At 38.1% G+C, this 144,179-nt stretch overlaps 1 protein-coding gene and 1 long non-coding RNA gene across 3 annotated transcripts; one reads left to right on the plus strand and one right to left on the minus strand.

Moving 5' to 3' along the window:
• Positions 1–2,596: 2,596 nt before the first annotated feature.
• On the minus strand, positions 2,597–52,105 carry ERCC6L2 (ERCC excision repair 6 like 2). Of its 2 annotated transcripts, XM_031608203.2 has the most exons (19): positions 51,740–52,105; positions 48,621–49,045; positions 45,537–45,656; positions 44,401–44,594; positions 42,695–42,856; positions 42,131–42,338; positions 40,588–40,728; positions 38,964–39,077; positions 37,666–37,785; positions 29,869–29,940; positions 28,678–28,823; positions 24,741–24,836; positions 23,295–23,394; positions 22,802–22,954; positions 22,281–22,361; positions 20,029–21,238; positions 19,191–19,345; positions 6,409–6,596; positions 2,598–4,539 (listed from the first exon to the last, which is right to left on the minus strand). In XM_031608203.2, exons 1-19 carry the CDS (start codon positions 51,756–51,758, stop codon positions 3,570–3,572), a joined length of 4,674 nt encoding a protein of 1,557 aa, XP_031464063.2. In that variant the 5' UTR covers positions 51,759–52,105; the 3' UTR covers positions 2,598–3,569. The 2 variants fall into 2 exon arrangements, with proteins under 2 accessions (XP_089988594.1, XP_031464063.2); XM_090132468.1 differs by lacking the exons at positions 48,621–49,045; positions 51,740–52,105 and adding an exon at positions 45,180–45,295 and having other exon boundaries at positions 2,597–4,539; positions 45,537–45,620.
• A 113-nt stretch (positions 52,106–52,218) lies between these two features.
• On the plus strand, positions 52,219–66,015 carry LOC149912974 (uncharacterized). The gene is made up of 2 exons (XR_016462274.1): positions 52,219–52,361; positions 65,219–66,015. It is a non-coding gene; the product is annotated as an uncharacterized LOC149912974 (long non-coding RNA).
• Positions 66,016–144,179: the final 78,164 nt, after the last annotated feature.

Genomic DNA, 144,179 nt, shown 5'->3' on the forward strand with positions numbered 1-144,179 from the left:
TATCAGGATGAGAGAAGAGATTCTTAGACGTATCCAGGGTGAGACTGAAACATAAGTGAGGTAAAATGTTGTCTGACCAGTTAAAGTTATGCAGAAAGGTCAGCGATTACTATGAATTAGAATCACAGAACCACAGAATGCCTGGGTTGAAAAGGACCACAATGACCATGTAATTTCAACCTCCCTGCTATGTGCAGGGTTGCCAACCACCAGACCAGGCTGCCCAGAGCCACATCCAGCCTGGCCTTGAATGCTTTCAGGGATGGGGCATCCACAACCTCCTTGGGCAACCTGTTCCAGTGTGTCACCACCCTCTGTGTGAAAAACTTCCTCCTAATATCTAACCTAAACCTCTCCTGCCTTAGTTTAAAACCATTTCTCCTTGTCCTATCACTATGCATGCTCATAAACAGTTGTACCTCCTCCTGTTTATACTTCAAGTATTGGAAGGCCACAATGAGGTATTCCTGGAGCCTTCTCCAAAATAAACAAACCCAGTTCCCTCAACCTTTCTTCACAGAAGAGGTGCTCCAGCCCTTTGATCATCTTAGTGGCCATTCTCTGGACCTGCTCCAAGTGCTCTGTGTCTTTCTTGTACTGGAGGCCCTAAGCCTGGACACAGTACTCCAGGTGGGGCCTCACAAGAGCAGAGTAGAAGGGGACAATCACCATCTTCTCCCTTCTGGCCACTCCTCCTTTAATGCTGCCCAGAACACAGTTGGCCATCTGGGCTGCAGGTGCACACTGCTAGCTCATGTTTAGCTTCTCATCCACCAAGACCCCCAGGTCCTTCTCTGCAGGGCTGCTGTCTTCCCTCAGTTTGTATAAATACCTGAGATTGCACCCTGCACTTGGCCTTATTGAAAGTCATTAGATTCTCATGGGCCTACTTCTCCAGCCTGTCCAGGTCCTCCTGGATGGCTTCCCTTCCCTCCGATGTATCAACTGCATTACTTAGCTTGGTGTCATCTGCAAGCTTGCTGAGGGTGCACTTGATGCCATCATCTATGTCACTGATAAATATATTGAAGAGCAGTGGTCCCAGGTCTGACCCCTCAGGGACGTTGCTTGTGACCGGCCTCCACCATGACACAGAACCATTAATCACAACCCTTTTGCTGCATCCAACCAGCCAATTCTTAATCGACCAAATGATCCATCCTTCAAATCCATAGCTCTCCAATTTAGAGAAAGCGGGCAAATACGAAAGATAGGAAAGGAGCAAGAATTACATAAAGAGTGGATAGTCATGGGGGAATCAAATGTTGTTTCTGCATTAGAATATTTTTTTATTTTCATGGTCTCCGCTGTCAGTTCTTTTTGAGAGTCTTTCTACTTTATTCGGAGAGGTCTCTGATAGTTTGCATCGCTTAACCTCTAGACGAACCTTCCCCAGAAATGCACACTCTGTATATAGGTGTGTATATGCATATTTTTTCATACACATTGCGAGAATATCCTGCACGAGATCAAACCAGAGAACAAGGCATGACATGCCTGAGGAAGTGCCTGAAGAGACATCGGAAGGCCTGGCATCACCCCCACCACCGGTGCGCTTTGTTTAACGAAGACTTTGAAGAAAATCACCGTATCAATATGACAAGAAGATCACTGAGACACCTTAGAAACAACAGGATGGCTACTGACTGACACCAGATAACACACCAATTAACAAATGTAAACTGCGATAAGATTGTGAACCTGGAGTACCCAGCCAATGGGGAAACAGGGGAGGGGGATAGGCAAAGGGGGAAACAAGGTACAAAAAGTTGTCATTGTGTCCTTAGGGGTGCTCCTGCTTGCAGGATGCCCACCATTGCAATCGCGAAAAAAATCTGCTTTTACCAGAGATACTGTCCTGACAAAAACTATTTGGATATTTCCAACAGTCACCACCAAGGATCCAGCAGCTTCCCATTCTGACAGTCTAAAGCCAGTGAGGGAAAAAGGGCACAGGGGAAGGTGGAAGCAGAATGGCTGGCCTTAGGCAGCAAGCAGATAAACAGTAGGCAGGAAAAACAGGCAGGTCTCAGGTAGCACGCCCAGAAGAATCATGCAGCAGGCAAGTATCACACCACAAAGGATCTGATATTTGGTACGTGCCTTTTTTTATCCTCTTTCTCCATCAGCGAGGCATTCCTGGGCACTTAGTAACCTAAGAGTCACAGGCAGCACCTGTGGGCATGCAGGTCCTCTGGATTTGCCCACAAAAGGCTGCTCTCTGGCCATGTAGCAGCTGCTGAAGGTTGCTTATCTCTCCAGGGATACCTGGCCTACAAGAGTTCAGACAGAAGATTCCTTGGACTTGTCAAGACTTGACTGAACTTTTCCATCATGTCATCCAACAGCGAGCTCTGAGTAAAAGTGCAGAAATAGTCTCTTACACACAGCAAGAATTACAATTACATAATTGTTTTACACATAACATTACTGACAAAACTTTTGACTACTGGCAGATGCTGAATGGAAGCTGAAGTACACTTTTAGAGTAGTATTTAGTGTCAACAACAAAATGAGCTCAACAGATTAACTTCCTCAAAAGGTTAATTCATTATGCTTTTAAGAGCACAAGCTTGAGTTAAAATAAAATAAAGGCTCAGTCTTTGATGCAATCTGATTTTAACTGCACATGCAATCAGACATTATATTTAAACAAATTATTTTATTTACAATTTAAATTTTTTCCAGTATGCAATGCTCACAAAAGGAAACATGATTCATTTGTGCCGAGCAAGAAATTACAGTTTTCAAGAATAAATCGTATTTGCTTTTCATTTTTGTCCCACCCATTTATTCTCATACTGAATAGTCAGGTATATGAAATAGAGACAACAATGAGTATGAATTACTGAATGGCACTAAGTTGTTCTTGAAATTCACTAGAAAACACACATTTAAAAATGGAAACATTTGTAATTGCATATAAAAATTATTAACACTAAAATACATCCAGACCACACCTTCCAACAAAGGCATAACAATAGTCTATATAAATCAATAAAATAGAGGAAGCGTAATGACAGATGAAATTTAACATGTGCCATCATTTAATATGCTGGAGATTTCACACCAAGAGACACAGGTAACAAGCAAAAATTGGTCATCCTCCACATTAACTAAGATGAAGAACTCACTGCCATACAGCACAAAAAAAAATTAGGAGCTTCACAGCTTTATAGTCAAACTGATCAAAATCATGTTAACATAGATTCTGACAGGATGTGTAAAGGCAGGAAATGTGAGTGAAGGGGGGAAACCGCTCAGTACTAGTACCAACCGAGGAACATCAGCAGGAATAATACGATCTAGGATTATCATCATTCAATAAAGCAAGTGCACTCAAAACATTTAAAAATAATTTTATCTCAATTTAGTTTGTCATAGTTTAGTAATAATACACAGTACAGGAAATGTAAAATGTAAATTGAGGTCATCATAAATAGGAATTCATCACTTTGCCTTCTAATTTATGGAGGTATCATGTTTCACTGCATATTGCTGAAGTTGTATATATTATAATGTTCATTTAACTAATAAAATAATTCTAGCACAACTCATGTCGAAAACTATCATTTTACTACGTTAAAAGATGTAGCTGAAGACGGTTCATCTGAATCATCTGAACTGTATTTTCTCCATAAAAAGTTTTCATTTTTTTTCCAAAGAGAATTTTCACACACCTCTCTCTTTTCTGTCAGCGGTGGATGAGGTGCTCTTTCACATAGCTCCTCTATAACTGTCATGTCTGTGAGCTTTCTGAGGCTCTCCTCATTCTGCTCATTCAGCATGTCCCAGAAATCTTTTGGTCTCTCCTTTGATTTTTCTATTTGTCCTGAAGGGATTCTCTGTGGTGATTCTGTAGTTTTTTTCCCACTATTTCTGAAGAGAACATTGAGAATAGAGGTATCTCCAAGTAAGTCAAGGAAAGACTCTTTGTCAGCCTTAGCTCTTCTCTCCCTGTTTTCTGACAGAGACAGGGATCTTTTTCTTGGCAGCTCTGCTACTTCTGGGTCCTGCTGTCCTTCACAGCTTTTTACAGACAGCACCTCAATTATTTCTGATTTACTGTTTAATGAACCAGATGTTATAAAATCCTTGAATGCCTGATTGTTACTCCTCTCAGTATGTTCAGTTGCAACAGTGGGTGATTGTCTATATTTCACATCAACACACATAGTATCTTGCAAGCATGAGTCATTGCAAAGTTGCTCTACTTCACAGCTTTGCTGGTTCAGCAGTTCTGTAGTTCCACTCGGAAGAAATTCTTTAGCTGACGAAGGTCCAGACTTACATTTTCCGGAATTAACAACACATTTTCTTTTCCTTGATTTTCTTGCAGCCGCATCTCCTTCTTCATAGTCATGTGCAACTTGTGCTGGTACTTCCACTGGAAACAAAGACTCAATTTCTGGATGCTTTGAAATGTAAAATTCCCTCAGCAACTTCTGCCGTGATTCTGATGTAGCTTTTGCAATATGTTCTGCAAGTTCTTCCACTGATCCCATTTTAAAGTGGGATGCAATTTCCTCAAATTGTCTCCTGTAATTAATCAGAAGGGAAAAATGCTTTATTCTGACATAAATTAGGAAAAAAGAAGCTTTTAAACAATTCATTACACTGTTCTATTTCACATACCCCAAAAAGTAATCATTGAAAGTAACTTCCTTATTAGGAGCCATATTTGTTTTTTTAGTGAAGAAAGAATAATGACTTTAGAAGAACTAATTCTGAAACCCAAGATCTCAAGTGATTTTCTGATCTTATGTTCTAAAGACACATCAACTTTCAGCGAGGTAAGATTACGTGCCAAAGGGCCAGAATTCAGAAGGTGTTTATCTGCCGAAAGGATTTAGATAGAGAAACAGTAGAATTCTGGGGGGGAGGGGAAGAGGGCAGAATAGTTCGAACTCCTTAAAAAAAACTTGCTAAATAAGAGCTTGGTGAATACCATCAGAGGAGGTAGAGACTGTCCCTGCCACTCTTTCTAGTTAGCTATGAGTACCTGGCTTGTGCTAAGAAGCCAATGTCTAACTAAATATCACTCTAATCAAATTTAGCCATAGTCTGCAGTCAAGCTACTTAGCTGGAAGGCTGGAGGTGTAGGTTTATGCCTCCTTGTCAGAGACAGTATATGAAATGTTGCCTTTCCTGTAAGAGGGCTCCACTAGGCTGATGACAATGAGATGTAATCCTTAGTCCCAAATGCTGCTTTAGTGACTGGCTCCCACTACCTTCTTTATGCACAACCTCTGTATGAAGTTTCCCAAACAATCTTATTACTATAGCAGACCAAGCTGAGGAATCCTGTCATCTTAATTCATTATACAGAGGATTTAAAAGTATTACAAAGTCTAGCAGCAAGCCAGGTACTAACATCTGACTCACTTAACATTTAAGCCAGAATGTGTTTAAAGCTAGACTTGACTTAGCATGTTCTAATAAATTCCTTAATCTTTTCATTGCTTTTGAAAATTGTATCTCAATAAATTACTGATAACAATGATTACAATTCTGAATATTTTTAGCAGAAAGAGTTCTTCTATACCTACCTCTTACCTGTTTAAAATTTTCAGGACATCAATAAGTCTGACACTCTATCAGTAATGGTTTGGGTAGCTATGATCAGTTGGCTAATAGGAATGAAGTTGAACAATATTGTCTGAATACCAACTATCATAAGGTAATTTTCTTGTCTAAAAGACAATTTAAAAATATATACATCTCAGTTCTATAGATTAGCCTAATTAACAAGTTTATTCCTTTCTTTTTTCCACATATCACCTGGTTATTGTTATTGAATTTCTATCTATGTACCAATGGAAATTAAGCATCAGTTTTATTAATAGCAATCACCTGGGAAAAAAGGAAAAGTGAGGAGATAGAAAAACTCTTAATTTTCCAAGGGATATTATTAAATCTTATTAACTTATTAAAAAAAGAATAAAAACCCATTAAGCTTCATGTTAAAAAAAAATAAATATATATATATATAAATATATAAAATGTTTAATCTTTTTACAGTCTTTTAATGAAAGTGATGAAATCTAGACAAAACCAGTAAGCTGTCAGAGACTGCCACTATAAAAATTTGTTGCTTCTATACAGTTTAAGCATTAGTTCGTTATATTGCATGGTGCATATGTCATGAATACTGTGGTGATGATACCTGCACAGCAATGTAACATGTGACAGATCAAATCAACAAATTAAACTGACCTGTGCGTTAAATTCATTTTGTTAATCAATTATGTTTCTTTCTGTAATGTTAGAGTGGAAGTTTCCTGTTAGTACGGCTCTTGCCACAAAAAACCCCAAAAACATCAGAATTCCCTGGGGCAGGTAGAAACACAAAGAACATTAATTTTTCAAGCTCAGAATTTTACTTTCTTCTCATCAAAGGAGTCTCACCTGCGGATTTCTTTGGGTGTCTTTCCAACCAAGAAGGTGACTGAACCCACTCTGTGCAGTTTAGTGTTTCTTTGGATCACTGGATGCAAAATGTACAGGTTATGTCGGTTACTGTTCACCATAATTCCATGCTCTGTCTTCATAATGTTCTTTCCAGCTATCTCTTCATCTGGCTTTTCTTTAGCTTTCTAGCAAAATAAGAAATGCAAATTTTCAAAACAGCTGTGTCTGATGTTATGACAGCTCTGTCTTCACTGTCTTTACAGTTTGTGCACTAAGACTGGGATTCAGAGATCTACTGAAAGCTCCCTGCTTCCTTGAGATAGTGCTTTTTTTTTGTTTTTTTTTCCCAAATCCGTTATTAATCCGTTATTAAGTTCTCTAAACCATTAACAAGTGTTACAAAAATACTTAATCTCAGAAGCTCCAAATACTATTCTAAGATAGAAAAGAAGTATTTGTCTGTAAACTGCACTCCAAGTAGATACACAGTATCGTCCTGGATTTATTTAGCAAAATCTAGGATTATTTAGATTCACCACTTTCGGCTTACTAATGTGTGTTTCAAAATTTGTGCACAGTATATAATCATAACTTATTGTAGTAATCTAACAAAGAAAAGCTATAACTACAAAACTACCAATGGCCCTCAAAAGAATTCAAGAAGTCTCTGTTACATATTGATCCATCATACTGACAGTCAATTCAGAAACTCCTAAATCCTTGTAACCATTTCTCCGCTCCCCGAAAGGAATATGAAAGTTATATAATGCATTTGATAGTGGGGCAAAACAGACTTTTTTTCTCCAATAATAAGTCAAGAAAAAACAAAACAAAAAAAGAACTGCTTAGCAATATCCTGTGTCCCCCTACAGTGACTGTCCAAAAGATGAAAACTTCACATCTTGTCCCTTGCAGTTCGGAACTTGGTTTTGGATGTACAGTGTTTCTTTGCAATGTGTCTCTATTTGACTCACATCCACTTCTTTTAATTCCATGGGCTGTTCAAAATGTTCTTCTGCTTTAGGGTCTCACAGCTGTTCTCAATCCATTACTTTGGCAAATAACCTCAAACTAGCATAGAGAAAGACTTTAAAACTAAGGGACCTACAGGCATAAATTCTCTCTATTTAAGCTACATAGCAACTGCAAACATCACAATCTAATTGCAATATTAAATTATAGTGAACAAAATTGAAACTAAGTCTCCCATTAAGATAAAAAAAAAACAAAACAAAACTGTTGATCTTCCAGTGATGCTCTGATAATAGCAACAAAATTAACACTGAAATAGCAGATATCATCTACAGCATACATTCTATAGTTACCTTGTAATTTTGCACACTATATAAACTATTTACTTAAAAAAAAAAAAAAATTATATGCATGGATAACATTGAACAAAGAAATGTAAGTTTTAAAAACTTAAAATAAATATATTTTGATGGAATTTTTTTATAAAAAGTATTTTAAGCATTCAGACTTCAGTGTAACAAGATCTAGTGTACTTGTCACTCTTTCAAGAAATCAGGATTGTATCACTTTATTGTAGAATACAACCCTAACCATGTCAATGCCTGCCTTAAAAGTATTTTAAACCCCCCAAGAAGTACATTCATCTGCCTCTTATTAAACAAGACCAAAGTATATAAGGCAGCATTACTTCAGTTTATACATACGTTCAAATGCAGAAATTAAAAAGCTCTTTGAGGAAAAAAAAGACATGTTTTATTAACACAATATTAGTCATAAAATTAGTCTTCTAAAGAATCAAAAATACTGTCAAGCATCTTGCTAATTACAAATAACATATTCAATTCTGGAAGTACAAAACTTAAGTAGAGTGAACAGCACTTCTAAACCTGAGAAAACAACAGCAAAATACATTGTATACACACACTTTATTTTCTTCTACCCAAATTAGCTGCTCAGAGATTTTTCATGAAGGTAGAGAAGGCTAGTAGGAACAAATTACCTTATACAAGTTACAAATTAACAAGAGCTGCAATAACTAATGCTAATGCCTCCTTTATTTTTACTTTATTTTTTGAAAATCTTATCACAGCTCTCTAAAACAAAAGCCAGTTACTTAAATAGCACGCAGGCTGAAATACAAATGACTCCACTGAACTTGAAAATGTTTTTGAAGATTTAAATACAGCCCCAACCACTGATTTTTTTTTTATTTTTAAACAGGTCACTGAGATGTCTCAATTCTATCTTGAAAGTCCAATCTGAAGTTTGTTACTCTGAATGATACATGATTAAGGCTCTAAGTACAAGTTTCTGTGCCTCTAGATGAAATATTTTTTTCCTTCTCCTAGCAATGCTGTTAAAAACATGGAAACTTCCAATACAGCACTATCTCTATTTCTTTTGAATTTGACATCATGTGTTACTTGTTAACTCTGCACTGATTCTTCCCACTCAGAAGGCACTTTTTTTCCTGTTTCCCTTTCAGTGCAACCTGTTTTATGATGAAAACTACCTTAAAATAGCTTTTCTCTACCAACAGTTCTTTCTCTACCATCAAACCACTGTGCATTCCATTATATCAAAGCTCTTAGTTGAAATTCTATCAACATAGGATTCAGATTCACAAGCCCTAGTCTTGAGCACCTGTACTGTCACATATGTCATACACCGTAAGCAATTTTGCCAAGACTGAAATTAATGGAAGTGGACTCAGGTAGGAACCTTGGACAGTTGTTCTTACATCACTCACTAATGTAATACATTTAACAATGTATTCATACTTTTGAATAAGAGGCCTTTATTAATTAAAAAGACCAGAAGAATCAAATAAAAGAAACAGAAATCCTTTCTAAAGGAAGCATTCTGTGCTTTAGAAGTGTGCCTTACCATTGCTCAACTTATAGTACTGTACATTAATTAATTTACTACAAGTGTTATTAAACTTCTTGGAAGACCATGCTACTGACGTAAAATCAGAAGACTGTGTTTTCAGGTCATTACTGGAAACCATGAAAGACAATGATAATTGGTTCATATCATATATCAGAAATGGAAATAAATAGTTATTTAACAAAAAGTGTACAATAGATAAGAACTTCTTTTCCCCCCTCCAAATCAATACAAGTAACTACAGAAAATGTTAACCACTGTAACACAAAGAAAGGAAGAACAACGAAAAAACTCAGATTGTAGAAATAGCAAGAGAAATTTTTGCTCCTGGAATAAAGGTTCCACTAGTACCTAAATGAGTAATAATACATTTTTCTCTCACTTTAAAATGTAAGTATGTTTAAAAATTTCAAATACGCAACTATGGACAAGCTATTCCAAATGACAACTAAAACCACAGTATAGAAGCCCAACATAATTCTTGCCAAACTTTATGTCATCAAACACAAACATACTGTATACTAATAATGTGTTTTTCATGTACTGCATTGCACATCTTCTGATTAGCCCTCTATAATATATGTGATATAAACCTAAAGGAATCTAAATACCATACCATATGTGTTTAAGGTACTAAAAAAAGGGGATTGGTAACAGAAACGAAAGCAGTTTATCTTTATTGAATACTGAAGAAAGACTATGTATTTGCAGTGCACACTCCGAAATTTCCACTGCTCGAAGTGGATGTTTTCCTTAAACCTGACTACATAATCTATCCAAAGTCCAATAATTATGTGCATATATATTGAAATACCTGCAACCTTTATATATTACTTTATATATATTCTTCACATTTTCTCCTTTCTGAGTTATTGGAAGGGGAAAACAAATTCTTTCCATATAAAAAGACATAATTTACAAGAATTATTGTATTATTACTTCTAGATAATTTGACTACTTTCTAGAAAACTTAGCAATTCCTCAAGAACATCTCCATGTGCAGTTCAGGAGAAATAGACAATTTATTTATGCACATTATTTACAAATATAAGACATACAAAGGGCCAAAGATGCGTGTTATTTTGCAGAAGTAATGGCTTTTGGATTCAAAAAATTACATGAAAAAGATGTCATACTAAAGTAAATATCTCTGGAAATGGGAAAAATAACAGTTAAAGGAAGTACAGTAAAATGAAATCATGAAACATTATTGTAAACTTGGGAAAATAATATGAAAAAGCACAGACGTGTCTTTCCATCTTACACTTACTTTCTTAACTTAACCCCTCTTCATTTACTGCTCTAGTTCTAAAGATGCTTCCACATAATGCAACAGGAAAGAAAACTGATCATTATGTAAATGTGCAGAAAATACATAGTTATAAAAGTACTCAGAAAACCTTGGGACTTCTATCCCTTATGAAAGAATATTCGTTATTTAAAGGTGGACTATCAGAAAGAAGGGGACAGACTTTAGCAGTCTGTTGTGACAGGATAAAGGGAAATAGTTTCAAATTATAAGGGAGATTTAGATTGGATATAAGAATTGTTATTTTTTTTTCTTTTTAATAAGTGCAGTGAGGCTCTGGAACAGGTTGTCCAGAGACACAGTGGATGCCCTGTCCTTGGAGACATTCAAGATCAAGCTGGACCAAGCTCTGAACAACCTGATCTAGCTGTGCATGTCCCTGTTCACTGCATGGGAGTCGGACTAAATGACCTTTAAAGGTCCCATCTACCTTAAACAATTCTGTGATATCTCAGTATCTTCCTCTTTTTCACTGCCTCACTCAAGTATTATTTTAGGGTAGTATCTTGGCAGATACCAATTTTCAGCAGCAGTTTCCATGTGACACACAACGGAAGCAGTTTTACTGTCTTTTCTCCGCACATGACATCACCACTGCCAGATGTCAGGATAGCATCCATTGCACATTTTCATTGTTTGCTTTCATTTCTAAAACAAACAAGAAAGGCCTTCTCAAAACTTAAGTTGTGTTGCAGTTACCTGATTTACACAAAAAGTATGAAAACACTGAATTCAGTATAATTGTCCTTGAAAGCAACTCAGCTTGCAACAACTAATAAAACTGTACGCCATAGTCTACTTTGTATTTTTCCACTATCCTCAAAACCTGGGAAAACAGAAGACTTTTCAGATACATTCTGTTCCAGTGAGTATCACTAGGGCAATTATCATTACTCTGACCAAGTGATTCATTCACTCCATTTCAATGACATTGTCTATACTAGTTATAACTCTGTATTATTTCAGCTATTTTTTTTTTCCTTATACATTTCTGTGCTTTTTCCTGGGAGTGTTCTGGATAATATAATCTACTATTATTATGACCTTTCTACAAGCTGTTCTTGAACATATGCTGTTTTTAGACATTGTTTTTATTTTGTTGACATTTTCTACACTTGTCAGGTCATTTCATACATAAATACTCTGAAATGCTTGTTACCTGACTGTTCAACCTTGGTCTCATCTTTTCTCTTCTACACATACCCATATCAGACAAGAATTTATTCCTAAACTATTTTACCTATCAAGGAAAACAAAGTATAATAGTGTCTTTAAAAATGTCATGTAGCTTATCTAAAAATGAGGTCCTCAGTCAAAATCAATGAAAAGCTACCTTGAAATTCTAAAATATTCTAGGACAATTATATTTTACAAACTGAACAAACTTTACAAACTAAACAAAACCACTCAGGATGCTGGCTGTGAATTCCTTGACAAAGACATAAGCAGAATAATCACTGAAATAATATCCAAAACATTAGCTTTATCATTTCCAACTACTTCTCCAAAATATTCTGCTAACACACATAGCAGGGAATACTCTTTTATATTACCAGAGTATAGAAATATAAGTGTTAAGCTATACGTGCTGATGAATTTATTGGAGTAATATGTAGTAAGTTTCCCTTGCTTGTCATGGTCAGCTTTTTTATTCATCTAAATGTAGAGTAAGGACTCAGTGAATTCTGTATTTTGCTTGCTAGTGGAAAATAGACTACTACATCAGTTGAGGATGGATTGTTTTCTCTTTGTTCCGCTTTAACTACTGAGTCACACTGTTTCTTCTCCAATCATTTAATTGCAAAAATTTCTCACTGGAGCAGTTTCATTTAATTTATTGACTTGTGAACAGAATAAACATCTATAAACCCTATCACCTTATTTTGCACTGAACACCTTACCATAAATTAACGTACTTGTTACTGTTGAGACGAAAAGAGATAGTCAGCCTGTCTCAGAATTCAAAGCTAAGGCAACCATTTATTCCAGCAGAAGTATGGATTTCCTTTGTACTCCCACTCCTTGATTAAACAGCACCAAATCAAGAAGTGAGGCAGTCACCACACAGATAATGCAACAACATACTTCACAGAAAATCACATATGAATTCATCCTATTTAAAATTACCTACTGAAAACCATACTGAAATAGTTAATTCCATTGTAAACTGAAACAGTAATGTCAATAAAGCAGCATTATAGGTCAGACATTTGGGAAAAATTATTTTAAAGCTGAAAAGACTTCCCTATCCAGAAGAGCAAGGATAAGGGAATGTTATCTCCTAAAAGCCTGCTTATTGTAAACCATTATCTAAACGTGTTGAATCTGAAAGCTGTACAAACAAACTGCAATCAGAATTACTATAACTGATGCAAAGTCTTCATTTAAATAATCTACAAAATGTCAGTATAATACCGATATGATAAAGAGGACTTCTTAATAACACATTTTGTAAATACAAAACTTTTGTATTTACAGCATTCTCAACAACACTTAAATCTGCACTGGAAATACAAAGAGCATGTTTTTTCTTAGTCTGACAGCATGCTTAGTTCTCTCATTTACACCACTGCAATAACATAAAGAAGGGTTTACCATTAATCCAGGTTTTGCTACAAAGCATCTCTGTCAAACACCGGCAAGACTGCCAAACGTCTGTCATCCAACTCAGAGGATTAAGTCTTTTTTTTATAGTGAGACTCTTGTACCAATTTACAAAAATACAGATATAGTTTCTTAGAGCTAGTCACAGTCTATATTTTGGCCTGAATTCATGCCACAGAGGTTGAATATGACAGCTGGCAGGAAACAGAGGGGAGAATACATCCTCCCCCTTTCCAGTCACCACATTTCTGTTGCCATAGAGATTAATCCTCAATTGAATGGCTGTCTTTGTACATTTCTTTTCAGTAAAAACTAAGTAAACTTAAATTGAAAATATGCATTTGACTAAAATAAAAGACTCCACATATTCAACAGGTACAGTAAAAGTTCTATCTGACTAACAGTTTTTCACACATTAGGAAGTGCAAGTTAGCTCTAATGCAGGATACAATTAATTTTTCAAACTATTCAGTATGCCCAGTTCATATTTTTGATTTTTTAATAAAATGACCAAGCCTTCTGTAAAATCTTCCCCATACTCCAATGCCCTCCATGTCTGCCAGATTCTTACTGAAGAAATAATTCATAAGTTCAGTTTTACAGGAATTAAAGGAAGTCTACTTCAGACTTCTGTACCTCTGTAAAATATTTCACACAGTTTGTTTTTGTCAATTAACACAAAAAAACTATAGGAAATTAAGGAATGCAGTCATTTAATTCTGCATAGATGAGAAACATTATGAGAAGATATTTAATCTTGGTTCTCAGAAGCTTCTACTTCTTAATGTATGCAAGAAAAAGCTTTTCAGAAAACAGTGTAAGTTACCTAAAAAAACAGGTAACAAGCTCCTATGCTGCATGCAGTTTTATAGCCTGGAACACACTTGGAAAAAAATACTCTAGAAATACCTAATATATTATTAAGAACTTCTAGAAGATGATAAAACTTTCATTTTCATCCACAATATTAATAATGTCAGAAGAATTATTAAGAAATCACATGAATGACTTTTCAGGCCTATCTGTTGCTATTGTTTTTTTTTTTTTTTTTTGAAGATTAAAATAACTTTACATCTACTCTAAAAATTATATTGTGGCTTTAAAAGAACATGAAGTCTGGTCAACAGGTTTCATTTACATTTTTTATTTTACAAGTTTCTGTTTCCAATATCTTCATTCAGTACCTTGTAGTTATACAAGATAGCTATTAGAACACCAAGTATTTTCTTAATAGATGAAGTGACAAACAAAACTCTCCCACTCATTTGATGAGAGTTTCTAGCCAAGTCTATTTGCACAGACTTATAAACATATTTGAACTGAAACTAAAATGCAGAACAAATATGACTGAATGTCATTCAATCAGCCTAAAGCTACACAGAAAATGGGGGAAAACCAGGTTACTTACTCTAGTATATCTAATATAACTTTCATCCTTACACTTCTACAGAAGATCACTTACTACAAATAATCTTCTGTGAAATAGCAGATTAAATGTCTTCTGTGTCTTCATGTCAAATGAATAAGGAAGGAACAAAGACTACGTTTCAGTAATATTCACTATCTGTCACATTAAACTACAGGCATTTTCTACTTTCAGATGCTCAGACCACTGATGTGATACACTGTGCTGGATGGTACCAGGCAGCTGACTTTCATTTCTGTCCTCAGTTTAGGACTACAAACTGCAACCTAAGAGATACATCTGACTGGTCACAGACACTTAAGTTCTGAAATGTCCAATGTATTTTGAGAACTACAGAGGATAGATCAAGTAGAAATTACTTTAAATCCACTGTTATATTCTAATACGGGATAATCTGTTCCTCCAAAATTTTTTCAGCTATCAGCCATGTCTTCACAGAACAAAAATCCCTGGTTTTGTTTTGAGTACTGAGGCTCTTTAACATCTCTGTCAAACCAGGTGTCTGTTCAGTGATGCTCCAGCACCTTCCACATGAACAGAGTTATGAGAAACACCAGCTGCTTAGGGGAGATTATCATATAACAGCAAGTTCCACTCTTCCGCCTCTTCCTCTCAAAATCCACATCTATTGGCCAGTTGTGGCCAACAGACAGAATTTGGTCAATTTTCAGACATGCGATAGTAGGTATGATTCACAGTAACAATATTTTAATGAAGAACTCATAATTCTAACTATTCCTTAAAGACAGAAAACTATGTTAATATCATGTTTATCTAAAAAAACATAACTGATAGTCTTTAAGTACCAATCAAATTATTCTAGAAAAGTAAGGCTTTACCTGCTTAACATTAACTGTAGTCACTACTACAATTGTGTATTTATAACTCCTTTTATAACAAGACAACAGTCCCTCTCTTCTTTGAAAATGCCACTGCATTTCATCTTCAGCTACAGAAACTTATTCCATTCCTATGAATTCCCACAGAATTTGGTGGTAAAGAGAAGATATTTCAAAAAATACAACAGTTTATTCAAGAGCACGTGATTAAAAGGCACTGCCACATTCGCTGGCTGCTACAATTGTCATATACAAACTATCTTCAAATAGTTACTCTTCTTGAATTCCGAAAATTGACAGCACTGCCTTTGACAAGTCATCCAATATATGGATATTTCCTGTCTAATTCATGCATACTCGATATTATTACGTTTACTATTTTCACACTTTTTCTTATCTTTCACAGCTGAGACCTTATGAGCTCTCATCACGTTTTACTTTCCAATGGCAGACTTTATATCTGATTGCTGTTACCTAACTGAATTTTCAGTGATCATAGATGAGGATACCATATTATAAAAGTGAACATTTTAACTGATCAGTTTACACAATTCATTTGAAAACAAGCAGAAATTGAGAGTATGTCTGCACTAATACCTCCGCAGAAAGAGGAGTCCAAAGTTTTACAAAAGACTGTCCTGGTTTCAGATTGAACAGAGCTGATTTTCTTCATCTGCTATGTTTTGGCTTCAGGAGAAAAACAACGCTGACTACCAGGAAATGGGATGGAACAAGAACAGCTGACCTAAACAGGTCAAAAGGATATTCTAAACCATATGACATCATGTAGAACTAGAAAACTGCAGTAAGTAGAGAGGTGGTGCTGATTCTCAGGGTCTGGCTTAGGCATTAGTTAGTGGCTGGTGAGCACTTGTGTTGTACATCACATAATTATCATTACTACTATTTTTCATCTTTTTCTGTCTTAGTAATTTACTGCAATTTGTAGGTAACTTAAGTTACTACATTAGTTTTCATGCTTCAGTGATAACAAACTAATGAATCCACTTATCTACTGCTGGTAGAAAAAAAAAAAAAAAGATTGCTTTTTTTAAATTTTGCTTTCCAGCATCTTAGTTTTTCTGTTATTCACCTAATTTCCACAATTTTGTTTGAGTTCTTTAGTTTCAGTGGCTAAAATGTAGAACATCATAGGAATTTAATGAAGCCAAAATGCAACTGCTCGTTCAACACCGAGAATTCAACAAAATGTCAATACTCTCAAATAAGGTTGTCTTAGTTGCTTATCACTATTTTTTCTTATTATTTGTTATTATGTCACTTATTACTCCTGTCATTCTAGATTCATATGTAAGCAGAAACAAATGTTTTGCTCAGTTTTCAAGATTTGCAGGAAAAACAGTATTTCCAAACATAAAACACGTCCACATCAATGGAATATTTCATTGGTTTTTAGCGTCTCTTTCCCAGAGATCACTACATGAAAAAAAATGTATTTAAAGGCAGGTGCATCTCATTACAAACAGACTGCAGCACAAAGCAGGAAGACAAAACTGGCATAAACGACCTGCACAGCACACAGGATATTATACTGTTGTCCAAAAGAGGCCTGTCCATGAAATGAAAATATCCTTTTGTGACCACTCCTATTTACAAATCAGTTTGATTATATATACTTAAAATCAAATAAATATTATTAAAGCATCACTCCTATGCTATCAAATAGAACTTCAATATACTAAAAAAATTATTTAAGAATGTGGTAATTCAAAGTCAACAATAATGGCTACACAACCATTTTAGACATATTGTTAGAATAATGATGCTAGAAAGCAAAATCAGTAAGAAATTTCAGCTCACAAAATTTTTTTTAAGAACTATCAGGTAACAGTTAATATTCCAGGGTTTTATAATATAATTATTTCTCTAAGATAGTGATGTAATATTAAAAATAAAGCGTAATTGTTTTAAATTCCATGTAGTAACATTTTAATCTGTAAAGTTTAATTTTTTAAAAAAATTCTACTTGAAATCAGCACTCTTTAAAGGACAAAACTATTAGTTGCTCAGATGTGTTCTGCCTTAAACTGATGAGAAACAAGTGAAAAATGATGATGGCTGAAACAAAAACATTGATGTTTCTCCCAGAGGAATGTTTTTCAGAGAACAACTTCTGAAATGAAAATAATGAAGAAAGAAAAATATTAGCAGTACCTTTCTACGTAGATAGTTTTTCAAAGATTCCTATGAGTCCGTAATGGCTCTTTCTCAAAGCAGAGAACAAGGAATTCCAAGATTCACATTTAAGAAAAGGCAGTGATTTAGGGAATATTTCTAGAGTAATGCTTCTATATCAAAGTGAGAAAAGCAAATGAAATAGAGGCAGACATTTCCATAATTACTGATGGGTTTTTTTCTTGCCTAATTTGGTCTCCAAGAGAATTGCTGTTACTGTTGCTTCCAAAATGCCTTAAACTGAATGACAAATTAATCAAAATAAATTAATTTGCAATGTACTTGTAAGTCATACAAACTTTAGGTGATAGAATGTAAGTTACACAAACAACACAACTGAACTCCCACAAAATAGTTCTGGAGATATATGGATCAACAGACACTTGCACAAAGTAGTCCCTTAAAAGTATTAATTTATTGAATTTTATTTATGTTGCCAGCCACTGTCATTAAGTAAGCATCTTTCCACAGTATTCCTGACTATTTTTTACCTACTTTTCTGTTAAGAAAGTACATTCTAATGCAAATGTACTAGAATTGAAGAGGCTTCGTTTTTATTGGCTGGTCTGGTCTGATCTTCCCAGTGTAAAAATCCCTGCTAATGGCTCAACTAATTACCGTACATCGGCAACACTGGAAGAAACTGCAGATGTTCAACACTCTGCCACTGCAGATGTTCAACACTCAAATGACAAAGTCTGTCATTTCTATAGTGATTGTCAGAATGTTTGTAAAGACTGAACTGCATATCCATCAATTACTCATTCTATGTCTGTGGTTTAACTTGTGAATCAGCCCAGAATACTGCAAATATTTATCACAAGGCAAGTAACAGTGAAGTGTCCAAACAATTAGAGTAGATTAAAGTTATTATATAATAAGAACAAAACCATACAAACTATACCTGAATTTATTCCAGACTTTATGTATTCCACATGTAATTAAACAAAATGTGTGACCAATGAAAACTACAAAATATGTATTTTGCTGCAAGAGAGTACTCTCACTGAACTTGTTTTATGTTTCAGACATTAAGGACAGACTATAATTACCATTAATTTAAGACATTATAGCAACCATGTTTCCAGCTTAAAAAAAAGAAAAAGAAAAGCTTCAATCTGACTTATGTTTGACTTTCTGTGCCACAGAGATTCCCAGATGTGCCATGGAACGTGGAATTTTTGTTTACTAGGTCCAGCTAAAACTGAGGATTTTTAAGTTTCAAATCACACCAAGATAGTACAGAATCTGATTACAAATACTCAGTTTTTACTCTTACCATTACTCTCACAAAAATCACACAGAGGGTACTATGCTGCACAATTCCCAACTCTTTCAGAGCTGACTAATGTGAAAAACAAAACAAAACAAAAAAACCCACAAAGGTAATTTATTGGACCATTATTTGAGCCTCCTACTCCAAGCCCAGTGACACTGAGCATTCATGGTGGCCATTAACAGAGAAACAAGTTTGTTAGACTTTTTATGATGAAAAATGAGGATACAAATAGAATGAAAACATTTCCCAAACATTTATCTTTACCTTGGCACTACAGACTGCTATATTAGCAGGGAGCTGAGAAAACTGCTTCAACTCAAATACGTCTCGCATTGCCCACCGGCTCAAGTGATTCTCAGCCTTGCTTGATCCAACCACATTCTGATTTGAGTGCATATATGCCACTTCTTGAACCCCATCTGATACATCAGAAGAAAAAGATCATCAAAGATTATGGTTATTCCAAAACTCTCAAGATACACAGTTACACTCAAGAAAGATACTGCAATTAATTAATCATTAATAATTTTTATTTGAAACTTGTAACTTTTGTTACAATTACATTCAACACTAGGTTTCTCAGCTCTCTTAAATGAAGACAATCAGCAGCTTTATCCAGACAGTTTAATGCTGCTGCTATGGGGCTTCTTCAGATAGAGAAAGAATAAATTTCAAAGCATCTATTGTTTAAAGGTGTTTAAAGGTAAGTCACTAATCAAATGAAATCTTGCACATGGTATTTCAAACTCTCAAGTCACATATAATTAAAAATTTAGGAAAATAAAAAATCCATACCATTCCAGTCCAGACTTTTACAGTTTAAGTATTTAAATTTGTGAATTGTTAATTAAACATCCTTCTTAGAATCTTTCAACAGATAAGTAAACATTCAACAAAATATTACAGAGAAGCCCATTTCCTTGGAAGATAGAATAGTTAGGCTAAGAGGTAAAAAGAGCAATACAGATATTATTAAGTAAGTTAACAGTGCATTTATTAGTGTATTTTAACAAAATGATACATAGAAGGAAGAACTTAATCTGCAGCAGAGACACTAGTATTTAAGATTAAAAAAAAACAAGGAAGTTAAATGACTAGTTACCTAAATATCTGTCCATTGATTCCACATTTTGATTCCGATGGTCAAACTGAGCTCTATGTGTAGAACTTCTATGCACAGCATAATTGCCAGACTTCATCTGTGCAGAAGAGTGCGTACCATCCTGAACAGGATGGAGCATTTTAGATCTGATTTGAACTCTGCATCTCTGGCTTTTACACTTACAGCTTTTTTCTTGGGTGTGAATCTTTTCAACCTGTAAGTTATCTTCAAAGGATGAATATTCATCTATATTCTGAGAATCACTTCCTCTTTCTTTCCTCCTCCTCAAAGTCTTCGTCCTTTGAGGCAGAGGTTTTGAGAGTCTGCCTAGTGCATTGCTTTGTGTATGCCTTTGTTTCCCTTTCATGAAGCTGAATGTTCTTAACTTTCCTGACTCGGAGTGACAGGGAATTTCAATATCATCAGATTCATCACTTATGTCGCTTGCACCTTTCAAACCTCTTGCGTTGTTTTTCATGTTTTTAAAAGGCACAATTCCGCTGAAATTTGATTTGGTACTATGGAATACAAATTGCCTACCTTCTTCCTTAAGTACAAACTCATTTTTTTTTCTTAGTGACTCTTCACAATTTTCAGATTCTGTCGTCTGTATTTCAATTTTTTTAGTATGCATTGCTTGGTGGCTTGCTGGAAATTGGGTAGGAAAGATGATATCACAGTTTTCTTCAGAACTGCTTTCAGTTTCCATTACTACATCACTTTGCCTTGAAATGCATAGATCCTCATTTTCTCTGTCCACTTCTTCTTCAGAGTCTGATAAAACAAGACAATCTGCTCTATGCACATCTTGTTTATCAGTTCCATTTGGTAACTGAGCAGTTTTCCTGTGCTCCAAAATATGCACGTAGCTTTCACGTTTCTGAACATCATCACACTTGCTGTTGACACATGTTCTTATAGCCTGACCATCAGAACCTGAATGGTGAGAGTCAGTATTACCACTTCTTTCAGCAGCTTCAGTTTCTCTCTGCAACAAGTTAGAGAATCCACATTGCACTAAGGAAAGCTGTCTCTTTGCTATCATTAAATTATTTGTGCTGCAAGGCTTCTTTCTGTTAGTTTTTTTCATGGAAATTTCTAGAATATTATCATCATCACTAAAATAATCATGAAAATCAGTTTCTTCTCTCTCTAACTGCGCCTTAGTGCTTGAAGGTCCTCTAGCTCCTCCATAGTCTGGTTGTTCACACTGAAAAAAAAAAAACGGAAGAACAATTATTTACACCAGGTAGATAGTAGAGAATTTGGAAGAACAAAGTTTTAAGCAGAACAATAATGAAGATAACAATAAAAAATTATGTTTTCAGACAAGGTATTTTTCTGACTGCTAAAACAACTTTCGTTTTCCCAATCCACACCAGGTTTTTTTTTTTCAAAGCTTGTTGCATCTTTTCATCTTTTAAAAGTTTGAAAAGTGACCTCACGATGCATACATTAATACTGTGCAAAGATATTCATTAAAAAAACATCAGAGCACAATGACAAACCTCTTTGCATTTGGTTGCTAACATTTTAAAAGAGCTATAAGTATTTAAAACTCTGCTCTAAAATTATTTGGGGCACACTATAATTTAACAAAAATTACCTTGAGGAAACCTTAAGACACTGAAAATACAGCTCCAAAACTGTGTACTTCTGTGACAAAAAATATGACAAATGGAAATACAAACTTCTGCCCATGCAGAGAAGTTTTACAAATTAAAATCAATATAACCTGGCTTACAAGGAGGTATTTAACGTACACTAAGAAAGTTTATGTTTATCACCAAGACCATTTCAAGGCCATGACCATACATCAACTGCATTCCCCCCCTTAATTAAGTAACCAAAAATCTTCCAAAAAACAGAAGGTGCAGGATTCTCAAATAACTTCTTGGTCAAAAGGCTTTTAGATTGTATCAGTGTTTAAGACACTACTGAGTAATTATTCAATCAATAATGTCACTCTCTAATAGTATATTAGCGAAACCTTCATTAAGAATGACAATACCCAAGTATTGTAAAGGTCACAGAATACTGTGATGACAAATGTTAAGAATACAAAATTTTAAATACAGAAAAGTGGAACATTATTTAATGCTTCACAATAAGTAAAACAACGGGCAAACAGACAATAAAACATGGCAACTGCAGCTTCAGACAAAAGCATTACCAGCCTAACAATATACTACTGCCGCTGTTAGATTACACAGACTTTCATGCTCTGCTTTGTATCCCACAAAGTATCTCACATTTTCTGAACTGTCCTGAGGAGGTTCTTCTTTTAGCCAAGTAGTCACTGTCATGACTCCAGCTTCTACTTGTCCTTCCCTCTAAAAGGATAAAAAAAATACATATATAACTAAAACAGTACCTGTTCAAGGCAAGCCTAGCAAAAAAAAAAATATATATATATATATAAAACATAAAATTTATATTTTATAGAAAAAAAAAATATATATATATAATACATATAATATAAAAAAATATATATAATATTTTACAATGGGAATTGTTGCTTAAAAGGTCAGTTTAAGCTACTGAATAAAACTTATGCATACATGAAGTTTTTATTGTTTCATGCAGAGAAGTTTTTCTGGCATAAATCAGAGAGAAATTAGGAGGTCTATTTCATGTAAGGCACTACAAAGACAATTACTGTTTAAGTTTCACCATTCTGTTTTGCTTCCATTTGAAATTATGACAAAATACTTTAAATGGAAAGAAATAACATAAAACAAATACTGAAAAGCAAAAGTGAAAGATTTCACACCTCCAGGATGTCTTTCGTAAGACAAGACCCATGACTTCTAAATTTGAAAAGGTTATGGATGCCGAAAAGTTCTCCTTGATGTTCCTTTGATCCTTGCACTGCCTCAAAATATCGCTTAGCATTTTCACTTCCAATCACAGCACAGTGAAGTTGCTAAAACAGAGCAATACAAGAGATTTCAGAAGTGTTTATTCCAGTAATACATTAGAATTTCCTGGCATCCATGTCATCCTCAGTTAAAGAAGGCAGAAATTTCTAAGAAAGGATATTTTGCTTTCATTTCTCTGGCAGATGTTGATACAATAGATGGTAGTGAAGTATGAACATGCTTGGTTTTATAGTATAAAAATAGTAAAGATATCTTTACAGTCTTTTATCTCACTGCTATCTTGTATCAGAAATCTACTATAGAAAATACTAACAACTCTCTGTATCTTGACTACTTATCTTTCTTCAATACTAAATACTGATTTGAATAGTTTCTGAACTTTACCTGCTTGTAAACTTGCCGTAAGTACATAATCTCCTCCACAGTTCCCAAGGATATCAGTCTAAACACTTTAACATCTTTGCATTGACCAATCCTGTAAGCTCTGCAGAAAAAGTGGATTATAAAAAAAAATGAATTATTAAAAATGGATTAAATGGATTATTAAAAAGTGGATTATTAAAAAATAGATTTTTTTTTTTTAATAGTAAAGAACAAAGAGAGGTAGTAAAATAAGAATCACCATTACAACAAAACAGGAATACACTATAATACTCTATTTAAAAAAAAAATAAAATTCCATATGCCTTTTCTCCTTCTCCACGTTTTCCCAGAATTTCATTCTCTTTTTCTTTTTCTTTAGTTTTCTGTTTTTCTTCTCAGGTCTATCTAGTTGCAAAGGGTTTCATGTCTTGTATCACAATGCTTGTCTTCTGAGAAAACTTCCACTATTTCTTCAGGGTCTTTTTTTTCCCTAGACCTGCATCTGGTCTTGCACAAGATATTACTGCATTTGCATTATATATACATGTTATATCATGGATTACTTGCAGCAGTCTGTTCTTTCTTAAAAAGCACATTGCAAGTTGCAACATCATAAAAACAACCAACAAACAGGCAGTAGAGTATCTAAATAGTGAATTCTGAGACTTCTAATAGATTATATTCAAAACCTCATTTTTAAAAAATTCATGAGAGGACAAACCATTTTATGGCTATGTAGTCTTACTCTTTAAAGACAGTCTCTTTCAATAGCAATTATTTCTGATATATGAAATGTCTCTTAGAGATTAGAAAAACTTGAAAGTAGAATTACATAATTGGATGGGACAACATAAACAAGTTCATTTCTGATCATGAAAAAATATAGATCTACTGCATTTTGAAAGCTGTCAACATTCTTTTACTTCAACAATCTAAATGTTTGTCCAAAACTCCTAGGGAATATCATGTAGTCAGAGCCTGAGAAGAAACATGCAGATTCCTAGAAATATTCCAGATTGGTATAATTTCAGACATGGAAGGGAGTGCTGGTAAAAGACTCATCTCCACAGGGATGAGGTAAAAAAAATAAACAAATGTTTTTCTTAAAGGAATCTGGAATTCAAAACATCACTCAAACTAGGGTCAACTGCAATGTACTTGCTCTGAAAAGCATAGGAAAAATGTCATCTGGCTATAAATATATATATATATATCTGCACTTGTTCCTAAAAGATCACAGAAAGTTACAATAACCATAAAATATTTTTTTAAACCCACTAAAAAGGTGCCATAAAAATAAAACAGAAAATAAGATAAAATTCAGGGTTAAAAACAAGAATATCAAAGCTAAAAAAATGAACTGGATAATCAGACCCTCCTTTAAGAAAATCTTAGTTGGACAACCAGGTTACATAAACAAAACAGAAGAAAAGAACACAGACCAAGTTATGCATTTTGAGAACATACCTGTCAATAGCTTGAAGATCATTTGCTGGGTTCCACGTTGGATCAAACAGTATAACAACATTGGCACCAACAAAATTAAGACCCAATCCACCAGCCCTAGTAACATAAAAACGATACAAAAATTAACAAAAAGCCAGTGTTTTTTTAGTGTATTACATACATACAAGCATATTCTTCCCTGACATAATAGAACAGCACAAAAATAGTGGGGTACAGCTTTGTGTTAATGGAGAGATGATAACAAACAAGCACTGTTGTAAAATGCCAACTTCTCACCCAAGAAGTAAGATGACTGTGAACTACATGACTTAGCAAGTCACAACCAGCTGCCATTACCTCCACTACAGTAGAGAATACTGAAAGTCATAACCATTTCAATGCCAGTTAACATTACAGACTCATGATGTGTAAGGATAGTTTAAATTAAAAGGGACTTAAGAGTCTGTATGACATTTTATTTCCTTTAATCCCAGCACACAGATTTGAAAATAGTACTATATATCTTTCTCTACATTATGACCATTCTAATGAGTTGCATGTAGAAAAATAGACTTGTGACGGTTTATTTGTACAGGATTAAAACAACTGTTGTTGTTCACACAGCTGTATATGAGCAGTTCTTGTACAAGTCATCAAAAAGTCATTTAAGAAAATTTACTACTGCGGGGTGAGAGTTGCAAAGGTACTAGTTACATCATATTCAAATATTCAACCCCTGTGGCATGCTTACAGGTAAAGGCAGCAAGACAGCAAAGAATTTGAGCATATGCTTAAACTGAGTTAAGTACTTAATGCTCTTGATGAATCCAACAAAACTGCTCAATTACTTGATTTACACGCACATAGCTGTACCATTTGATAGAAACCGTGGTGAAGAAAATACCACTTTCCAGCTGCAAAACAAGCAAATACTGTAAATTTTTTTATACTGGCTCAATTGGTATTAAAAAAAATCCACATTCCTACAAAAAGACAAAAGCTCTTCTACAACTACATGCTAAATAATAGTATTTAACTTCTACACCAATTCCTTACACTGTCATAGGTGGCACTAAGTCTCTAAGTGCTATTTTCTCAGTTACATACGGCAAAATTGAGAAAGCCAACTCAACTTAATTTACCAAGCAACTGTTTTTAATACATAACTTTATATTCTGCTTATTTAAAGCAGTGGGAGAGGTAAAGTTTATAAGGAATGAATGAATGGAGACAGAAACCAAGACAGAATAGAGATCCACCATCTCCTGGCTTTCATGGAATATATTTTTTTAATGCAAATACAGTAGTGGCTTTCCCTACCACATGTACTTTAGTATAGTGTTAATAAAATCTGGAAAGAGGATATAGAAACCCGACAATATTAATAGAGGTTTCTGGAAAACTAGCATTCTTGGTTTTAAACACTAAATAAAAATATTTGTGTTTTTTCCAAATGACTTACTGTGTTTCGGAATTTTGGTGTATTTCTTTTTTAGTGAGTGCAGAATTCAGACTCCCACCTACCAAGCCAACTGTGCAGTCAGACTGAAGAATAAGTCAACATAGTTTTCTGAACACTTTCACACACACACAAAAAAAACAGTATTTGGAGCTAGAATACTAATTAAATTTCAATGAAAAGCCCTAGTGCAAGTAAAACAGACTCACTACAAAAATAACTAAATAGGATATTTAGTTTTATGCAGATTTTATCTTTCAACACTTCTATGTATGCCACATATATTCAATATTCCAAAACAGAAAATCCAATGAATCTTCTAATGTACAGATGCAGTAATTCCTCACTGTTTTCAGGGACAAAGAGGAATTCACCTAGGTCTTAGGGAAGCTGATGGCCATAATCTCCTGCTGAGTAAGGTTATAAGCAAAGTTGCACGACCAGCACCACAAATCACCTCATAACTCTACCTGCATGCTGCAGAGGGTATCCAAAGACAGTTCTAAGATGTCTTTGCACTGTTTTTTTAAGATCATGTCTAATTGCTATTTAAATGGGGGATCTTCCTACATAACTCCCAACACACATGCTTTCATCAAAGGACAGAAATAGCAACACAGACAAACACATGACTGCATGTTTCACAGAGTTCCACTCACATTCTCCCTAAGCAGGAAGATGTAAGTTTATCTCGGTTCTCTGTATACCTTTGCCTGGTACTTGACTTCATATAAGATGACATATGGAGGTAACAAGAATAACAAATCAATAAACAATAAAATCAAATATCTGTGATCATAGTTTCATTAATTTCAGAGGAACATACTGCTCTGTGTCAAAGAGGAATTCTTATCTATCATAAATCTACACGTAAATCCAATGGGTAAAAACATTTCTATCAGAAAATCTGTTGTGTGAAATATTTTTGACAGACATATATTAATGAGCATGATTAATAACTTACAGCAACACCATGACATAATTTTTAAATTCAATACAGCATTTCATCTGGTTTTTGGTCTATGTAGTGGTTTTGAAGAGTTAATCACTTGACAACTCTCCCTCCTCCTGGGAGAAGAGGGGGAATGAAGAGTAAAAAAATCTGTCTGAGACAGGAGAAACTAATTTATAAAAATCAATATGAGATAATACAGAATAATTAAGAATAATAAATAAAACAAAAATAAGTGGGAAGAGAGAGAGATTGTCAGTCCAAGTCTTTATCAGCAGACCCTCATGGCTGGCCTCCCAGAAAAGAGAGAACTCCTCCCCATCATCTGGAATTGGAAATCATGCGGTACATCTCAGTGGATCTTTCTCTTGGAGAGTCAGAACTCACTGAGAGTGAGACTGCTAATGAAACTAGGAAGTACATCTCTGCAGTGCACTGTGCGTCTGCACCCCACAGCCTGTTGCATGATGTCATGAAATCAAATACTGGTAAAACCAGGACAGCCTCACTAGCATGGAATGAACTTTTCCTACAGTAGTCTATATAGGGCTCTGCTACACACTTTTAGTCAGAACAATAATGACACTGCATCAACGTTTTAGCCACTGCTGGGCAGTGCTGGCACTGCCTCAAGGTAATCTCAGCAGCCCTCTCACCCCACGAAAGCCAGAAGGCTGGGGATGAGCAAAAGGGGAAAAGAAAGCATTGCCAAGGCAGCTGATCTAAACTCACCAAAGGGATATGCCCTTGCTGATGACATGCTTAGCAATAAAAAGAGGGAAAGGGGAAAGAGAAAAGGGGGGGGGGGGGAGGAGCTCTTGTTATGAAAGCATCTTCCCTCCTGAGCAACTGCTATGGGATTCACAATCTAATTCCCAAGATGCAGTCATGCAACACTTGCTGATAGAAAGTAGAGAATAATTGTTTTCTCCCTTCGCTTCCACATTGCATTTGCCTTTTTTTTTTCTTCCTTCTTCTTTTCCTTTAATTAAACTATCCTCACCTCAAACAGTTGCTTGGTTTCTTTTTGCTGGCATTTTTTTTTCATCTAATTAAACTACCTTTATGTTAACTTGTGATCCCTTTTTTTTTTTTTCCCTGTGTTATCTTCACCCCATTCTTGTGAAGGAGGAGGAGTGAGAGAATGGTGTAGTGGAGTTCAGCTAACTTTCAATTTGAAGCCACCACACATTCATACTCACTCATTCTACAAGTACTGTACAATAAAGTGAGACTGTCTACAATAAAGTTAGTCTTTCAGTGTTTTCTAACTCCCACAGAAATGGAAATTTGGAACTGTGATTCGGATGATATGCTTGTTTCAGATCTTAACCAGCAGAAAGCATGGAAAGGGTAGAAGTCTCTAGAAATTTGAAATGCCTCAGTTCACAGTAGTGGGTTCATGTTTGCCTGCAAACAAGAAAACAATTCACCCTCTCAAAGAAGTAATCCGCCATAAGATGATGAAGTAAAATGAAGAGCACCCAATTTTCTCTGTAACAGAAAGGCAGAGGGAAACACAAAGATTACATGTTAAGTTTTCTTACATTGTAGATACAAGACATATGTTAATTTCTTGAACTCTGTTGAACTCTCTTACGATCCTGATCCTATCTTCTGATTTTGTATTTCCATCAAGTCTTCGGAAATCTAGCCCAGATGCAATACAGTATTGCTCCAGTACATCCAGCAACTGGGTGGAAAAAAAGAAATCAAGTACTTACTGGTGTATTTTCAATTAAATGTAGTAATTTGAGGCATGTTTCTTAAATGTATTTTCTAATAAATAAAGAACTAAAAGAAGAGCAAATCTTCTCCATTTCAGTATCAACATCCTTGACTCTCTATTGTTGTGATTTTATAGCACTCTAAGGTGATTAACAGTGGTCTGCCATGGTCTCATTCCCTAGCCCTGATTGCTCACCCTACCTCTAAGTGATGCTGAATCAGTTCACCTAAATAAGTTGATAGCAACTTAAAACAATTTCTTAACATGTTAGCAAGTTAAAGTGACTTAAGTATAGTAAACAAGCAGCAGAGCCAACACACAGAAACTGACTGGTATGCAAAGCAAGAGTTCATAAGGATGGAGTAAAAGAAACAAGTAACCAGCAGTCAGACTAGTCCTGAATACTGAACTACAGCTTAAATCATCTACATACTGCAATCTTCCTTTAAGCCACAAAATGATTCAGAATTGTCATTCACAGTATTCTAATAATTTTTTAAACAGTACTATCATTTAGCTAAAGAAATCTATGTTACAGGTTGTTTCACTTCAGGAAACACACTATTCCACAAAAGAAAATCTCAGAGCATTTCTCCTATTAAACAGCATTAAAGCTTGAACAAACTGATATGGCACTTTAGTCTCAAGGCTGATATTTAAAGAAAATGTTACTGCTTTGCAGTGCTAATGTAACAGCTGTATACTTTTGTCATAAACTGCAGTGACACTGCTCTAAGTGAAGATGCATCACGTGAATTTGGTATGAGCCATATATACTTAAGTACTAAAACAACTATAAAAAGCTCTACAGAGGGAAGCAGAGCATTACATCTGTTTTACTACTACTATTTTCATTATGAGATAACATAAGGTTTCAACATGCTTCTGGAGTAATGCACACTTTTCTTCCCATCATCATTTCCCATAGCACAGAAAGGAAACATGACTGACAGCTGCTTACTCAGAACTTACTGCTGTGGTCAACTGAGAAAAGCCATAAGGAACTCACCTTCGTGGAAAAGGAGAAGAGAAGAACTTTATCCTTTTTTTTTCGGAAGTGATTTAAAAGTTGCTGAAGGACCTGTGAATGAACCACAGAATGCAAATGAAGACATTTCATCTACAAGTCATCTCATGCACAGTCACCTATTTCTACAACATTTAAACAAGACACATTAGCTAACTATTTGCAAAGCCAAACAGAGGTGTAACATAATGATTTTTTTTTAAATTAACAAATATTTAAGATAACAGAGTTGATGCATGTATTCATTTTTCAGTAGTCTCCACTGAAATCCCACTGTAATGGAGTAGCCCCTAACAAACTCACAAACTGTTTCTATCAGTGGACAGACCGCAACAAAATGCTGTTTATGCCAAGCCACACCAGAATCAGAGAATCACAGAATAGTAAAAGCTGGAAGGAATACCTAGAGATCCAGTCCAACCCCCCGGCCAAAGCAGCGTCCCTAGACTAGGTTCCACATGTTAGTGACCAGGCAGGTCTTGAAAGTCCCAAGAGAAGGAGAATCCACGACCTCTCTGGGCAGTCTGTTCCAGTGCTCCATCACCCTTACCATGAAGAAGTGCTTATTTCTGCAGAACATCCTATGCCTCTGTTTATGGCCGTTTCCCCTTGTTTTATCTCCATGTACCACTAAATGGACACATGGCCTCATTCTTTTGTCTCCCACACCTTAGGTCGCATGATCACATTCTCTCTCACAGACCGAGGTCACTCAGCCTTTCCCCATAAGAAGAGGTGCCCCAGACCCTTTATCATCTTTGTGGCTCTCTGCTGGACTCTTTCCAGGAGACCCCTGTCTTTCTTCATAGAATGGCCTCGGTTGTAAAGGACCACAATAAACATTGATTTTCAAGCCCCCTGCTATGTGCAGCGTCGCCAATCACTACACCAGGCTGCACGAACCCACATCCAGCCTGGCCTTGAATGCCTCCACAGATGGGACATCCAGAATTCCTACACTGTTCCAGTGCAGTACTACCCTCTGTGTGAAAAACTTCCTCCTAATATCTAAATCTCCTAAACCTCCCCTCTCATAGTTTAAAACCATTTCTCCTTGTCCTATCACTATCCATCCTCATAAACAGTTGTACTCCCTCCTGTTTATGTGCTCCCTTCAAGTATCGGAAGGCCACAATGAGGTCTCCCTGGAACCTTCTCTTCTCCAAGTTAAACAAGCCCAGTTCTTTCAACCTTTCTTCACAGGAGAGGTGCTCCAGTCCTGTGATCATCTTAGTGGCCCTCCTCCAGACAAGGAGCTCTACATCTTTCTTGTTCCAAGAGTTCTACGTCTTTCTTGTGCTGGGGACCCCAGGCCTGGACACAGTACTCCAGATGGGGCCTCAAAAGAGCTGAGTAAACTGCTCCACGGTCACAGAACCCAAAGTTCCTGTGGTGGCACTAGCCTTTCAGCCATTTAATCAAGCCTGTATTTTCCCAGCCCACTCTGTATCTCTCACCACTCCCAAACGGGAGATATAAAAATACCAATCGTACTCCCACTCCCTCAACCAACCATCCTTAAACCCCTGAAACCTCTTGATAGTTCACAGGCTTCCTTGAGTGACTTCATCAGTGCCTGTCTGAATGGGCAGTTACCAGAGAAGCAAACCAGACCCAGGTGTTTTTTGGTGACACTGCTGACCCAGCCCCTAGGGAGGCAGCTCACCTTCCCACAGGTCGGGTCGGGTCTGCAAATGGAGCCCTCTGTTCCCCTGAGAAGGCAGTCACCTACCACAATTACCCTTCCTGTCTTTCCTGGCAGAGGCAGTCTCAAGGTGTGGGGACGACTACCTCGCCCTAGGCCCTCTCTGAGGCAGATCCTCCTTCACCTCCTCTTCAATTTCCAGCTCCCCAAACCTATTGCTTAGGGGAACCTGGGGAAGCAGGGTAGGCAGGCTGGGGATGGTCCATGGCGCTCAGATGGGACTTTCTTCCAACCCTCATAATCTGTCAGGTTAACCTGACTGCAACCAGGCAGGGGATCCATCACTTTCAGGGAGTATCTCCCTTGCACCCTTTGCTTCAGCACACCAGTGAGTCACTCCACCAGTCAGTCTCCTGCTCACACTCCCAGATAGTCCTCAGTTTCTCTCCACCTCCTCCTTGATGTTCACCACCAGACTAAGCAGCTCTTCCACCTTCTCACAGCTCATGCAGGTGGAATTCCTGCCGCCCTTCCCCAACAGCAGCAGGTTCAGGCACTCCCTGCAGCCAGACACCTGAACAACCACATTTCTGGGCAGGCTGTCTGGGTCACCACAGCTTTCTTGGAGCAAGCCCGCTGTCAGGTGGAGACCATGTTTAAACTTGTGGTCTCAGAGACTGCCAGTAGGAGAGCTGGTCTCCTGCGCAAAGAGGAACAACACTTCAGGTGCAGTTCAGGTCACGAGCATTTGCATTTAACAAATGTGCACAGCTCCCCTGAAAACAGGAAGGTCTGTTTAAGTTTTATGTACTGCATCTGAGGTCAGAACTTCATGGAACTTGTCTTAAAATAATTGGTGAGACATATGCCCCTCCCTGCTCCCAGTCTCATTCTATGTCTGTGGAAACACTATACATGCTGTTTTTATAAAGAATTATTTCAAGTGGTTTGTCATTTAGAAGCCCTTTGCACTTAGAAAAAATACAGAGCCACTCCTACCTACAGTTTCACCAAAACTATAGAAATAATCAGATACAATAGTCATGAGAATTACTGCAGGCTTTAAAAATACATTTTGTTTCATATGCCTTCACTTTTTTTTTTTTTTTTTCCAAACTGCAACAGTCACTTGCCCTTGCACTTAGTACTTCATTATGGGAAAACAGTGGCCCCCAAACAAAACAGCTCACTCACTTTACTTCCATTCTCATGTATTCAATTATTTCAACTTAAAAATCTGTGCTTGAAATTCACCTTGCAATAGAAAACACACAAAAAACTCTTATTAAAAGTACATTCTGCAATCTGATTGAAAATGAGCTTATAATTCCACAAAAATAGCTGAATCTCACGTCACTTCAATCTAGTATCTATCTTCCACAATAATTAGGACATACTAGAATCATATAATCGTACACTTGTATCTTTATATTTAGATTACAGTTAGATTTTTTTCCAGACTACAGTTATAACCTGAAATTCAGAATGGCAGACCCAGGATGCCACATTGTTAATGCTACAGCTTGCAAAACACAGAGAATGACTGCACCAACAGCACACGGTAGGACACATACCAATACATCACTGTCATATTTACATTTAAGCAATTATAGCTTGACTTTTAGCAAAAAGCACTTCCCCTTGTATAACAACTTTATTCTCTTACCAAGCACAGGCAGAATGCATAGGAAAACAAAGTGTTTTAGCAAATACATTAACTTGTTTTAACTCTGGTATTTTTGCTTGCTAGCACTCTTTGCTACTATATAAAAAATTACATAAGGAAAATTTCATATGACAGTGCGGGAGTGAAGCATGCAAAAGCCACAGCAGAAATTTCTAAATAATGAAAAATTAGTTCAACCAATAAAAGATGAGCTTTGTACGCTTTCAGGACCAGTGCTTGTCAACATCTTTATCAATGACACAGATAGCAAGATCAAGTGCACCATCAGCAAGTTTGCTGATGACACTAAGCTGACTGGTGAAGTTGATACAACAGAAGAAATGCCATCTGAAAGGACCTGGAGAAGCTTAAGAAGTGGGTCCAATTGAACCAAAGTTCAACAAGATCAAGTGCTAGGTGCTGCACTTGTGTCAAAGCAAACCCTGATATGCCTCCAAGCTGGGAAGAGAACTCACTGAAGAGTAGTGTTGCCAAGAAGAATTTGAGAGTCCTGGTGTACAAAAAGCTGGACATGAACTAGAAGTGTACACTTGTGGCTTGGAAGGCAAACTGCATCCTGGGCTGTATCAAAAGGGGTGGCCAGCAGGGCAAGGGAGGTGATCATTCACCTCTGCTCTTATGAGGCTCCATCTGGTGTATCACGTCCAAGTTTGGAGCCGCCAGAACAAGAAAAATGTGGAACTTTTGGAGCGGGTCCAGAGGAGGGCCAGAAAGATGATCAAGGGGCTGGAGCACTGTTCCTATGGAGAAAGGTTGAGATTACTTTCATGCCAGGAGATGGCAGGGAGAAACCTTTGAACTGTCCTCTAGGAATCATGTGGAAACTGCTCAGAAGAGATAAAGTTACCAATGCCCCATCTGAAACCTTCTCGTATTTCCCTGGGAAGCAGTGGGGGAAAACTTCAGATTTCTTCCAGAGGTTTTGAGAGAGGGCCCATCTAGAAAAATAGTGTGTCAGAAGGCCTACCTGAACTTTTACATCAATGCATGCATCATGAGAAATAATCAGGTGGAGCTGGAATGAGTGATGTACTTAGAAAATTAGGATCTAGTTGCTAACACAGAAATGTGGTGGGATTACTCCCATAACTGGAATACCACTGCAGAGGGATATGGCCTTTTTAGAAGGATAGGCTAGGCAGGAAGGGGGGGCAGAGTTGCCCTCAACATTACGTTAAAGACTGGATGGATTGTGAGGAGCTCCCTCTGAGAAATGGTGAGAAGCGGGTTGAGAGCCTGTGGCTTAGAATTAGGGATAGAACTAAGAAAGCACATCTGGTGGTAGAGGTCTCCTGCAGGCTACCAGATCAAGAGAAACCTTCTTCCTTCAGTGCAGGAGGCATCTTGTTCACAGGCATCTGTCTTGATTTCAACCACTCAGTTATCTGCTGGGAAAACCTCGCAGCGAGCTGCAAGAGATTTAGGAATCTCCTGAGGTCCGCCGACAATAACTTTCTGGTTTGAGTACTAGACAGAAGAAGTGAAGTGCTGCTGGACCTGGTGCTCACCAATGCAGAAAAGAACATTAATGGCATTGAGATTTGAGGCAGTCTAGGCTGCAGCAACCATGCCCTAGCTGAGTTTGTGATCTCAAGGAATGTGGGCCTGGCAAAGAGTGGAATCAGGACCGTGAATTGTGGGAGAGCAGACCTCAGGCTGTTTAAGGAACTGCTGGATGAGTTCTCCTGGGAAGCTGTCCTTAGAGACAAAGGAGTGGAAAAAAGCTGGCTACTCCCTGTCCCTTAGAATAAGTGGGCAGGGGAGGCAGGAAACTGGCATGGCTTGGCAAGGACCTGCTGGTCAAACTGAGGGAAAAGTACAGATTGTACCAGCTGTGGAAACAAGGGTATGTCACCTGGGGACAATACAAGCCAAGGCGCAGATGGAACCAAACTTGGTGAGGAATGTTAAAAACAAAAAGAAGGGATTGTATAGGTACATTGGCCAGAAGAGGCACACCGAAAAGAGCATATCTCCTTTGGTAACTGAAAAAGGAGAACTGGCTACAACAGATATGGAGAAAGCTGAGGTACTAATGAGTTTTTTCATCTCGTTCTTCTCTGGCAGCCAGGATTCTTGTATTTCTCACATCTCTAACATTTACATCCCTGGGTCTCTAGGTGGGAACTGGGGGAGCAATTCCCACCCTTGCTGCAAGGGCAGAGCAATTCTAAGACTGCCTCATGAGACCAAATGTATAAAAGTCTATGGGACTGGATGACATGTATTTCATGGCTGTAAAGGAGTTGGCTGATGTGGCTGCTGAGCTGCTCTCCATCATATTTGAAAAGTCAAGGCTGTCTGTAAGAGATTATTATTTTGCATCATCATTGTCTCAAAGCTTGCTGAGGACACAGATGAACAAGTTCAGGCAAGTCCTGGGCAAGGGTTGTGAAATCCTTTGTCTGGAGAAGTTTGATGGACAAGTCTTGGGCAAGGACTGTGAAATCTTTTGTCCGAGGGTCACAGATGGACTGGGCCGGAGGCAATGAGAGAGAGAGAAGCTGCAGCTTAATAGCTGTGAAGTGGTCTTTTGTGTGGGCTTATCTCGAGGAAGATGGCCATCTCAGGAAGTACTCGAATGACTCCTGCTCAAGCGCCCAGGGATGTCACTTAGGCAGGAGAAGAAGTAGGATAAAAAGAGGAATCGAAAACCATGAGGATGGAGGGTTTTCTGCCATCAGATCCCTCGCCACGGAATTCTTGCATGCTGACGGACTCTCCTGGGCCTACTACCTGAATCCTGCTGCTGCTTCTCCTCCTGGATTGGCTCTGCGACTTCTTCCTGCTACCTGTTGCTGCCCCAGGCCTTCCACGCTGCTGCTCTCCCCCCCTGCTGCTTCTGCCTCGGACCTTCAGAACGTCGTGCAAGGGGACCGCCGCTGGATCCTGGTGGTGACTATCCCCACTTCACGGCATTCTTACTTTTTCCTAGCTTTTCTATCACCCTCCTTTCCTTCCCCGTCTCCCTAATTAGGGCTTATAATAAACTGGTTGGACTAACATATGAACCGTTGTTTCTTAATCTCACACCGGGTATGCAGATTTTAAAAGAAACTCATCTCCCTCCTATAAATTGGAGCGAGACACTGTCGGGTGAAGTCCCTGAGGAATGGAAAAAAGGAAACATCACTCTCATGTACAAGAAAGGGAGGAAGGAGGACTTGCAGAACTACAGGCTGGTGAGCCTCACCTCTGTGCCTGCGAAGTCACATAACAGATCCTCCTAGAAGACACACAAAGGATGAGCAGCAGATCTGAGGAAGCCAGGATGGCTTTATCAAGGGAAGCTCATGCCTGACCAGTCTTGTGGCCTATGATGGAGTGTTGACACTGGTGAACAGAGAGAAGGTGAGCAGTGTCATCTACCTGGCCTTGTGCAAGGCCTCTGACATGGTCCCCCACAACATCCTTATCTCTAAATTGGACAGATATGGACTTGAGGGATAGACTATCTGGTGAATAAGGAATTGGTTGGAATGCCATAGACAGAAGATTGTGGTGAATGGCACCATGTCCATGTGAGGGCTGGTGACGAGCAGTTTCCTCCCAGCGATCTGTCTTGGGACTAATGTTCTTCAATATCTTCATAAGTGACACTGATGATGGGTTTGAGTGCACCCTCAGCAAGTCTGCTAATGACACTAAGCCTAATGGTGCAGCTGACATGTTAGAAGTGAGCCACCCAGAGAGACCTAGATCAAAAGGTGGGCCTGTGTCAACCTAATGACACTCAATATATTAAAGTGTGAGGTTTTGCATTTGGGTTGGAGTAATCCCAGATAAATGTACAGACTGGGAGAACTCCTTGAGAGGAGCCCTGTGGAAGAAGGACTTGAGGGCTCCAGTGAATGAAAAGCTGGATATGAGCCAGCAGCATGCATTTGCAGCCTGGAAAGCCAACAGTATCCCGAGTTGTATCAAAAGAGGGATGGCCAGAAGGGACAGGGAGGTGGTTGCCCCCCTCTATTCTGTCCCTGGAAAGCCACATCTGGAGAACGGTATCCAGGCCTGGGGGCTCCCAGGACATGAAGTCAGCGGAGTTATTGGAGTAGGTCCAGAGGAGGACCACAGAGATGATCAAAGGACTGGAGAACCTCTCCTATAAGGGCAGGTGTGGGAGCAGAGTTTGTTCAATGTGGAGAAGAGAAGGCTGAGGGCTGACCTCACTGCAGTCTTCCATCATTTAAAAGGAGATTATAAAAAGGAGGGGAATCAACTTTTTACTTGGATAGATAGTGATAGGACAAGAAGGAATTTCTCTTTTCTAGTCTTTGCAAGATGGGATCTTGATTCAGGACAGCTTATCTCTGCAGTGCTACTACCACTGTAAACAGAATGATTAAAACAAAAAACCTATTAGGCTTGCTTTTACATACATCCATATATTGCAGCAAATTTGTTACTATTAGTAATATTTATTTCTGTCTCTGAAGAATATATTTACCCTCATTTTTCCACTGTACTTTGGATCTGAAATTGTTTCAAAGGCTGCGTCTTTGCTTAACTTCATAAAATCTGGAAAACTGGAAAACACTTCATTGCAAACTCGTTTGATATGTGTTTCCTAAAAGAAAAGCAAAATTTTCAAAAGGTATTAAAAATCTGAATTACACTGGATAATATCAAACCATAAAACAAGTAATCTGCTGGAATAATTCAAATAGATTGCTTATTTATTTTTATTCAGTCAGCACAGAAACACTGGAAACACATTTTCAGTGTGTTTTGGTTTGTCTCATTTGAAAAGGAGAGAAAATTGCAATCTGGAAGAATGGATTCCAGCTACCAGATTAAGAGATGACCAAAATTTCTTCCTCTGGGCAGAGACTACAACAGAACTGGCCAGAACTGTCAGTTTCAAGAGCTGTTGGCTTGAAATTTGCATAGCCCAGCAGTTGTGTATCAGCATTCCTGTTGACCCCCTGGCATAACTGCATTTCTGGGAATCTTTTTTCTACAGTTCAACTGATATGACAAAAAACAAAAAATGGAAAAAAAATGGATTTAAACTACCCAAAAGTCAAGTAAAACTCTACTGCTAGAACTGGGTAACTCAGAACTAGAATGCAACCACACACTTTAAGTCTCCTTTTCCAGAAGAGCGGAAAATACCTCATCTGTTACCCAAGAATTACTCTGAAATGTTTTTACAGTAAAAACTGCATATACAAAACAGAAAAAAAAAAAAAACAACAACAGTAAAAACACTTGGGTATTTACAGTTTACAACCCTGAAGCCCTAGCAGTAAAACTTCCTAAAAAGCAAAATTCTTTTAATGGTTACTTGCCAGGAAAACAAGATAAATTAATATTGTTTTGGTAAAACAGGGAGAGAACATTTCTCATATTATTTAGAGAAACTCTGCTTGGAATATAAAATTCCAGAGAAAAAAAACCATTCTCTTTGTTTATTATTTATTTGCACAAAGACCTACCTCTCACTTCCCAGAAATGCAACAAAAATGGGATTATGAAAAATCACTAAAAATGACTTTCTCCTCAAGCTCTCCATTGTTAAGGCAAACCCCATTTTCAGATACTCATCAACTGAAACTAGAAATGTGTTAATATTTTTATCTATTAAATAAGGACTACATTCTCAATTACTGACCAGAAAATAATTTTGCAAAATATCTGCATTTCAGTAAGTTGAGGCTGAAAGAGAAGCCAACAGCAATTTTTATTCAAGAACTTTCATCTCATTTTCCAAACGTTCACTTTTTAAGTACTTCCAAAACTAACCTGCTGCTTGCTAGTGTTGTCTGTCTGCAGCAATGCAACATGATTTGCAACTTTCTGTAGGATTGTCAAGTAACTGAATTGCAGTGACTTGATTGTTTCACCATGGGAATTCATCTATAAAACAAAACAAAAAAACAAGCAAAACCAACAAATATCCCTAATGCTTTCAAAAACAAACTTTCCTAAAAATAAGAAATACACTAAAATACTATTTCAAGAAGATTCAGTGCATTAGGAATTCAAATAATACAAAAATGGATTCCAAATGATTTATTTCTAGCAAAAATGAGGTATGTTCTTCTTCTCAACATTATGCTTCTATTAATAGGAAGTGGCTTTTCAAACAAAAAAAACAAAAAAACCCAACTGTTTGATAAACATTTCAGACAGTATGACATATACAGAAATTGTTACAATAACCAAGAATTCCTTGGTAAGAAAAAAAGACAGTAACTTTACAATTTAAATAAATGTAAAGCCAACTAGTGCTGTTTGAACTATTCCTTAACCTACAACTGCTTACTTTACTGCAAAAAATTTGTGGACTCTCATAAACATCTCAATTAACATAATCAACTGAATAGTTAAATAGCAGTAACAGCTATTTTTCTGGTTATAGTCGATTGATTTATCAATACTGGTTTCCTTTCCCTTCTCAAGTTACTAAATTTCATGTTTAAATTTGGAGTAAGACTGTCCATAAGAGCAACACAGGTATCCACAGATCTGCATAGATTGAACAAAGCTCAACAGCATTTTTTTTCTACAAAACAATCATAAGTAAAGCTTGCAAAGAACTAATGTTAGTTTTCATGGCATATTTCAACAGGACAATAGACTGTTTTCAAATAAAGATGCATAAGACTAAGTACACTACATTACTTTGGAAACAAAAAAGAAAAGAAAAACAGTACACAAGAACCTAAACAGTTTCTTCAGAAACTGTTCTTCAGAAACAAGAAACAGAAATAAAAGAAAGAGAAAATATTTAAAAGGCATTCTGAGACTACTAAGAGATACGGAGGAAAAAAAAACAAAGCTAGATCTATCAGCATTAAAGAAGTCCAAAGAAGGAATAAATCTGCAGAGCTGTTCCTAGTGAATAACGTTCTACTTGCATTGTAAGATAGTTGTTTTTACAGCTCTCCCTCCATAAGGTAAATCAAAGCACATTTTTAGGAGCAATGAGACAATCCAAATGTAATTACAAAACTATATCTCAGACAATCTGCTGGGTCCCAGGAGGTCTCTTATTTGCAGCTACTGTACTGACCATCTAAGTTGCATGGCAATCGCATATCTGACTAGTATAAAATGTCCCAATGTAAAACCCCTTCCAACACCAACTACACGGTAGGTGTATTTAATACAACACATCTCAAATATACTGTATTAATAATGACCTTTTGTTTAGGGCATGCAAAGCAGTTATGCTCAAGTAATCCTCAAGTAATCCCCAAGTGCCTGACTTCAGCACAACACAATGTTTCTAGTCAAGATTTCAGATGCCTTAAGACCACGCAGACACTTCAAGCTGCTCCTCATCACCAAGAGCATATTGAGAAATACCTATCCCCTGCTCAAACCAGAATGTCTACAAACTTCAGACAATTAAAGTTCTTACTTTGTAACAACAATTCTTCCTTATACGGCCACTGTTGCAGCTGCAGGGTTCTCCTGCTCTTAATACTAGGCTTACATCCTCTGTCTTCAGCACAGCCTGGTATACTGCTTTCTGGAATTCTGTCAGGGAACAGTACACCATCTGGAAAAGTAAAAGTCCCAAAAATGCAGTTACATGCAGCATGAAATTAGAAACAAAAAGCACTGCACCAAAACAATACAAAAACAACAAAGCATGAAGCACTGCACATGAGGTAGAAAACAGTAATATATTTGCACAAACATTGATGGAAAGTTATACTACCCAAATTAAAAACAAAACCACCTGTACGCTGACGGAAGTATTTGGAAATTATACCCAAAATGAATGTAAACTTATTTTATCCCTTCCCAAAATTTTAGAAAAAGCATCAATATCAAGTTATAATAACCTGCTATTAGGTTTCTACAAACCTCTCAGTCGGGCTTTTGTGGAAGACTAAGAGAACGAAGGAAGAGTGACAGAAATAAACGCATAATTATAATACAGGATTCCCTCTTTTTGCCAGTTGCTTAATTTGCCCTTTCTTTTCTCTTTTTAGGCTCTAGCTGTTTGCAAGGCAGTATCACAAGCAGGACAAACAATGAGCATTGAGAATGCAATGCTCTATACGTGGCTATGGCTAAAACACTTATCCCTCCTCTCTGAGACCATGGGTGGCATCTCCATGACATCTTTAGTCTTAACCAGCAGGAGACAGATATCTGAAGATCATTCCCTAACCAAGGCCACCTACATTGCTACAGCACCATGCTGAGCTATAATAATACAGCAGTAACTTGAACATATACTCCAAGAGAATGGAAATAAAACCTGCTAGATTTACAAAGACAACTGACTAATGTTTGTGTTAATCTTCCCTTTACAAGGCAGTTTAGATGACATTATAATAATCCAAGGATGAAGAACAAATACAAAATTTTGAACACAAAAACATCTGAAAATTAATGTGTTCATCTACTTAAAAGGAAATATATCTAATAAGAATAATCAATTTTAGCTATAAAGTATTATTGATTTATATGATGTTTACAATAGCACTAAATGAAAAAGATTACAGATTAAGATAATTGTCTTTTATCTGGCAAGTTTCCCTCTACTTCCTGATTGAAAATGAGAGTTAAAAAAAGATTAAAAGCAAACTGTTCTATTTACAAAGTATCAAGCTGCAAATTCAGAAATCCTACATCAAATTTCAAGAGATTTATATACACTGAATTTGCAAAGATACATACAAAAGGGCACATAAAATATATGTATAAATCACTAGCCAAAAGTTTAGCTGACTATTTTCATGCTTAATTAACTCTATTTCAGTAAGCAATCATAGTAATTATACAACAAAGTACACAACCTTACATGCATTCTTTCTAAGGCTCTAGATTCTTCTCAATTTTTTAAGTCCAAGAGAAAATCATAAATTAGCAGAGGTATGATGAAAGAGAGAAAACAACAAAAAGAACAAAAAAGATATATTATATTTGAAGTATATGGGCGCTCTTACTCTGTCTTCTTTTTTTGGCAACTGATCACTGATAAGCACTTTTGTACGTCTCAGAAACCAGCTAGACATTTTTCTTGCTAGCTTCACCATCGCCTTACGACCTGTTGCTAGCTCTCTTTTAGTTGCAGTGTGCCTCTGGCCACGCTCCACTGGATCAGAAAATTTCTTCTTGAAATGCACTCTACTACCCAAAAGTCCTGGTACAGCCCTATGAAAAGGAAATAAAATCAGCAAATAAACAAAAAAATCACCAAAAAACCCCCACCAAAATAATAAAAACATTGGGAAGGGGTTGGTTATGAGGGAATTGCAACATCTTCAAGGCTACCTATGCTTTTCCAATGATTAAAAGCACACTATAAATTGTTTTGGCTTACAATAAATGTTTCTGGACTAGCAAGAAATTTTTACTCCCAAGTAAGTTCAGAATGACCTGCACATACTGGAGAAAACAAAGACACAATGTTGTCCAAAGTTACGCAACAGATCTTTTGGAGGGAGAGGGAGGGAAGGCATCCTTAGTAAACAAAGATAAATAAAAGGAAAAAAAAGTATTTTATTTACCAGTCCATGACACACCAAAGTTCCTTCATATTGTTTTGAAGAATGGTTCCGGTAAGGCCTATGCGAACACTGCATTTTAAGGACTTCATTGTTTGAGTTATTTGAGACTTTGGATTCTTGATTCTGTGCACTTCATCCACTATGACAGCAGACCACTCTATACTTCATAGCAAGAAAAAGAATTCTCCCTTAATTGAAATCACATATCTCATCACTTCTCATACACAAAAACTGACATCAGTCACATGTACAGCCTTGATTATTATAACGAAAAACAAGAAGTATTTATTTTTGCTTTCTTATTTTATATACATTATATACATTTTATATACACTACCCATTTTCTTGTCTGTTTAGTAAATTCAATCATAATGGCTAAACTACACAATAAAATAGATGAACTATTGTCAACTGTATCAAATATTTTCTGTGAAGAAAGCAGCTGTTCATTTCTGGACAGACACATTACCAGCACTAATTCCAATCGTAAGTAAGATTTAGAATAACAGTATAAATCTCTTAATGTGAGCTTCTAAACTGTGATTAGCACAGTTGCGTTTTGCTTTTCCTAACAATATCCATCCAGATAAAAACATGCTGAAAGCATTTCTAATGACAGTTTACTACCTGAAAGCATCACTCAATTACTTCGAGACCTGTATGATTCCAACATGGTGAAGGAATTCTAATATTTCGCGATTTTGAAACCAAAAGGATCGTAGTTAGAAGTTGAGATTGAAAGATACTTTGCAAGCAGATCAAGTACAAATTCGGTGGAAAAACGAACTGTATTCTGTGATATGAATTTTAAATAACTAAGTCCCTAGGAAGAAACAAATTTATGAGACAGCTTTATATGCATGGATATTTCAGAACAAATTCATTTCCATGCTAAGGTTACTTGCAGCAGCCATGTTTAGAAAGAAATCTCTCTCCTGATTGGGTTTCATAAATTTTAGATGACTATTTTGAAAACTGATCTTGTGACATGTATGATACCTGTTAACTACTTTCAATCAAATCTGAGTTTATGATCTTGCTAAAATCTGCTAATTATTAATGACAAATACTAAAGACCAGTTTGATGCCTACTCATCATTCTATCTAAGAAAAATGCACAGCCTTTAAGAATGTTCGATGAACACTGAATGCCTATATGGATACATGCTTGGCAGATTGAATAAAGGTAAATCCTTACACTGAAGCAAAGCATTCATTCACACATAAGTCCTGTTGCACTGACATGGGCTGTGCACATGCATTTATCTTCCAGCCACCAGATGTTTAATGTCTCCTATCTGCACTTCTTTTTCAGACGTGCACAAAGAGAGCTGGAGATCAGGCTTTTACTGGTTATGACTATTCAAAACAGTAAGACATTCTTTGAGGCTCACAACCCTTTCAAATCACCTAGCATGGGCACTGCAAGACCAAGGGCAACACTAGCTATTGCATTCTGCCTCTATCAGCTAGCAGAAATGTTCATGCAGTTTGTATCTATTTCCAAGATGTAACAGTCCCAGTGATCCTCTTTCACTGAGTGAAGGGTGAAGTTCTTAAACATAACAAAAGGAAGGGCAAAACTCCTCTGTTTTAAAATACTGGCAGCTATAGAACAAACAAAGGACTTATTTTTAGGACTTAGGAATTCAATAAATTAATAAATTAATAAATATATTTCTCTTCTGCAATGCAATGACTCTTACTTGTTAAGTTCATCTAAATACAGGCGAAGAGTCTCATATGTTGTAAGGGCAACTTCACATTTCCCTTGCTTGATACGATTCAAGTCATCTTCCTTTTTACTGCCATGTAACACAGAGACCTTGAAGTACCCCCATGTGTCCAACTCATCCTTCCAGTTGTACAGCACTGAAAGAGGGGCCACTATGAGAAAAGTCTGAAATATATGACATAGATGTTATAGTATTACTGGAAGATCTACAGCTCAACACTTTCTCAATGTGAAAAGTCATAATTTTAAGATTTATCTTATTACTTCATAGTCTGAACTATTAAATTGTGTTGCTTCAAAGTACAGTATAGAAAATACCTGAATATTTATATAAATTCAGAAGTAATGAGTTTACAGAATGTGTAAATGCTACAGAAAAAAAATACACTAATGCTACACAAAGTATCCAAAGTTACACTGGTATTACTGCAATAAGACATGATATACTATCACACTGTTTTATTATAACATCTATTACAAACACCATTCAGTGTTTTAGAGGTGGAAAAAACAATGGTAAGGAAGTTCCTCCAGGCCATAAATCTAGTCAATACATGAGAAAAGGTATCAAAAAAGGTTTAAAAATTTAAGACAGCCTGTACAATATTATCATAGAATAATAATAACAGTTTCTAGACCAGCTTTCCAGTCAAAGAAGGGGCTGCACTGAATTTAAACTTTTAGAACTTTTGTCACTGAGGTCTATAATATCCTTCAAGGACGTAAGATCCCACAACCTCTCTTTGTTACCTGTTCCAATACATAATTGTCCTCAAAGTAAATTACTTCTTCTCTTAGAGCCAGTCAGAAGCACTCATGTTTTTTCACATAAAGTGATATCCTTTCACCTCTTCCTTTCTCTTTGCCTGAATTTACAAAGGAACAATTTTTTTTTCACAGAAATACAGTCATAGAATCATTCTGCCACTCAAATTTCCAAAAACATAAAATATCAATGGAAATCAGGAGTTGCATTCGTCCTCTCATGTTAAATTAACCAAACACTGAAAATCAGTATATGTTAACTCCAAAAGCTAGCAAACAAACAACAAAACAAGTATTGCTTTTTATCAAAACTCCTGAAGTTTTATCAGTAAAAAGCTGTACCTTGTTAGGGTTACATTTTGATTCTTTTTTCACTGTCCTTTGTAAAAATTTTGGCATATTGTTTTCAATATCTTCACGTGTTCCTTTTTTGTGTAACACTGCAGCCAAAAATGAAATGACCTTCAGAAAGAAAACAACTCTCAGTAATTATGTACAAAAATGCAGACAGAAAATGAACAAGTTCCACAGAAAATACATATTTCAGTCAAAATCCTGAATAGGATTTCATTTGTTAATATACATATTTCTTTTTTTTTTTTTTAATTAATCTCATTTTTAACTGAGAAACCTGTGTTCACAATAAGAGCATTTAATTGCTCCATATTTCACTTTCATTTTCTGAGTGGAAAATCCTCAAAAATACAGTATAGAAGATAAAGGAGACAGGAAGAGATAAGGCATGTCTTGCAGTTTTCCTGGAAATGACAAACACGTGAATCTTAGATGAGGAAGCAGTAGGATGAGTTAATGTGTTTTTTTGTATGTTCCATCCCTCAAATTCTTGTTCTTGAATTCAAAAGCAGTTCATTTGGCCATGTTCAAGTCTGTACTCATTCAACTACCTCAAACCAGCCAGTGATCTTTACTTTCCTTTAATAAGGAGAAGATATTTACACCACAGTGGTGACATTCTAGACAACATTATTCCAAGCTCTGCCATGGTAATATAAAGCAGGCAGAGGACAGAGGTATCTGGCTAGAATATTTTAATCTCTAAAACCCACTTAGGATAAACAACATCCATGGAGCTAAGCTGAAGTAAGAACCAGAGGCATCATCAGAAATGTGTCCCTCTTTTTAAGTTCAACAGGCCCCCTCTGCTCAGGATGGCCAGCTCTTTTGCAGTTGCTACACAGACGCTTGGTGCAGGACAGAGGTAAAGTTTTCAGCTACTAAATCAAATAGTTATTTTCTTTTCTCCCTCCAATGATGGGAGGAAGAGCCAGTAGTACAGAGCTGGTTGAAAAGCATCTGAGAAGGACAAAAATATTCAAGACGACGACAGGAGAACCCATCATACAACAGAGCTATATGGGAAAGAGACACATGGAAGAAACTAGAAACATTTTAATGTGCAACATTTCATATAGTCATGAGAGACTAGGAAGCTGCTGCAAGTTTGTACATGTTGCTTCTTCAGCATTATTTGGCTGAATTTTATCCTTACTCTCAATAGGACTAAAAATAAAATCTGCATGTTTTTTCAGATCTTCCATTTTTGGAAGAATTATGCATCACAAATTTGTAAAAACAGTAAAGGGGCAATTCTGATGAGAAACCTTTGGCTCTTTCAGATAAAGCTAGGAGGCAATCTAAAGTCATTGACAGGAAGCTTTAACTTACTGCAATCCTATTACAACATATCATTATTCAACTTACCTTCACTACAACTCAAAATGAAATAGCCACACACTAAAGTGAATTCAAACAAACAAACAAAAAAACCATTTCAAAAGGAGAAAGTACATTACAATACAAAAGTCTTGAAGAAAAGCCTTTTTTCTCAGGTACCCTGTAATTTAGAAAAGATTCTTATTCCCATCACCTTGTAATTTAGAAATCGTAATATTCAGTCAAGTTAAAAGCAAAAGCAAAATTTTCTAGAAAACTGTAAATCAATTAGCTGGTACTCCGTGAAGTTTAATTAATATTTATTCCTTCACACAGGGCTATCTATAAAAACAAGTAAACTCATCTACTAATTCATGTCTTCTGAGCTCCTACCATACTACACTTGAGGAATACAAATACTCTGTTTTTTAGAAAGGAATATTTAAGGCAGTACTCAAGAACTGTATTTTTCTTCTATAAACTTGTCTTCTATGAACTTATGATTAAAATGCAAATTCTACAAAGGAACACAGTGCCACTGTGTGACAAACATGACTTGTTCATTACAGAATCATCCATGAGATTCAAAAAAAGAGGTGGAAGCAGGACAGCTTTGTTTTTCTCCTGATTTTTTTTTTTACCTAATACAAATGTTTCTTTCAATATTAAGTTGGATATTTGCAGTTCTTGAGTAACTACTGATTTACTGAGCTGCCATGAACAAGGAATGCATCTGAGATAAGGTGAAGCACAAGGTAAATGGAGCTAGTTTAGTTATATCTAATATGTTAACAGATCAGCAGCAGCTCTCTACACATGCACAATACTCCTCTTAATACTCTATTCAGGCAAGTTCTGCCAATTTAGTTCATTTACTTCTCTTGCAAAGTTTGCTAAAGAACATCTGTACATAGAAGGAAGTCTTATCAGCTGACATTCTCCTAAAAGGATGCACAAGACACGTCACAGCCAGTATTTACCAGCAAAGAAATGAGCTTGCATTTCACAGAAAGGAAGAGCAATGAGAGATGGACAAGGATTATTTGTAATAGGACTCAAGGTGCTAGCTTAAAACCAAACAGATTGAAGGGAATCATTTCAAACGTAAAAACACCCTAATTTTAGAAAAATAAGTGAATCAATTGGGCTGCAATTATTCAAAGCATAATGAAAAAATTCAGCCATTCCTTGCCTCTTCATCAGAGTTTGCATTTCCAACAATGACAAAAATATTATGTAACACCTAAGTACTTTTTCCAGATGGGGTAGTACATGCATCTTCCTTTTGTTCCCAGTAAGTACAGTCAAACTACTCGTTTTCAAGAAAAAAAAGTAAAAGGACATTTTAAGACCTGTTAAGTGGTGTATGTACTAATAGCATTCTGCAGTGCAACAACCTATTTTCAAGATGTGTGGGTATCAATCCACAAAATATATTCAACATAACACAAACATTAATTAACATCTTAACTGCCACAACTACCAAGCTTTACAGTACAAACGATCACATCCCAATTTTGTGCAGTGACAGAAGCTTATCTTAAATTAGCAGTGACTTCCAGCCCTGAAGTATCATCACAGCCACATCCTGCCTCCTCCGACTTCATGCCAGAAAAGGGAGAGAAAGCTTCAACAACACGGCTTTTATTTAGTAAGTCAACTTAAAAAATAAATACTCTTCACAGAAAACATGCTGCTAAAAAGCAAATAAATGAATCTACTGTCTCAATGTTCTTATAATAAAATAAATACCTGTACAGTCTTTCCAAGGCCCATATCATCTCCAAGAATGCATCCCTTTTTATTAGCATAGTGCCAATAGAGAAACTGGGCTCCTTCCCTTTGATAACTACGCAGGTATCTATTAATTGTATATGGGATAAAATCACCATCATCAGATAACTTAAAAGCAACTGCTGAAGATGGAAGATTTTGGCCAGGAAAATAAGGCTTTTCCAGGTCACTGTCATCAAATATTACACTCTTCCAGGAACATCTGCCAGCTTCAACTCTACAGAGCTCAGATATTAGTATTTTCTTGTCTTCAGATTCCAAGAATGATACAACAGCAAATGATTTTCCGTTCTTGTCCTTTTCAATTGATGATATTGTTCCTTCAGAAAATTCTCCATTTTCATGACAAGGTGCAAGGCATCTCTCCCCAACATGCCATCTATCTATGGAAACAAACAAAACAAAACAACAAATAAACAAACAAAAAACACAATGAAAAACTGGACAAATGCACAAAGTATTACATTTGGAAACACTGATCTAAACATTAGATACTAACTCATTTGATGAAAGGCATATAACTCAAGTTTACATGCATTTCAAGGCTCAATTCAAGGCAGCACTAAAATTACAATACTGATTACTGGTTAGAACCAAATTCCAAGATAGGCACATTACTGTTTGTATTGCTGTTTTTAAAATACCTGGAAGCCTGCCTGGAAAAAACCTCATGTAAACACTGATTAATAAGTTTCACTTGACAAGCCCACACTGACAAGACACTAGCAGGGTTAGCATCCAATTAATAAACCATGTCATCTGTTTTAAAATACCATCTACAACTGATAGCACTTGTCATCTACTTGAATCCAGTACTTCAGTTTTATTAAATTGTTTCACAAATACAACCATGCATGACGCACATTGCTCTTTATAATGTCTAGCATTAGGAAAAAAAAAAACCTTATTTCAGAAGTAACAGAAGTGTACTCTAAGAACATGGAGAAGGACATAAGCAAATGCTATCCTTGTCTAATGTGGGTAACTGACTGAATTCCTTATGCAGCTGTAAAGTCTTCAACTATCAAAATCTCTTTCTCTGTAAGGTCTAACCCCATTAATACTGCATACCAAACATTAACAGAGAAAACTGAGCTGCTTCTTTTATTTTTTTATTTTTACCTTTTTTTTTCATTTTTCGTACAATCTTTAAATGGTGCATGTGTTGCTAACAGAGAAAGAAAAATATAAGACCAGCACTGTAAATGAGTTAAAAGAATTCATACTGTACTGACAAGGAAGTATCTAACAAAATATTAGAAAAAGCAAGGCCTTCACAGTAGGTGAAAAACAACAACAACAAAAACAACAGAAAAAGCAGATACAATTAATATCAACTACATGCAAAGTTCTTAAAATCTGAATTGAGAAAGTGTGTCTTTGAATGACTTGAAGTATGAGTAAGGAGATTTCCTGGGCCAGGTATGGTTACTTTATTTACCAACAGTGAACCTTTTTTCCAAGTAGCTTTGTCCTTCCTTCAACACACGCAGATTTCCTGCACTTAGTGTCCTCCAACTATGTATGAGTCTCACAGGTCTGCTCTCTAATGTGCGAGAAAATTTTGTCTGCTATAAACTTGCACCCTAAACCAATGGCCCAGTAGTTCTTACACTAACTACCTCACAAACTAGAGTCACTCCATTAGATCAATGTCTCTACAGAACACTCATACCATCCCTACATCATCCTTGCTAAGACTAAGTTTCATTCCACACCCTGTGCCCTGCATATAAGACACTACGTACCTTCTCCAAAATATCTGAAGCTGAAAATAATGTTTTGAAGCAAACAGTTAAGAATAGACAGTATATTCAGTAAAATATAGTCAATTATTCTCCTCTTGAAGTATTTGTATATGTACTGCTTCAAAAATATGACCAAATTCATGCACAAAAAACTTACGATCTTCTCCCAATACCATCTGTACCTTTGGGCAATTTCTCAAAATTAAGAAGGAATACTGGAAAACAAAACAAGCAATATACACATCTCTGCTAAATATTCAAAACAAAATTTAAAATAGAGAGCATTTTCATCATTACTCTCTTTCCAGTAATATCTGAAGTGACACACAGCATTTAAATGTTCGGGTTAATACTACAATTTTATATGACAAAGCCTTTGTTTCTTAACATTTATTGAGTTGTATACACTGCATATGACTTGTGCAGAGCAGAATAAAGTGTAATGGAGAGTAAACTGTAATAACGAATTTCAAACTAACAAAGAAGGAACAAAGTGACAAAAAAAAGGAAAGTGGCAAAACAGCAGTATTAAGAATGACAGTACTACAAGATTCTGGAAAATAACGCTGTATAAACCAAAATAAAAACTGCTACACTATCTTCTTCTTTTGAACAATCATTTATGTAGGATAAAACCTCTGCAAAACAGGACATCTATCTGTTGCAGCTTCCCAGCATGGCCATCAACGAAAATATTCAAGATGACTGCTTATATCTAGTCTGTTGCCATATGTGAGGAAGTGCACCATGACACATATTGACCATTTCGGACCACGATGATAACGGCCCACAGTCACAGATAAGCTCATTTCACTACTCCTATACAAAATAAGCAAAATGCCACAAATGCTTTTTAACTACTGAGATTTGACAACTTAATGAAGAATGTAACGTTTTTTTACACTCTAATAAGTCACCATAAAAGCAAACTTGTGATACCATAATGGAAAAGCATTATCTTTTCTCAATCTGAGGCCTAACTGCAAAACCACTAAACATATGAGATTAATTGACGCGTCCTCTAAAAGATGCTTCAGCATCTACATTTCGTGTCCACTTCAAACACACACTTTCAATCTTCCCGAGGAAGAAATGCAAAACAGGAGCGTTTGTTGTAAGGGAACGTCACTAAGCCGTGCACCGCCGCACTCCTCCCAGCGTCGCTCTGTTGCCGGGTGAGGCAAAGGGCTGTCAGCACACCCGTGGGACAGCTGCCCCACGCGGGACGCCTCTGCCCCGCGGCCCACACTCTGTGAACGAAGGGCAAGGCGCCCGGTGACACCCAGACCCGCTCTTTCGCAACCCGGGAGCCCACGTCAACCCGCTTACCTGGCCACGCATCACCCATCGTAACTGACGTGAGCGCAGTTGTGGCGAGGAGCACCCCAGCAGCGGGGCCGGGACTCGCGGGACGCTCACGCTCCCGAAGGGCAGCCGAGAGACGGGCACCGCTCGGCGACCCCTCGGCGAAGCACGGCCGGGAAAGGGCGCGGGAAGCCGGCAGGACGCTGAGCAGCCACCGCACGCGCCGCGCCTGCTGAGGACATGTTGCACCGCTCCGCCTTCACTCAGCTCGGGCAGATTCACCTTACCGTCTGACACAGCCCCGCGGGACGCTGCCGCACACGCAGCCGGAAAAGCCGCAACCGAAGCGGCGGCGCGGGAGCGATCCCGCGAGAAGAGCGGCGGTGGCGCGGCCGCGGCTCTTCGTATCGCGAGGCTTGCGCTACTTCTCGCGAGAGTGGTAGGAAATCTCGGCCGCGGGCTGCCGGCTTTGGGCCTTAAGTGAGAAGTTTGCGACGCAACGCCTCGGGCGCGGTTCGGGGTCTTCGGGTTGACCTTCTTCGCCATTATGGTTTGTCACTGAGTTGTGGTGCAGCGGTCTGGGGCCCTTTTGTGGCACTGAGCCTTAGGACTGCCATGGGGCTGCTGTGGTGAGGCCGGCGTCTGGGTAAGGGCTGTTGGGGAGCAGCTCCTGTCTGCGCAGAGTGCAGCAGCATGGTGGTGCCCACACTGACTTAAAGGCGCTTTCGTAGGATGTGTGGAGAGTTGGATTGTAGTACTTGTAGTGCTGCTGCTGGGCAGATTTATGACAGGTGAACAGTGTGATCTTGCACTTGAAGAGCCCCTGAATGGAGTGTTGCCAGCTTGAATAATTAGACATCTTGATACATACTAAATATATTTTTAATTGAATTTTCTTTTAATGCTGCTGTTGTTTGTAGCAATATCCATAGGGGAAGAAAAAAGAGATTGTGTTAGCAAGCCAGTAGGGGATCTAGTGGGTGTCATGGCACTTGCTGCTCTGAATAAAACACTTCTAGGAGCAAAGCACAGCAATGGATTCCTGCAGAAGTGAGTCTGTGTGCTTTTCTGCAGGGAGCAGCCACCTGCCTACTCTGAGAGGAATGAGGACTCAAGAGAACCCAAAGCAAGATGAAGTTCTTTCTGTACATCGTCTTTGTTGTTAGCTGGAATTTTGTTGTAACAACTTAATTAATTGTGTGTGGTGGTTTATGAGCCAGTGGTATTAGACTAACAGAAAAATAGCAGGCATGAAAGCACTGATAGAGTTGCTGCAGCAATAAGCTACATATATATTGGATACCATGTATGTTGGGGAAGGTTGTTCAAAAATACAATACCAATAAATTCAGTTGTTTTTAAAATACAGATGTAGTCATGTTTAGCTACATTGATTCTAAAGGAATGTGACAATAGCCAGACCATCATAAAAACAAAGCTGGAAACGGCATGATGTTTTGAAAATTTGGCAAAATAATAAGAATGTAACCCTCAGAAACTTAATGAATTTCAGCCCTCAAAGCATGTTAGAAAATTCTGCAGGAACATGTAAGTTGTCATTCTAAGGCAAACTTTTAAACTGGGTCATGTTTGAAGATAAATGTTTGTTCATACCATAGGGTGTTTACTTAATGAATATTATGTTGCATTTGACTATTATAGAGATAGTTCTGCTTAATGAGGATTCTTTCCTGTGGAGTGCAGCTGTTATTTTACTGTCAAAAACACAATATTACAACGTCACAATAGGAGGAAATAAGAAACACATTAGTCTCTTGCTTAAATTTTTCTAATATTCATTAACCTAACAGGCTAATGTTCTGCCTGTGCTCATGTGGTCCCATTCTGCATTTAAGTCCATGGTAGGATGTCAGTGGCTTAGTTGGAGAAAGAACTGAAAATCCAGTGGATACTCCTAGTATTTGTCTCCTTTTCAGTCAGGTATATTTTGTAAGGCTTTCTCTCTTTGCACGGGCAGAAGAGGAAGGAATACATACTTAACAGGAACAGCTGATTCCTTTTATGCCTTGGTTAACTTTTATGCCAGTATGTAAAATTCTTCTCACAAATTACAAGCAGATTCTGTATCTTTAACACCTTTAGAGGAAAAAAAAAGGCTAGAAAATGGAAGTTGGCCCAGTGAGATAAAAACTTCTTTCATGAGGACATTCTTAAAAGCCCAGGCCCATAATGAAACTTTTCAGAAGTCAGTGAATTACTTACTTCTGTAATCTATCTTTTAAAGTTTTTAGAATATAGATGTTATTTCTAACTCAAGTTATTTTAATAGAAGCTATTTTCTAAGATATAAAAAACACCTCACACTGTGTGTTTCTGCAGGAAGAGATTTGTGAAAAGACTTTATTTTGAAAAACTATTGCTGTTGCTGAAAAGTTTAATATATCTAAACTGCATGTGAAAATTTGAACTTTGTTCATATTGACCTTAGATTTAGATTTCATAAGAGAAGTGTTAGATAAGAGCCAAAATGAATAGGAGAATGGGGATAAACACTTTTAAAAGATGTGCTATGTCTCTGAAATGTTCACGTGTAACATTGTAAAAGAGTTTGTTCATTTAAAAGTGGTACTAAGAGGAACGCGATAATGTGATATGCACTGAACAAATGCTTTGGAAGGTGGTTTTTTGTTTTTGTTTTTTGTCCCAGATATTTGCCACACTGTTTAAAACATTTTCCATAAGTAGTATTCAAGAAGCTTTCACAATTCTTAGAGGAAATCAGCCTAGCAGAGTACTCAGAAGTGTCTGTACACTAACACATGCACCATAGGGTATCAAGAGGACAAATTAGGGTCCTTGTGTATTGCTGTATGGCTCACAGTCTGGTTGGGATCATAGAAATGTAGCAGTATGGCTCATGACTGAACTGTGGGTGAGGACAGACTTGGGCAGTTCAGAAGATACTGGCCAGGACAATGAGAAGTGGGACTGGCAGGTAATACTTGAGAGAGCTCTGCCTAAGGACAGATCTCAGACCAACTGAGACAAGCAACCTAAAGAGGGCAACGTTGCAATGGATGTGTGCTGCAGTCCTCTAGGTCAGAAACAGGTAGGTGAGGCCCTTTTTGGATACCTTGAGAAAGTCTTCTGCTAGCAGACAGTTGACCTTTTGAGGTCTTCATCCTCAGCAGAAATATTTAGAAGAGTGATACAGTTGAGTGAAAACAATCCAGGAGGTTTCTAGGACATGCTGACGACAACTTCTTGGCACAGGTGATCCAAGAAGCAACAGATGGCGAATGCTCTGTTGAGTCTGATAGTTGCAAAGATCTGGTCAGAAATGTGAAATCTGCAGATAGGATTGCCTGCAGTAGTCACGAGATGGTGGAATCTGGGAAAATGTCAAACAGTAGGATTATAACCCTGTACTTCAGGAGATCAGACAATGTCTGAAACAATTGGCTTGGTGGACTAGGGGAGAGCAGCATCGTATATTGTTTATTTTGATGTCAACAAGGCTTTCAGCACTTTGTCCTGTGATATCCATTATAGACAAACTGATAAAGTAGGGACTAGATAAATGAACAGTGAGATGGACTGAAAACTGGCTGAACTTCATGGTTCAAGGGATTGTTATCAGCAGCGCAACATTCAGCTGCAGTCCCATTACTGGTGGCATATGTTGGGTTCAATACTGGCATCAGTACTGACCAAAATGCTTTCATTAATGATTCAGATGATGGGACAAGGTGCATAGATGATAAACAATTGAGAGAAGTGGTTGACAAACTAGACTATGCGTGTCCAACCTGTGGCCTGTGGGCTGCATGCAGCCTGGCCAAGCCCATCCTGCCCTGCACTATCATGGCAGCAGCTCTTCCTCTCTGAGGGGCCCAGTCCAGCCTGGCTCCAGGAACACACCCATCACTCACCAACAACCAAACATCGGTGTGTGTTTGGCCGAAACAAAGGCACTGGGAGGGTGTAGTGCAGTGCCAACTCAAGCTACGGCAAACAATTGAATTCATTTTGATACATTGACTAAACACAGTCCTGTAAACTGCAAAGAAATTATGCAACTATGCTTTCCAAGCTGATGAAGGAATTTGAGAATAGTTCTCAGGATTGCAAAAAAATTCATGAATTTTTTAGTATATTTGTGACTCCATTTGCAGTTAACTTATTACCTGCAAGTTTTCAAATGGAGTGTATAGAGCTGCAGTCAGATATTCAACTCAAAAATCTGATCATGTCACTTTACTAGACCTTTATATTATCTGTCTTAACAGAGCAAAATATTTTTGGCTTCACAATCATACCTTATTCATGAGATCGCTTTTTGTCAGTACGTGCATTTGTGAACAACTTTTGTCAAGGATGAAGTTCAGAAATAGTAAAAATTCATGAAAAATCTCTGATCAAAACCTTACAACCACTTCCCTTGAACCAAATTGATGCATTAGTTTCACAAAAACAAGGCCAAGTATCCCACTAGAACATCAGGAGCAGATACTGGTGGGATGACAGTGGAGGTTGAACTTTCCCACCAATATTCCCTTACATTTTGTTGCTGTGTGACAAATGGCAGCAGAGGTGCTGTCTGACATAATGGCATCTGACATGGAAGTGCAAATAATGCAAAGGTGTGTCATTGAATTCTTCCATGCAGAAAAAATGGCACCCAGTGACATTCTGTCATGCTTGCTGAATGTTTATCAAGTCCTAACAATGGATGTCAGCACAGTGAGGCAGTGGGTGGTGCATTTCAGCAGTGACAACAGTGGGTCACCTCTGCCAGAGCATCTGGTGTCGTTTCCATGGAAATAAACAGGAGACATTAGTTTCAGAGCAGTTTATGTATATGTGGCTCAAAACAATTCCAGTGCAAACCTGGCAAACCAAAAGGTTGGACACCCATGGTCTAACTGCTTCATCTGTCCATTGGTAAAAAATGAAGAGCTTTAGCTATAGGGCAGATCGTTTAGCCCGAGTCCAGTTTGTCCTGCAGCCCAATAATAAAAGACGTGGTATTACTACTTACATAAACGTGTGCTTATTTCTAGTCTTATCTTCCTGTTAATAACTCACAAGACCTTTACTCATTCTTTGCTTTCTTGCCTTCTGTCATAACAGCCTGAAAATACTAACTAAGCAGGACTGAAAATGCTGCACAACACTTGCATGTGTACATAAATATAGATAACATCTTGAGAGTTTAACCCAGTAAATCAGATATACCTGGTATTACTAACTTCTTCTCTCTCAAAAATAGGACAGTCCTAAGTCTTCCTTGATCGTAGAAGCTAGGGCAGTATAATTCTAATAACACGCTGCAGAATTGTCCATTGAAGTTTGCCAGGTGATGCGGTATTCAGCTTGAATAAACCTGAGACTGATTCCACAAGTGTTACAATGTATTGATTCATTTCCTTCAAGTGTTTGGTTAAAGGGTAACTTGAGGAAAGTTTTGTCCTTAAACGAATATTGTATATAAATGGATCATGTCAGCAGCACTCAGATTTCATGATTGCTTGGACTGGGAACTGGATAATGAGACATGTCAGCTCCGTTGACTATGTAGCAGATAGTTGTGTAGAGCAGTTCTGAATGTTTCAGAAAAATATGTGAGCATTCAAAAGGCTTGTGGAACAGTTTCAGGTTTGCTCTGGGCCTGGTTAAACCAAATCACTATAATTGTTCTTCAGAGGATCATTTATTATGTGTTACCCATTTCACTTTACAAATAAAAACTATTTCAGAAATGGAACAGAGCTCTCCATTAGGAGCAGTAGTCATAGAAAAGGTTTATGGAGAGCTTGGTTCCTGTAAGCCTTTTTCCTTCAGGAAAAAATAAAACATTTTGCTTCCTGAAACTTGATTTCACTCCTTTCTTTCCTTTTTTCTCTTTCTTTGCCTTTGCCTTCCCTTTTTCTTGGAGAAGGAATGGGAGGGTAGAATAAACTATACTCAAATGATAAGAAAGTCATTAGTTAAATCTAAGCAGATCAGATGCAAATATGGTATGGTGTAGGAGAGTGGACATACAGCTTTTGTGACTAAAATCACTAAACCTGAATGTACAACCCATTTAAACAGCCATCTAACTTGATCATCAGGTCAAACCTACCCAATATATTGCAAATCAAATAAAACTACAGTTACCTTTCAGATGTGATACCATCTGTGAATTATTAAGCTCCTATGATGATAAAAAATGAAGAAAAACTGCATGTAACTATCAGCATAAAGATAAAACCTATTTTCTTTCAGGCTTATTTTAGGGAATTTGCCTCAGTTGTGTGAACCACATACATTTTTAAGGAAAAGTGCAGAGACACGTAGTCATACAAAAACAAAAGAGAAGAAAATAAAGATGCTGGAAAACAACTCTGAAGCTCCACTAGAATACATGACTCCTGTTTAAACAAAAAAATCCTGTTCCAGTACTGTGAGTAGAATGCAGTGCTTTATACAAGTTATTTCCTGTGTTTCTTCTATGCGTTATTCATATGGGACAGCTATCAACATGAGGTGGCTTGATGAAGTGGCACTTTTTAGAGGAACATTACGGTTGTGTACAAATGTGCTAAAAGACGCAAACTGAAGCTGAACAAGCTGAAGTGGAGGCTTGTCAACCAATTCACCAGTCGTGTCCTTAAACAATGTAAGAATGCTATGTGTCCATGCAGAAGGCAGGGATATTTTTGTTCATGGGGTATTTTTCTCTGATACTAAAGTCAATCAACCTCTTTTACTATGAGGATCTGACTGCCACAGCTGTCGGAAACCACAAATGTCTGGGACAAGTACAACATACTATTCCTGCTGAATCAGCTCTTAATATAATAAATCTATTAAGCCAGTATCCTGAAAACAGAGACATTTCACAATACAGTGGAAACTGCACTGCAAAGTGTGCCTTTGATTTCAGCAAATTCTGAGCCCTTTTCCAATAATCGCTGTTACACAAAGAATACAAAAATTTTTGTGACATCATCAGCAAATTACAATACTATTAAAACCATTGGTTGTATTTTTTGAGTCATTGAATATCTCTAAAATTGAATAGGAAGGCCTAATATCACATGCTGTGATTTGAATTCTAAAGCATCAAATGAATTAATATGCTTAGTTAAAGCATATTAATTTAAATTAGATTTAAATAATCAGAAGTATTATGTATTTTAGGTGAAAAAGTGAGGTGCCATGCGTATGTTTTCTTGGGTTAATATCACAACTTTTGACAGGTACCTGATCAGTGCAGTGTGCCACATTTCTGATAGGTTTCTCCAAAGAAAGACATTGTGAGATTCTGCACATACATATAAATGTAGGAGTGCTTTTCTGAAAGTAATGCCTTCTGTTTTATGTTGCTGACACAAAAAAAAAAAAAAAAAAAAAAAAAAAGATTGTTTTGTAGCTGAAAATTTGCTCTATCAAATAGTGTTATTGTGCTCTTTGTTGTAGTTTCCATGGAAATAAATAGGAGGCATTATTTTCACAGTGACTTATGTATATGCTGTGGCACTGGCTCCAGACAAACTGGAACCCTTTGCTATTTTATAATTAAGGTTGTCCAAATGAAAGTACCAACATGAAAGCTTTGTAAAACCACAAAATATATATCTTAATTCATATGCCATAACATGACATAACAAAGCAAACATGTACCCAGTTGTAAGCAAATTCTCATTTACTTTGAAGTGTACTGTTCTATAATTTTCTGTGAATCACTTTATCCAGTAAACAAAATATTATTTATAAACAAAAACAAATAACCACATTACTTTAAAAATTTCTGTTAAAAACATACTTTTTTTAGATTTATCTCAAGAAAATATAATAGGGTACCTTATTACAAAAAGTAAACAAATAAAATTGAAATCTGATAAAAAACAAATAGACTTACTTATGGATTGGATTGCAACCTTAATAATTTTATTTATATTTGTATAGAACAGATTTCTCTTTTTCTGTGTGTAATATTTGCTGTTAAATTCGAATAAATTTTGTTTTTACTAGCACATTTGTGGAAGAGACAAGGGACAAAGAAAAGGAGCATTTACTGGATTTTGGAAGAATACTTCCCAATACTTCATAGTCACTACTTGTGAAGAATACTTCATAGTCACTGCTTGTACTACATCTCACTTATTATTTTAAACAAGTGATGAACGAATCATTTGTACAAAGCTCCACGTGTGTAGATGAGAGGGAATAATTCTATATCCAAGAGATATGTAGTTGTTACATCTTCAGTGATATTTGTCACACAACTACTACAGCTGAGGGAGCCATGAAAAGGAAGGGCTCCACTACAGTAGGCAGAGCAGAGGAGAGAAGGTCCCAGTCACACTGTTGTCTTAATGTTCTGTATCTTCTGGGTGGTATGAATGGCATTTGTAATGGTGTGATGTTTTCTTGGAACACTTTTTAGGGGCACGGCTTTGTCTTGCATTAAGTGAAGAGGGATTGTTTTGGGCAGTATAGAAAACATACAGTGTAATTAATGCATACAAGTAACAAAACAAAAAATTCTGATTTGTTCCTGGAAAGACAGATAATCTTCACTGCTTTAAAAAAAGAAAAAAGAGAGGAAGAGGAAGGGGAAAAGGAAAGGGAAATGGAAATGGAAAAGGACAAGGACAAGGGCAAGGGCAAGTGTTACGGTTTTATGATTTCTGGTTACAGGTATTCTACATCATAACATCATGTGGTGAGAAGAAAGGAGAGGGAGGGAGGGAGGGAGGGAGGGAGGGAGGGAGGGAGAGGAGAGGAGAGGAGAGGAGAGGAGAGGAGAGGAGAGGAGAGGAGAGGAGAGGAGAGGAGAGGAGAGGAGAGGAGAGGAGAGGAGAGGAGAGGAGAGGAGAGGAGAGGAGAGGAGAGGAGAGGAGAGGAGAGGAGAGGAGAGGAGAGGAGAGGAGAGGAGAGGAGAGGAGAGGAGAGGGAGAAAGGAAGGGAAGGGAGGGGAGGGGAGGGGAGGGGAAGGGATGGGAGGGGAGGGGAGGGGAGGGGAGGGGAGGGGAGGGGAGGGGAGGGGAGGGGAGGGGAGGGGAGGGGAGGGGAGGGGAGGGGAGGGGAAGAAGGGGAAGGGGGAGTGGGAGAGGGAGGGGGAGAAGGAGAAGGAGAAGGAGAGGGAGGGGGAGAAGGAGAAGGAGAAGGAGAAGGAGAAGGAGAAGGAGAAGGAGAAGGAGAAGGAGAAGGAGAAGGAGAAGGAGAGGGAGAGGGAGGGGGAGAAGGAGAAGGAGAAGGAGAAGGAGAAGGAGAAGGAGAAGGAGAAGGAGAAGGAGAAGGAGAAGGAGAAGGAGAAGGAGAAGGAGAAGGAGAAGGAGAAGGAGAAGGAGAAGGAGAAGGAGAAGGAGAAGGAGAAGGAGAAGGAGAAGGCTGGTATTAACTCAGATGAGGCAGTAGGCTGTTTTGACAATATCATTATCCAGATTTATGTATATATCTTTCAACTTCACTCAAGGTGTAATGTTCCTCTGTCACTCCAAAGGCTTGAGGACTAATAATTTTGCAAGTCCTCCATGGATTATCCCAATTCTCAAAGACATGAGAGCAATTTCAGACTGACTTTCAAATACATTCATGGAAACTATGTGTCCTGTCTCAGAAAGGATAATCCACTACATTCGCATATAAACAGAACCCTTAAATATGCAACAGATGTTCCATTTTTTTGTAAAGCTCTTGAATTCATTGACAGGCCTTCGGCTAAACTGATGAATTAATTTGTTCAGGGCAGATTTCATAAATCCTCTAATAATTCTTGCCCTTACACATCTTGACTTGATTTCTGAGATCTACAGCATGTGTTTTAAATGTTTTAACCTTTACTACTTTAATCAGGTAACATTTATTTCAGGACTGGATGATGATCGGTCACTGAAAGATATAGTTGACTGGGAAATAAAATCCAATTTGTCAGTTAAACAAAAGTGCTCTACATCTGAAATAAGAAGAAATCAGTCTGTGTTATTGGATCCCTGAAATGCTTAGTGATTTTGATGTCAGTCTCCTTCTCAAGGATACATAGTGCTGAATTGCTAAGTATTTCTGAATGTCGTACTGGTATGCAGAAAACCGCTGTCACCATGCTTATGCAAAGCTGATTTTTTGGGGGGTAGTTTCAATGTAAGTATTTATGCTGAAATTCATTTGTATCTTTTATAGTTATACATATTTTTAATACTCAGAGGTTACCAATTTAAACAGCAATGAAATTAACTAGAAAAAACAAGTTTTGTTTAAGATACTTGCTTCATAGAAGTCTTTTTCTATAGTAACACCTCTAATGTAATTATATCAAAGAATTCAAGGTGATTTCATTAACAGATGTGAAATAAAATGTATAAAGTTTTTTCTTTCATTGCTGGACAAGTGATATCCTATCTGTCCAGTCAATAAATCATTATATGTTTTCTCTAATGGACATCCAGAGGTACAAATCTACAATCTGTAAAATACGATAGACATACATGTATAGTATTTTTATTTCTGGTGAAAGCCTTTAACAGATCATTTCTTTTGCCTCTTCCATACAGTTTGTCACTATTTGGAATAGATGTCCCATGGACTTTTCTGAATTATCATAAAAAGCAGCCAAAAGTACAAAACCAAGCATCCTTAAACAGGAGAGTTTCTAGCAAAGTTTGTACATGTTTTCCTTCATATTGTCCACCAGGTTCTTTCTTGACAGTTTCTCCTTTTGCAGTCAGAGGTCCTTTAAAGGCTGCAATCTGAAGAAGTCAATCAAAATCTCCTGGTGTGTACTTTGTTTCATATATCATATTTGGCACACTGTTTCTATTCTAGAAATGCTGAGAAACTATTATATTTCAGAAATGAACTGCTTTTGTCTTATGCACTACAGGGAATGTCCTGCAGGGTACATCTAGATTAGTTTTCTAAGGGATTGGGACTGATGCTAATGTGCTGTCCACATTACAGTAAGAAGGCAAACAGACCTTGTGCCTTTGGCTTGCTCTCCAGAAACAAATTTAGCCACTGGAGAAAAATGCCTTCAGGGGTTTTCAAATTGTTGTCAGAGACTGTAGTCTAAATGAACTTCAGTGTGTTGTAGAAACAACTCTGCAATTAAGCATTTGCTATATCACCAAGTTTGAAACATATTAATGTAAAATAGGTGATAGGATAAACCTGTTATTGAAAACTCAATATAACATAAGCTGCAAGAATTTCTTAATTTTATATATATATATTCAAATATATATATATTCAAATACTTATTATTAACTACATCTCCTGTCACAGCATCTCTGATACTTAATTAGTAATATATTGCTGCAGATACTTAGGAAAGCAAAGCATTTACAGTTAGGCAGCCAAGTGTGGGGAAGCTGAGTGAAAGAATTGTCTAAGAGAATAAAGAATACTTAGAGCAACAAAGGAATAAAAAATCATTTCATTCTTTGTTTCTCATTTCAAAACTCCAGATTCACATTGCTAAGCTCAAATTCTAATATCAATCTTTGCTGTTGTGTATTATTTCCTGCTAAAAATTTGAATTTAAGACAGACTTCAACAAACCCCAAAATCAAGGCAAGTTTAGCTGCAGAAATATAAATCTGCAAAGAAATAGCATAATTCATGCCCAAACTGGTTAAAATAATTTCATACAAACACCAAAGTCATTTTCTTACATCACCTGCAGTGGATGTAGTCATTTGCAAATGACCATAGAGAAATGTGTACTGATAGACTCAGTGCTCATAGTTTTGGAATGACTGTGCCTCTAAGCAGAGAAAATGAAGTACTGTTTCAGTGTGCATACCACTTCCAGTGGAAATACACTACCACAAACAGCCACTGTCATTTAAAAAGGCAGTTCATCTGATAAAATCAGCTAGTCTGCATATGTGAAAAGCTGAAAATTTCTTCAGTATTGTGATATAAATAATATAATATCTAACAATACATTTAGTCTAAAAATTACTGCAATAATTTGTCTAAGTGAATAGATCTAAGGAATAATTTATACAAAACAAGTCCTCTGCTGTCAGTGCAGATGTATATAAATCAGAAGAGTCCCCTTGTATAGCTATAAAGATAACTGTGCCTGGAATCAAGACCTTCAGCTTGCTTCAGTGACAAAGTTTTAAATGAGTCAGTCTGGATATCAAGAAGCCACATCAGCTGAGTGAGAGTGGGCTTTTTTCTTCTTCTTTACTTTTTTTCAGGTAGCTTTGCAGTCTGCATTTTGCTCTGTCTTGTTCAAGAGAAAACAGAAACTACACACACACAAGCCAGTTTAAGAGTAGGTTGGACTTAGTATCCAATGATAGCTGAAACTCTTACATCTTATGATGACAGTTTATGGTGCATACTTTCATAAGCACCATAAATATAGTCTCTTTGGACGAGCAAGAGCACATGAATTGAGATCAGGAGAAAAGACTTGTCCATGTGATTAGTTCCTATAGAATCAAAATGCTGTATTAAAAAGAAAAAGCCTTATTCTAACTTCTAATGCATATATATGTAAAATAAATATAAAGCAGTTCAGACACCTGGGATGATGACATATAATATGATTTCAATTTTATTTCCTTCTCATTTTCCCTTTTCCCTCTTTTCCTTTCACTTCAGAAAAGATTCCAGAGGGCAACTAGAATTAGATGCCTAATGGGTAAACTCCAGGCTTTCAAAAAGACCTGCAAGAAGTACCAGAGCTGACACACACAAATGCATAAGCATATTTGCTGATTCACGAAATTATTTATGTCCAAGTTGCCTACAGATGGAGCTAGAATGCAGTTTGTAAAGGCCTGTTATCTTTCATAACAGATAAAGGGGTGTCATCTTTACAAATGATCTCCTTGTTTAGATGCCTTATGTTTTGTCTCTAATTTATTTGTTTCACAAGCAAGTACTTTTCAGAAAAGGTCAGTTTTAAAGGCACAGCTTTTGCTAAGTCAAGCTTCATGTCAAGTAAGTGTTTTTTCAAACTGCTGACAGTCATTTTGTTCCCATTTAATTCTAATATATTAGCTTATTACGTATTATTCTTTCAGTCCTTTCTTTAATATGGTGACTAATGCAGAAAGAGAAAAAAAACAAAGAACATATTTGAAGTAAAGAGAGAGAGAGAGGCTCATTCTCATTGATACATCATTTTGCTATCATGTGCCTTCTGATACTTTGCCTTTTCTGTTCTCTGTCTATATTTATTGGCTTTTTGGATCAAAGCTATTTTTTCCATACATAGAATTATATGAACAATATTGTAAAACCTTTGGTTTCATAAAAGGACAAATGTCTGTAATTTGAATTTTCTCAGACTTCTCTAGAAGACTAAAGAGTTGTATTAAATAATGTATTTTAAATTCTTCAGATACTTTATCTGTAAGAATTAATTCTGTCTTTTTTTTTTCCTTTGAGGTGTGTGTGTATGTATCTGTGTGTGTATCACTTACTAGTAGAGAACAAGTGCTCAGCTGGCACTATGGACAGAGGTCCCCTATAATACTAGTAGTTCAAACTTTTAACATGACACTAATAGCCACTTTTTTTTTCTTCCAGGTAGCACTATTCTGCCCTCCAAAATATGCTTTTGGTTCACTGCAGTATCCCCCACTGCTACATTTCATAACCACATTCTGCACTAGCTGTATCCACAGAATCACAGAATCACAAGTTGAGGTTGGCAGGGGTCTCTTGATCCATCTGGTCCAGCTCCAAACCCTGCCCAGGTAGGAGCATCCACAGCAGTTGCGCAGGACCATCTCCAGGCAGCTTTTGAAGATATCTGAGGAAAGAGACTCCACAGAGAGGAAGTCTCTCTGGACAACCTGTTCCATTGCTCCACCACCTGCATAACGCAGCAGATAAGTAATTCCTGCTGCCCAGGAGGAACCTTCTTTATTTCAGCTTGTGTCCATTCTGTCCTGTTCTGTCAATGGTCACCACCGGAAAAAGACTGGCTACATCCTCTTTGCAGCCTCCCTTAGATCCAGACACACTTGATGAGGCAAGTAGAAGCTTCCATATTTATTTTCCACAAAGAAAAAAAAATAAAAACAAAAACAACAACAAAAATAAATGAAGCTGGAAAACATTTTCTGTCTCCAAATGGCAATGTAATTGAAACAACTCCTGGAATTTCAGCACTGTATTGTAATTCACCATTCTCACTGACATGAAAAAATAAAACGTATGTGTTCTTGTTTGTGTGCTGGGGGGTGCATGAGGGAGTTGTCCTAAAAATATGATTTGATCTGTATCGTCCATTTCATGTTCAATAGTTTGTAACACTGTCTGTAAATGCAAACTTCTTACTGATATGAAAGGATTAAAGAACTCTCTCCTTTATACTTGAACTTGGTCACAAATAGCTTTACACCAGCCACACCTGCAGGACTTGCTCAGGGAGGCTTTCAGAATATACAGGTGCAGCTCAGCTCTGAGCTTTGCATCCTAACCCAGTGCCATATAACGAATCTTTTTATGTATGAATTTAGGATCCCTTTTCTTTACTGTTGTCTTCTACGATACTGCATTTTGTTCACCATATACAAGATAAAATAGAAGAAATCTTCTAGCAGGGGCCCTGTAAGTCCACTTTGGGAGGGCTGTTAGTTTTGTATAAAGTGCTGAGAAGAGATTCTGGAAAGACAAAATGATTCTTACTGGGCAAAACATAGGCCTGGAGACTCAAGAACAGCAGAGAGGATAATTTATAACTCAATTTATGACACACAGTGGTGGAAATTTCAGGCTGCAGTCCTTGCATAGTGTTTATAAAATTGAGATCACTCTAAAGTAACGCCTCCTATTAATTTCCATGGAAACTATGACAGATACAAAGAGCACAGTAACACTATTTGACAGAGCTAACTCACAGTTACAGAACACTATTTTTCAACATTGTCACCAATATTAGCTATGCATTTTTGCCAGCAGTGAACAAGAGCTGCGTGCTACGCTCATAAAAATCTTCACAGCTATCTGGAACATGGAAATTTAACAATATTTTCCATACAGAGTGTCAAGACAGTGATAATAATTACACAACTGCATTAAATACTTTTTGAACAATGTTAATGGGCTCAAATTAGTTGTCCTTATGTCAGCTAAATACCAGATCATTTACAAGTAATGTTTAGTTGCTATTCATGCTCTGGTCAACAGAAAAGCAGCAGATGCAGGAACTTATCTCCTCAGCATAATATTTCAGGATGCACTCTCCCTGTGTTGCAGCTCAGACAGCATTAATAGTGCTCTGACATTTGGATGCTGCTGAAGGTTGTGTGCGCTCATGGGGCAGGGGCGGGCCACTTGCAGAGCAGAGCTGCAGAGGCAGTGGCGAGCAGATGGCAGAGGGCTGCACTGTCAGCTGCTCTGGGCCATATGCAGCCTGCATGCCATGAGTTGGACGTGCCTGCTTTAAGCCCTAACCCTAACTGTAACTCCTAACAATAACCGTAACAGCAAAACTAACCCTAACAGCAATGCTAACCCTAAGCCCTAGCACTAACCATGGCCCCTAACCATAACATTAACCCTAAATTCTAACCCTAAACCTAACCACTAACCATAACCCTAGCCCTAACTGCTAGCCCTAACCATTTCCCCTAACCATAACACTAACCCTAACCCCTAACCCTAAAGCTAACCCTTAGAAGCCTAAACCTAACCCTAATACCCTAAATCTGACACCTAACTCTAACCATAATTCCTAATCCTAAATGCTAAACATAAATTTAACCTAAGCACAATTTTAATCCCTCACCCACTCCATAACAAAACCTTAATAATCTTAATCCTGACCCTAGCAAAAAAGTAATAATTATAATCTTAACCCTAACCCCAACCTCAAACCTAAACATGACCTTAACAAAAACTCTGTTATCTCTAATTGTAGCACTAATACTAACCCTAATATTCTACTCTGACCCTTAAATTAATTCCTGATCCTAAAAGCTAACCCTAACCCTAAACCTTAACCATAATCCTACCCCTAACACTAACAGAAGCCCTAATATCTCTAACCCTAAACCTATCTATAATTCTGACCCTAACCAAAAGCCTAACACTAATCCTAACCATAACCCTAACACTATAACTAAACCTAACTATAATCACTAGCACTAGCCACAGTACTAACACCTAATCCTAAACCCAATCCTAGTCCTAACCAAAAACCTAATAACAATAATCCTAACCAAAACCCTAACTATATCCCTAACTGTAACCCAAACCATATCCCTAACACTAACCTGAGGAAGCTCCTGCTGTGGTGGGCCACTGGAAGGCTGAAGCACAGAAGAGGGTCTTGATGTCTGGCTGCTGCTTTATGGCAGCAGACAGGAGGCCTGAGGCTGTCACTGTTCCCTCTCTGCTGCTGCAGCAGGGTCTGGCAGGCTTGGAGCAGTGCAGCCAAGCTCCTCTCTTCAGGGCAACCCCTGGACTGCAGTGTTCAAGCAGCTGTGGATTATCTCTCTTGAAGTATAGGTTATAGGAGAAGATTAACTAAAAAATACAAAGGGGATGAGCTAGTTGCTATCCATTTGGGACTGAAAGGCAGCCAGGCAGAGGAACTGAGATTTGTAACTGCTAAATCCAAACAGGGGTATTGAAAAGGTCTGTCAGCCAGTGTAATCCTACAGCTTAGGCTAACTAGAAGAATATACATTGCAAATACACTGAAATAAATACACTGAAATAAATAGATTCATCATATCCTGATTTATTTGTCTTTCCATTCCAAGGGTTCAAACCCAAATAGAACTGAAATACATTTGATCTACTTTTCTACTACAGCAAGAGTAAGTTTAAAATACTGAGAAACAGCAATAACAATAACAACAACAACGACAACAACAACAACAACAACAACAACAACAACAACAATAATAATAATAATAATAATAAATCAGGATAGTTACTGTCATCTTCACCTCCTCTACTACCAAGGCTTATGTTATCACACCTGCCTTCTCTCCTACCAGAATATTCTGAGTTGGTTCATGTGTGGAGCAACTGATGTACCTTCCTATAAGCAGCAATCCTCCTTCCTCTGCTGGAAGTTCAGGAAGTGAGCGAGATCTTTCACAGACATAATTTTGTTTGGTGAATCCATACTGGTTTAAGCTGATGAATGAAGCTTTTCATCCTTTCTATCTCAAAAACTCTTAAAGGTCCCTTCCTCCCCAGTACTTCTACCTCAAACGATTCTTCACTAATTAAAAAAACAGCTTCCATGGAGACCCCCCCCCAAATGGTCTTAAACTCATCACTTTCAGCCAGTACTCAGAACTTCTGTGCAAAGCCGCGTGTTGAGAAGATATTGGCTTTGTTGATGCTCCTCTCAGAAGAAATGAGAAGAGGTACAAATATGGTTTTGTCTCCATCAGTAACATTTGTGAGTCATTCTCTCCCAATATTACAGTATTCCAATATACTTCCAACATGAAAAGTATAGCATCATCACAAGCCCATCCTTGATCCTGTCTTGGAGGATCAGAAGAAGGGGAGCCCGATGGCTCAATCAGCTTCTCTGGATCAGAAACAGAAGTTGTTTCTGCTGTTGGTGTCTCACTTTCAATTTTTCTTGTCTTGATTTAACTTATATTTGCATTTCTAGCCTTTCTGTTATGAGCCAGTCTTTGCCAGCTGGCCACCAAAATCAAGCAGAACTGTCTGGAGATTCCAGTGGGAGATGCTCAAATGTCACCAGGACACCCAAGTGTAATCCCAATGACAGCACTGTGCGGCACTTGAAGGCTGGAGCAGCCTGAGCATGTCACTGACCAGCACCTGTTGCTGCTCCTGCACAGAGCCATGGGTGTTTGAATTGAGTCAAGAAACAAATAAAAAAGCACTTAAAGGCAATCACTCCTTGCCTGGGCCTTGCTTTCTCCTTCCCTGTGTGGTACCTGAATAGCTCTCTTCTGGCCTCCTTAGTATCCTTCTTGTTCTCCAGATGGAGACAGAATTCAGTTTCACAAGCAATGCTGAAAAAAGAAAATAGCAATCTCTACCTAGTTTAATGCCACTGTTTGCAAGTGTTCTGTATTTTCAATAGCACTGCTTCTGCAAGGTTGTCACTGTGTACTCAGGCAATGCTTTGCAGCAACACCCTCCCAGAGTCTGCTCTGTAGCACCAGCTAGAAAAAAGACACCAGGTAAATATGTTTTGCTGATGGCATAAAAAGCTGTGCAACTCCTCTTTGATTCTTATTTTTTTATTTGGTATTTTAGAAATTTTGAAGGTAATTCAATATGATCAGTGATGTTCTCTAAGCCTCTTAAATCACATCCCTTTTTACAAGATCCAATGCTTTATCTATAAAGGAAAATTTTCATCTGGAGATGATGTCTGGATGCAGCACTTCAGTGGTGCTAAGTTTGAGGTCAACAACTCAAGGAGATGTCGACTCCCTCTAGGGCAGAAAGGCACTGCAGAGAGATCTTGACAAATGGCAAAGCTGGGCAATCATCAACAGCATGAAGAAGAACAAGAGCAAGTGCTTAATTCTGTACCTGAGAGGGGCAGCCCTAGCTATAAGTAGAGATTGCAGGATGACTCATCAGAAAGCAGCCTGCAGCAAGGGATCTGAGAGGTTCTGGCCAATAGCAAATTGTATCACGGTCAGCACCCTGGAGCCAAAAGGGCCAACCATACTCTGGTTGGAATAGGAGGGACTGTCCCCCATTCTTGTTTTATTTGAGCAGAAAGTAAAAACACAGTAACCATGCTAAGATGCCTAAGGGCTGACATAACCTTAAAAAACCCTGGACATTTCTGCCTCTACTGATTTATAAGATCATGAATCAATTAAAAAACACAACCACCGGATTAGATCTGAAAAAAGTAAGAATAAAAGAAATTCATACAACTATGAGGTGAATTTTCTCACTCATTACTCAACTTCAATCCATCTGAATTCAGGAAAAAGGGAAAAGAGAGAGCACCAATGATTCTAAGTTCAAAATGCATGCAGAATACAGTTTTACAACCATGAATTCAGATTATTAGGCTCGGTCTAAGCAGAACAGTTGCAAGAAAGGCAGGGGATGGGAAACACTGACAGACAGAGGAGGAAACAATCTGGAGAACAGCTGTGGAGAACTATCAGGCACTGAGGGGCTAGGGACTGGAAAAAGTGATAGTAAGTTTAATATCGTTTCTAGTTCAACCATCAGTAGCATTTATATCAATACACCTTTATTTTCAGAAAGCATTGCTGCCCAGTGCTCAGTACTGCTGTGGCCTCACCTCAAATACTGGGTGCAGGTTTGGCCACAACAATGTAAGGCCTAAAACTGTGAGAAAGTGTCCAAAGGAGGGCTGTGGAGATAGGAAAGGATCTCAGTGCAAGGTGTGTGAGGAATGACCAATGTCCCTGGGTGTGTAAACCCAGAGCAGGGCAGGCTGAGCGGAGGCCTGATGGCGGCTGCAGCTCCTCACAGAGGCAGAAGGGCAGCGCTGAGCTCTGCTCTGTGTGACAGCGACAGGCCCGAGGGAATGGCATGGAGCTGTGTCAGGGGAGGGCAGCTGGGGGATAGGGACAGGTTCTGCACCACAGGGTGGTGGGCATGGGATGGGCTGCCCAGGGCTGTGGGCACAGCCCCTGGCTGTTGAAGTTCAAGGAGAATTTGGACAGTGCTCACAGACATGAGGTTTGAATTTTGGGTGGTCCTGTGCTGAGCCAGCAGCTGGTCTTGGTCATCACTGTGGGTCCCTCCCAGTGTGGGATATTCTGTGATTCTAAGAAATTGTTCTCTTACAAATATCACCTTTAACACCCCTTCCAAATTTGACTTAAATATCTTTTTGAAGTATTAAAGATTGTTCACAAATATGCTAAGTTTCTTAGAGTTGTGGCTGCATTTGCAGAAGACCAATATTTATTTGAAAATTGTAGAAAATATTACTTTTTGTACATTCAGTATAAAATATGTTCTAATACGTTTCAGAGCAGAGGCACACATACATGTCAAATCCATTCCTGCCAAGTCACATAAAGTCCAAGCTTAAATTCAAATGTTTTCAATTTTGAAATAACATTTTTAACATTCTAACAGCATTTTGAATTGGGAAGTACTGTATTTGTTAGATATTCCATACTTACCCTTAGTTAGGAGAACTTTAGAGTCTCGACAAAGATTAAAATATGTTTCAAGTGTTAGATGGCAGTTATATCACACAAGTCTAATGTTTTGGCAATTTACTGCATCTCTCAAGTGATCTTCAGACTTCCTAATAGACTGAAAAGATTCCCATTGGGCGAGATCAACACTGCCATAGTACAACTCATGCTTGAGAACATTCAGAAGACTTTATAAGACCACGTCCAAGTCTTCTGTCACTTGAAGTGACAGCTATTGTTGTTATTATTATTCATTTATTTTGAATTCTTATTATTTATTTGTGTATCTTTACAGCTAGGAATCTAGAGCTTGATTTTGACAGCAAACTATTAAATTGATGTTAGAACCAACCATAACTTCTATTTCATTTTGAGAGATTAAACAAATTCAGTCTGAGATTTCCCCTCTAAAGAAATCATAGAATCATAGAATCGCAGGAATGTTCTCATTGGAAAAGACCTTCAAGATCACCAAGTCCAACCACAACCTAACCACACTACCTACCTGTAACAACCCATCACTAAATCATGTCCCTGAGCACCACATCCAAATAGTTTTTAAGCACATTCTGGGGTGGTGACTCAACCACCTCCTTGGGGAGCCTATTCCAGTGCTTAACAACTCTTTCTAAAACAAGTTTTTCCCAATATCCAACCTAAACCTCCCCTCACGCAACTTGAGGCCATTTTCCCTTGTCCCACCAACTGTCACCACTGAGAAGAGACCAATCCCACTCTCACTGCAATCACCTTTCAGGTATTTGAAGAGAGCAATAAGGCCTCCCTTCAGCCTCCTCTTCCTTCTAAACAGCACCAGTTCCCTGAGTCACTCGAAGGGCATATCCTCTAAGCCCTTCACAAGCCTTATTGCCTTTCTTTGGATCTGCTCCAACACCTCAATGTCCTTTCTGTATTGAGGTGCCCAAAACTGAACATAGTGCTCGAGGTGGGGCCTCACCAATGCTGAGTACAGTGACAGGATGACTTCCCTAGTCCTGCTCACTACACTAGTCCTGATACAAGCCAGGATGCCATTGGCCTTCTTGGCCACCTGGGCACACTGTTGGCTCATACTCAGCCGACTGTCCCTCAGTACACCTAAGTCCCTTTCCATCAGGCAGCTTTCCAGCCACTCCTCCCCAAACCGGTGGAGTTGCTTGGGGTTGTTGCAACCAAAATATGGGACCTGACACCTGGCCCTATAGTTCTTCTCTTCCGGACAGGTGCCTGGAACTGGAGCATTAACTCTTTAACTCCCAGTGTGCTACATGATGTTTTGATGTGGAATACCAATAACCAAAAATCCTAAAACTGTGACATCACTCATAACTGAATGAATGTCTAAAAGAACAAAGCAATTAAAAAGGTTTTTACTCAAGCATTATATTTCCAGAAATACCTAAGAATTATCAGCTCATGAACCTGTAACTGAGTGCTGCTGTCCTCACTGTCTGCAGCAAGTCCCACACTAAAGTTCCAGCCCCTCACCAGCATTCATTCTGTCTCAAATGCAGGTGCAAGTTGGACAGTTTGGGGCTGCTTGGGGATGCCATTCTGGTGTCATAAGGATGACAGCTGCTCACGTGGCCAGTGACATAAAATATTATAAAACAGGATATCTAACCCCAACAGTAAAAACTGTTTTGTGTTCAGGAATTTTTCACAAGAATGTACTTCCACAAGATGCAAATACTTACTCCATATGAATAGTGCCAACTCTCTGAGTAATATACAGCATCTAATTTAATAGCTTACAATACTATTATATACGTCCTGCTTGACCAACCTGATCTTTTACGATCTAGTGACCCATTTGGTGGATGAGGGAAAGGCTGTTGATGTAGTCTACCTAGACTTCAGAAAAGCCTTTGACACTGTCTCCCACAGTATTCTCCAGCAGAAGCTGGCAGCCCATGTCTTGGACAGGTACATTTTTGGCTGGGTAAGGAACTGGCTGGATGGCTGGGCCCAGAAAGTGATGGTGAACAGAATTAAATCCAGCTGGTGACTGGTCATGAGTGGGGTTCCCCAGGGGTTGGTGCTGGGGCTTGTCCTCTTCAATATCTTTATTGACAACCTGGATGAGAGCATTGAGTTCACCCTATGTAAGATTGCAGATGATACCAAGTTGGCTGGAAGTGTTGATCTGCCTGGGGGTAGCGAGGCCTTACAGAGGGATCTGGACAGGCTGGATAGCTGGGCTGAAGCCAATGGGATGAGATTCATCAAGGCCAAATGCAGGGTCTTACAATTGGGCCACAACAACTCCAGGCAACGCTACAGGCTTACGGCAGAGTGGCTGAAAGACTGTAGAAGAAACAGACATGGGGTTATTGGTCTACGCATGGCTAAATTTGCTCGAGCAGTGTGCCCAGGTTGCCAAGAGGGCCAATGGCATCCTGGCTTGCATCAGAAATAATGTTGCCAGCAAGAATAGGGAAGTAATTTTCCCCCTGTACTCAGCTCTGGTGAGGCCACACCTCGAGTGCTGTGTCCAGTTTTGGGCCCCTCAGTGCAAGACAGACATTGAGGCCCTGAAGCAGGTTCAAAGAAGAGCAACAAAGCTGGTGAGGGGTCTGTAGCACAGGCCTTAGGAGGAGCAGCTGAAGAAGCAGGGATTGTTCTAGAGAAAAGGAAGCTCAGGAGAGACCTTACTGCTCTCTTCAACTACTTGAAGGGAGGTTGTAGTGAGCTGGGGTTCAGCCTCTTCTCTCATGTGACTAGTGATAGAACTATACGGAATGGCTTCAAGCTGCGCCGGGGGAGATTCAGGCTGGACCTTAGGAAATACTGTTTTTCTGAAAGAGTGGTGAGGCACTGGAATGGGCTGCCCACGGAGGTGGTGGAGTCACCAACCCTGAAGATGTTCAAGGAACATTTGGACATTGTGTTGAGAGACGTTTTAGTGAGAGCTATTGGTGACGTGTGGATGGTTGGAGGGCTGATCTTGTGGGTCTTTTCCAACCTTGGTGATTCTATGATTCTATGATTTTATGATTCTATGATTCTGTGATATCACTAGTTAGGTCTGGAAGGGAACAAAGCATCTATTTTAATTGCAAAGGGCTCTAGAAAGACATGCCTGAAAACCCTTCACGGACATTTAACTAGAGTGTGATTCTGTCATATAGAATCATAGAATCATTTGAGTTGGAAGGGGCTCTTGAAGGTCATCTCGTCCAAATCCAGTATTCTACGTGAGGTCTCACCGGCATAGAGTCATAAGACAATAACTGTCATACTATTGGCCTTGACTTTATTTCAAAGGTCATAGGGAATAGCAATCACCTACTAACAAAGAATTTATTGCAGTAGTTTTTTTAAGGCTATGGTGCAGGCAAACAAATACCCCTGAAGATCACTGCCACTTCCTACAGGAACTATCCCAAACCTAAGCCTATCCTGAATCCTAATCATGACCATAACCAAAACATTAATAACATAAAACACTAACCCAAACTCTAACACTAATCCTAACCGTAAAACAAATACTAAAATTAACCCTAACCCTTAACTATAACCCTGAAGCTGACATCAACCAAAACCCTAATAGCCCTTATCCTAACTTGAACCCTAAACCTAATCCTAACTTGAACCCTGAGCCTAACCCTTAACCTGACCCTGACCCCAATTAAAGCTCTAATAAAGCTAATCCTAGCCATATCTCTAACACAAATACCCTAATCTCTGACCCTAACTTGAATCCATAATTCTAAACCCTAAACCTAACCCTACCGTAAAGCATAAGCTCTAAACATAAACCTAACTTTAACTATAAAACATATGTTTATATGCACATACATATAATCTAATCCTAATGCTAATGCTAAAACTAGTACCCTAACACCTAACCTTAAGCCTGACCCATAATTCTAAACCCTAAACCTAATCCTAGCCCAAATCCTAAACCCAACCTTAAACCTAATAATGCTAACCTTAACCCTAACTGATCCAAACACCTAATCCTAAATCTAACCTTAACTCTGACCTCTAACCAAATCCCAAGTAACCTTAATCCTAACCCAAACATAACCGTAATACTAATCCTAACCCCTTATTTCTCCTGTTTTTATTCTTTTTTCTTCTTTCTTTCTTCCTTTTTTTCCTTCCTTCTCAAGCAATTTGTACACATGAATTTTTTTTTTCATCTGCTTCTTGCTTATAGTGGGAGTGGGAAGAATACTAAAAATTCTGTATGTGATGATATAATTAAGATTTCAAATCTTATTCTACTATTTCATAACTAAAATCAAATTTGCATTTTTAGGAATTCCCAAAATTATTACAAGTATTATTATTACAAGTGTTACAAGCAGTATTTACCCACTGAAAAAAAAAAAAACAAAACAAAAACAACCAACAACAATCAAACAAAAAGCAACCAGAAAATAAGAAGGTAGAAAAATAAAGCCTCAGCAAATACAAAATCTTGAACATAAAAGTATATTTGAAAATCAGAACAGTGTAAGTATGCATTAAATTAAAAATCATGGAGTAAATCCAACAAGTATTCATAACTAGGGCTGAGAAAACAATGTTATAAATACATTAAAATCATGATTAGTATGTCTAAAACTGAAAGCTTCACATTGCAATTTATCTTGAGTGCAAAGATATTAACTTCTACATGGTCACATGAACCAGGGTGTGAATCCAGGTGGCTTCCAGGTACATTTTCATCAACTGTTACAGTTCTGCTTCTGGTTTCACAGAATCTCAGAATCACAGAATTGTAGGGGCTGGAATGGACCTCCAGAGGTCATCAAGTCCAACCCCCCTGCCAAAGCAGGCTCCCTACAGCAGGCTGCACAGGCAGACATCCAGGTGGGTCTTGAATATCTCCAGAGAAGGAGAATCCACAACCTCCCTGGGCAGCCTGTTCCAGGGCTCAATCAACCTCACCATGAAGAAGTTCTTTCATGTATTGTTGCAGTTTATGGCCATTTCCCCTTGTCTTGTCCCCACAGACCACCAAAAAGATGTTGGCTATGTCCCTTTGACTTCCACACTTAAGATATTTATTGACATGAATAAGATCACCTCTCAGTCTTCTTTTTTCAAGGCTTAACAGAACCAGGTCCCTCACCCCTTCCTCATGGGGGAGATGCTCTAGGCAGTTTCATCATCTTTTCTTCTACAAGTCTCATGCTTCCCTCTATTTTAGCAATCTGAAGAAAATTGGAAGAACAGTGTAGACAGACTCCAAACACACAGCTGATCTCATGGAAAGACAGGCTTGTCCATGCTTCTGTAAGAGTGAGGAGTAAATGGTGGTACCCTGCTGTAAATAGAATAAGTATCATAAGAAAAGAGGTCCTGTGAAGACAGCTCTAAATGACCACACAGGAATCTCTTAGATGTAGTTAATCTGCTCCCCAAGCCAAATGAAAAGTGACAGTTCTTGTTCTCATAGCGATATGCTCATAGCCATAGTTTAGATGAGACATAAAGAACTATGTCTAAAGATGGCTGACCACTTAAAGGAAAAGGATTTCAGTGACATTTGCTTGAAAAATCATAAACAAAGCTTGATTTTTCTTTGAGATATGTGTTCTGTTTTGGATAGGTTTTTGGTAGAGCTATTCCCCAGTCAACTTGACACCTCAACATGAATTTAGAAAAAAATATGTCATATAAAACATTTTTATAAGTTAGGTTTCTTAAAGCAAATTAGTTTTAGGGAAGGGATGTTTGGCAAAGCTGAGCAACACATGGGCTCAAATGACACACGATTATCCCAAGAGTTATCTGCTGTGGTGAATATATGTATCTCTATCACAATTTCTATTTCAAAAATGCTTCTTAATGATCTCCTACTTGTTATACACACATCTCATATGCATTCTCTGTTGTGTTCTAAACTCTACAAACCTGTCCCGCCTTCTGATTGCTTCCAGATGTGTGCTGCAGAGCACTTGCTGCTGTACATGGGTCATCCCAGAACTCAAACAGCAGTTAGTTTTGAACCCTGAGGGGGCTCCTGTTTCCTTAGTTTCTTGCCTTCTGAACAGCTTCTTTCTTCCGTGCTTTTGTCATTCTAAGAGCTCTCTCTAAGTCTGCAACTGAACAGGGCAACACGTTCATTTTTCTTTCAGTAACAGTACAGAAACTGTAGTATTTCTACAGAAACACTAAATGCCATGTGAAAAGAAATGGATAATTTCCAGAAGCAACCAACTTTTTAATAATTTAAAAACCCTCACTTTGGAGTTGCATCCAAACTGAAAACAAATAGTGTGCATACCTGTACTAACAGTTTGATGACTTTATCAACTCGCACTGCTGCATGCACTTACACACAACCAAATCATTATAAGCTTCTGAAATAATCAGTCTAATCTCAGATGTAAAACATAGTGCTAAACATATCTTCCTGTTGCAATTACAATTATTAGATTTTTGTTGACGGTAGAGTATACAAAGCGTAGCTGGTTTAGGTGAGTATACTGAAGTCATATGCACTTGATTAAATGCAAGTTACCTTACAAAATACAGAGGACCTTCTTGCCCTCACTTGTTTGTTGTTAAAGTTTTCAGTGAGGCACTGGCTAAGAATCATAACTAATGCTTACAGAAGTTCAAAAAATTCAGGTCATTACACTAATCCACTACCTCACTGTGCTCACATCCACTGTTTTATCTCCATAAAAATTCAAAAAGTGTTGACTCCAATGGATGGAGGAATTCAGTTATACTTTACTCTGTATGTCACTTGACATGGAAGTCAGACTGCTTGTCTGCTGCCATCTGTTGCACAGCAACAAAATGTAGCAGAACATTGGTGGGAAGTTTCAGCCTCTACTGCCACACCACCGACATCTGCCTTTGATACTGTGGGCCAACATCATAGTATAGGAGGCATTATTTTCAGAAGAGCCCTCATAAATATTTCTTACTGTCCAAAATAATCTCTTTGCAGCCAAATTTAATTCATCTGTCATACTCCAAACGATGGAAATGCTTTTGCCTATAGAGGTAAAAAGTGCCTTCTGTGAGTATAAGTCGTAAAAATATCTTTCAAGTGAATTTTGTGAATTAACTGGACATATAGGCCTACTAATCTTGTGTTCTAAACAGCAATATTGTGTAATGTAGTAATAATTTTCTACTGAAAACAGACTTCAAGATGTGAATCACAGATTTGAATATCTGAATCAGAAGTGATCTCTGACTGAAAGACTCAGTTGATGATGAAACTTCATCATCATAATGATGACTTCAGGAAATTTCAGGCTCTGAGAAACTCCTATTTCACATGTTTCATCCCATATATCTTGAGTTAGGACAACTCTTCCTTCTGACCAGAACTTTAACGTCATGTCACTAAAAATAGCACTTGTTGACAGCACCAGTGAATCTTCTCTGACAGTTATTATTGACAGTATGAACCAAAGGTAATTTGATGGTATAACAGTGTATTTTGATTCTTGAAAGGCAGCTTGCATTGATAACTGGTTATTTTCCATTTAAATGATATTAAAATTTTATCTGCCAGGACATGTTCCAAATGTAGAACTGAGGGAATTTTCAGAAAACAAAATTCTTCCAGAAAATAAGATGTACAATTTAATTGTGGTACTGGCTTTAGAGATCCTGGTATTTTTTTCTGTGTTACAGTAATTCCTGAATATTCCTGCCTTTCCTTCTCCTTGCTGCCTGAGGCACTGTTAGTTATTATTTCAGTGCTCTGCCTTTCCTGTTCACTGGCTGTACATACAACACTTATTTTGTGATGGCTAGTGAACAAAGCTTATTGTCAGCCCTGTCTTAACCCTGGAATACATAGGAGATGTTGTTTCAGAATGTTACAGTTCAAAAGCTCCTTCAGCAGTAGAAGGCTATCCAACGTGACAGTACCAAACTGGAAAACATATTTGAAACAAGAGGAGCAAATTACATCTGCTTTCAAATCTTGTCTTGCATTTGTTGGAGAAAAGATCCGCAGCCTTCATTGGAACCCTGACACAGCTGTGCGAGCTACTTACTGGTACTGGTTCTAAATTTTACACTGTATAAACCAGCTGGAAGGCTGAGTACTGTGGAAAGGTAGACTGCCACAAAACCAAAGTAGCTGTCAGAAGGAGGATCTCCTGTGCCAGATTCAGCTTCGTGGGTTGTTCATTATTACTCATATTGGCTTCTTCAAAACATAGTATATCATCTGTGCGATTTATTGAAGAGTGTGCTATTTTACTGGAGAGATTATTATGCCGTCTATTGTTATTTATACAATTTTCCACAATCAGATTAACAACTTTTTCAGTTCTAATCTTTACAGACTTTTGTCTCTTTCTTTACATTTAGCACCCTAAGCTCCCTAAATTTAACATCTTTGCTCTTTACTTATCAGAAAAGTACAGAGGGCTTGAAGCTGTTCTGTGGTATTAAAATTAAAAAAAAATAAAATCACCATGAGAAGACCTAATGATTATTAAATATTTGGTGTCAGCATTGCCTTAGATCTTCATGGCTTCAGTAGCCGAGGAAGATTCTTATCTAAACTTTATTAGAAGTCATAAAGCCAGCTCCCACTGCTATCAATTAGATGTGTTTCACTAGAAGACATATGAGGCCCTGGATCTGAACTTTATAAGTACTGTTAAAATTCTTTTGCTCTACAAGTTTATATGTAAGTGCATTCATGTGCTGAAGATTTGGTTTCAGATTAGAAATGTAAGCTATCTATTTTATTTCTGCACTGAATAACTCATCTTTCATTCTTTATGCCACATAGGTTCCAGAAGAATCCTTCTCAGCAGCCAAAAGAAATCACTCTGCACTTGCCTGATATTTAACACCAGCATCTAGGAGGGCAACTTAGGTGTCGAGTGAGAGGAAGTAACAACACCCCATTTAGCTAGAGTGCACCAATCAATCTTACATCTCTTTTCTGCTTCTTGTCAAGCAAGTTCTCAATTTTGATTTGAAATGTCTGCTCATTTTTCTTAATAAACATCTCCCACTTAGAAGGTGGAGTATTAAAGCACAAGCTTAGAATCAAGAAGAAAGCCATCCTAACCTCAGTGAGTTAGCATGGAGAGCATCCTAGTACAGATAGACAGGGAAAAAATCCTTGAAAGTGATCCTTCAATAGATCCATGCCACATTAGTCTTGTGAAAGATAAGGGGTGATAAAAAAAATTGTGAAAATGGCTGAAAGGGAAAAGGAAGTGAAAATCAAAAACTTTACCAGGAATAAAAGCTACGTGCAATAGAGGATGTAGAGATCACTCAGGCATGAATGTTCGTTCTATCATACTTTCCTTTTAATCTAATATAGACATAAAAGCATCAGTTTTTGTAGTGATCATATTTTAAGTGATGAACCAAGCAGAATAAAAAAGATAAACATGTACACTATACAATTCCATTTTTTTTTTTTTCTTCAAACATTTACATTATCATGAGCATAATTTCCATTACAGAGTATTCTGATATTTCCTGTTCTTGCCTCTTCTTGGAAGAAAGGAACTTCTACCTTTCAAATGCAGACTGATTTCAGACCTCACAGACTTCAGTATTGTTTGGAGTAGAATCAAACATGCTGTCTATCTTTTCTTGTTTGAACTTTCAACCATTAATTTGAGGGAAGAAAGGAGTTTGGATAATTCTATCACATATGGATTGCATAGGTAGCATCATTATCCACAGCAAGCGGAGCACTTAAGTCAGCATCTGTCTCCAGGAGAGATGCAGAACCAAGGAAAAGATTATTTTTTCAAAAGGATTATACTGATGTAACAACTTACAGGATGTATGTTGGGACCATAGACTAGAAGAAAACCTAAACTTCTGAGAAGCGCATTAAATACATTTCATGAGTATCAAATCAGAGACAGCAAAAGCTTCATATGTATGTCTTTCCTCAACTGTGGTTAGAACTTCCTTGCTGTAAACAAGTGAGTAGGTCAGGAAGACCACACTGCATACAGCTAATGAAATTTAATGGAGTACTCAGAAAGTATCAGACAATTAGATACTCTGGACTGGAGTTTGGTCAGAATGTGGTAGCAGCTATCCCAGCTCCTGAGAAAAAAAAAGTGTTCATGAGTCCTTTAAGTTCCATAACTGCTTTAGTCTCACTCGAAAAGTGAAGTCTGCTGAGTCACAATATTTGCCATGTATCTGCGGGATGTTGTGAGTATGAGTTAAGATAAGAGTTTACACTCCAAGCTCTGCTGAGGACATGCTTTGATCTCTTGATAAACAAAATTGTTATTTAGCTAAGGATGCCCCAAACACTTCATTCAGTGTAAAAATTCAGCTTAATTTTTTTTTTCCAAAAAATATTCGCAAAATACTTTCAGAAAGGCTATTCTGTTAGTAACACTAAGTAACTTTCTGATAGATTATGATTCACATTTACATTACATACAGGGAGCAGCCAACCAACACTGGAGGGCTGTTTCTTAAAGCTCTGGTAGTGTTTTCTTATTTGGAAGATGTGTGTGTCATGTATGGAATTAGGATAGCTTGGCAAAAACTTTTAATAGTAATGTTAATGATTTTTCAGAACATGTTCCTGCTACTGCAATACTTCCCATTTCTGTACCTGTCATTACTGAGTAGTCCACCAATAGGAACAAGCATTTGGAATATTCAATTCAATTACATCTAAGAATAAACAGTGACATAATCCCATGATCTGCATTGGAGCTGGCACAGCCCATATGCTTATATGCTTGTAGCAAAGCAAGCAAGGAAAAAAAAACAAACAAACAGATTTTTGTTTGCAACTTGTATAGTAAGTTAGCTATAGAAGGTATTGATATCCTGAGGCATTGTTTTTCATTATAAACCTTGATGTTAAAACCTGGATGGTTAGGATAAATCAACACACTGTTGTCAACAAATCCCAATCTTACTATGAAAGAGAACTGACATATTGAGTTCTATACTGTCAGAGTTTTAGTTAGAGCTTCCAAAATCATCTTTATTATTCTAATTTCTCATTTATGTTATTTCTAATTTATGATGATTGGAAAAGCAAGTAATCATCTCAGAATCAGAAAGTCTCATCAGATTCTCCCCTTTGTGTACCTACCTCTGTGATCCTGTGCTCTTACCTGTTAGGTCTGTTATGGTTCGTACTTCAGCTAACACCAGGATGAAAGCTGTTTAGTTTGATTACTGACACATGTCTGTGTTTGTATTTCCTTGGTATAATAAGGTATTTGGACTGCTTGATCTCACATCTCTCCTAGCACTTTCCCCAGCTATGTTTATATATGTGATAAAAGTATTATCGATACAATTTTAGACACTACTTAAAATTATTTGCATCAAAATTTGTTATGTGAACCACCCACAATGTGATCTTCATTATACTTCTGGTAGAAATACTTTTTTAAAGCAAGGCAGTTCACTTTTATTTTTCTTGAATCAGCCATTTCAAGACATGAACAACTCCAACATAAAAGATAAATAGTGAGCCACATAGATCCTAATTAGCTCAGGAAAAGCCACTAAGACCACAGTGAAAATTCTAAAGGAGAAGCCTGACACTGCTGTTTTGTTAAGGTCTTTGTTTGTTTGTTTGTTTCTTAATAATCTTTTAAGAAGATTATTGATTTTTTAATTTTGTTTTTATATCTGTTACCACAACAATAAGAGCACTGTACACTGCCTGAGTACTGGGACCTGACAAAGATTGCTCCCTGTGGAAAGTTAGAGCTTGATAGGAGATGATTGCTTACTTAACTGCCAAAAAACCACCTAGGCTTGCCTGAACCTGAGCAGGACAAAATTGTTCTTAGAGTCTAGCTACAACAAAGGGTCTGATGAAAGTCTCGGTCCAAAAGTGAAGAAAGGGTTTGTTTTTTTTGTTTTTCTTTTGATTTTAGCATATCCAATAAAACGTACAGTTTTATATGACTCTTTAAGAGATCTGCTCTAGAGGCCAGATATAACAACTAAAAGATCAAAAAGGGGAAAAAAATTACTCACTGTGCCATGCCAAGATAGAACAGACACAAATTTTGCACTGTTCTTCAGTATCATTTTAGAGTTCTGTTCATATCTGCGTACACGAGTGACATATAGTGAAAAGGATAATCAAGAGAATGAGTTATTTTTACTTTCTACTGATAAACGCAGAAGACATATAAACTCTTGGATACAGAAATGTGCTGTGAAGAATTTGTCCATGCTGTATACCAGATAGCTATATCCATATCCTAAAGTACACATGCCCAAATCAACATTCTTTACGAAGTATGGATTATACACTTATTTGATTATCCAGCAACATAGGCAGAATAGTCTACTGTGACTATTCACATTAACACCTTCCCACCTGTTCAGAACCTTGAAAATAAAAATAATTTTTCAAAATTTGGCAGAAATAAAATTTACCGCTGTTAACTTTATATATAAAGACATGTATGTTGTTTACATTGATGAAGAATGGTGATTGGTCCTGTGCTTTCAAGTTTAATTTTAAAATTCTGAATCTTAAGCCTAGTGTCTCAGAATTATTCTTGATGCCTAACAGAGTCAACAGAGTCCTCATCTTCCTTTCAGATCTCCTGCCACTTGGAGTGGGAAACTGATGTGAATTCAATTTTCAGTTACATTGCTGGGTATTGCTGCAGCACTGAATTGCCCTTGCTACTTTTTTTCTGTTTTTCTTGAATAATGCCTTTGCACAAAATCTGAAAGGCAGTTTGAAGGTTTCATCAACAGTGGTACGGTTTCCCTGAGCTGAGGAATTTGGACAACTGATCTTAATTGTTAGCAACAGCTCAGTGTTCCTGGAAGGATATGTTGTTTAAAAAACAGCCAACCAGCCAACACCCTCTCTCTCTGCCTTGCAAAAAAAAACCCCAATAATTAAAAAAATTAAAAACAAACAAACAAACAAACAGAAAACGAAACCAACAAACTAAACAACACTTACCTCTCCAGCTAGACACAAGGTTTCAAGAAAGATGTTGCTCTGTTACAGTAGGGCACTGCAGTTGGAATCAGTCTGCATATAAAAAAAAGGCAGGCAAGTCAAATTTAATTTTGAAGTTGAAAGCAAAGTCAAAAGCATATCTAAAAAATGTAAATCTGTGAGTAGTGAAATCTAAAAATAAGGTGCATGTTGGATGGTAGTTGGATATCATGAGTAAGGTTCAATACCTTAACAGAAACAAGCAAAATGGAAACAGTTTTCCCAAGGGAAAATATAAAAAATATGAGAAATACAAGTACTACTATTTGGTAAAAATTGAAGGATATTATGTGCTTTATCTATGATCTAATATTATTTAAACATTAATGAGCATATATATTATATTATTTCTTTAACTGGTTAATACACTGTTTTTCCATAACTATTATCAACTTTGGATACTGGGTGATTCTGAAAGAGAGACGAAAGGAAAGCAATGACATTCAATTGTGAGCATGCATACATAAAGGATGTGATTTTAAAAGCTGAACCTATACTTGTAAAATGTGGAGCCTACACTTTTAACAAAGGGAAGATAAAACTCTTTGTATTTTATTTATCTACTTAGTGGTCAGAAGAGAGTAGTGAAATAAATATTCATACAAATCCACTGGAGACAATATGAGCAATGTGGTACTTCCAGAAATTCTGTAAATAATGATCTTTTCAACTTCCTAGCTACAAATTTTTGGGAAATAGCATAAACATACTAAATTATTGTCCAAGATTCAAGTCATTACACTAGATAAGAACTAAAGGGCCCAAAAATTCACATGAAACACTAAGGTCCTCTTTTTCAGGTACACTAAGCATTCTAAACTTCAAGCAAATGCCAAAGACTATCTCTGAAAAGAGTATTATAACTTTATTCAATTTATGGGAAGCAATTACTCGTTACCAACTGAAGTTTTTGTTCTGAAATCTTCCAAAATCTTTCAGCTTAGGATCTTATTACCGTACTGAAGTCTTGCTTACACACCTTCAGCTTATACAACAAAAATCAATAATCAACTTATTTTCATTGACACAAAAATGTTTTCATGCTTTTCCAAAAGACTGGGCACATTTTCCCCAGCTGCTGATGGGGAAGAATGTACCATTGATAACAGTTCAAATTACAGGGACTTAAATTAAATCTGCTAATACTTTCTGGTAGTGGTTTATGTATCATGGTTAATATAATGATTACAATAGGCTTTCTTTATCAGTAGAATAACTCCCTCTGTGCTAAACATTGCCCAGAGTAAAAAAACAAACAAACAAACAAACAAAAACAAACAAAGGAAGTCAAAATTAGCATTAATTTCATAGGAAATAAACTCTTAGACATGCTTTAGAATGGTGAACATGTGATGTCCATGAAGTTATTTTTAGAAGATTTTTCACATTACACACATTACAGAGTTTGATGTAACTAGAAGTATTTAATCAAAACTGACCATAAAGCTTATATGAAAAATCTTTATGGTCAGTTTTGATTAAACATCGGTTAATTTTTCTTGCTACAAAAGGGAAATGGAAAGAAGGAATCAGCAATAAGCACCGTGGAAATATATCTGAGATGATTTCAACTCCAGGCTTAACTGCGACCTAACTGTCATGTCCACTTTTTCTTTAAAACCTTTTTAAAAACTTTAAAAAGCTTTCCTATTCTGCCATCTTATGTGGAGATAATTAGGACTAAAAACATAAAATAATGTAATCTTTTATTTGCAGCCTGAAAACTTGCATCTAATGCTGAGGAATTTTGTTATCCTTACCTTGTGATGTGTAGGGAAGCTGCAGCTGAAGATGTCTGATTCAATATAAATAACATCAGTATTTTGTCTGTGTAATCCAAGCTGCTGACAGAGGAGCAGGGGAGTGGGTAGCATTGTCTATACTGGGGTATGACCAGGATGGTTCACAAAGTTGTTTACTCAGGGTCCTCTGCCAGAGTGCTCCCATCAAACATCACATGCCCCTCCACAGTTATGAACTGTCCCCCTGGCACAGGAGGGTTGTCTGATTTTAGGAAGTGTAAATTACATCTCCCTGTGGCAGCTTGCTTAAAACTCCACCTTTAATTATAATCAAGTGATGAGGACATTCCCTTCAGTTTCATTTTGTTTTGTTGAATTCTGATAAAGATGATAGATTAGTTACACTAGAGAACTGAAGTCATAGAAACTGGCTGAGAAATTTTTCAAAAACCATTACATTATTTTTTCTTGAATTATCCAAAAAAATGTTTCAGCTAGATCTAAAAAAAAAAATAATCATGTGTTGTTAACAGCAAGAGAGTACTTCCCTTCAATCTGCATACAGATATTTGTAACACATCTTGAAATGCCATTTGTGTAGTACAGCTAGGCACAAGCGACATGGTTTTGACCATGCTCCTTGGGAGGACAAGCATCTCAAAAGTACTTCAGGATGACCAGACACATACTCACATTGGAAATCTCTCCTCCTGAGCATTCACAGAATTTTCCTGTTCTGAGTTAGAAAGATAAAAATCTCAGAATGTTTACAAAAGTGAACTGAAATGAATAGAGAATGTTCACCTATGTTTGTCAGGCTATACTTGAACCAATAACTGTGAGTGGAGTTTGGCAGAAAATTCTGCAGTCACCAGTAGTTTAAATGGCTTTGCCCTGAGGGTCTGAAAGAGCTTCAGGACTCTGGAACAATAAGATGCATGCAGGTGACATACTGCTGTCCTTTTCTCACTGGCACCATGAAAGAAATGCATCTCCCCTCTGCTTCCAAATGGGCAGGGAGCACTGAGGATAATAAAAGAAAGTACTATCTCCTAATTAGTAGACTCTAACTTATTTTTCTATCTGTTAGGTGCTTGTCTGCTACATGAACTAAGCATACATAGGAGAGTAAGGACATGTGAATGAACAAATCATGATTTAGAAATTACTGCGGAGAGTTTCTTGGTCTGACTTGTGGAATCAAACTCCATAACCACAAAGTAGTTATAGGAGCAAGTACAGTTTATTTCAGCGGCGCACACGCTGGATGCAAGGGGAATCCTTCCACCTACCTTGCTGTGGTTTGCGAAAGCGCTTCAGTGAGCCTTCAGCAATGAGTAAAATTTAACCCCCTTCTATCAGGTCAGCCAGTATTACTTCACAGTGCAATACTATTCACTCACTGCTACCCACTGTTAGAATTCCTCACATCTTAACCTGGAGAACTGTAGTAGCTCAAACAAGAAAACATCTAGGCAATTGTATTTGAGATAATGAAGTTATAAAATCTTGTTTGTGTGCAATTTACAATATCATATACAGGTAACATAAAAAGGTAGATTTGATCACTGGAGGTTCAGTTTGGTTTGTTTCTTTTGTTTGTTTATTTGTTTTCACATAAAAAAAATCATTGCTTTATGAGGTAATTTAGTTAATAGTGTCACAGAGAATTCTACTTCAACATGCAAAGTTTAGATAGGTGATAAAGGATCCCAACTTTATGACTAAACATTTCTGCTAGTATGTATTTTCCATCTTATCTAATACATTTGTTTTATTTCCTTTTTATTATTATTATTTTTTTCAGGGAAGTTGTTTTTACTGGACTACAAGTAACAAATTCCTACTTTATAGCCATGTCACACTGTTGTCATTGCTTTTAGCCTAGGAAATGATACATCTGTTAGTAAAGAGACCAAAAGAACTCTCCCATGAGTCACAAAAAAGCATTTGCCAAAGCTAATTAAATGAATGCCAAATATGACAAGCTGGTTTAAGACCTATAACAATTTACAGAACTCCAGCTTTGAGGGAAAGTGGTAGCCTACGGGGATGAAGGTAGTGAAGGGTATGCATAACTTTGTAGAAGAGGGAAAGCTTCCTTGTCTAGCTTTTCTTCTCAATAATTCATTTTCTACTGCTGAGCTAACCCAATAACCATTTTAGAGCCTTTGTTTTCCAGCTGTATTCATTTACCACTGAACTATTTGTATTGGTGCATCCCTGAGAGGAAAGGTGACAAGACGCCTGCGTGGATGAGCAGGGAACTCACAGATAAACAAAAAGGAAAGAAGAAGGTTCATCAAATATGGAAACAGGACCTGTCCACCTGGGAAGAATATAGGAATGTTGTCAGGGCCTGTAGGAATGTAACAAGGAAGCCTAAGGCCCTCTTGGAATTGAACCTAGCAAAGGACGTAAAGGATAACAAGAAAGAGTTTTTTAGATATGCCAACAGTAGAAGGTCACGAGCCTTATGAGGAGCGGCTGAAGGAGCTGGAATTTGTTAGTCCGGAAAAGAAGAGGCTCAGGGGAGACGTCATTGCACTCTACAACTTCCCGAAGGGAGGTTGTGGTGAAGAGGGGTTTGGCCTCTTCTCCCAGGCAACGAACAGGACCCAGGGAAATGGCCGCAAGTTGTATCAGAGAAGGTTTAGGTTAGACATGAGGAAGAACTTTTTCTCTCAGAGGGTGGTCAGGCACTGGAATGGCCTGCCCAAGGAGGTGGTGGAGTCGCCATCCCTGGCAGTGTTCAAGAGGCGTCTGGATAAGGAGCTGTGAGATATGGTTTAGAAGCTTGTGGTAGCAATGGTAATGAGAGCACAGTTGGACTAGATGATCTTATAGGTCGTTTCCAACCTTGTGGTTCTATGATTCTATGATATATCATAGTTTTATGATTTTTATTATCAGTATTCCACATCATAATATTATGTAGTGCAATGGGAGTTAAAGATTTAGTGCTCCAGTTCCATGGATTGTCAGTATTTCCAGGTACCTGGTTCTCAGAAGAGAACAACTACAAGACTTTCACTGTTCCATTTCCATTTTCTGTTTAGAGAGAAAGATTAAACTGCTTGCAAGTCACAAGACTGCCCCTTATTTTACTGCTTGTCTCTGCGGTGCATGCTCCCTAGCCAGCTTGCCTTCAGCATTAGAGCAAGGCCTTTGGTTTTGGACAGTTTGTCTCCCTATCTCATTCTATTTGATTTCCTAGCTTCAATTCCAATCATATTGTATTACATTATGTTATCCTGCATTCATTTAGTAAATTATTTTTCTCCCTTAGCTTGTTGCCTCTGTTTTGTTTTTAGGCCCATCTCCCTATCTTTTCCCCTTTCTTCCTTCACCTTCTACCAGGGTGTTGTTCTGTGGGTGCCCCCACCCCCATTTAGTCCCAGGACTGGGCCAAACTGGCCCAAAACAGTTTACAACATCTCTTATAGAAACTGTGGAAGATTTTATATCATCCCATTCTCTTTCTCCTTCCACCATATGAAAGCATACTAAATAAAACACTGTAGAAATCCTCAGAATCAGAAGAAAATATTTTTCTTACAGAAAGGAGAGGATATATTCTTACTACTGGCTTCTAAAAAATTCCCCAAAGGGTATACTAACTTTCAAAATAAGGTTATGATTTATTAGAACAAAAACAAAATCTTTGATATTGAATTTGCTTGTTTGCTTTGGCACTAACAACCATTTGATTGTACCTCAAATGCTTAGTTTTGCCCATCTATATTTCTTGCTAAGTTTTTTTCTTTTTGTTTTTGTTTTTTTTTTTTTATGTAAGATATCTCTTGAAAACATGCTTTGGATAAATGTGAGTAATAAACATAGATTTTGACGAAAGAAGCTATGATATAGACATTAATCTAAACTATTTGTACCGCAAATTTTTCCATGAAATAAATACAGAAATTCAAAAGGATTTTAGAGCTTTATTTACTCCTGTTAAGTTGTTTTCTCTTTTTCAGCTACATTATGAAATGAGCAATAGTCAAAGGAAATAGAAAAGATGTAAGACTTCTGCATCTGTGGTATTACTTTGTTCTGAAGAGAGAGACTGAATTATATGTCTTGTTCCACAGTGAATTTAATTAAGTGAATGAAAAGATTGAAGTGATCCCATTGTAAACAGATCCTTTGGATTGAATAAGCTGAAATTCTTTCCTAATATGTTTTCAATTGTTCTTAAAGATTTTGTGCTTTCTTTGGCAGGAATGATAAAGGGGTATAGATTCAAATTAGAGAAGAGATGCTAAATGGAATTTTCATTGCAGTAGTGAAGGATTAGAGAAACCATCTACTCATCTAAGATGCTTCTAAAATTTTGCAGAGTATCATGATGAATCATTCTGATGATTCTATAAAATCCTTAAATTTTACTTTGTCTTTGAGAGAGAGAATCTTCTATACCAAAGGGGACATCCAGGCTCTAACCTCCCCTTCAAGAAAAGCATTTTCAAAGCACAACCATATAAGCTGTGTCACCAGCAAGACAGAAGAAGAAGCCACGCCCACATTCTTTTAAAATCACAGAATTGTAGGGGCTGGAAGAGACTTCTAGAGGTCATCTAGTCCAACCTTCCTGCCAAAGCGGGCTCCCTAGACCAGGTTCCACAGGTAAGTGTCCTGGAGGGTCTTGAATGTCTCCAGAGAAGGATGCTCCACAATCTCACTGGGCAATCTGTTCTAGTGCTCTGTCACCCTTACCATGAAGTTCTTATGCACTTTTGTGCGGAACATCCTATGCTTCAGTCTGTGACCTTTTCCTATCGCTACACACACTGCTAAATGGGTGTGTGGCCTCATCCCTTCGGCTCCCACACCTTACATATTTATACACACTGATCAGATCTTCTCTCTGTCTTCTTTCCTCAAGGATGAACAGACCCAGGTCACTCAGTCTTTCCTCATAAGACAGGTGCTCCAGGCCCTTTATCATCTTAGTGGCCGTCTGCTGTACTCTTGCCAGGAGATCCCTGTCATTTTTGTCTTAGGGAGCCCAGAACTGGACACAGTACTCCAGAGCTGACCAGGGCAGAGTAGAGGGGGAGGATCACCTCCCTTGACCAGCTGGCCATGCTCTTTTTAATGCACCCCAAGATGTCATTGGTCTTCTTGGCCACAAGGGCACACTGCTGGTTCATGGCCAACCTGCTGCCCACTAGGACTCCCAGGTCCTCTCCAGCAGGTCATGCCCCAACCTGTACTGGAGCATGCAGTTATTCCTTCCTAGGTGCAAGACTCTATACTTGCTTTTGTTGAACCTCATCTGGTTCCTCTCTGCCCAACTCTTTTGCTTCTCCAGGTCTCACTGAATGGCAGCACAGCCTTCTGGTGTGTCAGTTGTTCCTCTCAGCTTTGTATCATCAGCAAACTTGCTGAGAGTGGACACTATTCCCTCATCAAGGTCATTGGTGAAGATGTTGAACAAGACAGGACCCAGCACTGACCCCTGAGAAACAATTCTAAATACAGACCTCCAGCTGGACTTTGTGCCACTAATTACAGCTTGGCCAGTCTCAACCAACCTCAATATCTTCTTATCTATTTCACCCTCAGCTTCGTCATGAGGATGTTGTGGGAGACAGTGTCAATTGTCAAAAAGCTTTTTTACTCACCAGATCTATTTGTTTTTAACAACAGTTAAGCAAAATAAATTACAGCTGAAAACATCTGTCAGAAGCTTTACTATTTTGACCAGCCAAAGGAGGGAAAGTAAGAAAGGAAGGAAAATGCATTCTATAAAGCTCCCCATTTCCATTTTCCAACAGAAGCACAGCTATAGAGAAGCCAGAATGTAGTCTTTTCCAAGCAACTTTTTATTTATTTTATATCACACCAGTTGATAAGATTTGCAAAACTAGAATAGTGGGTCAGAAAATGCCAGTTGGGAAGAAGCAGAAGTAGGAAATATCTAGACATGATGGATTTGTGAGGAGCGAGCAGAACTGGAGGTTAGTGAGCTGTTTGCTCAGAGTATTCTGCTTTACTTGATGACACATTTTTGAGGTAGCCCCGTGTGAGAAGTTTGAAAACATACAATGATGCCTGGCTCAAAGTAAAGTATTACAAATGCAAGTCTGTGTTTAAAGGAAGAAAATTCTAATTAATTCCAAGGAAACTACTCATCAGCTATTAGGAATTTCCCACCAGAGGTGGAAAAGGGGTTGGATCATCACAGTCATGGGAAGATGCAGACATGTTCTGGAAGTCCAGGAGGAAAGTAAGTGAAACTATGCAAAACACTCAGAACAGGGGAAGTATGAGTGTTATACTGAACGGTACTGCTGTCCCTAAATCAAGCTATTTTGCTCTGTAAACTTGCCCTATATTGCTATAAAGTACCTTATTAATGTGCTGTTATGTGAGTGTTAGAATTTGCCAAGAAAATCTATCTGTATGTTTCCTTACTTAGAAATCCTGTGGGATATATTTTCCAATGCCCTATTTTAGCACTGTAGTTGCAAAGACTTAGCTTATACTATAAATGTTGCAAATACATTTTCTTTTGCTGCTGCTTACATCAGCACGATACAAAACATTCAGTAATCACTTTTGGGAATGAAATAAATACAGCTAAGTATTTTGGACTGATCTCCAATGATTGATCTTTGTGTACGTACTTAGTTTGTACTTACTTAAATTTGAGGAGCAATATACACGTGACAACAAGAACTCAAGAGAATGAAGGCAGAGCTGGAATGTGCCAAAGAGAAGGAATTTTTTCAAGGAGAATAGACAGGCCATGATTTTAAGTTTAATATATTACATTCACTCTCTAAAAGATAAAAATTTGGGTAATTCCTTAATAATATGCTTTAACTTTTGGTTAGACCTGAAACGATCAGGCGGTTGGACTGGATGATCTCTGAAGTGTGTGATCTGAGAGAGCTAGCACAGCTTCACCAGGGGAAGGTCATGCTTAACTAATCTGGTGGCCTTCTATGATGGAGTAACGGCACTGGTGGACAAATGAAAAGCGACTGATGTCATTTACTTGGACTTGTGCAAGGCCTTTGACATGTCCCCCACCACATCCTTATCTCCAGATTGGAGGGATGTGGATTTGATGGGTGGACCGCTCGATGGATAAGAAACTGGTTGAAAGGCCGCAGACAGAGGGTGGTCATCAATGGCTCTATGTCCAGGTGGAGGCCGGTAACGAGTGGCATCCCCCAGGGGTCTGTCTTGGGACCGGTGCTCTTTAACATCTTTATCAATGACATCGATGACAGAATTGACTGCACCCTCAGCAAGTTTGCTGACAACGCCAAGCTGAGTGGTGCAGCTGACATGGTTGAAGGAAGGGATGCCATTCAGAGGGACCTCGAGAGGCTAGAAAGGTGGGCCCGGGTGAACCTGATGAGGTTCAACACAGCAAAGTGCAGAGTTTTACACTTGGGCCAGAGGAATCCCAGGCATCCATACAGACTGGAAGGAGCAGTCCTTGAGAGCAGCCCTGTGGAGAAGGACCTGGGGGTCTTGACAGATGAAAAACTTAACATGAGCCAGCAGTGTGCCCTTAGAGCTTGGAAGGCAAATGGTATCCTGGGCTCCATCAAAAGAGGGTGGCCAGCAGGGACAGAGAGGTGATTGTTCCCCTCTACTCTGCTCTTATGAGGCCCCACCTGGAGTACTGCATCCAAGTCTGGAGCCCCCAGTACAAGAAAGACAGGGAGCTGTTGGAGAGGGTCCAGAGGAGGGCCACGAAGATGATCAGGGGACTGGAGCACCTCCCCTACGAAGACAGGCTGAGGGAGCTGGGCTTGTTCAGTCTGGAGGAAAGAAGGCTGCGGGGTGACCTCATTGCAGCATTTCAGTACCCAAAAGGAGCCTACAAGTAGGAGTGGAATCAACTCTTTGAAAGGGTAGATAAAAGCAGGACAAGGGGAAATGGTTTTAAGTTGAGGGAGGGAAGATTTAAGTTGGATATCAGGGGGAAACTCTTTACAGAGAGAGTGGTGAGGTGCTGGAACAGGCTGCCCAGAGAGGTTGTGGATGCCCACCCCTAGAGGTATTCAAGGCCAGACTGCATGGGACCCTGGGCAGCCTGGTGTAGTATTAAATGGGGAGGTTGGCGGCCGTGCATGTAGCAGGGTTGGAGTTTCATGATCCCTGAGGTCCCTTCCAACCCTGGCCATTCTGTGATTCTGTGAAGGTCTTCAACTGAACTGTTCTGTTCTATTCTGTTCTAGTCTAGACTAGTCTAGTCTATTCCACTCTACTGTCCTTTAAAATATTGTAAAATTTTATTCTATAATATTATTCTAAAATATTCTGTAATTTAGCATGAAGTAGTTCAAATCCTAAAATTCAACACAGAGATAAGAATAAGTACCGAATGTTGACAGCTTCAGAATCAAAATATAAATTCCATGTAGGAAATATCAGTGAAAGTATATTAGCTATGAGCCTAAAGACCCAGAAGTTGACATTACATTCTTGTGAGATTCTAAACTAAGTAGACCAACTTAAAAATCTATCTTTTCATGGAAAAGCAGACCAATCAACTTTCCAGGTCCTAAGCATGCTTGCCTTCTGTTATTTTGCACTTCAAATTTTAAGTGCTTGCAAGCACCCCCAAGAAAGCAAATCTTTGAACACTAGAGGAGTATAGTTTTGAAAGACAAACAGAACAGGATTCATTCATATAATACTGAGTGTGCAGAAACACAACAGAGCTCAAAGCAGAGATCAGTGATTACGATTAAAGAGAGCAATGATGGGCATTTGACACCCTGGCAATTGTCAGACCTATCAGGAGGTTGCTTCCCATGAAACAGAGTTGCTTAAACAACTGACAACAAAAATTGTTTTTCTCCTCAAATGATCATGTTTCAAAGTGTTGACCTGAATTGGGACACTCCTCTTTGATCTGCACTGGGATGAAAACACTGAACATTGAAACACTGAAAAATGCATTTACAATTGAACTATGACTCATTATACAGTGACCTTGTATGAAGACCTTTTGTTTAGCAGCAGAGTACAGAGCACAGCAGTCGGATACTATAACTGCCTGTTTTATCTGTCTGTGCATGAAAGGCTTTTGAGTATCCTTTGGCTGCAGCCATGACAGAACAACAGCTAAAGTTGAGTAGAATTCATAGATGAGAGTGAAGGTTCTACACAGAAGTTTGCTAGACTCAGGCACATTATTCTCAGCTTGTTCCTGAGATCATGTTAATTAAAAAACAACAACAAAAAACAACGAACAAACAAAAAAAAAACACCCAACCAACTCATGAATTGCTTATGTCAAAGTGTAATCTTCCTTTGTCATTGTCCTCTTTCCACACTTTCCTTCCACCATTCCAATTTCTTTTATATTGGCTACTGGGTAACACGAGGGAGAAGAACTCCAGTGGCCATTGCACCTATTTTGTATTCACAAACACAGGAATGCTTCCTAAAAATATAAGCTCTTTTTAATGTCTTACTGCACTACAGGTAGTAGTCCACCCTTCCGTTCTTTTTTGAGCAGTGGTCACTGTACTGGAGAGTGAAAACTCCTGTTCAGAGATGCTGAATGCATGAATTCATATTTTTGTGCTCTTGAGGTTTTTCCCACGGTTCCCATCCTCAAACTTCCCTAACCCTTAAATAATATCTGGGTTGTCTTTTGGATGATCAACATCCTCCAACTTGGGCAACAGTAAATTATTTTGCCTTTACATTTATTAGTGATGAATTTAAAAAAAAATAATGAATTTATCTGTGGAATATATTTTGAGAAATAATTCCTTTCTGCTGTACATTTTCTTTTGGCTGAGTATTTCCCCTTTCAGCATAACTCATTGCACTTTCCTATTTACTTAGTGAGTTAGTGTTTTCTGGTTCTTAAAATTCTTAGGTCAATCAAATCCTACATAATTCTTAATTTACTGAATGCAGATAAGTTATATTTACCACTTTTGTGCTGTAGAAATGATGGTTTTCTCATTAAAAGACAAAAACTGAGTTAATGTCATATGGCCTGAAGTCTCCTTAAGCTAGATGCTGTCAAACACAAAATACCAGCTCTTCTTGGTGCTGCTCAAGGACAGTGATTCTGCTCTTACTTACACTTACATGGAACTGCAAAAGCAGTCACAATGACAACAGGATTATTCATGTGGGTTTACTTTTCATGACAGTATAGCACGTGTGTATGTTCTGACCAGACAAGACCAAAACCATTTGGTTGAAACTTCAAGGCCTACGGACATTTAAGTTGACAAAGAACCCAAAGTAAATAGACTTAACTGGAGTAAGCAGAGATTGGTTAGTTTAAAATGAATATGGGAGCAGAAAAGGCCTATGGAATAGTTTTTATATGTTAAAGGTGATGAGACAGTTTGAACCAGGCTTTTGGGTCTTTTAAAATTCAGATTTTTCTGTGTAGCATGTTTAACAGACTAGGATGCTCTCTGCTGCCTCTCTTCTGTTGCCTGCTCCTGAAAACCTACCCAAAATGCTTGCTTTGAATTGGAATTCATATCTGATCAATACTAAGATCAGTTTAGTTCATATGTGCCCATTTTCATGTCTCCTCTGTGTTCTGCTTCTTTAAATTGCCCTAACTGAAGACTGCGTGGAGCTAAATTTGCAACCTGCAGCAGGAAATATGTTTTTTGATGCTGAAAATTATGCATTTCTGGCACAGGAGTATTTCTATCTTTTTCTTGAAGAAATGTGTTCCAGAGAGAGTAATCTTAAAAAATTAAAACTTGATTAATTCTTATAGAGTTCTTTACAACAAAACTTACTTTTGCTTGTCCTAAGTTACCAGAATTATATCTTGTTTACATAGATCCACTGTGAAATGCTTTTTTAAACTGATACTGTTGTCCTAATTACTAAGAGATATTAATCCAGGTGATTACTCCTGGAGCTTTGACCTTTATGGTACAGAAATGTCACAATTCACCTAGAGGTCTAACTCATACCACCAGAAGGGAAATTCAGTACCTAAACATTTAGTCAGCAGTTACGAAAAGGCTGAATGCTCTGCTGTACTAAGAAGTTGTTTCCAATGACTGAATTTCCTTGACTTTTTAGCAACATCTGATATCCCTTTAAATAAATAAGCCAATTTCCTATGTCATTTATGCAGAAACTGCACCAAGAAATCTGAACTTTCGCTGCATTTTCTTCTGATTTCTTAGGAACTAACTGTAGTAAAAGTTGGACCTTACAAAATGGGACAACTACTTCAGCATTGCTGCCACTTGTGCTGTTAGAAGTATACTTCAAGAGAATTTCTTGTGAGCTTTAACAAACCACTCTATGATCTTAAGATTTATGAAGGAAGAAGGGCATTTTAATGAACCATGTCTATTCTCAGTGCAGAGCTGAGTATAAATGAATGCAAGCTTTCCTTTCTGAAAGTATTCCCCTCAGTGTCAGTGCCCTTATGCTCTGGGAAGTCAAAATCTCAAGAATTTGATAAGAAGGCAGAGGAATCAACTTCTTTTACATATCTATCAACTTCTGAGTCTCTCCTTCTTTGATTTCCCAACCAGAGGCAATTCAAATTTATCTTTATGCTTTGCATCCCTTCATTAATAATTATAGCTATATACAATATATATACACAATATATTATATACATATAATATTATTATTAATAATAATATTATTAATAGTAATTAACACACAAATAAATATTTAATTGTCCCAGTCCTTCTGTTAAAAATGGCCTGGTATTTTTTAAAGTAACATCTTCTCTTTGAACTATTTTGCTATACACCAGCTTTCTGATATTAAAATCTGTCAATTTTTATTTTCTAAATCATGTGTAACATCTGTTTATTAGAGCTACAATTCTTAAAATATTAAAAGGATTAAATAAAACTAAAAATACTTATTGAAAATAACCTTGAAGTTTTAATGAGTACTTACTATACAAAACTTCAGATCTGCCTTTTCTTTTCTGCCTCTTCAGTGGCTGCCTTTAGGAACACAAAACAGATTAGCTGTATTTGTGCACTGAGTTGTTCAGCTGATAATAAGAGAAGTCTAGACAAGTCTGGAGCATTAGTATCAATATTAAGTATGGAAGGTGAGGGAAGTTTTCATCACAAACTTGATCTTCTCAGGAACTACTAGTAGATAGGGTAAACACACTTCAGAGTAGTTACCGTTTTCTAAAAAGTATAAAGAAAAATACAAAATACATTCATAATGCACTGATTCAAAGCAAAGTAACATGGGTTTTGATTATTCATTATTCTTTAGAACACCCTTCAAGTATATTGCTGGTATCTGCTAGATTAAAGATGCGTTAATCATTTTCATGAAATAGACAACACTGTGCTTACATCAGTGACTACTTTCAGATGCACCAAATCCAGAATCTTCTTTTCCAAATCTGTACCAGCTTGAAGTTCTGTACCAGAGCTAAGTTCTCCTTTAAATGATTGCACTATGAGTGGGTTGCCCTCAGGCAGCAGATAAGTGCAGGTTGTGCCCTGCCCTGGCACACCTTGGGAGAGCAGAGTAGTAAAGAGAGAAGTCCTCAAGTCTGTGTAAGTACTGCCCACCAACAGCCAAAACATAGATGTGTTAGTGACACCCTTTTGGACACATATCCAAAGCTGAACACTGCAAGGGTGCTATGAAGAAAGTTTTCTCATCCCACCCAAATATACAGACTCTCCTAACTCCAAGGACCTCAGTGGCACCGGCTCAAGCTACACCAGCAGTGTGGTGAGGATATTGTCACACTCAGAGCTGCAGACTCCCACTGCAAGTACCTGGATGCCAGAAGAGTGAGCAGCTTGCTTATGACTTTTTAAGCAAGGACAGTGTAGTTGTAACTCTCATGAGATAGAATGCTACCTGACAGAATGCAAAGGTAGATGGTAATTATGTCCCTGGTGCCAGAAAGGTAGAAATAGTTTTCAGTGAAGAACCCTTACTGATGTTCAGTCCTAGTCTTCTGCTATCTGCAGAGGCCCCTACTTTATTGACTCCCTTTGGTGAAATATTCTCCATCATTTTAAGCCAGAAACAAATATCTAGAATAAAAGTGTAGTCAGTCTGAAGTTACACATATAGACCACATTATGTATAGGTGGACATGTACATCCATTGAGGTAAATGATAAAAGACCTAGAATTCCATCAAAACCATTGATGAGGTTCCTCCAGAAGGTAGCATGGTCTGTTGCACTCTGTGTCATGCTGGGATACGTAAGGACCAGTATCAGTTTCCTCGAGGACTGAGTTTTTCACACTTTTGACCTCCTTCTTCCTCACTTATAAAAATAAGTACTGTGTGAATAACTTGATGCAGTAGCAGAATATGAAAGCACACTGCTTTGGAGGAGAAGAACTTGAGGTTTCTGTCCACATGCTTAATCATTTCAAAGCAGCTTAAACGTGGCTAATAGAAATACATTAAAAGAATTTGAGCAATATTCCTTCCCAAATAGAAGCAATACTCATTAATAAAAAGTCTTTAGACCAGCAAGATACTCAAACCATTGTGAAAGTAATTTATCTTCCCTTGATCACAGTTTCTCTACCAGAAAAATTGGGATAAAAGGACACTTTTGTGATAGAGAATTTAAATGAAAGCTAAACAGTATGCATTGTACTTGGAATTAGTCCTTTCGACCATTCACAATAAAATAGGTAACAACTATCTCAGATTCCAACATAGACAAGCTTAACTTTCAAAGCATTAACAGGGAAGTGTTTTATGTGTTCTTATTTTTGCTGGTGAACTTTACATGCCAGAAACATTTTGATTATAAAATAGAGATTTCAAAAACAGCAGCATAGTGTTGATTTACAGTGAAGTATGCTGTAGAGTATTGATTAACAGTCAAGTATAAACTGCTTGCACTGATGGTTAAATGAATTCATATGTTACTAGTAGTAAATATGCGCAGTGAATGTGCGTGAGAAAAGAAAGCATTAAACAAATCAGTTCCACAGTTTTACAGCAATTATGTCAAGAGGGTAGTTCTGAGTAGTTAGCTTGTGGCAGGTTTATTTACGTATTTATTTAGAACAAACTGGATGTATGACAGGATAGAGAAATTCAGTGTTTTTAATGGATGATGAAGCAAAGCCCCTATTTAGTTCTCTAAGTCATTCGGCCATGCAACATCCAAGGAATCCACAGCTTAAATCAGCAAAACATGCTGGAAAATTAGCACTATAAGAGAGAGTACAAATGCACTGGGGGATAGAGTGCAGGAGGTAGGGATCTGTGGGGAGGAACAGCCTGAGCAAGTAGCCAGAGTGAAGGAATTGGAAGCAGTTGCTTTGTGAAACAAAGAGCAATAGAGCAGTAGTGTACTCCCAGCGTCTTGTCCTTTTCAACTCTGCCTGTACTGAAGAGAATGTGAGAAGATGTCTGGCTACTGCTATGAAGAATACGCAGCCAAATTGGAGAGAAGGTTTACTGAGGCCAAAGTGAACCAAAAAATTAAGGACAGTAACCATTCTGCTCATTTACAGTAAAGAGATTTATTCTGCACAGGCAGAAGAGTGGTTTACAGAGACCTTAGGGCAAATGACATTCTACATTCACACAGGCCATGCACAGGTATGCATGCAAATGCTAACAAATATCTGCAATCACAAATCCTTCACAGGATTTTGCTGTCTCTCAGCAAAGAACCTACACAGTGCCAAACAATACTATAAAACCTCTTTTATTTCTATTCAGGCAAAACTGTGGATGTCAATACAAACTGCATGTGAAAGAGAGAAAAACATTCAGCAAAACTGTAGGCACAAACTTTCCATTGCAGGTAAACACAGCACAAGCTTTCTGCACATGTAAACAAGTTAATGGGACAGGTGGGCTTTCTGCCAGGCATTCAAGATGAGGATCTATATCTTTGCCACTTTCAGTTTTTCCATGCATACGTAATAACATGTAACCAACAGCTCTCTACTGAGGGCCTTGGGCTACCTATGCTATTATGTTGGCGTGTATGTGCATGATTTAACTAGCAAAGGAAAGCTGAATAGCACACTGCTGTCACCTTCCAATGTGGCAAATAAGCAGTGAGAAAGAAAGTTTCACAGCACTGCAAAGTTTTACATTGAAGCCCAGTCACTTTCATTTGTAAACCAAGCATTTCTTTTTGACTCATATGACCCACCATTTTACCAGAATTGCCTGAAATAAGTTTTAATTTTTTTATGGAATTCTGTACAAGAAAACTTACTTACTTTTGCCTAAGTTACCAGAATTGTACCTAGTTTATATAGATCCACTGTGAAATGCTCTTTTTAACTGACATTGTTATTCTAATTACTAAGAGATATTAGTCCATGTGATTACTCCTGAAGAAAAATAGGAAAACACACAGGAAATTCATTTTTTGTGAAATTTGCAGTGTCTGTTTTCTTCCCAAGTATAATTAACGCTCTGAGAAGTACATGAGGCTACCTGACTACCCAGTCATACTGAAATCAGTGTGGAGCTCACAAAGGCCAGCTGTTGCTGCTCAAGCTTTTGCAGCATTGAAGCTCTGGAATTTTATATCAGCAAAGCCATGGAGGATATTCTCACCATGAATACTCAATACTTGAAGTTCTTACAATTAATCAGGGATACTAAGTTGTAGGAAAAGATTTTTTGATAAAGACTGTCAGAGAAGAAGATATTACCTGAGGAATAATTCTTTAGAAAAATAAGAAAAAAATGTAACTTTCATTGTCATTTGCAAATGATAAAATGATGCAATGTGTAACTGAGTTTTTGTTATTCAGGACAAAGTTACAAAAACTTAAAAACACAGTCGGCCATAAGAGAAACTGTAAGATACTCTTTTTAGCAAGGGTAATGGACTGGAAGCTAGTGAAATTCACAAAGAAGCAACAAGAAGAGAGAGGCAACCAATACCAGAACACTCAGTATTACTTAAAGTTCAGATAAGAGTCACCTTTTAAAAATGTTGGCAAAGCATTTATATTAAGTGTTCTGTTTTTGAAGTCCTGAAATTTTAGGTTGTTTCCTCAAAATATATTGTTCAGTACATCTAGAAACATACAACATTACCCCAACAGATAGCACAGCATAGTTGATGGATGATAGCACAGGATAGTCGATGGATGATAGCACAGCACAGTCGTCATTGGAGGATGAGGAGGAGAGCACAGCACAGTCGTCGTCGGAGGATGGGAGTGTAGGGTAATAGGTGGGGTTGAGGGTGGTACAAGGGGAGAGGGGATTGGTTCATGGGTTTCCTGGGAGGGTTCGTGGGTTTCCTGGGCAGTCGCGTGTCACGGTATATGAGTGCTTGTTGCGCAGCAGTAAATTGGCTTACGACGAAGGAACGCTGATCGTTCGGCCTGTCGTTTGTTCCCTGCAGCGGAGGTCGATGTTGCACAGCAACATCTGGTGACCCCGATGTGATGTGTTGGGCGCTAGGTGCCGGGCGCAGGTTAGGCACCAACCACAAGAGGTGGTGGCCACGTGAGTTAGGCACGGTGAGTGTGCACGAGTTAAGTGTGTGGGGGGCCTGTTTACCGCGTGGGTTAGGCACGGCGTGTGTGCGTGGAGTGTGCGAAACCTCGGCCGACAATGGGGCTCGGCGTGGACGAGGTGGTGAGTATGCTTAAATCTTTGGCCAAAGATATAGGGATGACACTACATAAGAAGGAGTGCCAGCTGCTCTTAAATTGGATACTGTGGCGGCAGCTCGCTTCGATGCCTTCGCATTGTTTGCAGAAGGTGGTATTAGAGGCGTTGGGAAAGGAGCTTTGGGAGAGTGCCTGCTTAGGGAGCAAGGAGGCACTGTCTCTGCTTCCTGCGTATGGGGCTCTAAAAGGCATGTTAGAGATACTTAGTGGTGAGGTTCAATTGAGGGCTACTGTGTGTAGGTGGCTCTGTCAGGAGAAGTCTGTTTCTTCCTCAGAAAGTGCGGCAGCGACGGGGGAGGAACTCGACGGGGGTAATGGGTTGGAGGAGGAATCTCGAGAAAGGGAGAACTTGGGGGAAGGGTCTGACCGAAGGGAGGAAGCCATCTATGAGGGTCCCAGAGGAGAATCAGAATGTTCGGAGAGGGAGATAGGAGAAGGAAAGGTGGAAGTGGAGAAGGAAGCTGACGGCACGTTGTGGTCTAGGGGGGGTTGCCATTATGTTTGTTTTCCTGCTGCTAGAGTGGGTGAGGGTCCCCTTAACAGGGGTATCCCTGCCTTTGTGGCCCCTCCACCATACCAGCAGAATGTGGTTAAAGGAACAGGAGAGGAAGTGAGCTCCTCTGAGTCAGGAGAGGAATTGCTCAGACTCAGTACCTGTCTCGTGGAACTGTTGTCTGCGAGCGAGCGAGGGGGGACCAGGTGGGGATAGTTTGAAATTGAAAGGGGCTTCTCCCCTCAAATCTTCTTCAGAAAAGGGGGGGAGTGAACTGCAGCTTTGGTGCGTATTGTTTGCTAGAACATTTTTGCAGATTTGTTGATCGGGTGCAGACTATTATCGTAGGGAACAATCTCCCAGCAAAGGCACAAGATGTTATGCTTCGCGAGTGCTTGTGGTCTGGGGCTCTTTCTGCAGTCAAAACAGCCTTAGCCACACTTCCTTCCACCGCAATGGCTGGCGAGCTTATTCAGCGTGGGTGCAACTTTGGTAGAGCTCAAGAGGCACAGCCTGTGGTGCACACTTTGCAGGTGTTTACTGCCGGCTGCTACAACTGCAAAGCGTCCAACCACAGAGCTCGAGAATACCCTAATAAGGGAACAACAGAGCCTGCTAACTTAGCGGGGCAGCGCTTGCGCTGCTGGGTCTGTGGGGGCTCACATAAGGATAGGCGAGGACAAGACTCAACGTGTTGCTCCTTAGTCATATCTGGGAACGGAGTCGACAGAACGGATGATCCTGACACAAAAGCTGCTCGTGCCTATGACACGAGTTACCACCTTGCATCAACTCCAGCAGCTGGTCGACACTCTGCGGTGGCTACGTCAGTTCACGGACTTGCTCCGCGGCAATGCTAACTTGGCAGATCCACGAGAATTACTAGCACAATATCGTCGTCTCCTGTTGTTATTTCTACAATGGGTCCAAGGTCGGGGACTGGCACATAGGGAGGGGGGGTGTCTGATGGAGGCCCAGGATACCAGAGCACGCTGTTTGCCCGACGGTGCTCCCAATGGGGAATTCGTCATACCACAGGGTTCCTGGGAACAGTCAGGGTCAAGCAATCGTTGAGCGGGTGCATCTCACGCTTAAGCGGCAGCTTGACGCGCTTAGAGAGGGGGGAGGGCTGGAGCCGCTCGAGCTATGTCCTCCGGCGATATAAACTTTGAATCACCTTGAGTGTTGAGCCGAGGATTGCGTGGGTGAATGTGCTCCTATAGGGGAAGTCTGCATTCACAAAGGGGTGCTGGCCCATGGTCAGCTAACTGGTACCCGCTCAGGGTTCTTGAGCGAGGGCACGGTTGTGTTCAGACATGTTCTAGCCCGCTTTGGTTGCCGGCTAGATGGGTCCGTCTGGTGCCTGCGACGAAGGTACCAGATCTGTGAATTATGTAAATACTATTGCAGTTATTTGTCTCTTTTCAGCTTTACAGTGGATTACTGCAACATGATCCATTAGATAGCTTTGCACCCAGTTCCAGGGTGTCTTTTACCATTACTCTTGCAACAGTCGTTTTAGCTTGGAACAAGCCACACTGATGTCAGCATTATCTTCTGAACAAACATTCCCTGCAATCTGGTGGAAAGGGGGCTGAACACGGCATTGAAGTTATTGCAGCTAAGGGAAAAGTACCCCAGATGCAGAAATTGTGCGGTTCGGCTTCATGCTGGTTCCTTTCACGGTGGTGTTGCTCATGGCCTGCCCTTTTGTCCGCGCGGGTTAGGGGTTGAGATGGGGCCCTCACCTAGTGGGTGTCCCTGGGAGGGGCGATGGGTATATGACACAGGTGGTCCCATTCGTCTGCTGGGGACCTGTTGGATAGTCTGCGCCAACAGCAAGGCATGGAAGACTGTCCTGGCTAACACAACCCTCGGCCTATGCACCTTTGGGGTACTGCTTTGGCCCGCAGCGCATTCCCATAGGCTTGGTGGTAGGGAAAAGAGAGCTTTGACAACCAATTATATCTCCGAGTCTTGCCATGAGGAACTCTACCTGCCAAATCTATCCCTCAGGATTTTCCTCAGCTTCTTCGCTAGCCCTGTGCTCACAGCTTGGACAACGACCAACGTGCAGAAACTTGCATGCATTGTTGCAAAAAACGCGAATCGTTCGGCGGCTGCAATCGATTCCCTAGCCCAAGTGCTTCATGCTTTAAAGGTTGCTCACGAGGAAGCCACTGACTTTGCGCTTTTAGCTTTAGGATCAGGATGTTCTTGGGCGGAGCCAGAAGAAATCGCACGTTATTGTTGTGTTTGTAGCAATGGTTCTGTGGAAAACCTGCTACAACGGGCACAGCAGATGGGTCAGGAGTTGAGGGACACTTCGAAGAAGATTTCCATCGTGGAAAGTTGGTGGTCCTGGGACTGGTCCTGGCTGGGTGGTGTACTGGGGATGGTTCTTACGTGGATTGTGATTATCTTGGTGGTTATCTGCTTCGCTCCAATGTTACTCCAAATGCTAAACGGTCTGATCAGATGGCATCTGATCAGAGCTCACTTCTTGCTACTGCTGCATCAAGAAATGTAATCATTTGCTTATTGCATCGGGAATGGGGAAACCAGGTTTAAGTGGGGTACTGTTACAGGGTCGTATAAACTGTCATAGAGAGGGGGGAGATGTAGGGTAATAGGTGGGGTTGAGGGTGGTACAAGGGGAGTGGGGTACAGTGCTCCGCGGGGACAGCTGGACAATGGTGGAGATGATGGTTTTCCCCACTTGGCGGTGCCACCAACGTCTGAACAGATTACCCTTAGCATTAAAAACTTCTCAGCAAAAAAAAAGACAGGTCATTGTCATTGGTGACTCTCTGCTGAAGGGAGCAGAAGGCCCAATATGTAGACGAGCCTCACTACAAAGGGAGGTCTGCTGCCTCCTGGGGGCCCAGGTTAAAGAGGTAAGGAAGAAAGCTCCTTTCCCTAGTACAGCCCTCAGATTATTATCCCCTATTTTGTTTCAGGTAGGCAGTGATGAAATAGGAAGAACTTCCTTAAGGACTATGAAGCAGGACTTCAGAGTCTTGGGGAGACTGGTCAAGGGTTAGGGAGCCGTGTTCTCCTCTATCCCTCAGTTATAGGGGATGATGAGAGACTGAATATGACAGGCCAATGGATTAATACTTAGCTCCAAGCCTGGTGTGCTCGGCAGAGTTTGGGATTCTTTGGTCTCAGCTCAATTTACACGAGACCAGACCTGCTGGAATTCAATACAAGTAGCTTATCCTACCAGTGGAAAAGGGTTTGATGATGGGAATTGGGAAGGTTCACTGATAGAGCTTTAAACTAGGTATGAAGGGGGGTGGGAAAGAAACTGGGTCACTAGAAAGGAACCTGTTTGTGACACGTCAGTGCTTGTGGGAGGGGGACATGCTAGTAAGACCCTAGTCTTGCATCTTGGTGAAGGAGGAGAACACCATACCTTTTTGTAGGAAGAACACAAGTGCTAGTATGAGGTTGGTGGCTACGAAAACACCTGAGTATGGTCAAAAGGACATTAGAGCTTCTCCCACTCAAAAGATGGCCCAGCTTGGGTGCATTTACACTAATGCATGCAGCATGCGTAACAAACAGGAGGAGCTGGAGGCCACTGTGAAGTTGAAAAACTATGATACAGTTGCCAACATGGAAACATGTTGGGATGACTCACACAGCTGGAGCGCTGTGATGGATGGCTACTGACTTTTCAAGAGATAGACAAGGCAAGAAAGGTCCTGGTGTAGCCCTCTATACTAAGAAGGAGTGTGAATGTATGGAAATTAATGATGGTGATAACAGGGTAGAGAGCTTATGGGTCAGAATAAAAGCAAAGGCCAGAAACGTTGACAAAAAAATATGAAGATTACAAAAATGTAGTGAAGCTGTGCAGGGAGAAAATTAGAAAAATCAAGCCCTAGCTAGTACTGAACTTGGCCACTAAGGTGAAAGACAACAATAAGTATTTCTATAAATGCATCAACAGTAAGAGGAGGGCAAGGGCCAATCTCAATCCCTTGTTGGATGCAGAGGGCAACATGGTGATCAAGGATCAGGATAAGGCTGAGGTACTTAATGCCTTATTTGCCTCAATAGTAAGGCTAGTTACTCCCTAGGCACACAGACTCTCATGCTGGTAGATAGGGATGAGAAACAGAATAGGCCCTGCATAATCCATGATGAGATGGCTTTGGATCTGCTCCAAAAGTTGGACAGTCACAAGCCTACGGGACCAGATGGGTTGCACCCTGGAGTGCTGAGGGAGTTGACAGATATGGTTGCCAAGCCATTCTTCACCATTCCTCAGCAGTCCTGGCTAACTGGGGATACTCTGTACTGGAAACTGGCAAATGTGACACCCATCTTCAATAAAGGGCTGGAAAGATGATCCTGGTAGCTACAGACCTATCAATCTCACCTTGGTGCCAGGGAAGGTTATGGAATCGATAATCTCAGAATCTAGCATGGATCAATTAAAGGTCAGGCCCAGTCAGCATGAGCATACGAATGGTAGATCCTGTCTGACAAACCAGATTTCATTATATGACAAGGTGACACCCTTAGTGGATGAAGGTAAGGCTGTCAATGTGATCTACCAGAACTTCAGTAAAGGCCTTTGACTGTCCCCACAACATCCTCATGGAGAAGCTGGCTGCCTATAGTTTGGCTGGGCGTACGTGCTGCTGAGTGAAACACTGGCTAGATGGCACTGCCCAAAAAAGTTTTGATCAGTGGAGTTAAATCCACTTGGTGGCCAGCACAATTGGTGTCCTCCAAGAGGCTTGATACTGGGACCACTGCCAGCTCATGTTTTATCAGTCAGCAATCCCAAATCCTCCTTCTCACAAGACATTCTCCATCCAACCTGTATTTGTGCTTGGAACTGCCCTGATACAGGTGCAAGATATTGCACTTGGCCTTGTTGAACTTCATGAGATTGGCATGGGCCCACCTCTCAAGCCTGTCCAGGTACCTCTGGATATCTTTCCTTCCCTCTAGGGTGCTGACCACACCATTCAGCTTGGTTTTGTCTGTAAACTTGCTGAGAGTGCACTCAATCCCATTGTCCGTCACCCTGAAAGAGGTTACATAATACTAGTCCCAGCACTGATCCTTGAGCAATGCCACTTGTCACCTGTCTCCACTTGGACACTGAGCCATTGACCACAACTCTCTGAGTGCAGCCATCCAGCCAATTCTATATCCAGTGAGTGGTCCATCCATAAAATCCATTTTTCTCCAACTTGGTGACTGGGATGTCATGTGGGACAGTGTCAAACATACACAGACTGAGGGAGGATTTCTTTCTCTTTTCTCCTAACAACCCAGTATATTTCATACATGTACAAAATTCTCATCTTACAGCAGTAAAACAAAAACAACAGCAAAGTATGCAAATTATCGCAGGACCTCCAGTTATTTATCTTTGAAATAGAATTAAAAATTAAAACATACAACAAAATGATTGCTTGGCTTGATAGAACTGGAGGGAGCCAACATTCAAATTTTTCAAGTGATCTAGGTGGAACAGGCTGGTGTCTGACACTGTGGGTGAGTTCCCTAAAAATTTTCCTGCAGTGTTGCATCTCTGTGTGACTTAAGTGCGAAAAATGACCTTCATTTGAAAGTTTCACATTTTCTTTCTTTTTTTTTTTTTTTATGAGAAAAGAGTTCATCTGGAAATATCTGACTAACATCTCATTAAGCATTCTCTTCCAGTTAAAGAATGCAGTATATTAGTTTCAACACTTGAACCCCAATGCTTTAGTCATTTCAATTGCCTTTTAGTTAAAGGAAAACCTAGTTTTAGCTAGCATTAAGATTACTGTATCTAGCTTGTCTCATGGCTTCAAGTGAAAAGGTCCTCATTCTAAGCAGCGAAATATTATTTCACCAATCTATTTTTCATTCAAATCTAAAATTAATTTTAATGCATTTTCTTTTCAGAAGTCTGTAAGCACAATCAAGTCATTAGGTTTTTTGATTAAGGAGATATATGTAAATGTCTTATCATTCAATTCATTAACTTTAGTAGGGAGACACTGAATCTTCTGTTTATGTTCAAGGAAATCAATGCCATAAATTGCCATGTGTGTAGTGTAAATAGGAAAGGCCAGCAGTGGAGAGCTTCCATTTTTTGTTATGAAAACGTGAAAGTCAGTCACTTCTGTTCCAGAGGTGATATTTTTCTTATACGTCTGCTCTGTTAGCAAAAAGGAGGCAAAATATCTTTTATTATAAATTTGTAGACTAAGATGATTTGGACGTCAATTAAGTTTAAGCCTTTCCAAAGTCCTTCTGTAAACCATCATGTTTTAATGACAGACTCAACAGTTCTCAGTAAAATACAATTTAGATGAGAGACTGAAGGAATAATGCAAATAAAGATTGACAGTTATCGGAATAATTACATCACTGGATCATTTTGCTGCTGGTCATTAATTAGCCTAGACTGTAATTTTACTATTAAAACTTTATCACGGAGAATTACATCATGCTATTCTAAATTCTAAACCACAGAAGAGTGCAATTTTTGTGTATGTTTACTGAGGAAGAAAAAAGATGATGAATCTGGCATTTTGGAATTGCCAAAGGTGACTGCATTTTATTGGAATTAACTGAAAAGATTTTACATGATCCATTCTTTTTGACTTCTGCAAGACAAGTTCTTTATTCTTTGAAATAATCCTTGGATGAATAAAAGCAAGGCCAGCAATTAATATTAGGTATTTTATTGTAATAATATGGCTCAAATAGCTTTGAAAATACAGCAAAGTAAATTATGATCTTATTACATATCTATCCTACATCACTGTCATTCAAATAATAAATAAAGTAACATTTCTGTAGAATATATTATAATCTCTGAATTTGTTTTTAATGTTAAAAACACAATTTATGAGAAAATGGTAGATGCTAGCTTCTGTCAATCTGTAGTTTTCTCTGAAGTCCAAGAATGAGCAATCATTCAACCTGTAAATAACAGTTAATAAAAATACTTGAATTTCAACTCTTCACTTTTTCGGTCTCTGTAAGAAGAAAATCAAAATTTCAGGTTTTTTACTATGAAAATAAAACATTTTCTTATAACATTATCGCAGTTGATAAAGTGTAATATAACCTAGAATCAAGTTCTTTGACATTTCCCTGTTTGCACAATAGAATTCTTTATGCTGTTACAATGCACAAAGAAATCCATTATGTAATAGCTAACATTGATAAGATAAACTATTGGAAAACTATTATTCAATTCCCAGATAAAGTGTTCTGATTGTATTTTCTACTGTAAATGGTTGAGTTGAATAAGGAAACACAAAATACAGGGGGGATACTGCTTAAAAACCACACACAGCAAAATATTTAGTGTTGCAAAAGGGCAATGTACTAGAATAAAGATAATGAAATGAGGGATCGGAGGCAATTACTGCTGGTGTCCAGAGGAATTCTTCCATTCCCAATTTTGTGTCTATAAGCACCTGGTTTTGTGCACTTGGTATTTCTGATGAACTCACAAGGAAGTTGAAATCTGTATACTTTTATTCTGTGATGCACCCATAGCAATAGAAGTCTAAAAGGGAATTAGTAATACATCCTGCTACAACAGCCTGACCTAAACGAAGGCAGCTACACCAACAGATAGTCTGCATTAGTGTGCACGCAACCATGCATTTGATAGAAACAGTTCATTTTATAGGTCTAAAGGTGGTATGTGTTGACTTACAAAAACAGAAAGGCTCAGAATGCTGCACTTAATAAGCATACAAAGAACAATTGTATCTTCTCATAGAAATGTTTTGTGAATATATATTAAAAAGATTGCAAAAAAACTATTTTATTTCCTTTAGAGGAGAAAATTAACTATTTCCTTCTGTGACTACGATGCTCTCACTAATAACTTTACACAAATCGTACATTAAACTGCTCCATCAGAACTATGAACTAGAATTTTCCTACATTTTCAAGTCTCAGCTTCAATTTAAAAAGAAAATAATACTCTACATTAATTTGCATTTCAACATGACATTTTTGGAACATTCTAGAGTTATACAACAGTTCTTTATTCTGAGGGATATAAATGCCTCCCACTATAGTACCAAATACCCTCAACTTTATCGTTCAGCATCATGTACGGTTTTATATAACTTGGAACCATCAAATAAATAAATAAAAGCTGGTAAATGCAAATGGATTTTCTGAGTTTCCCAAGATTTGTACTGCTATTCTAAATGTCTCTGCAGCCAGTAGTCAGCAAGAGGGACAGATAAAATTTGCGTTGTGCAAGAATAACGACATGTTTCCTGAGGTCTAACTACTGAGTGTTTTACCACTAGTCATGATGGAAACAGCATAATATTCTGCTAAAATGTTATCAAGTTGTTTGCAATGTTGAAAGTCATCATAAGTACATTTTAATTTGCAAGTGGATTTTAACTTGAAACATCTAACTGAGAACGAGTTAACAATGAATGCTTCCAAACAACATTTCATCCTAAACATTTTCCTATTTTTTTCTATATCATTTGTCAGCACACTTGAAAATGAAAAGTCTGAGTTTAGATTTAAATATCAAGTTAATTTCAAAGTAAGTTAAGTCATAGAATCACCAAGATTGGAAAAAACCTCCAAGATCATCCTGTCCAACTGTCCACCTATCACCAATATTTCCCACTAAAACATGTCCCACAGTACAACACTTAAACGTCTCTTGAACACCTCCAGGGATGGTGACTCCCCCACCTCCCTGGGCAGCCCATTCCAGAATCTGACCACTCTTTAGGAGAAGAAATTTTTCCTAATGTCCAGCCTGAATTCCCTCGGTGGAACTTGAGGCCATTCCCTCTAATCCTATCACTAGCTACATGGGAGAAGAGCCCACCTCATCACAAACTCCCTTCAGGTAATTGTAGAGGGTGATAAGGTTTCCCCTGAGCCTCATTTTCTCCAGACTAAACATTCCCATTCAATCAGCTGCTTTCCATAAAACCTGTACTCCAGGCACCTCACTAGTTTTGTTGCCCTGAGTACAGGATGATGATCACTTGCCTGCTCCTGCTGGCAACACTATTTCTGATATAAACCAGGTTGCCTTTGGCCTTTTCTTGGCCACCTGGGCACAGTGCTGGCTCATGTTCAGCCAAGTATTGACGAACACTCCCAGATCCATTTCTTCCACGTGGTCTTCCAGCCACTCTGCCCCAAGCCTGTACTGTTGCCTGGGGTTGCTGTGACCAAAGTGTAGGACTCAGCCCTTGGTCTTGTTTATCTTCATCCCATTGGCCTCAGCACAGTGATCCAGCCTGTCCAGATCCCTCTGTAGGGCTGTCCTACTCTCAGGCAGAACAACACTTCCTTCTAACTTGGTGTCACTAGGTGCAAACCTACTAAGAGTGTACCTAATGCTTCTGTCATCAATAAAGGTGTTGAACAGAATGTTGAATATGGACTCTTGGGGAACACCACTTGTGATCAGTCACCAGCTGGATTTAATTTCATTCAATACCACACTCAGGGCCTGGCCATTCAGCCAGTACTTTATCCAGCAAAGTGTGTACGTGTCCAAGCCACAGGCTGCCAGCTTCTCCAGGAGAATATTTTGGGAGACAGTGTCAAAGGCTTTGTTGAAGTCTAGTAGACTATGTCAAAAGTCTTTCCCTCTAGAAAGAGATCAGGTTGGTCAAGCAGGACTTGCGTTTCATGAACCCATGCTGGCTGGGTCTGATGCCCTGATTGTCTCACACATGCAATCTCTCTCAACGTGATCTGCTCCATAACTTTCCCCAGCACCGAGGCCAGGCTGATGGACCTGTAGTTCTGAATAATGTATGAAAAGTTTGTGAGCTGGTTTCATTAAGTTTTAATGTTGATTTTCATTTTTTTAAAGCAAAACTGAAAGAAGTTAAAGCATGGATGTTCAACCTTTTGGCTTGCCTGGGCTGCGTTGAATTGTTTTGGGCCACACAAATATGTGCACTCTGAAAGTAGTGCCTCCTATTTATTTTCAGGAGAACTACAACAGATGCAATGAGCACAGTAGCTCTATTTGGTAGAGCAAAATCTCAGCTCCAAAATCGTATTTTTCAGTATAGTCACCACCACTAGCTACAAATATTTAGCAGTGATGAACAAGAGCCTGCATGCTGTGTTCATCAAAATCTGCTCCACTGGAGGTGACCCACTATCACTGTCGGCACTACTGAAACACACTACCCACCACCCCACTGTGCTATCACCCACTGGTTGGTCTCCATGAATGTACAGCAAGTGTGAATGAATGTCAATGGGTGCAACTTCTCCTTCATGGAGGAGCTCAGTTACACACCTTTGTTTCATCTGTGCTTTCATGTCAGACATCATTCAGTCAGAATGCCTCTCTGCTGCCATCTGTCACCCGGCAACAAAATGTAATGGAATATTGGTGGGAAGGTTTGCCTTCTACTGCCATATCACCAGCATCTTTTTCTGACATTGGGTGCAAATGTAATAAAACAGGAAGTAATACTATTGGAGCAGTTCCCATAAAATATGCATTATCATTAATGTGTAAGTGACAAAACTTCTTTGAACTGTTTATAAGTCAAAACCGTGGCTGATATGAATATGTTTGAAGAAAATACTTATCACTAAAATAAATTATATCTGTCATATACCTTTATCCATTTTACTCCCTATCTTAATGCACACAGGTGACTCACACTCTGAAGGAAAATTCTGTGGAAAGTATAAGAATTTCTTAACACATGACTTTTTTTTTTTCTTTTTTCTTTTTTTTTTCTTTTTCTTTTCCTTTTTTAGTAACTCACAGTTATTTGGCCATTCATAGAATCATAGTATGGCTTGGGTTGAAATGGACCTCAAAGATCATCTAACTTCAACACCCTGCCATGGGCAGGGTTGCCTACTGCTAGATTGGGTTTCTCAGATCTCCATTCCTGGAAGCTTCTGAATTTTTCTGCTCTTTTCTCTGAAGTGCAGAAAGCTATATTATAACAAAATAAATCACTTTTCCAAGTTGGATGTACCAAGAAGTATTAAATGATTCTTTATCATAGAAGAACCATATTATCACTGACTTTGTTGTGTGTATCATTGCACTATTCCTTTTGATTCTTTCCCATCTCCTCTTGTATCTCACTATATTATCCTAGAAAGCCTCTCCGTAGCAGTAACACCACATCCACATCAGCTCTTGAAATGCATTATAATAGGAAACAAGACAGTTGTCGAAGACCCGATATTTTACAGTCCTGCTGTTAAATGTAGAGAATAACTTCACATCTGCCTCATGTGACAAGCATAAAACCGTAAAAAAGATACAAAATTAAAACAATATTTGCACATTTGTTTTATTTAATATAAATATATAATATAACATATAAAATTTGTTTTATTTAATAATTAAAAAATGGAAAATTCAAAATGTTTGAAACACTTCTGTTCAAAAGTAGATCTCTTGAGGTAGATCTAGGCCTCCTCACTGACCTGATTTACCTGATTCCCCTCAAATGTTTTTAAGGATCTTGAGGGCATCACATCATCTGGGGGAAAAAAAGATTTCTAGGGTTTCTCTAGAGAAAAAAAAAGAAGACAAAAATAATTTTAACATGAAAATCTAACCTGTGACATTTTCCGTGTAAATACTATAATTTTTTGAAGACAAAGAACTGTACTACAGGTTGGCCAGACGTAACATAAAAATTCCTTCAACTCACAAGGCTGTTGCATTAGTCTTCATGTACAGTGGGTGAACTGCCATACAACCAGAAGTGGCCTTGAGCAGCAAACAGTGAATGTCAAATTTAGAAGGAAGAAAAAAGGCCTGAAGTGTGGGCCAAGATTTTTATCTAAATACTGTATTCAAGAGACTTTATTTTTCAGAAAATCTGTGTTTTCATCAGGAATTTTACTATCTGAATTAAAAAGATGGCCCCATCCCTGGAGGTGTTCAAGGCCAGATTGGATGGGGCCCTGGGCGGCCTGGTCTAGCATTAGGTGGGATGATTGGTGGCCCTGCCTGTGGCAGGGGGGTTGGAGATTCATGATCCTCGAGGTCCCTTCCAACCCTGGCAATTCTGTGATTCTGTGAGTAGTATTCTAATAACACTGCTCCTTACAGCATAAGTCCTATCTTTATAGTACAGATAAACAGCTTCACGGACTTCTTGACTCAAGTTGTCATTTGGGCTTATCTTCTTCCTTTTATTATTTTAAGAAAATAGACTCACTCAGAAACTTAAAATCCCCATGCCTAACAAAAAAAAAAAAAAAAAAAAAAAAAGAAAGAAAGAAAGAAAGAAAAAGAAAACAAAAACAAAACAAAATCAACAGCTCAACATGAAGCAGAAGGGCTGAGCTGGCCCATGTGGGAATGCAAGCCCAGAGCTGAGGGTGGCAGCAAGGAAGGTGGAGCAGAAACTTAAAAGGTAAGATCCCCGTTTCATGGTACCAGAACAAAAAGAGCAGAGCAAGTATGATCACAGGATGGCTGAGGTGGGTGATTACCTCTGAGTCCATCTGCTCCAACCCCTGCCCAAGCAGGGATATCTAAAGCAAAGCACTCCGTTTCTAGACAGTTGCTGCAGATCTCCAAGAAAGAGACCCCACAGCCTCTGGACAACCTGTGCCAGTGCTCCATCACCCACACAACACAGAAGTGCTGCCTGTGTTCAGGTGGTGGTAATCAGGGTCTGACATGACCTCAGTGGCTACAAGCCAGGCTCGTACTGATGAGACATGATGGAATTCAAACCGCGGTGCCAGTTTCAGTCATAAAAACAGCAATGTGGCCAAAGTTAAAGAAGAGAGCCTTGCTTAATCTGCAGCTCCCAAGAAAAGCAGGAAGACTCACTGATGCCTCTTACTGCTCTTTCATGGCAGTCGGACTCCAGGTTACAAAGCTGCACAGTAACAGAACTAGCCTTGAGTCAGACCCTTAAGGAGTGGTAAAACACACTGCACTCCAAGCTGAAGCAAAGCATTTGAATTTGTATCAGTCTCTTCCAGGACAACAGTTATTCTTTCATTCCATGAACTCCAGAATTTGTATTCTTATGGATCTTACTCTGAGAACTTCTTCACAAACATCTTGCACTTCAACTTTATGGTGATGTAGCATAAACACCTCTCTGGACAAGGAACTACATAGAAAGCATTTTGACATCCAGGAAAAGAAATGTGATCTGAAAGCCATTCTGGTTCACTTGTATTTTCATGGTTTGCTTGCTAAACATTCATGTGAAGTGCTGTATGTTCTGTATGTATTTACCAGAGCCAAGAAAAAACAATGAAAATATCTCTATTTAGAAGTAATTAGGTTCCGTAGGGGGATAGGGAATCTGGAACTACCACCTGGATATAAGAGCAGGAAACAAAGCTTTACTGTCTAGCACTTTTGATTTTCATCTTTCTCCTTTTCAGTTGAGACCTACTAGGATACAAGTATAAAAACTGACAGACACAAAACAGCTGTGGTATGAGGCTACCCTAAGGTGGGGCTGCAATCCCCACATCTGGAGGAAAAAAAAAGCAAAAGAAAAACAACAACTACCAAGTAACTTGTTTCCATTTCTTGGACATAAGAAGAAAAACCCTCAGTCACATCTTCTCTCTTAGAAGTTTTTCCTCTGAGGTTTTGTTTTTCCTCCTGAAGCTGAAATAGACAAATCCATGACAAAAGCCACACAGTCCCACCCCTTACAGTAAACAATTTAAAATTAAAAATATGGGAGACATTCATTTTTAAAAACTGGACCAGTACACAACATTGTAGCTCAGAAATCTTTTAAAGCCATCACAAAGACGTTGAGAATGTATAGCATCTCCCAGAACTGTAATTTTAATTTTGCTAACAACTCAAGTGATGAAGTATGGAGAGGTTCCATCAAAATCGTGTTAAATCTTAATTTTAAATTTATTTTCTGAATTGATCATTATTAAATTGGTCAAAATGTTGAAGGATGACCGTGTATGATGTGTATGAAAAGAATGATCACAGATGTTGAAAATAAGTCAGGTACAAGCCTCAAGATAATGCTGCCTCTGTAGCTCTGCTGATATGACTATGGCTACCACCATGAGCAAGAAGCAGAAACCAGTCTGCAGTGTGTAGAGCTTTCCTTTCAAAGTAATTTTCTTCCTGTTGTATATATTCTGTTCAGATAATTTGATACATACTAAATGGTCTGCACTTGATAGATACAGTAAGGATTCTACTTGGCTTTCATGCAGAAGTTGAATTCATCTCTTCCAACACTGATGACAGAAAGATTGTGAATATCTCTTATGCATGGATAAATAGCAAGCACAGTACTTTCCTCTCCTCCTCAACTTCTCTATCATAATCTTTCACATTCCACTGAGAAAAACCTCAAAGCCAACTTAGCAGGCCAGGTGCCATCACAGAATATGGCTATTCTTCATTCAGAACGCTGAGAGAACAATCCTTAAACCAGCCAATGAGACTAAATAGACCTGGATGCATAAGAGAAAAAAATCTATAGCTTAGCCTATATATAGTTCTGTGGTTTTTTTCTTTAGCTAATTTAATTATATGAACTTAAAACAGATCAAGTATATGCAAATAGCAACATTCTTCTATAACTTCACACATTTTAAATACTGTGGAAACAGCATTAAAATATTTTAAATGTTTTCCTGTGTGAGAGAGAAGAGACACATACTGAGCTCACTCTGGAGGCAACTAAATACTGAAAATGGGGGGATAGGGTGACATCATGCTGCATGACTTCTTCAAGTAGAACACCAAGTCATTTCTGGCTTAATCATTCCCACTTGTTAATTTGCTCTTTGGAAGATTTAATAGACCTTTCTCTTGCACTTACTATGAAAAGTGTTTCTGATCCTGACATTTTTTTAAAGAGAGTTCCAATTGGAAGCAGCCTTGTATTCAAACAGAATCATGGGGGATTTTTTGTTGTTCTTGGTTTTCTTTTCTTTTTTCCTTCAGTAAAAGAAGATATTGGTAGTTCCAATGAAAAATTGAAACAAATAAATGGGCACAATTCCTTTCATTTGCTTTTTATCAAGTCCTTCAGTTATTGAATGGAAGTTTTGTCATTGGCTCAGTGGCTCCATATATGCCATTTATCACACAGATTCCCAAGGGCTTACCTTATAGTTTATAAGAGAATCACGGTTTTATGTCTTCTTATGTATTTGAGGTTAAAAAGGAGAAATTGTAACACTATTAAAATAAGGAGAATTCAAAGAATGATACCAGAGCAGAAATAACTGGGGATATCTCTTAATTTAATTAGTAAGTTATAAGTATGTGTTTAGAATCTTGTTTTGCATTAGTATTTTTGGTTCTATAATGTTTTCATTCAGAAAAGTGAAGTTTTCCATAGTGTGAAAAATAAGAAAATATAAAAATATCTAAAATTGAAGCCTGATAAAGACATTTAAAAAATCCCACTCTTTACTCTTAGTCATGAATGTTGGCATGTTGGTGCAGCCTTATATTTTCTGACATTTTGTAATCCTGTGTTCTCAAATCGGAATGACTGATGTTGTAAAGATCTCTCTAATGAAATTCCCATTTATTCTGAAATAAATACAGCAGCTAGTTACTATACCTTTCTTTAAAGTTAAAAGTAGGGAATAAAATAAAGGTAAAGCCAGATCTCCTTTCCAAACTCAAGCCAGATATTATTTTTAGAAGCCATTTTTGACTGAAATCATTGCACACTATCAGTTCCAAAATCCTTTCTAACATTCAACAGGTCTCTCTGGCAGTTACTGCAGCTTCTAATCTTGTGCAGGATTTTGACTGATTCAATAGCATTTGCCAGTGTAATCATTTACAAGAATATACTGACCATAATCAGAGCTGTCAGGTGTACAGGGCTTTGCCAGAGCTGAGCATATCCTTGAGGGAGCCATACTGAACTAAATAAGAAATCACATATAAAAATAAAAACGTGAAAAGAGCGGAGGAAAATTTCTTCTGAACAGAAAGGAGTGTCACAGGAAGACATAGGCACCTTAACATGGAACAAATGTCAGCAGCAAGAGAAAAAACATTTGGAGAAAAGAAAATACATCATTATTTTGGAAAGGACATAGACAGAATTTTGGTTCATATTTTGAGTGTCTTTAAATAAAATTCAGGAAGATAAGCAAATTTAAAACTAAATTTTGATAAATATAAAAGAAGCACACCAATTGTAATATTTATATTCAAGGATATACTCAGTACTTTTTTCTGTGAGGTAGCTTAGAAACTAAGAGAACAAGTCCTCTACATAGCCCTGTGTATAGAAAACGTAGGCAATGACTGTCTTTGAATGGGATGCAGGCACTATGGAACAGTAAGAGGTAATAAAGGAGGAAAAAGAGCTCACCCTTTCTGACAACTGGTGCCACTCAGGCTCAACCTCTATCCAGAGATGCTGATTCCTTGGCTGCCAACTCATAAAGGAGGGTGAGGAGAGATGGATCCAGGCTCCATCACTTATGATCACTCGGGTGCATTGCTTGTTCCTGAGCTCCCTCAGCGAGCCACACTTTCTCTCCTGGTGCTCAACCATTGGTTCAAGCTATAAACTGGCAAATCCACTGTACAATGCAACATACATCTCAGCATCCCCATGTTGCAGGTGTAGACAGAGTAAGTAGCTTGGCTCAGATAATAAGAAAATGATGTATCCGAGCCAAATTTAAGATGCAAAGTTTCTAGCTCTGTGCTTATGTCATTAAAAAATGTCTCTGTCCAGCAATCTCTGATGTTTTCTGAAGTAACAGGACAACATGATCTTGCAGACCTTGTGACATCCCTGTCATCCCTCTCTCCTTTGACACCAGACTGTTCACCATTCAGTGAAAGCTGAAATTCTGAGATCTACTTTGAATATGATGATAATATCTGAAAGTCCCAGCATGACAGAAGTTATCCAGAGTTTCTGCAGTACAGAAGGTTGTGCATCTTGCACCATTTGTACCTGGTGAAAAGCTATTCAAGAGAAAACAGTAAAGCCGTTTTCCAGTGATCTACAGAGAGTTGCAGCTTCTGGCTTGGATAATGACAGGAACTATGTTACCTCTCAGTATTTTTTCAACATACAATACTATTATACCAGGTTAGATGGCTCTGCATTACTAAGTATCTTTGGATGTAATTTTGTTTTAATCCATCCCTTAGCAATGGGCAAGATTTTATAGTAATCATCTACATTAGGTGCTACTGTATTTTGTTTTACAACAGAGTGGAGAAAAATAAATGAATATATGCTCCAATTATACAATTGCCTGTATTATTTCCGGTTACTAAAGCCAATAATTCAGTCAACAACTTGTAAAGATTTCACTAGATTTTTGTTTCTAGTCTTCTGCTCCTTCTTATCACTCATTTCCACATAGCCATTTTATTTCCACTTGGACTGCATGAGAGAAATCCTAATCTCTCTGCATCGGTGAATATACCCACTGCTACAAGGTTTTAGCATACTGGTGAGCACACAGTGCACAATACAAAAGCTGCTTGTTTCGTTACAGTCTTACAAACACAGTGTCTGTGTGGTATGCTTCATAAATCTATATTTCTATCTATGAGCAAAGATTTGCTATCTACTTTTCAGCAGTGAATCTTCAAGTAAAAAAGCTGAGGAATTGATCCTGGAATAATTCCAGTAGAGTAAGTAAAGTTAGTCTCACAGCACCTGGCTCAGGAACTGTGAACCATCTTTCCAGGACTCAAAGACATGAAGAATTTATTGTAGGAAGAAAACCAACACATCTTAATTACTGCCACACCCTTTGAGGAAAATCATCAGTGGATTACAACTAACTGTTAATTGCTTGGTAGAAAGTTCAGTCACACTGCATAGAGGTATGCAAGGCACAGCAATAAGAAGCAGATACAAAACCAAGTAGAAAACTCAAAATATGAGAGAAAGGAGAAAGTAGGTAGGTAAGTTGACAGGAAGAAATATCAGTTATGATAATAAATCCATTATGTCCCTTTTAATCTAAAGACAACCTTCTTGTAAATGGAGAGTTGCTCTGCTAAGGCAAGAGGCGTCCTTGTGGAAGAAGGAAAAGGCATTAATGAAGAATTAGGTTAAGTTCCTAACACCTTTGTTCTGCAGACTGGGGGAAAGTAAGGTGATGTGTTACCTCCAGGCCTCATGGTCTGGATCCACTCCCACCCACCACAGTTGCTTCCGGATGGAGGAGGAAGCCAATAATTTAATTCCTGTTTAGTAGAGCGTAAGAGGAATTCCATCCAGCTTTGATGACAAGGTAAAAACCACAAGAAGTTTGCCAGTTGTGGCAACTGATTTCAGCCCCATCTTTTTCACCCATCATTAAGTTACTAGACAGCTGCTAAGAGAGGTGTTTGGGTTTGGAAAAGATTTTTCACAGGTTCCCTAACCATCCAGAACCTTACCCATTCTGTCCCTGGATATGAGCTGTGGGTACTGCAGGGTTTTTGGAGCAGAGGGGGGACAAAATCCAACTGAAACATGCTGCAGCACCATCTGTCAGCAGCTCACAGAGAGGAAGTGTGCCTGTGTGTCTGTGCACCTTGAGATTCTCTTGCGTATCTTGTCTTCTGTATGACAAAAAGTTGGGAAGTCAACAGGACCCTGAGAGGAGAGGGGAGGTGCTGCCTTTAGTACCATCCATGTACTGGGTCTTCCTGCCAAGTAACGTTGGCTGAAGGATCGTGTAATTTTAAGAAAATTGTGATCTCTGAATTTAATCATAGGCTTGTGTCTGTGTCTGGTTGCTTCTGTGTTTGCATCACAGTCTGTGCCAAAACAAAGACCACAAAGCGTGAAATCTTTGACAGCCTTATGGATGTGTTAATATTCCAAGATAAATACATATTCCTTTTACCAAGAGTCCTACCCCTAGCACTGACTTTAGAATAGTTTTTAGAGAAATATGTACTGAGTTGATCTAAAGGCTAAAAAAAAACCCAGAGAAAGTGTAACAAAATTTATTGCATTGATTTTAAAGTTCAGATTCTTTTCTAGTATCACCCTATAGATCCAGTTACAAAAAATCTCAGCCACTGCACTGGTGATGAACAGAACTTCATATAATTCAGCCCTAGCATAAGCACTAAATTTCCACTGCAGTCAAGAGGCATTGTGACTACTTACACCACGGCCAAATTTGGTCTAATGATTTGAAGAGTTCCAAAGTGGCTGTGACTGCAAATTAAATTAATAACAAATTATTATTATTTGAATTATATTAGAACATGGAGTGGCCACCTAGATGTGAAGCTCCTTACAGTGTTGTGGTTTTCCTAAGGTTACTTGGCAAGCTTATGATGTTTGGTTGTATGCCTGACTTCTTCAAGCAGGTTGCCAGTTATTGTTCTTCCAGCTCCTGCTCTGGTTCTGGCTTACACATAGGGCTTGATGTTTGCTGGGGGCAGCTGCACTTTCTCAAAGTGAGAGTAACTTATAGGCTGGACACGATGGCAAGGAAGGGCTAACAGATCACTACACAGTCACTGCTACCCACAAGTTGCTGTGTCCTGTAGCCATCATCCTTGCATATCAATTTTATGATGTCTTTTCTGAATTGAATAACTTGTGAAATTGGTATGGGTGAAAATTCCAAGCTGGAAGGTATGAATATTAGCTTCTCTAAAAGATTTTGAAAGGGGTGCAGAAGTAGCCAGATTGCTGAGGTATTTGTGCTTCCTGATGTAACGTAGGGAATGACTGCTTGATGTTTGCTGGTGAAGGTGATAGTTACAAGTTTGGTAAGTTGTGAGTTAGAAATCTCACTAATTCATGAATTCATATTGTAAGAGTAGTTTTCACAAAATGGATTGAGACCTGTCAGGCTTATTTTCTTTCCTAATAGGCTCTTAGAATAAAGTACAATTCACAGAATAACTCCTGTAAATTTGAGAGATCCAAAGAAACCACAATAGTTTTCTTTTACAGTTGTTTCTTCACAAATATTAGCTGAATGCTTTGGGTGTTGCAGAATATATTTTGTACATTCTTTGGCAGGATAGGAAGAAAATTTTGAGTTATAATGCATCTTTCTGCCCAGTCTGTGTTCCCATACATTGTCCAGATCTGCACAATGCAGGCTGGACTTCACATTACTGTGGTTTATAATCAGTGTTGACGTCTTCTGAGAATCACTGGAGCATAGTCAATCAAACTTTGCTTACTGGTGGACACTATTTCATCTGCAAAGGATATGTCCTGACATAACAGATCTAAGCTACTACTACCAGCGGTGACAGCCAGGACAAGGTCCAGCAGCAAGGTTCTATTGGTTCAGTCCCAGCTAAATTTGCCAGTGTCTGAACTTAGTCACAGACTCATAGAATCATAAAGGTTGGAAAAGATCATCTAGTCCAACCGCCAACCCATCACCATGTCACGCCAACCCTCTAAACATGTACCTCAGTGCCACATCTACATGTCTCTCGAACACCTCTAGGGATGGTTACTCCACCTCCTTGGGCAGCTTGTTCCAGCACCTGACCAGTCTTCTAGAGAATAATTTTTTCCTTGAATCCAATTTGAACATCCCCTGATGCAACTTGAGGTCATTCCCTCTAGTCCTATTACTAGCTACATAGGAGAAGAGGCCAGCCCCCACCTCACCGCAGGCTCCCTTCAGGTAATTGTAAAGAGCAATAAGATCTCCTGTGAGCCTCATTTTCTCCAGAACTATCCCAGTTCCCTCAGCCTCTTTCCATAAGACTTGTGCTCCAAATCTCTCACCAGTTTCATTGTCTTTCTCTAAACTCACCTCAGTGTCTTTCTTGTGCTGAAGGGACCAAAACTGAACACAGTACTTGAGATGTGGCTTCACCACTGCCAAGTACTGTGCCAAGCAAATCTGATATTCTCCAACAGAAGCTGAGTTTTTTCTTCCCTACAGATGACATAATAGTGCTCAGTACAATAAAATCTACGTAGTTGTAGGGGCACCTCCAAACAGATGATACCCAACAATAAACCACTGATCTTTCCGTAACAACTTTCAAATTTTGTGAGCATTTAGCTGTTCTTCTTTCGAACAAAGTGTTTTCTTGGGTTCAAATCAGACTGCAGTTTTTATTTGCAAGAAGTAAGAGAGAAAAGAAGGATTCCAGAACCACTGTAAACACAATTCCTTAATGCCTTGCTGAGATTTGTACAACTGGCCTTTTGGACTAAATGGACATTGGTAATCTGCAGTGCAAAGTTGTCTCTGCTGCATTTTCTGTTTGTTGCCACAAGAAACAGAATGACAGTTTGATTATGTTTATGACATTTAAGGAGCCACAGCTTTTCATCTATTACCAGCAGAAGAAAACAAATCACTTGCTTTGAAAGAAAAGAGCCTGAAAGTTCATTTTTAGTATGAGAATTAATCAACAGCTCTTCATTAAACTTTTGTTTTAGAGATTAAAGGAAATTATCTCAGACTAAAAATATGTGATTAAGCATGACTGTGAAAAAGAATTAATATTACTTGCTAGCACGCTATTCAAGAACTGCAGTCAAAACTGAGAAGAGTACATGTCATGATGGCACACTTGCGTTCACAACTGCTGACTGTGACTGACATGCCTGACATTCTTGTACCACAACATCCTTTCTTCAAAGTATGTGGAAAATTCAAGGTGCGAGACACATGTGAGATGTGACTCAAGTAAGGAGTGATGAACTTAAAAGGATCTCATTCAAATATTGGCTGCAGTGTATTTTAAAGCTGGAGTCTGGCTTTGCTGGTGTCTCAGAGCTCCCACTGTAAAGTGGACAGTAGATGATGGAAATACTGATCTTGCATTATGGGTTTATTCAGAGGCATATTTTCTAGAATGTGAATACAGTGTTTACTCTGTATTGACTTTAAATTTTTTATCATCTAAAAAAGTTCTTCTAAATGCTCCTTTTGTTTATTAGATCAATCATTTTAGGAAGAAAATTACTTCCTCTGTAACCAACAGAAAATTTCCCATCCAGAGAGGTAAGAATATGTCCATTACAAGTTTATTCCAGTCTGCAGTTTCTCACCAAAATTTCTTCTCGTCTGTGAAAAGAGATGCAAGACTTGGAATGGCTGGAAGGGACTGTGGAGGTGATAATCTTTATGATGATCATTAGATCTCTTATGGTATTAATAAATCTGGCAGTGCTATTTGGTAATATTCTTCTATTTAAGACAGTCAGAATTTATCAAGAGACACTGCTGCTTAGAATGAATGTTCTTATTTGTAACAAACTGTAAGATACTATTTACATAAAAATACAGTTTAATTGTTCTGTACTTCACATGGTGCTTAAATATTAATCTGATAAAACCAATAACATTCTTCCCATGATTTCCTCTTTCTGTCAACCTTACAGAGTACCTCATTATTTGTAATTTACAAATGATTTCTCTGCACTCTGGTATGTATTTTATTAAGTAAACTAAGTTAGTTCCTAATTCAGTAGAAATTCAGAACTCAGAAAGATTACATTTCAATAAGAGCTCTAAAGCAACATGAAAGCTTTGAAGAATGACAGTAATTAACCCTGTTTCATGTTATCAAGGGCAGGAACAAAAGAATATGACAAATGTACATCATTTTTGCACAAAGCTAGTTTTGGTTTCTGCAGTCACTGTTTCAAAGATGGCCAGATAGGGATATATGTCAGACATTTTTGCCATCTTGGCAAAAAAAAAAAAAAAAGGTTTTCAAGTTTTAATGAAAAAAAGCCCAAAGTACTGCAAGAGAAAAATATAAAAAGAACATTTCCTGGAAAATGTGGGCTGAAAGCAGAAAAGGACAATAGTTTATCACTGATTAACAAAATTAACTTATTTTTTTCCAGTGAATCTCAAGTCACTGGGTTCTATAATTCTGCTTATTTGAAATTCTCTAATTTTAATTTCCACTGATTTTAATTCTTCTGTCTTGTCCTTTTATTTCCAAGCAGAAACAAACAAGACCAAAACTGAATTATCTCCATCCACAAATACATGCCTCTGTTTTGTATTTCTACTCTCACTGCAGGCTAATAAATGCCTTTTAATATTTTCAAGATCAACCATTTAAAACATAATAAAGTATATCTGAAGAAGTTTTTTTCAGACGAGGACCATAGTCTATGCCAATCTTGATTGGTACAAATCAAAGATGGCCTCCACTCCTTAATTCTTTGCCTTCGTCTCTGTACCAAGGTTTACCAGAACTGCAATTCTACTCACGGAATGTGCAAATTGTTCTCTTGCTAACTAGAATGTTTATATACATAATGAATATTCAACAAAAAAATAGAAAAAAGAAATGAGTTTTTCATGCTTATACAAAAATGTTATGGATGTAGCATCTCATAACAGTACACTTCTACTCATGTAATATTTTTTGGTCTCATAAAAGACAGAAATTGCTTAGTAAATACAGTATTTCCTGTGTTTCTGCTGAAGTATGTAAATAATGACAGGCACAGTGGTAACTTAGCAAATAGAAAGTATGATAAATGTATTTTTAACTCAGGTTATGATAACCAATTTTTTAAACATAATAATAAATAAATAAATAAGAGCTGATTAAGCAAGCTTCCTAAACGTTGCTAGAACTTTTGCTCCTGAGTGCATAAATGCTTTTGCATAATAGCTCTCTTCCAAGTGTTTTCTCAAATCTATTTATTTTAAAATAGTCATTTTACAAAACACAAATGTGAGAAATTGAATTTTTTATTTATCCATCAATGAATTACACACTAAGAGTGATGTCATTTTTGGTATTCTATTTAGTTTCTGCTAATTCATATCAAATTGTTGCTGGTCTTAGATTACGTGAATATGCAGGAGTATTTCTGACAACGATAACCAAAATTCCCAGTTTGTATGTTCTTCTCTTAAACAGATTCCTTCAGGCTACTGTAACTCTGTTACCTGAGTGCATGTAGAAGTCCAGTACAGATGATAGGGTTATGATAATAAATGAAGACACACAGATTTCATGTTTTTATACACATACATTCATTTCAGTTCAGTAGGATTGTATGACCCTTCTAGAAAAATGTATTTTTTATTCTTAGGATATGAAACTATATAGAAGCACAAAGAGGAACAGGACCTTCGCCTGTGATACATAAGGATGGTGCTAAACATGGTGATGAGCAAAATCTCAGAATTGAGCTGTGATATTGTAACTGATAAGAGTTGACAAAAAGAGCTTCTGTATCTACTTTAAAATTTCAAAAATAAACAAAGAAAAAGGTAGTTGAAGAAAAATGAAACTTGCTTTGGGCAGGCTGGACTAGATGTCCTCCATAAGTCCCTTCCAACAAACATTAATAATCTCCATCAAAACTATGCTAAGCAGAAAAGAGAATTTTACAGTAAAGCTTTTTTCATTCCAGTCTGCTTTTGTCAACAGTGAGGTTTTGTACTTTGTACAGTTTTGAATACTTTTTGTACTATTATTTGTACTGTTACATATGGTTCCAAATCATCAAAAGTTAAGAGCTTCCCAAGATAGAGAGAAATTTGGGGTATGAAAACAAACTAGACATCTTCTTGGATAAACCATATGGAAAACAATTTTGAATACAAAGTTATCTTTACATAAAGATAGAGATTCTGAAGAAACTGCTGAAGTCCCTGGATGCATTCAGCCCAGAGCAAGGCTGAGCTCTGCTCTGTGTGACAGAGACAGGGCCCGAGGGAATGGCATGGAGCTGTGTCAGGGGAGGGGTGGCTGGGGGTTAGGGACAGGTTCTGCACCAAGGGCGGCGGGCATGGTACCAAGTGCTGGAGTTCAAGGGGTGTTTGGGTAGTGCTCTCAGATAGAGGGTTTGAATTTTGGGTGGTTCTATGTGGAGCTGGAAATTGGATGTAATGATCCTTGTGGATCTCTTCTGCCTCAGGGTATTCTGCGGTTCTATTATTTTGTGACTTTGCATAACTTATATGTTATTGTTAAATAGATGCTTATAATATCTTAACCCAAAAATAACCTGGTTAACAGGAAACTAAATGAAGTGTTAACAAAATATTTCTTCTAGGTGTAATTTTAATTCTCAACATCAAGAGAAAGCAGGTGAGGCCTTTGATCAACCTTATGTGGAATCATATAGTCCACATTACTCTAATAGTACAGAATACAGTTCATGCAGAGAGATTAAGAACTCCTAAGTTTTTGAGAGCATGGTCTTTCAAAACAAGAGTGCTAAACCCCCAGCTTGACCATTTTAAAATATTTCTTCTATTGAAGATCTCTAGGAAAACTGCTATTTTTGTGCAGTATAATCATGTCAGATTATCAAATGGTCCAAAAATATGACTACAAAAAAAAAAATTAACAACCTTGTAAACAGTCCTATGTGATTCTAAATTGCTGCTCTGTCAGAACCAGTAAAATACAGACAATGTTTAAGAATGTTCTGACCACCTGAATCTCCTGAACAGTTCTAAGCAAGCAATCTGTTGACTTCGGGACTCACCTGTGTGTAGTGAAGTAGGCGAACTGCTGAGAGGGCTAAGGAGCAACGTGGGAAACCCATCTTGGAGATGTTTGGTTGCTCTGAGTTGCAATAGGCACAGATTCAATCTCTCCGCGTCTCATAGTTCAGAGCCTCATTGAGTCTCTTCCATTTTCATTGCCCAGATTCTGGTGAAGATTAAACACCATTCCCTCGTTTCTTCTTAAATCTTTATAGTAATGTCTTTCACTCATATGACTACTGATAATTGCTTTACTTGAATTTGATCTTTTGCTTTTACACAGATAAAGAAAAACAGAATGAGAAGGAGAAAAGATGATTTGAGATCCTAAAGCATACACTTGGTGAAAGACGTCTGGTATTTATCTACATCAGTAATTGACTTCACAGTTGAAGATTTCAAAGACAAGCTGTGTGAGAGCCGGAAATCAGATTATTTCTAAATTTATTTTTGTTTTAATTCAGATCAATGTGCTATATTTTGAATTTTTCTATAAAACAGAATTTCAGTATGCAGTTTGAGTCTCGTAATATTATTCCAAGAAGGAATAAAAATATTCTCTCTTAGTTTTGGGCATTTGTCTTATATTTTCTAGTTTCTTAATAAGATATTTTTCAAATGAGCTTTCCAGTTTCTTTCAAAAAATCAAAATATTGTCTTCAAATTTCTGAAATATTTTATACAATTTTATTCTGTTTTAACAGACTGTATTCCAAGCCACTGCATGTCCACGTTGCAGTGCAGACTGAACACCGCTTTGTTTCACTGGAGAACTTTACAGATTAAAAATCTCTTTAAAGCAAAAAAAGAAATTCTTCAGATAAATGTGATGAATGCCACTGATCTTTATTGGTTGTCATCACAGCAATCTCATGTGCACATAGTGAAAAAAAAAAAAAAAAAAAAAAAAAACGAAAAAAACCTCTGATGCACCCTTGGTTTATTTTTGTCAGTTGTTTCTTACTAGAATAAACTAATACTGGTTGTTTGATTTGCTGTTGTCTTGTTTTGTCTCAAACAAGACAAAACACATCTGTGTATATTAACAGTTTGCCCTTACGGAGTATAATTTCAAAAAATTAATAACTAAAAAGAAGTTATTTACCAAAGTGTTTAATCTTCCACAAGTAAAGAAAAGAACTGTTTTCAAGGAAAGCATAAGTAGTTTCCAACTCATTATTTTATTAGAAGTAAGAGCTTGCAAAATTGCAGTGGAAGTTTATGTGCATTTTTAACCTTAGTGGAAGCCAATAGGCAGCCCTGGTATTACGACAGCAAAGCATTATGGTTTCATATGATGTGCTATTGTGATATAGTAATTTTATGCTTGCAAATTCGGAAAGAAAAATTTAGAGTCCAGTGTTCTCCCTTCACAAGAATGATTTGCAGAGCTTCTAGAAGCTTATTCCACATGTGCCTTTGATGCATGCCAGAAGCAGCAAATGCATTTTATTATGGTGGCTCTGTTGTTATCTACAGCTACAGAGAGCAGAGAGCACAGAATAAAGCTGTGCTTTTGAAAGTTTGTAAAGAGTGTAATTGTTTTTCAAGTTCTGTCTTAGCTGGGGTGGGGGGAGGGGGTCTGGCCTGTGAGAGATTTTGAAGGAGTGGCTGGGATGAAGACGCAGGATGAATTTAGGAGAGCTCTGGAGGTTTGTATCGTGCAGAATAACCGTTGCCAGTGCTATGGTGTGTATATACAAACACATGCTGATACACAGGCCTACATTTTCAAAACGTTTATTATCCAAGTTTGAAACCATATATTTTAAAGAACATGCCTAGCTTATCCAGATTAGCTCTAAGTAGAATCATAGAATTACAGAATGGCTTAGGTTGGAAAGGACCCATTTCTAGTGCCCTGCCATGGACAGGGCTGACACCCACCAGCTCAGGCTGCCCCCTCCAACTGCCTGAGTCAGCTCTAGGGATGGGGCATCCAGAGCTTCTCTGGGCAGCCTGAAGTACTTTTGAGTACTTTGAAGTACTTTTTAACATATCCCACTTTTCTTGCCTAGATGGGGGCTGAGTATTTCATGAGTCTGACCTCAGCTGTCAGCACCGAATGCTTGAAAATCTGGTTCGATAGCATGTAATTGCACAGCACATACCACAGTGTTTGCAATTATGTGCTATGTACAGATGAACAGATAGGGAGGCATTTGATTGTGATTAAGCAGTTCACATTCATTTTTAGCAAATGTAAAGAAAAAAACTGCTAAGAATATCCAGTTGAATCCCAGTGAATGTCTGAAACCTGTGAACACAGCAAATGTGTGTGGGCAGTCCTGAACTGTTTATGTATGCTGGCTGATAGACAACAACACAACCAACTCCAACTGCTGGAAAACAGATGAGAAGGTACAGCAAGCTTAGCAGGGTAGGGAACGTGTCTCTGGAAGGGAACACAACAAGAAAAAGCTACAGATCGAAGTCTCATCATGCATACAGTTGGATACCTTTCCTCAGCTATTGTTCAACAAATTGTTTTCAAAGAGAAGGATATAATAGAAAATAAAGTGATTACCAAAATAATAACAATGTAGTTCAACAAAAATGAAGTAATTGGAAGGGAAAAAAAAGTTTTCCCATTATTTTACAATATGCATGTGAAGTTTTAAGTTAGAAACATCAGAAGACCAGGGCCAACACATTTAACTCATTTACAAGTTCTTAACTTTCATCATTTACTACTTTCGAGAAAAAGGGAGAAACAGAAAGTCTCATTGAAAATGCATATTCCAAACAAACAAACGAAACAAATGGCAAAACTGAACTCAGATAACAGTTGATACTGGATTTCTTTGAATATTTGTTCTCTGGCTAGTTAGGCATGAATAAAATAAGTGAACCAGCACTCTGTCATTGATACCATGCATTCTCCAGCCTCTGCCCCTAATCAAAGGAAGCTCTTTTGAAGGATGAGTCAACAGAGGAGACATTCTTGATTGGTCCGTACCCTGTGTATTCACTTTGGAAATAAACTCAAGTCATCTTTCTGGGAAAAGCCAAGCACTGTAGTGACACAGTGATATTTAGAGTCTTAGAAAAGTTCAGTTCTCTAGAGAATGGAGAAGTCAAAAGAATATTAATCTCCATGCCAACACAACTGCAGCCGTTTTTTTTTATTTAATTAATTTGTTATTCAGGGAAGAGAATGAGTGGTTCTTTGTTTATTTTTCCCTCTCCTCTCCTCTCCTCTCCTCTCCTCTCCTCTCCTCTCCTCTCCTCTCCTCTCCTCTCCTCTCCTCTCCTCTCCTCTCCTCTCCTCTCCTCTCCTCTCCTCTCCTCTCCTCTCCTCTCCTCTCCTCTCCTCTCCTCTCCTCTCCTCTCCTCTCCTCTCCTCTCTCCTGTTCTCTCCTCTCCTTTCCCTTCCTTCTCCCCTTCCTTCTTCTCCCTTCCAGATTCCTGCAGTACTCAAAAGCTATAATGTAACATTTTCCAATAGTACCTTCAGCTTCCTGGAAGTTAAACTAGTAAGAAAAGCAAGTTTCCTCTGAGGTTTATTTGCTCATATCAAATTATCTAAAAGTTCTGGCTTTGGTTGGTTGTGCTGTGGCAAGTTAATTTAGTTAGAAGGGGAGGAAAGTTTACCTCTTTTTCTGAAATACAAACGACTTGGCTGCAGTTTGAAATTTTTTGGCTCTGTGCAGATTGCAAAGACCTCCCCACATATCTCCTTCTGTAGGTACCTTTATCACAAAACAATAGCCATAAAGAAGACAAACACCATAGTCACACATGCTTGCTCTGTATATGCATATTATCTTGTACATTTCTTTAGTTTATACACCATGATGCCTAGTTTTAGTTCATAGGCTTCCCATGACTCTCCTGGAGGTACCATTCCACAGCCAAGTTGGTCACATTAGGAACATTTTCTCTATCTCTCTTTCCTTTTGTTTTATCTTTGTCTTCAATTTTATTCCACTAACTCATCCCCACTTTGCATTTATTTCAGGTTGTTACACTGTCAAAGTGCTTAGATTCTCTTGATGACTCTTCATGCTTGTCTCCTTTTAGGTCTATAAAATATTTTGCAGAAGGCAGCATCTGTGGTCAGCAGGACACCACTGGGCTTGGTACCCAGACATCTGCACTCTTCTTGTAAGACCAAGTCCCTGTGTTTTTCTAAAACTGTATGTGTTCTACTCTTACCTTGTTTACTGAACTTGTTATTCTATAATTTCTACAAGGCTACTCCACCAAAAACTGACAAATCCTGATATTCGGTTACCAAAACCAATTGGTACATTAGAACACCAACTGGCACAACACTAGAACCCCCATTTGGAGGGTAGAAGTAGGTGTAATGAAATTAAAATCTGCTGTGAAAATTAGTTTTGTTCTAGTCTCTCTCCATATAAACCTTTGATCATTAAGGATTCCAGGTGATCTGGTGTGTTCTTCATTTCAGCAAGTTCCTGTTGAAACTGATGAATCTAAACTGGTACAAGCGTGCCTACATATAACTAACCACAAGAAAGAAGCAAGAATTTCAGATAACGTGGGGTGTTTTCACCCATACTGTTCTCTGTGAGATCCTTTGCTCAGAATGAACTGTGATTGCTAACAGCAAAATGTATATGTTTATTTAGAAGAAAGCTGTCTTTTCTAAGTATAGAGACCGTCTTGAAGATCTCTCTTCTTCAGAACTGTAAGCTGACAAATTACCAGCACATTCATTCTTAACCCAAACACTGTGCATTTGTTAAGCTGCCCTACTTTGATGTATTTGCCAAAGCCTCATTTCATTTGTCATAAAAGCCCCTCTGTGTCACAATTAGCAGTATCATCAAGTGTTTCAGCGAAGCCAAAGATGTGAGTGTTAAATCTTCAGAATTAAAAGCCTGGAATAAAGCCCGTTTATAACTGAAGTGGCATTAAGAAACAACGTTCAAAACAGAAACTAAAAATTAAAAAGTAGTATCTTTCTCTGAGGTACAGAAACATTATACACTTACATGTTATGATAAATTAGGACTTACGTTGGTCCATTGCAGGGTGTAACCACTAACACTGTGAACAGGTTGTGAAGAGGAAAGAAATTCCTAGCAGCAGGAATTCCAGGTGGGAGCTGTTGGGAATATTTATATGCCAAAATTCAGCAAACTTCTAGAATAGCTGTAAATAGCCCAGTTTGATATTTAATGGTGGAGGCTTTACTGTAAAAAGGAACTGTAAAAGGAAAACCTACAAAATTGTCTCTTTCTCAGACCCACTTGACAAACAAACTAACAAAACCAACAACCACAAAAAGAAAAACAGAAAGTAAGTTATGAAGGATGTCTGGAAGTTAAAACAAGAAGAAAGTCTGTGAGTACTGAAGAGGGAGTGTGGCTGAACCTTTATAGAGTGAAGGGCACCTCTTTGGCACATTTACATCGAATTTACGAAACTCTCACCTTGCTTACTGACTCTCTCTTTTGTCAGTCTGTTTCTGAAGCATGGTAATTGCAAAATGATACACCGTAGCTGTCCTTTCACTTGAAATAGAATAAATAATAATAATAATAATAATAAAAGAATAAATTCAAAAGTTGTCTTTTATTCTGAAATCTATCTGTCAATAATTAAATACATAATAAGGGGACATTATATCCATTTGTGTGTGTGTGTGTGCGTGCGTGTGTGTGTGTGTGTGTATGAAAGAGGTAGATTTAAGAGAAGGACAAAATGTATTATCTAAGTAATAATTAAAAAGACCAAACAGCATGTCATTCTCAGAGAACATATCTTTTTTCATAGATGATTAGTGTCCCATATTTACACTGGACCTATATGAGTACATATTCTAAGCTAGGGCCATGTTATCAGACTGTCTTCAGACCAGTTTATCACTAATTTTTCAGCCCCTTTGAAGTATTCAGTCTTAACAAAAAATCTACATGCAAAACTGAAGGCTGTGCTATATGAAGTTCAGTGTAAGATGGCTGGCTTAGCAAAGCCATGCTAATATGTGACCAAAAAAAGAATCTAGCTGTGTCAATGCCACAGTGCTAATTGCAGTAATATGTAAGAGGGGAAGGTCCCTTCAGAAAAGCAAATAAGTGTTTCCTGGAGTACTTATTAGAAACAGATCTGTGAAATTAAGAACTAAGAAAATCAAAAAGGAAACACACAACCGCCTTTCTGTTCATTTTAAAGAAATTTTGTGATCATAAAAGCCAAATGATATTAAGGAATGCTGTAAGCACAACAGTTAGGTCATTCGGTAAACAGAACTCCACTGTTCTGAGCACAGAAAAGCCAATGTGGAGTTCCACACCCAGGCAGGCATAGCATCACTTTACATTGCCAAAATGTCTGGCAACAGTCAATGTTTAGAGATTTGCTTCCTAAAAATAGATCTGCCAGCTGAGACAGTGAAACTGCTAAGTGCTTTGGGAGGTCATCACAGACTAATGGCCTGTCTCTGGATACAACAGGTAGTTTAAAATTACTGATCATATGTAGGGTGTTGTGTAGTACAGAATAAGGTGATGAAAGAGAAGGGATGCTGTGAGGCCAACCATAGCTACTGTGACAGCAGTTATACTCTCGATTAAATGTTGATGGAGACCACCAAGAAAAAGGGAAAGAAAGCTTCCAGAAGGGACAGGAATGCAGTAAGTTTCAAACTCTATAAAAATAATATAAATGTCAGCAGAGATTAAAGGTATTGAAATATATGATTTTACAACTTTAACTTCTGTGAAACAGCAGTAAAACCTGTCACAATAGGGGGCTGGAAAAACCTAGACAAATTTGTTTTGCTTTTAAAAATAATGGAATCATATCAACATTTGCTTTTGTTTTCTCTAGTTAAAGTGGCTTTAACTAGAATTTAACTAGAATTTCACCCTCTATAGTACGGAAGCAATTTTCTCCCTCTTAATCTTCAGGCTCTTTTTATTTATTTTAATAGCCTAAATTAAAAAATAAAAATAAAAAAAAAAATCAGTAATTAACTTCAGAAGAAGTAAAATTCACTCAGAATTAGTTTATGGAAAGTATCCATTTGGCATGTTAGGATACAAGAACTACATCCAGCTGATGGGTTATCTGTGTGGCCACAGTGCGTGTATATTTGTCTGTGTGTATGTATAACAAACGTACTGCTGGCAACCAATAATTAACTTTACAACATTTGATTTTTGTTTTCTTCTGTTAATAAGATGTGTCACTTTGAAAATTTACTTGCTGAAAAATCTGTTAAAAAAAGGTTAGAGTAGAAGTTGTAATACTGGGAAAGATCAGATCAAATCTGACATCTTTTTCAACAGGTTCAGTGAGCATTGAGTTCTGAAGAAATATCAGTCACAACTCTCCAAAGTCTGGTCACCATTCCATCAGATGCAGTCTAATGTCAAATACTAGGCTTCTTTACAATCCCCTACATGATCAGAATTATTTATGTTCTGAAAGCTGGATCCACTTCATGTCTTACTAACTGCACTCCTAAACAAGGATGCTGCAAGTCAGTCTTGACTAGAGATGTGGTTCTGCAAGCAAAATGTGATTCTGCATACCAAGATAAAAGTCAAGAGGAACCTGCTTATGCAAAAAATAAAAATAAAATAACAAGAAAAAAAAAAGACAAGAGTAAAAGCAGAGATGTGGGAAGAGCTTGGAGAGCTGAGCGTCTGTGACTAGGTTCAGAAAGATGGGAAGAATAAAGTTTGTTGAATGAACTTTTAGAGAGTGGCCACTCCACATATTCAGGCCACTCTTGAGGCCATAGCTTTATCAAATTAATTTTTCAACACTTGGAAAAGGGCTAAATGACTCTTTTGCTGCTGTTTAATGCTGCTACAGTGGAACGTTACTTGCTTTTCTTATGCTTAGATTCCTAAAGCCCTGACTCATCATAAGATAGCACTGCAGAATGCCATACTTCTTCATCTTCCATAAGATAAATATATTTATTTTGGAAAAGATTGAGTCTTTTTAGACTTAGTCCTCCATAGTTTCCTGAGTTCAGAGTATGAATCTGCATTAATTTATTTCAGAAGATCTACTAAAATTTTAATTCACTGCTTAATAGCATTTATTCATTATACTTTTAAAAGTAAGATTTTATGTTGTTAGGTGATTTTTAGCATTCTACCTTGGTGACAAATTCAATTAAAAATAATACATATTTCTCAAGTACCATGAGTAAGTATTTTTTCAATATATTAATTCAGTTATGAAACAGGGATGTTATACTGAAAATTTACAGCTTGAAAATAAACATGAATTTATTTCAAGAAAAAAAATTGTTTAAAATAGATATAGCATATAAAAGTTGCTAGGCAAATAATCATTCCATAGGAGCCAGAATCTGAGTTTCAGATTATTAGGTTAGTTTTGTGCCTACCAAAGTTAATTTAAAAATTAAGTAAGATATAAATAGTATATATATAACATATAAAATGAGACATACTCATACCACACACATTTGAGCATGTATGAAACATTTAAAACCACAAGTCAATCTTGCAAATCTCAATTCCAAAGTACATTTCTTTTCTAAGTTTATCCATAAACAAGAATAATGAGATTTTATCTTTTGAGTTTGAAACTACCTCGTAAGTCAAATACTGGGAGGAAAAAAAAAAATTGCATGATGATATAAGAGATAAATTGTCAGTGACCAAAAAGAAAACTATCAATTCAGTAAAGAAAATTACTGTAGAGATAGCTTTGAATGTACAGTAGCTCATTTGTCAATGAATGTAGAACTGTCAGTAAATAAAAGACCTGCTTCATTATAGCTGCCCCTCACTTTCTCTAAACTTTATTTTGCAACAGCATGGAGAGAATGAAACTTCTTAAGCCAGTTGTCTTTCACTCTGAGACAGGATAATCTTTGAGAAACATTTTACGGTGCATCTTTTGAAGAAAAGTGAATTAGCCTTCATTGAAAAAATTATTTGGTTGACCTTGAATATACAGCATTCATGAGAATTAAGAGTAGAAGTTTTCTTTATTCCTTCAGTCCTCCCTCCAGAGAGACAAAAAATTCCACCCTCCATTGCAGCTCCACAATACCAAGTTGCCAGGCAACTGATCTTTTATGGTGGATTGCCATGGCAACTGATGTAAACAAAATCATAAATCCCATTACCTGCCTAAATACTGGGGCTGTACCATAAAAGGAAAAAGTGTGACTCTGAAGCTAGAAGAGATAATATAAAAGAATGACAATGGAATTAAGAATAAATACATTGCTACAGTTGATATTATAGTTAATGTGCTAATAAATATGGTAGGTAGTGCGGTTCTTTTTACTTAACTTTCACTATTTCCATTTTCATACAAGCCATTCCAAGCACCATTTCTCCTAATTTAGAAAGTGCATCAGCATAATTAAGTGGTAACTCAGGAAAACCACTACACTTGACAGGTAAACCTTCAGCCATAAGAAAGCCAATCTGTGCAAAGAAGAATTGTGTTAATATTGTTAGTGTGGGTTGAAAAGCCTTTAGGGCAAATAAAAGCCAAAGACATCTACTATCCTACAGTGGCTAAATAGATGTTTCCATGTCCAATGGAAAGTCGTCTTTGCCAGACAAAACTAAACCCAGTTCACTTTCATTTCCAGTGAACATACTGAGAAATTCAGATTGGCCAGAGAACCAAGTCAGATTTTACAGCATTTGTACACCCTTTGCAGAAAGGTCTTACAGCTAGTGAGACAATAGCAGAAGACCAGAACTGAGGCAAATACCCGAACAGCACAAGCAGACCTCTCTTGGACTCATTTGTAGTAGATCGTTACTTCAACGACACCCTTAAAAATTGAAGAAATGCAGCTTTACATCTTTGAGTGCAAAACATTATATTTGCATATATTTGTGTACTTACTCTCCGTTTGTATCCTTCAGTTACACAGATGGAGAAATTCTGGACATCTTACTTCTAAAATCCTACTTCCTTCTGGATTGATTGTGTCTTTTAAATAGCCACAAGCTCCCCCCAGAAAGCTACCTGTTTAGTTCACTACATTTTTGTTACTATTGTTGCCTCTACAGAATCAGTGCAATTACATAATTTTTTGTGACTGTGATTATACTTGTGTGATCAGGATAAATATTTCCAAGTATAAATAAAGCTAAAAGTATAAAAGTATAAAACAAACAGATCTTTTTGAGTTCTGGTTTTAGTCTGACCTTACTTCTGATGCAATCAAGAAGGAAAGAAATGATTGTATCGCTAATATTCATAATGCCTTTCTCATGGGCATTCATATTACAGATGAGCTAACAATTTTTGAAGCAGATATATGACTTGTGATTGCATGTTTAATGATTTTTTTAGAAAGTATCCAACAGCTAAAAGATATTTATGACTGCAAAACTAATAGTAGTATTGAGAGTAATACTTTTGAGCACATACTGATTATTTCAGAGCATTGTCTGTTCCTTATACTAACACCACTAGGCTTTAAGAGCTGCTGTGGAGGATTTAGTCCAGCCTTCTCCCATGGTCTTTGCAGGTAAATGTTCATCAAAAGAGTGTTTTATCCTTCTCCTTATTGATGCTTGACTATTGTCTCCAATAGAGTATGAATTTTCTTGTCTGGTTTCAGTTAAAATTAATTAAGGCTAGTGGCAATGTCCTTAGTAGAAAATATCATATCCTTTAGTAATAGGAAGCTTAACAAGTACAGTTTCAGTCTGTTTAAATGCTTCTCCATTCAGGTTCAATATCCCTTCTGGCTAGTGCAGATGCTAAGTAAATACATAAAACTCAATCAGTTACCAATTGATTTTACCTTCCCCCATTGAAAACATGAAGCAAGATTTTATTACCACTGTTTTGCACTTGCCATCATTTTTTGACAGTATCAGAAAATACCGTAATAGTATCAAATTGTGTTAAATTGGATGACATATTTTTCATGAGAATAGAGTAGTGCAAAAAAAAATTGTATTCCTTTCATAGTTGAAAAGTAGCCCATCACTGTCAACATTTTAAGGAAAGGCCAAAAAGATTTTCTGCCTTTAATCTAAAAAATAGAATGCTAGAATCACCAAGGTTGTAAAACACCTACAAGATCATCCAGTACAACCATCCTTCTATTACTAATAGTTCTCACTAAACCATGTCCCTCAACACAACATCCAAATGTTCCTTGAACACCTGCAGAGTCTCCACCACGTCCCCGGGCAACCCATTCTGGTGCTTGACCATTCTTTTGGAAAAGCAGTCCAAGCTGATTCTTCCCTGGTGCAATTTGAAGCTATTTCCTCTAGTCCTATACTAGTTACGTGGGAGAAGAGGCCAATTCCCAGCTCACTACAACCTCCTTTCTGGTAGTTATAGAGAGCAATAAGGTCTCTCCTGAGCCTCCTTTTCTCCGAACTGAACAATCCCAGCTCCTTCAGCCACTCCTCAAAAAGGCCTGTGCTCCAGACCCCTCACCAGCTTAGCTGCCCTTTTCTGGACAATCTCCAAGGCCTCAATGTCTTTCTTGCAGTGAGAGGCCCAAAACTGAACACAGCACTCAAGGTGCAGCCTCACCAGTGCTGAGTACGGAGGTACAATTACTTCCTTGCTCCTGATGGCAACACTATTTCTGGCACAAGTCAGGCTGCCATTGGTCCTCTTGGCCACCTGGGCACACTGCTGGCTTGTGTTCAGCTGAGCATAGACCAATACTTCCAGGTCCGTTTCCTCTACGCAGTCTTCCAGCCACTCTGCCCCAAGTCTGTAGCGCTGCATGGAGTAGCTGTGTGGGACCCAGCCCTTGGTCTTGTTGATCTTCATCCCATTGGCCTCAGCCCAGCTATCCAGCCTGTCCATATCCCTCTGTAAGGTCTTCCTACCCCCAGGCAGAACAACACTTCCTGCCAACTTGGTGTCATCCGCAAACTTACTGAGAGGGCACTCAATCTCTCATCCAGGTCATCAATAAAGATACTGAAGAGGACAAGCCCCAGGACTGACCTCCAGAGAGCACCACTCATGACCAGTAGCCACCTGTATTTGACTCCAGGCACCACCACACTGAGGGCCCAGCCATCCAGCCAGTTCTTTACCCAGCAAAGAGTGTACCTTTCCAAGCCATGGACTGCCAGCTTGTTCAGGAGAATCCTGTGGGAGACAGAGTTGAAGGCTTTGCTGAAGCCAAGATAGGTCACATCAACAGCCTTTCCCTCATCCACCAGGCAGGTCACTCTGTCATAGAAGGAGATCAGGTTGGTCAAGCAGGACCTGTCCTTCATGAACCCATGCTGGCTAGGTCTGATACCCTCGTTGTCTCACACATGCTATGAGATCTCCCTCAAGACAATCTGCTCCATAACCTTCCCTGGCATCAGGGTCAGGCTGACTGGCCTGTTCCTCCCCAGATCCTCCTTACAACCCTTCTTGTAGATGGGAGTCACACTGGCATGCCTCCAGTCTTCTGGAACCTCTCCAGTTGATCAGGAACACTGATAGATGATGGAAAGCAGCTTGGCTATCACCTCCATAATCTCTGTTATTGTATCTTATGTTATATGTAATTACAAATTCAAATAATAAGTTGTTACTAACTTATAATTGAATTGGTAACTGCAAAAGCCTATAGCATGATTCCCATCCAATTTACAGTGCTTGATATTTTCCCATTTGTATGACGCTCTGTGAAAAAAAAAGGCATGACTTACAAAGGAGAATGTACAAAGTACACTGTTCTGGTTTGTATTCGGCCATTAAACACAGATTATTGAAAAGCTTGCACAGTTAATAGGATACTTCAGAATTTAGAGGACTTTAAAGTGATGGACTGGTGTTTCTCACATGAATAGAAACGAGGAAAACAACAGAATAAAATGTTGAACAGATAACAGAAAGGAAGGACGTTCTGAAGTTCTTCCTCTCAAGATTCTAACTGTAGGATAATGTAGGATTCCAGTCATTTCAAAATGAAAAATAGACCAGCTGTGGTACATGAAAATACTGGCCTAAAATGAACATAAGAGAAAACCTCTTGAAATATTCCACTATTATTGTTACTATTTTTCATTTTTCCCTCATATAGACTTAAAAAACTGGACCACAATTAAATTTGTCTCATATTTTCCACCCAAGTGTTTGCTGAATCCATCTGACCTTCCAATCACAACATTAATGACTGGAGTTTTTTCTGGCATTAAGTGCAGGTTCTTCCAATTTCAAAACTCAGTCTGAAATGATTATAAATGGAGCTGAGCTGTCTAAGGGATGTATGAACAGGCAAGAAAAATAAGGGTAGCCAAATACTTAAGCTTTTGCTTATCTTCATGTTATGTGGATGAGAATAATAAAAAGGCCTCATAGAACGAATTGGCAGTTATTTGCATCACAGAACCACCACAAAATTTAGCACAGTTCAAGAAACTCTTTTTCTGCGAGGCCCAGAACTGGGAACACACAGATACTGTAAATGACAAATACACTAGTAGTCTGACTACAATAAAATTATATTGTACGATTGCCCTTTCATAGTCAGACCAAAAGGAAAAGATTACACTTTTAAGTATGTGTACTTACATTATACCATATGCATAAAGAGAAGATGAGGTATTATTTTGCATGAGGAGCTCAGAGGGCTTTAGAGTTTTCAAAATCATGAGTTATTGCTGCTCAAAAACAAAGGAAAAAACCTGAAGAAAAATAGCCCTGGTATATTAATCAACTCAGACTGCAGTCAGAAATGTCTCCATTTCTACTTTTTCAGGACTTTATTAGGTATTCCTGATCTTTTAACTGAGAGCAATATTTTTGCTCTGACACAAAAGTTATTTGGAGGAAGTATTATTCCTCTTGCTGTGATCCACCACATGAATTACAATAACTTATATTTTACCATGAGTGATATTTCAGTGAAAAAAAAATATGTGGTGACACACCTTCCCACCTTCCTCTAAGTCATCCCTTTTTCCAGATCCCCAGGGAATCTTTCTTTCCAATTTGAAGAGTGTTACTCAAACAGCAATGTAAGAAGTACTCATGCTTATCAAATATTCATTGAAATTTGCATATGGCTAATTCTTTAGGTATCCATAAGTTTTCAAAACTCGAACTAAAGCAATAAGGATCTCTAATTTTCTGTTCCGCTTGAAAAGGCCAAGAACAGGCTTGCTCTTCTGAAAAGCAGAATTGCTCAATCACACCTTTGTTGTCAAATAAAGAAGTCAAATAAAGGAGGATATAATTTGTCTCCTGTACATTAAATCTGGCTCTATCACTGCAAATATTTTTGGAAATTCTGAATAAGCAGCAAGTCTTTCAATGAAGACTCAGGTTCACTCAAGAGTGCTCAGCATGTTCAAGTATTTGTTTGTAAGTAATATGCTCTTCCAAAAATGTCACGTGGCCAAATACAAAATGCTGAGTAAGAATCATCTCTAGAAATGTGGAAGTATGATTAGCCAATAAATGAGTTTGATATGTTTATTATGCTTATTTCAGATTTTGTTGTTCAGATTTTTTTTTTCAAATAGTTTCATTTTTTTTCCCCCCAAGGAGATTTTAAATACAAAACTTACTTTTTATCCATTTTTAACAATTCACCCATCAGAAACAATTGTACTGTTATGGCCACGTATAATATGAGTGCAAGACCTGTAGAGGCTTGATTTCTAGGTACAACCTAATCATCATCTACATGTGATCATTTTACTTTATGTGATTTTAACGAAGAGTTGAACTGTATTCTTATTCTTACAGTCATGTCAGTGTTGCTGTGGCTTTGGAGCATCTGCCCAAGACTGTAACTGTTGGTCAGCAGTAGAAATTCTGTCCTAATAGCAATTAAAATTGACTCATTTTTCATTCCTATTGTTCAGATATTAAGAAAACTTCTCAGTTTGCATCTCAATATTGTACAGAATACCAAAAAAAAAAAAAAAAACAACACATAAAATACTGTTCAGACTCTCTTCTTTGTCAGAATCAATCTAGTATGTCACTGGCCTTACCAACTCAAAGTTTGTCTTAATGTCTTCTATGCGTCTTTTTAAGTCTCCTAAACATTCTTCATTTTTAACTGACACTAGAAGAAAATTAATAGAAATCCTATAAAGAACATAAGTACATAAAATACTTAACTTTTTCTGCAGTACATATTCTGATTAGTCCAGAGAAAAAATTGCTCCTTCATAAATATTGGATCCCATCATGTGGTGGAATGGAAAGTGTTTGTTGCTATTTGTTGTTTTTTAGATTTTTTCTCTAGTCTAATGAATCTTTTCATCAAGGTAAAGCTGCTTTTAACA

The sequence above is a fragment of the Phasianus colchicus genome, chromosome Z (assembly GCF_987193195.1).
Source record: "Phasianus colchicus chromosome Z, bPhaCol1.hap1.1, whole genome shotgun sequence".
In the NCBI taxonomy this organism is placed as follows: domain Eukaryota; kingdom Metazoa; phylum Chordata; class Aves; order Galliformes; family Phasianidae; genus Phasianus; species Phasianus colchicus.

What these genes read in the sequence shown, in the direction of transcription:
- ERCC6L2 (XM_031608203.2), bottom strand. An exon ending in CTCAGGACAGTTCAGAAAAT is followed by an intron (nt 21,239 to 22,280) that starts GTGAGATACTTT and finishes TTTTTTTTTCAG; the next exon opens with TGTGAACAACCAGACTATGG. An exon ending in ACACCCAAAGAAATCCGCAG is followed by an intron (nt 4,540 to 6,408) that starts GTGAGACTCCTT and finishes GATTAATTACAG; the next exon opens with GAGACAATTTGAGGAAATTG.